Source organism: Echiichthys vipera (assembly GCF_963691815.1).
Source record: "Echiichthys vipera genome assembly, chromosome: X".
NCBI lineage: Eukaryota > Metazoa > Chordata > Actinopteri > Perciformes > Trachinidae > Echiichthys > Echiichthys vipera.
Window position 1 is genome coordinate 18,686,171 of NC_139825.1, and position 144,179 is coordinate 18,830,349.

At 41.9% G+C, this 144,179-nt stretch overlaps 4 protein-coding genes across 6 annotated transcripts in view; 2 read left to right on the plus strand and 2 right to left on the minus strand.

The window, feature by feature from the left end:
* Window positions 1-6,339: 6,339 nt before the first annotated feature.
* Window positions 6,340-14,031, plus strand: tbc1d20 (TBC1 domain family, member 20; the record flags this gene model as incomplete). The annotated part of the gene is made up of 8 exons (XM_083938749.1): window positions 6,340-6,469; window positions 6,716-6,901; window positions 7,229-7,309; window positions 10,371-10,557; window positions 10,763-10,864; window positions 11,070-11,211; window positions 13,379-13,557; window positions 13,767-14,031. The coding sequence occupies exons 1-8, from the start codon at window positions 6,409-6,411 to the stop codon at window positions 14,029-14,031; spliced, it is 1,203 nt and encodes a 400-aa protein (XP_083794875.1). The 5' UTR covers window positions 6,340-6,408.
* A 10,444-nt stretch (window positions 14,032-24,475) lies between these two features.
* rbck1 (RanBP-type and C3HC4-type zinc finger containing 1) lies at window positions 24,476-46,394 on the minus strand. Of its 2 annotated transcripts, none has more exons than XM_083939789.1 (13): window positions 46,334-46,394; window positions 46,162-46,212; window positions 45,637-45,781; window positions 45,343-45,439; window positions 44,418-44,616; window positions 37,898-38,028; window positions 37,630-37,803; window positions 33,488-33,648; window positions 33,247-33,343; window positions 29,678-29,857; window positions 29,475-29,573; window positions 25,365-25,508; window positions 24,476-25,266 (listed from the first exon to the last, which is right to left on the minus strand). In XM_083939789.1, exons 2-13 carry the CDS (start codon window positions 46,202-46,204, stop codon window positions 25,186-25,188), a joined length of 1,551 nt encoding a protein of 516 aa, XP_083795915.1. In that variant the 5' UTR covers window positions 46,205-46,212; window positions 46,334-46,394; the 3' UTR covers window positions 24,476-25,185. The 2 variants fall into 2 exon arrangements, with proteins under 2 accessions (XP_083795915.1, XP_083795914.1); XM_083939788.1 differs by having other exon boundaries at window positions 46,306-46,389.
* Window positions 46,395-47,468: 1,074 nt separating this feature from the next.
* Window positions 47,469-95,033, plus strand: necab3 (N-terminal EF-hand calcium binding protein 3). Its single transcript, XM_083938748.1, has 13 exons — window positions 47,469-47,606; window positions 53,467-53,491; window positions 69,828-69,936; window positions 71,693-71,718; window positions 73,174-73,271; window positions 74,995-75,131; window positions 77,877-77,998; window positions 80,038-80,117; window positions 82,414-82,467; window positions 90,628-90,740; window positions 91,616-91,693; window positions 92,348-92,439; window positions 94,912-95,033. The coding sequence occupies exons 1-13, from the start codon at window positions 47,484-47,486 to the stop codon at window positions 94,938-94,940; spliced, it is 1,086 nt and encodes a 361-aa protein (XP_083794874.1). The 5' UTR covers window positions 47,469-47,483; the 3' UTR covers window positions 94,941-95,033.
* Window positions 95,034-133,714: 38,681 nt separating this feature from the next.
* Window positions 133,715-144,179, minus strand: part of cbfa2t2 (CBFA2/RUNX1 partner transcriptional co-repressor 2) — a 25,777-nt gene continuing 15,312 nt past the window's right edge. For both annotated transcript variants that reach the window (XM_083939830.1, XM_083939831.1), the window contains exons 5-11: window positions 141,029-141,213; window positions 140,682-140,935; window positions 138,536-138,621; window positions 138,034-138,226; window positions 136,919-136,987; window positions 136,543-136,733; window positions 133,715-135,919 (exon numbers count right to left, since the gene is read on the minus strand). In XM_083939830.1, the coding sequence (XP_083795956.1) occupies window positions 135,563-135,919; window positions 136,543-136,733; window positions 136,919-136,987; window positions 138,034-138,226; window positions 138,536-138,621; window positions 140,682-140,935; window positions 141,029-141,213 (1,335 nt within the window). In that variant the 3' untranslated portion in view covers window positions 133,715-135,562. The remainder of the gene's footprint in view (window positions 135,920-136,542; window positions 136,734-136,918; window positions 136,988-138,033; window positions 138,227-138,535; window positions 138,622-140,681; window positions 140,936-141,028; window positions 141,214-144,179) is intronic.

The following is a 144,179-nucleotide window of genomic DNA, read 5'->3' on the forward strand; positions in this document are numbered from 1 at the left end:
CGCTATCAGCTGTACTCCAAGAAGCTCCAACATCAGTTCTCCTCTGACGACTCTGCCTCTTTCTGGAGGGGGCTCAGGGAGATCACCAACTACAAGCCAAGAGTCCCCCCTGCTGCTAACGATCAACGCCTTGCTAACAACCTCAACGACTTCTACTGCCGCTTTGAAGATCACCTGGACAGTACTCACACCACACCCCACCACACTACCCACCAGCTCCAGCCCACCAGCCCTTCTCCCCCCACCACCACAATAGAGACTGTACACCTCTTACCACTACAGCTGCCCCTCCCCACCTCCCCTCCACCGACACCTCTGTCTGTCCTTGAAAGAGATGTTAACCGGCTCTTCGAGAGACAAAACCCCTGCAAAGCTGCTGGGCCAGATTCCGTGTCTCCATCCTGCCTGAAGCACTGTGCAGACCAGCTGTCTCCTCTGTTCACGGACATCTTCAACACCTCATTGGAGACATGCCGTGTGCCAGCTTGCTTCAAGGCCTCCACCATCATCCCAGGCCCCAAAAAACCAGGACCCACTGGACTAAACGACTACAGACCTGTCGCCCTGACCTCTGTGGTCATGAAATCCTTTGAGCGCCTGGTTTTGTCCCACCTCAAATCCATCACAGACTCACTCCTGGACCCCCTGCAGTTTGCCTACAGAGCCAACAGGTCTGTAGGCGATGCTGTTAACCTGGCCACACACTTCATCCTCCAGCATCTGGACTCTGCAGGATCCTACGTCAGGATCCTGTTTGTGGACTTCAGCCCTGCATTCAACACAATCATCCCGGCTCGTCTGCAGGACAAGCTTTCACGACTCAACGTGCCCGACCCCACCTGCAGGCGGATCACTGACTTCCTGACGGACAGGAAGCAGCACGTGAGGCTGGGAAGCCTCACCTCGGACTCCAGGACGATCAGCACCGGCTCTCCGCAGGCCTGTGTTCTTTCTCCCCTGCTCTTCTCCCTGTACACTAAGAACTGCACCTCCAGTCACCAGTCCGTCAAGCTCCTTAAGTTCGTGGATGACACCACCCTCATTGGACTCATCTCTGATGGGGATGAGTCTGCCTAAAGATGGGAGATCAACCATCTGGTGACTTGGTGCAGGGAGAAAAACCTGGAGCTCAATGCTTCGAAAACAGTGGAGATGACTATAGACTTCAGAAAGAGCACAGCCCCACCCTCCCCCATCATCCTGTGTGACTCTCCAGTGGACACTGTGGAGTCCTTCCGCTTCTTGGGCACCATCATCTCCCAGGACCTCAGGTGGGAGCCGAACATCAGCTCGCTCATCAAGAAGGCTCAGAGGATGTACTTCCTGAGGCAGCTGAAGAAGTTCAATCTACCGCGGACAATGCTGGTCCACTTCTACACTGCCATCATTGAGTCCATCCTCACCTCCTCCAACACCGTCTGGTACGCTGCTGCCTCTGCCAAGGACAGGTGCAGACTGCAGCGTATCATACGTTCTGCAGAAAAGGTGATGGCTGCAACCTCCCTTCTCTCCCAGAACTCTACTCTTCTAGGACCCTGAGGAGAGCAAGGAAGATAGCTGCTGATCACCCTGGACACTATCTGTTTGAACCTCTCCACTCTGGCCGGAGGCTGCGGTCAATCAGGACCAAAACCTCCCGCCACAAGAACAGTTTCTTCCCCTCTGCCATCAGGCTTTGGAATTCTGTTAAAGACACTTAACTGTCATTCCTTATATTAACGACACCTGGAACTCATACGTTATATTAACGTACCCAAATCACAGGTGTTATATTAACACCCCCCCCCCCCCCCTTTTTTTTTTTTTTTTTTCACTGGACACTTTAACTTTCACACTACCACCTGCACTGGTCATGCAAATACACTCACTTATATTTCATGTATATAATTCAATGCTATATGTTTAGTTTGCTTGTGTTCATGTTTATATTTATGTAGGCACTGTCAAATAAGGTCAAATTCCTTGTAATGAAAATTGCCTGGCAATAAACCTGATTCTGATTCCGATTCTGATTCTGATTCTGATGTTTTCCAGGTGATAAGGATATTCTGCCCTGCAGGACTGGACTCTGACCCCATGCCCACCACATAGTGGGGCAGGATGGTACGGAAGAACCCTGAATCTTTGATGATGCTAGCCAGGTGTTGCAAGGTGCTTCTGTCTGTCTGTGATTTGAAGGCTTTACTCAGCACCAGGCAGAGGAGTTCGACATGGGCCTCACTCATTGTTGTTTCACGCAGGACCACTTGCAGGGCAGGTTTGGAGGACAGTGTGATGGCCACTGCAGATGGATCTTTTCCAGAAAGTTCTTCCAGTGTTTTATAGCCCAGCCCATGACCCTTTGTTGTCCCGCCCCCAAAACGGCCTGTCAATTTCGATCCCTCTCCATTCCACACACTTGTCTGTCTCCCATACCATTTCTCCATCCTCTTTCTCCATTCACATCATGTCCTCCTTTCCTCCATACCATTTCTGCTCCCCGACTAGCTCCTTTGCTCCTTTTCTTTCAGCTGCCCCTTGTTCTCAATTACTTTTTTGCCCACCTCTACCTCTCCATGCCCCTTTTCCTACATTTCCACCTTTTTCTTTCGGTCTGGCTCCTCCCTGTTTTCCTGAATCTCTTCCACCCCCTCTATCTGCACTTGCTTTTCCCCCTTTTACTCTCCAATCACTTGCTGCTCCTCCTCCTCGCAACACATCGCTGCCTTCTCTTCCCGTAACTTTTTTATCCCTTGTTCCTGGTTCTGTGCCAATTCCTCCTCCATGCATCCCTACAACTCCTTCTTCTTCCTTTTCTTTCCGGTATTAAAGCAGGTTTTTCCATGGTCTTCGTAACTGCTGAAATTTAGAATTAAAAAAGGGAGAGAGATTAATTTTGTGCTAAATAAGTCAAAACCAAAAATCCCACGACCCACTTCTTTGCAAAAATTACAAAGCCTGTAATAAAACTGGCCCTTTTAAAGGGCCCTGTTTCAGATGGCACGATTAGTGAAAACTCTGAGTTAGTAAACCCATGGTAAATGACTGTGAATCTGTGAAAAGTACAATATTTGCCTCCAAAATGTAGTGGAGTAGAAGTAGCCCATAAAGTAGCATATCCGAATTACCTCCGGATCTAACTTAAGTATAGTAATTGAGTAAATGTACTTCACTCACATTCAACTACAGTTTATAAGCCCATACCACAGACTGTATTATACAGTCTATGGCACATACAAACCCCATTGTGCACTGTTTCCTAAAGTTTCCCACCATTTCCAGTATGATTTGCGAGGTCACAGTCAGATTAGAAGGAATGACTTATGCCTAATTCAGAGTAGGAATGTGCCCTCTGCTGGTTGCAACAGTTTGTGATTTAAAAGCATAGTCTAGGTTTCTTTTCACCAGAAACCGATTGAGCCCTTTCAATCCATTTATACACACACTGATATCAGCCGTAAATCTCTACATGGGCCACCGAACTGGGGCCATTTTCTTGTTGTAGCTGTTCAGAATAAAAATAAATGAATAATTCTCAGGTCCTTTTATTCTTTTTATTTTTTTTTTACATTGGTTTCTAATAACAAATATGTCATAGCAGGAACTGAAAGTAGGATAATATGACAAAAAGCCTGTGAATGTTCTCATTTGACCAGGTCATTGTTATCCCCAAAGCAATTTCAGTCAAAAGCAACTGGACTTGGTTATTTGTCTAGGAAGACGTTTCACCTTCACGCTTCATCAGTTCATGTACGCATCTGACCAGGCTGGGACCAGTCCAACTATCTGGTGTGGAGATCCAGGTATTTAACCTCTCACAAGGCCGATGATATCACTGAAACCTTTGTGCTCCAAGTGCAGCTGCTTCCAGATATAAAACCAAAGTGGTTGAGAAAGAAAAAGAAAACAAGAGAAACAACATAGTCATTCCGTATGTGGCTGGGGTATCAGAGAAACTCAGGAGGATCTTCAATAAACACTGCATCCCTGTGTATTTCAAACCCAGTAACACACTCAGAAAGAGACTAGTACATCCCAAGGACAGAACAAAAGCCATCTGGTTTATGCTGTCCATTGCAACGAGGAATGCAAAGATCTCTACATTGGAGAAACAAAACAACCACTGCATAAACGCATGGCCAAACACAGGAGAGCTAACTCCTCAGGCCTGGACTCTGCTGTCCACTTACATCTCAAGGAGAAAGCCCACTCCTTTGATGACAACAATGTCAAAATCTTGGACAAAGAGGACAGACGGAGGAAGATTTGAAAGAGGAGTAAAAGAAGCCATCTATGCAAAAGTAGAGAAACCTTTGCTGAACAGAGGAGGAGGTCTTAGACACCAGTTATCTCCAATTTACAATGCTGCCCTTTCATCCCTTGCCAGGAGATTCAACAATCTAACCTCAAAGAACAACTGTTCACAAATGGCCTCCTGTGACTCCAACGACTGTCGTTAAGACTCAATAGAGCACTAACGAAGTCGAAACCAACTTCCCAGCAACGACGGTCGTTGGCACTTGGAGCACAAAGGGTTCCAGTGACATCATCGGCCTTGTGAGAGGTTAAATACCTGGATCTCCACGCCAGTTAGTTGGACCAGTCCCAGCCTGGTCAGATGCGTACATGAACTGATGAAGACTCTTAGATGAGAGGTGAAACGTCTTCCTAGACAAATAACCAAGTTCAGTTGCTTATGACTGAAATTGCTTTGGGAATAAATATAATATGACAGGTTTTATGGGTTTTAAGCATAGTTAGGAAACACCATGTGGCATCAATGCTAATAGCATGCACTTAATTGTGGTTTACCAAAATTACCTTAAACGCACATTAACATCTAAGAAATCATTTTCGCCCACATTTCTTATACATGGCCTACTAGTCCCCAAATACAACAACAAGAATGAAAGAGAGAAAGAACTCACCTGAAATCCACTTGACATTAATAGGCCTATTTCAACTTACTGTACATCAAGTTTTACAAAGCGAGCAGACCAACAGTATATATGCCATCGGAAGAGCACCAGCCCTCTCACTGGGCATCGCACTTCAGGGAGCTGCTTTATAAATGCTCTGAAAGTTTCGTTTTCATTTAATTGGAACAAACAACCCACACATAGGTATTATGCAGCATTGTGGCAGAGGCACTTGTTCAACATCTATGCACTCAACAAATTATGCCATATGTAACCTATTACAATACTCTTGGGGACACTTTGGACATTAACTAGTAATTGACAGAACACTGTGTGGCAGGATACTGAGTTTAGCTAGCGAAGTATGGAAGTAGATCAGCAAAATGTAGCCTACATTAAGTATTTTAGTGCAGCAGAATTAATTTAAAAGCACAATATTACCCTCTGGAATGTACAGTATAATGTAATTAATGTAAATTTGTATTATTGTTATTTATTCGTTTTTATTATTGTGTATTACGTTTATAATTTATTATTATTGTTATTATTATGATTATTATTCATACAAGACAAAATGACAAGGCATACAAATACACAATACAATTTCAGAGAGCAGAATAAATCACATAAAGTATATACTATACACAAGACATAAACACATAGATATACACATACATACAACACAGGCTGATAAATTGTAATAGGATACACATTAAATTACACCACAAAAGGGGTAAATTAATTCTACAATAAGAATAAATAGAGGATAGAGTAAAGTAACTGATATAACTTCACGGAAGTTCATCAAATACATTCTTAACATACCTCTCTTAACAGTCTATAACTTTTTTAAATTATCTATTGGGGAAAGAGATTTGAGAAGTGACTTAAATTCCACAAACAAATAGGAAATAAGGTTTGAGAACCTAAGAATCTTTGCTTAAGAATGAAAAATGCTCCCAGTAAAATAAAAAAGTTGACCACATGAATTAGAAACGTATCCTTACTATTGTCATGGCAACATACAGTATTTCATCCTTAAGAGAAAAAATATGAGGGACCAGGCGGAGACGCCTCCTCCTATGGTGACGCCCCACCATCTTGACCCTACGTCATCAGTCAGCCTGAGCAGGGAGGTTAGCTAAAGCTGATGTATCCTATTGGTCGCTTGCGTCGATGTAAACATTTCACCGGCGTATCCGTACTGCTCTTCAGTGCCGTTTCCCATTTTTTTTTTTTTTTTTTTACCAGTTTATCAGTAGTTCGAATAACGATGGCTGTGTCGTTGAATATATCCGTTTTGAAACCAGGGCAGTGTAGTGTTAGCTTAGTAACGAGCTAACACTCAGCTAGCTAACTATTGGGGTCGTGTTTGTATGAGGCTGGCCTTGCTAATTAACTTAGACCGCTTCCAGTTGGCAGTCATGAAGGGCTAAAACGAGGTTAGCCAAGCATTAGGGGGGTGACACGTAATGTAATATAAAGAGGACATATCAAGAAGTGAGGAATAATGATTAAATCCAGAAGTGCGGGTGCCTCGTCGTCACCTGTAAATGGAAAACAAGGGAACAGTAAGTGTCAGTCAATCTAACTGCCCTCTGGGCAATTATTGTGAATATGTTTTGGGAATGTTGGCAGCAAACGGAAGTGTTCTAACACTTTTTAATGTACAAAACGTGTTCACTCGTAACTATGTACTCTATAACCTCCGCAAATGTGTTAACTTGTAGTTAGCTGCAAGTTCATTAACTGTTAGAAGATAAAAGTAAGTACATGCTAACCTGCTATAGCTGAACACGGTGTTTTCTATGTCTCAGACTGGGACACCAGACGGAAGAGGAAAATTGCGGACATCACACAGGCCCTCAGTGTGAGTCCAGTGGATGTGGCTGCTTTGAGGAGGATGGCTATCAGTGAAGGAGGACTGCTGACTGATGAGATACGCTGTCAAGTCTGGCCCCGGCTTCTCAACGTCCCTCCTCGTGTCTTGGAACAAGAGCCAGGTATCATGTTGGCTACATACATAAACAGAGCAATGTAGATCACATATCCATATACCATCGCACATACCTTCCCTTTGCGAATGGCATTAACTGACTGGACGTTAACAAGGACCAAGGCTGTTGCCTAGCAATGGAATTACATTGAAAATGTCTATAGGTAGAATGTAGCGTCCCATAAGGGCATGTCTAGACTTGTAATCCTTTGTGTGTGTGTGTGTGTGTGTTAGCTGTGAGTTTAAGCTGATGTTAACATACAGATTCTTAGCAGGTGCACATACAGTATTTGACTAATGTAGCGTAATGCTGATGGTGACATGTCTTGTCCAGAAACAGTAGAGCGTGAGAATAACAAGGACTACAACCAGGTGCTGCTGGATGTCCAGCGCTCGCTGCGGAGGTTTCCACCTGGTGAGTACAACCCATCCATACCTGCTCGGAGAAAAGGTTCATGAAGCCCTACCCCTCCTGTGTGGGCGATAATTCAATATGATTATTCATGGCTTGTCAATGGAACCGTATTGTATTTAATTCATGTATCAAGATATCGTGATATACAATTGCGTCGTCTAAATTGATAGCAAGCACATACTAATTCAAGTTTCTTAGAAATCTGATGAGAAATATTTAGTGTGAATATAATATATATATATTATATATATATAGTTCAATGTGTGTGTGTGTGTGTATATATATACATATATATGTGTTTATACACATGTATATATGTGTATATATACATATATATGTATATATATATATGTGTATAGATATATACATATATATGTGTATATATATATATATGTGTGTATATATATGTGTATATATATGTGTATATATATATATATTTATATGCAGCTATTTTAAATAATGAATAGGCCATAAACACACTTGCAAGTGCTTGTGCAGGCCAAAATCCCAGACCTGAAATCTATGCGCACTTCAATTCTCCAGGCGAAGAAGTCAAGACACTTTTTAATTTGGGCAGAACTGCTGCAACAGGGAAGGCAGCTGCTCATAATTCAAACTTTGAGAAATCGGTTACCATCCGTGTGGGATCCGCTGGCGGAGGAGCAGCGTGACTGCGGGACTCTGGTGACAAGAGCCGCCTGAGCGACTTTTGACTTAATCACTACCTGTATGCAAAGCCGTTACCATGGTAATACGAAGTGATACTTCTCAAAAATTCCCAGAAGAAAATATTTTTCTGGGACAAAATAAGCCCCAAATGAAAACGTGTGGTTTATGCGATTTTCAATGGAACTGTGGATAAATGTTTTGTCCCTATCAGGACATGAGGTCCCAATGGGATAAACAGAGGATTATAAGGTGCAGACAGGGGATCTTTTAGGAGCATGATGCACCTTGCTAAAGCCATCTCTCTGCAACCTATGAACATTATTACACGATCACAGCCAAAACAAATCACCGAAGCTAACCATTCTTCCCTCCTCTGTCTTGAGCCCTGTCCTATATGTGTAGATTGTACACCGGGCCGTGTTTGAAGCTATGCTAAAGTTTGCATTATAAGCAGCTGCCCGCCCTGTTGCGGCAGTTTTGCCCAAGTTAAAAAGTGTCTGGACTTCTTCGCCTGGAGAATTGAAGTGCGCATAGATTTCAGGTCTGGGATTTTGGCCTGCACAAGCACTTGCAAGTGTGTTTATGACCTCTTCATTTTTTAAAATAGCTGCAACCAAAGCATGCGCTGACTGCATCGGCATGGGTCAAAGTACAAGATGGTGACTGTGCCATGATGACGTCAGTCAAGTTTTATTCCATATATTCAAGGTTCATTCAATATATATTAATTTTGTGAATGGCATGCCATAATATATATATGTATGTGTGTGTGTGTGTGTGTGTGTATATATATATGTGTGTGTGTGTTACATATATATATATATATGTATATATATGTATGTGTATATATATATATATATATATATTAGGGGTGGAACGGTTCGCAAAATCAACTGTTCGGTTCATATCACCGTTTTCTGTTCATTTTTTTTTTTCTATTTCTTTTAGATTCTAAAAATACCATGAATCAGATCTGTAGCCTAATAATTAGATTATTTTTTAAATCAGATATTCTTGAGGACATGTCATGCAATCACGCAAAAACTGAAATAATGAGGCAGCTTGTTTAGGGATTACTGTAACAATCTTAAATGAAAGTGAAGTGAGATTTTGAAACAGTAGGAGAGACATTGCTACATTTACGCATTTATATATTTATTTGGCAAAAAGGTAAAGAATTGTTTGCCTTCTAGGTAAGAATATAAACACTTATACATTATCAAATCTATAAAAAAAATAGGTTGTCTTTCACTAAAATAAGCACAAACAGCGATCACCGAACTGGCTGAAATAGGCTACATCAGGGCTATTCAATTAATTTGGAATTGAGGCCGGTTGACGAAAATTATCCAAAATGAGGGGCCGGATTGTAAAACACAACAGCAACATCCGAGTACATATATTGTCTTTAGTTTATCAATGTAAATAGTAGTCATGACCTGAAAGTGCAACAAGCTTGTCAAAAACAATCCTTGTTAAGTGAACAAACGAGTGAACCAGAGGTTTTCACTCAATTATTGGACTAAAGTACAAGTTTGAGGCTCTTCTCCCTTACTTTAGTATGTTATTTACATGCTACTTTATACTTCTACTCCACTACAAATCAGTGGAAATATTCTACTTTTTACTGCACTACATTTATCTGATTACTTCAGTTACTAGTTACTTTACCAGGCTTACAAGTACATATAAAACATTGGTTTATTAATAAAAAACTGGACTGACAAAAATGAACGTAACATAAATGCAGAGTAGCATGATTTTTCTGAAAATGTCTTATCAACTTATCCTCTTTCCACTCAGATATGGCTGCAGAGTAAACACATGCTTCACAGTGACAGAAACTAAAACTTCTCTGTCCATTCACTGGTGAACTGACGGTTTTCTGTGTCAACTTTTCTTTTTTTCAGAGTAGAAAGAAACATTGATGTGGTGATTTAACCACAGATTTAACCAGAAAGAAAAAATTGAGAACAACAACAGAGCGGAGCTTAGCGAGCTATTGCCAAGAGGATTTAGAAACCCACGAAGAAGAGCGTAGCGGGAGCGTGCGTTGTGGCTGCGCGCCTACAGGGAGCGCATGGAGCAAGTCTCCCGGCGCGAAGGGATTTGACCCTCTGAGACGTAGCACTGAGTTTACCGAACCGTAACAAGCGTACCGAAGGGGACGTATTTTTAAAAAAAACTGTTCCACCCCTATTATATATATGTATGTATGTATGTGTGTATATTGGTATTCATTTTTTACTACATTTCTCTATAAAATGAGAAAATACTCTACTTTTTTATTTGCCAAGTATGTAATTAACACAGGAGTATACACAAATAGGCTTTACCATGTGGTTATTTTTCATTAATTAAACTGTATTTTATTTTGGGTGACCTTGTATAGGTATGCCAGATGAGCAGAGGGAGGGTCTCCAGGAAGAACTAATTGACATCATCCTCCTAGTTCTGAAACGCAATCCCCAGCTGCACTACTACCAAGGATACCATGACATTGTTGTCACCTTCTTATTGGTCCTGGGAGAGCGCCTTGCAACTGCTCTTGTGGAAAAGCTCTCTACACACCACCTCAGGTACTTACCAAATATGTAATCTGCAGCAGGTTTGTTAACCGCTTTACCTATCATCTTGGTATTTCTTTCTCTGTTATGTGTCCACATGTCAGTTTTATGTCACTAAAAAAGATCCTTTCCCTCCCTGTCGGCCTTCTTTACCTCCTTCAACAGTGGTCTATTATGCACTATAAAAAAAGGCTCTCTGTTTTATCCTCTTTTTCAGGGACTTCATGGATCCTACCATGGACAACACAAAACACATTCTTAACTATCTGATGCCCATCATTGAGAGGGTCAACCCTGACGTGCATGACTTCATGCAACAGTAAGACTCTCTGCTGATTTAGTAATAAAGGGCCAAATCAAATTGTTTTTTAAGTCCTCCACTTGGAAAGCCTACAATACAGCTGCCCTCTGCCTTGCATTTGCAGATACCATAACTCTCATTTTAAAATATGAATGCAATCCATTGTCCCTGAACTGGAGCATAAGCACACATTACAGTTTTGTATGTATAAATTGATTCTCAGGGCTGAAGTGGGGACAGTCTTTGCTCTCAGTTGGCTCATCACCTGGTTTGGCCACGTCCTGTCAGACTTCCGCCATGTTGTCCGGTTGTATGACTTCTTCCTGGCCTGTCATCCATTGATGCCTATCTACTTTGCTGCTGTGGTGAGTTTCTTAAAATCAGCACTCCTAGTCTTGCCTGGTTCCGGACTTTAGAACCCATCCACTTCAAAAAGTTGACTGATTTGGTCCCTCCTGCAGGGGGGGGACTAACAATTAGCCAATAAGCCCTGTGGTCGAGTCTAGGACCTTAGGGCGCACTCACACTGTCCTTCCGCACCGCGACCCGTGCTTTAGGGTACTTGTCCCCCCTCCCTCTCCCCCCGCGCCCCAGCCCCGTTTGTACTCACACTGCCTGGGCCTCGGCCATTGCTTCTTGCTGTCCATACACATCACGCCGTAACACGTCACACGCATTGATCGCGTGTGTGTGGCTTTGTTTACAAATCTATCCACAGACCTCAGAGTTTTTGTGTTTCTTGTCCGACTGTTTTTGAATATTTTCATCTGACCAAATCTGCAGTAAACACTCCACCTCCGCATCACACCAACGTGAACCTTTCACCGCCATTGTTGTTGTTGTTAAATGTCCGCTCATGGTCCGCCGCTACCGCCGTAGGGCTCGTGCTCGTTCTCGTAAACGTGCGCACGCTCGTGCTCGTACATGTGCAAACGGCTCTGCTAAAGCCCACCTCTTTCAAGCGGGCCGTGGACGGCCCGCTGTCGGCTGTTATGCGCGGAACGGGTGCACTCACACTGCTTAAAGGTACTAGGCTTTAGCTGAAAAACCGGGTTTGTCCCGGGACAGAAAGACAGTGTGAGTGCGCCCTTAGACAGCGCTCACTGGCCAATCAAAACCAAGGTTGTTAAACATAATTATTAGGGATGCTCGATATTGGCTTTTCTGCCGATATTCCGATATTGTCCAACCCTTAATTCTCGATACCGATATCACCCGATACCGATATCACCTGATACCGATATATGCAGCCTTTTTACACCAAAATTCATCACATATCACCTATTATGGAATTAACACATTATGCCTAATCTTATTGTGATGCCCCACTGGATGCATACATAGATGCAACACGGCTTTTCAAATGTAAACACAGTCTGTACAAAATAAGTTATTGAAAAAAGTGCCATTCATTTAATTGTTTGTGTTTTTAGAGAGAATATTTTGCCTCAAACACACTACAGACATTATCAACACAAGGAAGATGCATAGCTTCAGTCCAGAGTAGTAAACAAACTTAGTTTTCTTTTCCCAGACTGAGTAACGACAGAGCCGTAACTTGACAAATAATACAATCAATAAATTAGCAGTCAAGCTCAACATGCTAACCTGTATTGGATCTAATGGATACAGCACCAGAAATTACCTTCTCGACGTGACTGTAAACAATGCTGTACAGTTCAGGTAAGCACTGGTCTGAGAAACACTTGCGCCTGGGCGTTATACAGACATAACGTGGCTCGAGAAACTCCACACGTTTGGTGAATCCGGCATCCCGAACGATAGAAAAGTTTGTTTCTCGGTGTCGGCTGTTGCTTCTTTCCATCACTTTGCTGCACAGATGTAGCTTATCACTCCCCATGAATCTTCTTGAGGTGGGTGATCAAATGTGATGTATTAAAGGAAGACGCCTTGCTTCCTCCTCTCATAACTAACGCCTTGCAGTCATTGCAAAGCGCACATTTACTGTTAGTAGGTGACACTTGGAAATACTTCCAAACCACGGACATCTCATGCACCGGGAGAGCTGAAGCTTGTTAGCCACGGTTAGCAACCTACGAGTGAGCGTGTTGTTGTTGTTATACGTCATCAAGCACGCGCCTGTAAACGGCCCGTGTTGCATTCAGGTACACTCGGAAATGCTGAAGCCTACGGCCCGTGTTGCATTCAGGTACACTCGGAAATGCTGAAGCCTACAGAACTAACATCGGTTGTAAAAACCCGATACCGATAATTCCCGATATTACATTTTTAACTCAATATCGGCCGATAATATCGGTGGGCCGATATTATCGGACATCCCTAATAATTATGTCCTAGGCTCCGCCGTGTTCCTCCATTTCAACCATAAAGTCTATGGTCCTTACCGTTACATAAATGTTTTGAGTGTTGCAAAATCCTCAAAATGACTTGTTTAAATATCGGAAAGTGAAGACTGAGCTGAAGTTTTCCTCATTAAAATGTAATGGCCTGTTCAATTATAAATGTGTATAATAAATGGGCCTGTATTTGTTATTGGTACTTGTGTTACAGATCGTACTATACAGAGAAGAGGAGGTATTGGAGTGTGAATGTGACATGGCCATGGTTCATCACCTGCTGTCTCAGATTCCCCAAGATCTGCCATATGAGACACTCATCAGTCGAGCAGGAGACCTTTTTGTCCAGTTCCCTCCCTCTGAACTGGCCAGAGAGGCTGCCTCACACGACAGGTACTTAACTCCTTTGGGTACTTCACTTGACAGATGCTACCTGCCTTAGTGGTAGGAGTGTTTAAATTCTCTGTTACTATATTCCCAATCTAAAATATGCATATAACTGTAAATAACAATCATTCCAGTTGCTCACTGTTCTTTCATTAACACTTATATTTTCTGTCTGTCCTGGTCTCTCTATGTATCTGTCTCTTTTTCCTCCTAAGCATGGCAGCCTCTACCTTCAAGGACTTTGATCTTGCATCCACTCAACAGCGACCAGACTCTGTTCTCCGTCGCCGACGCAGACAGAAACAGGCTGCGCTAGAGAGCTCTGCAGCAAATGCAGTAGTGGCGGTGGCCCAACCTTCAGCAGCACGGCGGTTTGTTCGTCTGGCTGTCATGGGTCTCACGGTGGCTTTAGGGGCAGCCGCTCTCGCTGTGGTTAACACAGCCCTGGAGTGGGCCCCCAAACTGGACCTGTTTCCTTGAACTGCTTTTATCCCTATCTTTTAAAGTATCTGTCCTTGACTGAATCTAGCTGGTGGCTGTTTCCAAAAACCTTTTAATTAATGAAGCCAGAAACCCTGCAGTCGATAACACTGTCTAGACTGTACTCTCTAAACGGAACCAGGTAACACTCCTCTATCGTGTCTTTCATCCTTTTTTATGACTCCTGGTGAGCGTGCGCCACTGTAACAGCAACAATTGCTGGTGTTCTGAAATTAAGCATCCATCCGGTTATTATGAAGAGACTGTTTTTCTATTATTGATGGTATCATTATTAAATTTTATTTATATTTGGTATAAAGATAATCTGATATTGAGTTATACAGAGATATATGCTGAAAGTTTGGTGGACTTACTACACTTGAAAACTGCTGCCAATTCAGAGAGCGTGTGGATGTGTATGTGCTTGTGCGTGTGTGGTTGCAATCCATTTGATACCTGGACTGAGACCAAATAGAGGATTGATAAAATCCTCTTTATAATTTGCTGTTTTGTTTTATAGGTATGTTAGCAGCTGTATAGAGATATGGTCATGACACAGGCACTTTTTAAGGCCACCATTTTATGTTTCAGGTCATTTTTGCCCTCTTTAAGTTGATCAAATAAGCCTTTCTAGGCAAGAGAAGTATCTTCCCTTCGGGGACCAATTGTCAACACTTAAATTCTGTCTTATGATAGGGGTGAGCTAAACTTATCTGTAAGACGTTTTAAACTAAATGTTATTGGTGTTAGTAGTTATATTGTAACCGGAGATGTAATTCTGTATCTCAAAACATCTGAGAATTAGGCCCCAGAACTGAGTACAGCCTTAACTGTCCATAAAGTTAAAAAAGAAAAAAAGCAACCACATTGAAAAAGTTTCACTAGAGTTTACCACTTGTTTACTTACTTAAGTGTTCGCACACCCTTAAAAATGTGTGTGTTTCATGGCCTCTAATAACTAGTATAGACTTTCTGGAGTAGATGATTATTTCCCTCTACAGTTTAGCAACACACTCACTCAATGCCTGGTAACAGAAAAATTAAGTGGATATTATAGTAAGCCTGTGAATGTTCTTGTTTGTCCAGGTCATCGTTATCCCCCAAGCATTTTCAGTCAAAAGCCACTAAACTTGGATATTTGTCTAGGAAGACGTTTCACCTCTCATCCAAGAGGCTTCATCAGTTCATGTATGCAACTGACCTGGTTGGGACTAGTCCAACTAACTGGTGGGGAGTAGGTTTCGACTTTGTTAGTGCTCTATTGAGTCTTAGCGACAGTCGTTGGAGTCACAGGAGGCCATTTGTGAAAAGTTGTTCTTTGAGGTTAGATTGTTGAATCTCCCGGAAAGGGATGAAAGGGCTGCGTTGTAAATTGGAGATAAGTGGTGTCTTAGACCTCCTCCTCTGTTTAGCGATGGTTTCTCTACTTTTGCATAGATGGCTTCTTTTACTCCACTTTCAAACCATCTTTCCTCTTCGTCCAGGATATGGACATTGTTGTCATCAAAGGAGTGGGCTTTCTCCTTGAGATGTAAGTGGACAGCAGAGTCCAGGCCTGAGGAGTTAGCTCTCATGTGCTGGGCCATGTGTTTATGCAGTGGTTGTTTTGTTTCTCCAATGTAGAGATCTTTGCATTCCTCGTTGCATTGAACAGCATAAACTAGATTGCTTTTGTGGGTGTGTGGTGTTCTGTCCTTGGAATGTACTAGTCTCTGTCTGAGTGTGTTACTGGGTTTGTAATACACAGGGATGCAGTGTATGTTGAAGATCCTCCTGAGTTTCTCTGATACCTCAGCCACATACGGGTGACTATGTTGTTTCTCTTGTTTTCTTTTTCTTCCTCAACCACTTTGTTTTCACAAATGTCCAGCTGGGGTAACCACAAGTTGTGAGGGCGCCTCTCAGGTGCTTGCGTTCTTCCCCTTGGGCCTGTGAGCTGGTGGGTACGTTATCAGCTCTGTGTTGCAGTGTTCTGATAACTCCAAGCTTGTGTTCCAGAGGGTGGTGAGAGTCAAACAGTAGATATTGATCTGGGTGAGTGGGTTTTCTGTATACCCCAATGTGGAGGATCCTGTCATTCTCCATATGGACGTCACAGTCCAAGAAAGACAACTGTTGTCCTTGACTTTTTCTCTGGTGAACTTGATGTTTCTGTACACTGAGTTTATATTTTCTGTAAAAGTTGGCACCTCTTTGGATTTGATTTTAACCCATGTGCCGTCCACATATCTGAACCAATAGCTCAGGGTTACTTCTTTGAGGGACTTCAAAGCCTTGTCCTTGTACCTCCTCCATGTATAGATTCGCCACATTAGGAGATACTGGTGAACCCATGGCACAGCCGTGTTTTTGTCTGTAAAAAGTGCCATTAAACTGGAAATATGTGGTGTTCAGGCATACATCCAGAAGTTGGCAAATGTGGTCTGGTTTGAGATTTGATTGGTTGTGTAAGAAGTTGTCATGTGTGAGCAGCTCTCTTATTGTGGCCAAAGCCTCCATGGTTGGAATACAGGTGAACAAGGAAGGCACGTCGTAGGATACCATGGTTTCATCTGGATCCATTCTTAAGTCTCGGACTTTGTCCACAAAGTCTATGGAGTTTTGGATGTGGTGTGGGGTGTTGCCCACCAGTGGTCCCAGGATATTGGCTACATGCTTTACAATGTTGTAAGTGACCGAGTTTATGCTGCTGACAATGGGCCCAAGCGGGCCCCTTCTTTATGGATTTTTGGGAGTCCTGGGGATAGAGCCTGTAATATTGTGATTTGTCAATGACCCCTTCTTTTTGTAGTTGCTTTAGACACTCTATAACCTTCTTTTTGTAACCACTGGTAGGGTCTCGGTTCAGAGTTTGGCAAATGTTAGTCACTGAGTAGTGCAGAGATCTTCGCCTGGTAATCAGTTGTATTGAGAACAACTGTGCATCTACCCTTGTCTGCTGGAAGGATTGTGATGTTGTGTTCTTTGCTCAGTGCTGTTATTGCTTTTCTCTCCTCGATGGTGAGGTTGGATGGGGGGACCTTAGTTTGGGACAACGCTGCTGACGCTTTTAACCTTAGGCAAGGCAAGGCAAGGCAGCTTTATTTGTATAGCACTTTTCATACACAAGGCAGACTCAAAGTGCTTCACAGCACAACATGTCATGAATTCAAATGCATTACAGGAAGACAAAGAGAATAAAAACATAGACAATAATAAAAACAGTGCGGACGTTAAAAGTGCGAAGATTTAGCAGAAAGCTAAGGTGAACATAAAAGTTTTCAGTCTAGTTTTAAAAGTGGTCAGGGTGGGTGAAAGTCTCAAATCTTCAGGAAGTTTATTCCAGCTGTTTGTTGCATAATGACTGAAAGATGCTTTCCCTTGATTTGAGTTTACTCTGCGAACCACTAACAGATTGGTCTCAGAGGATCTTAGTGATCTAGAAGGCTTATGTAGTGGGAGCATATCAGTGATATACCTCGGCCCTAGACCATGAAGTGATTTATATGTGAGCAGGAGGATTTTGAAATCAATTCTCTGACGTACAGGAAGCCAGTGTAATGATTTAAGAATTGGTGTAATGTGCTCACATTTTTTGGTCTTTGTTAGAACTCTAGCAGCAGCGTTCTGAACAAGCTGTAGCTGCCTGACAGTTTTTTTGGGAAGACCTGCAAGGAGACCGTTACAGTAGTCTAGCCTACTGGTTATAAAGGCATGGACAAGTTTTTCTAAGTCTTGAGCTGACATGAGCCCTCTAAGTCTTGTTACATTTTTAAGGTGATAGTAGGCCGATTTTGTTACTGATTTGATGTGACTGTCGAAATGTAAATCAGAATCCATAATAACCCCAAGATTTCTGGCTTTATTTGAGGTTTTCAGGGACAGTGATTGAAGGTGTTGGATGACTTTAGACCTTTCTTTCTTAGCACCAAAAACAATTATCTCAGTTTTATCCTCATTTAGTTGAAGGAAATTTTGGCACATCCAGTGTTTGACCTGCTCAATGCACTGGCACAGTAGATCTATGGGGCGATAGTCATTTGGTGATAGCGCTACATAGATTTGGGTGTCATCGGCATAGCAATGGTGGTCAATGTTATTATTTTGCATGATTTGTCCTAGTGGGAGCATATAGATATTAAATAAAGTCGGCCCCAAGATTGAACCTTGGGGGACTCCACACGTTACGTTGGTTTGTTCTGATACAAAGTCGCCAATGGAAACAAAATAGTTCCTATCTTGTAGATATGACTTGAACCAGTTTAGGACTGTGCCTGAGAGCCCCACCCAGTTTTCCAACCTGTCCAAAAGTATTGAGTGGTCGACAGTGTCAAATGCAGCACTGAGGTCCAATAGCATTAGTACTGAAGTTTTGCCAGAGTCTGTGTTAAGACGGATGTCATTTATAACTTTAATAAGGGCCGTCTCTGTGCTATGAAAAGGTCTAAATCCTGACTGGAGGTTGTTGTGGCAGCCAGTAGAAGCCAAGAAGTGAGTTAGTTGTTGGAGTACAACTTTCTCAATTATTTTACTTATGAATGGTAGATTTGAAATTGGTCTGTAGTTGTTGATAATAGAGGCATCTAGGCTCCGCTTTTTTAGAAGAGGTTTAATGACTGCAGTTTTGAAGGCCTTTGGGAAATTGCCCGATTGAATAGAGTTATTAACTATTTGCAATACGTCTGTTGATAGGCAGTCAAAAACATTCTTAAAGAAGTTGGTAGGTAAAGCATCGAGACAGCAGGTGGTTGGCTTTAGATCGGTCACTGTTTCCACTAGAGTTTTAGAGTCTATGGCATTAAAGCTTGCCATCATTGCTGTGTTATTTTGGCCTAAACGGGGTGGTGATCCAACTTTTTTGTTTGAGATATTGATGGCACGTCTGATGCCTTCAATTTTATCAGTATAAAAGAATGCAAACTCATTGCATTTCTGTGTGGAATGGAGTTCGGCTGGTATTTGTGTTGGGGGGTTGGTCAGTCTGTCGACAGTTGCAAATAGGGTTTTGGCCTTATTAGTGTTGCTGTTTATGATATTGGAGAAGAATGTTTCTCTAGCACTTTTTAAGACTAAATTGTAGGCATGGAGCCTCTCTTTATAGATGTCATGGTGAATATGAAGTTTTGTATTTCGCCAGATTCGTTCAGCCTTCCTGCACTCTCTTCTCTGGGCTGTTACAACAGCAGCTTTTCTCCAGGGTGCCTTTTGCTTACCAGAAATCGTTTTAACTGTAACCGGTGCAATGACATCTAAGATATTCACAATTTTGGAATTAAAGTTGTTTACAAGATCATCAGCATGGCATGGGTTTAGAGGTGGTAGCGAGGAGATGGCATTTTTAAAGAGTACATTAGCATGTTCATTGATGTAGCGCTTTTTGACATTCTTTGATTCTGTTTGTGTCTCCGGAATTAAAGAAATATTAAAGAAAACACAGAAGTGATCAGACAATGAAAGATCAGTCATAAGAACATCAGAAACATTGAGACCTTTTGTGATAATCAGGTCCAGGGTGTGTCCTTTACAATGAGTAGCCTCTTTCACATGTTGAGACAGGTCAAATGTATCTAAAATAGTAAAAAGTTCCTTTGCACCCTTGCCATTCGAATCGTCAATATGAAAATTAAAGTCACCAGTTATAACTAGGCAGTCAAAGTCAGTGGAGATACTAGACAATAATTCGGTAAAATCATCGAAAAAATTTGCTGAGTATTTAGGTGGCCTGTAAATAATTAACAGAAGAATTTTGGGGGAGCATTTCAACACAGCACACAGGTATTCGAATGATGTAAAATCACCAAGTGACATCTGTTTCCCCTGAAATATGTTTTTAAATATAGCAGCAACCCCTCCCCCCCTTTTCCCAGATCTACATACATCAATAAAGTTATAGTTGGGGGGTGATGTCTCGATCAGAATGCTTGCACTGTTATATTGCTCCAGCCATGTTTCAGTTAAAAACATAAAATCAAGTTTGGAAGTAGTAATAAAATCGTTGACTAAAAATGATTTGTTATTCAGAGACCTAACATTGAGCAGACCCATCCTGATGGTGTTATTGACAGGCTTCGATGTTGACTTTGATTTGGAGAGGATAGGAATGAGATTGTTTAGGTTAGCAGGGTGTCTACGTTTCCCAATGTTCTCTCTCTTGGTAGTCACAACAGGAATGTAGAAGGTGCCAAGCTTTGACGTAGGCAGCCTTGGGCCCAGCTGATAATGTGGTCTACTGCTGAACCCTGTTTTGTATCAATAATATTCAGGACTGCTGTCAGGGCGGGGCGGGGGTGGCCATGAGGGGGGGGAGGAGGAGTGGGCAGCGTCAGAGCTGGAATGAACTACTGGAGGTGGACGTTGAGGGAGTGGAGGGGGTTTACGTAAGAGGGGCGGAGTAGGGCTGAGGGTTTGTGAAGCACACTTTCGTGGAGGGGGGGGGGAGGTGGGAGGGAGGTGCCACTGAGATGACGCTGAGGGGGGGATCGCTGAGGTCGGTCAAGGGGAGTAAAAATAGGAGTAGGGCGGGGAGTGGGTGGGGGTAGCTCCCGGAACTCCAAAGGGGATAAGGGGGGAGAAAGGCTTACTTGAGGAAGGGAGAAGGATGGAGACCTGGATTTAGGCTTGGGGGGTGTGGGGGAGGGATCTTCACGCCCATTTGAAATGAAAGGGGAGGTAGAGGGGGATGGACACGTCTCCTCTTTGCTCCGGTGTCTCTCATGGTCAGCGCTCTCCTTTTGCAATGGCGGTCCTCCTTCGACGTTCATGATAAGCTGTGTTGTGTCTGTCTTTTCCGTTGGTTCCTCTTGTCTCTTGTCCTTAGCAGTGATGATAGATGGACGACGCAGGAAGTAAGACATGTTGGTCATGAAAAGCTTTACTCCCAGCTTATTTAGACAAAGTCCGTCTGCCTTAAAAAGATGCCTGCGGTCCCAGAAAAAGCTAAAATTGTCAATAAAATGCATCGAACTAGCAAGAAAAACGCTGGAGAGCCACTCATTCAGCGAGTAAAGTCGACTGAATCTCTCAGCTCCTCTCCTGATCGGGGGTAGAGGACCACTGATAAACACCTCAGCATTCACAGCGCTGACTGTTTCAAAGAGTTTTTTGAAGTGCTCTCTCAGCTCACTTGATTGTTGTTTTTCAATGTCATTAAAACCAATGTGCAGAATGATATTTTTCACATTTGGGTGTGCAGCCACAATATCCAGGATTCTTTTTTCCAAGTCAGACACCGTATCCTTCGGAAAGCAGAGTACTTTGGTGTTATTATTGCTTTTCATATCTTTTACAGAAAAGTCACCCACAAAGAGATTTTCAGGCCCACTTGTTAGCTTTCTCGGTGGTTTTAAGTTAGCAGGTCTTACCCTTCTGCGTGGTGATGGTGGGTTATTCAGGCAATCAGAGGGGGATCCATTGTCCGACAACAGTGGAGCAAACCTGTTCTTTAGTTGAACACTTGCTTGCTGGGGAAGTTTCTTGGTACTTTTCCTCTTCTCAGCTGTCCGCTGCTGTGTCCTCCGTGGCAGGGGAGTTGATGAAGCGCTATGCCTGGATAGAGATGGTAGCGCAGGCCAACCGGTCAGATCAGAGATATCGGGGCGCTGGGTCCTCCCGGTTATCCGTTCTCCCTTGTCGCAGGGAGGTGGTCTTCTCTTTGGCTTTGCCCCAAGTGTGTTCCAGGGAGGATTATCGCTGGTAGATTTATTACCCTGTACAGGGACCTCCCGTTTCCTCGTAGCTTCATCGTTGCTAGTTTGCTGGGTTCTGGCATGCCCCTGTCCACTGTTTTCAGTCAGTGCTAGGGTGGTATTGTTGTCACAATATCCATTCACTTCTATAAATACTTCTAACCGATTAATTTTTGTTTCCAGCAGCAAAATCTTCTGTAGTAGTTTGTGGTAATCTTCCATAGAGAAGGGAGGCATCTTCTGGTGATTACCTTTAGCACTGTAGCACAGGTTCAGGCTTATCTTGAATGGTAGGCCTCCCTGCCTAGCGTTGAGGAAGTCGTAAAAATATTGAAAAATGCCTCTGTTATCTAAAAGAAATATAATCCCACTGGTTTTGTAAGTATCCAGGAGCTGTTGCTCTTTGTTTCTTATTGAGGAGAAGCAAATAGTAGCAGATAGTAGCAAAAAATGCAAGCAAAGGCGAGAGCAAGCAGAAAAGCGTCCGCACTGTAGCAAAGCAGGAAGCAGCCGCCCAACCTTAGCTGTTAAGCCTCAGTTCCAGTTAGGTTGTTTTTCTTTACAGCAGATTCTGTCGCTGTAATTAACTCCACTATGGGTAGCTCGTTCGGTGTCATGGCAAAGTCCAAGCCCTTGGCTAAGACCTCCTTCTCTGGGTGGGTAAGATCTCTGTCCGACAAAGTCTTAACCCATCTGTTACTTTCTGTGCTGGAGTGTCAGTTTTTTTTTTTTTTTGTCTTATTCGCTCATTGAGGAGTTGGTTTTGAGCCTTTTATATGGTTTTCTCCACTCTATGTCTTCTCATAGTGGAATTCAAGCATCTCAGACTAAACCGTAGGTGGTTTCTGTAATCTGCAATTTTCCGCGTCTGAGACACCACTTATCTCCAATTTACAATGCTGCCCTTTCATCCCTTCCCTGGAGATTGAACTGTCTAACCTTAAAGAACAACTGTTCACAAATGGCCTCCTGTGACTCCAATGACTGTCGTCCAGACGCAATGGAGCACTAACAAAGTCGAAACCAACTTCCCACTAACGACTGTCACTCTAACGACGGTCGTTGGCACTTGGAGCACAAAGGGTTCCAGTGACATCATCTGCCTTGTGAGAGGTTAAATACCTGGATCTCCACACCAGTTAGTTGGAACAGTCCCAGCCTGGTCAGATGCGTACATGAACTGATGAAGCCTCTTGGATGAGAGGTGAAACGTCTTCCTAGACAAATAACCAAGTCCAGTTGCTTTTGACTGAAAGTGCTTTGGGGATGGATACTGTAGTCTTTGGGTTGGCACATTGGGGTACCCAGTTTGCACTGACTACATTTGTTGCAAAATCACTTTAAAATTAATTTTAAAGGTGCTTTACTCACATCTACTGTAAAGGTGGTCCAACAAAGCACCTTAGCCTTCAAATGAATACTATCTAATGTTTTAGTTTTAAATATAAATTTATCTTTAACACATGACATTGAGTAAGATGGATTGCTTTAAGTGTAGCATTTGCATTCGAGAGGCAGTCCAGCTCATTCCAATGTTCCAGTCATTTGCATTCAACCACATATTTAAAGTAATATGGGATTGCTTTGGTTTCAGTGGTGTGGCACTTACCTGAATAATCTTATCAGACAATAGATAGTGAAATAGAGCACTTCATTCTAAGATAGCACATTTGGGTTGTCTATAATATTTGATGTATTTTGCTTAACAGAAAATCTTCAGAATTGTTGACTTAGTTCTAGGTCAACTACATTGTACGGCACAATGTCCCACTTCAGTTGAAGTCATTAAAGAGACATGTTGAGATACTTAGATTTTGTTGTTTTAGGAACTGAATACTTGGGTCCATTCCTGTATTATGGTTGATTGGTTTATTGCCTTTGTAGTGAACTACGGATTCAGATGGCAGAGGATCTACAAACTGATGAAAATGAAGGTGACCTGGAACACGGACGCTCTCAGGTGCCTGAGAGTGTAGTTATTCAGCAGTATTGTAATGCACCATGTATCTGCACTCACTGGTTTTCAGTTATTGTCATTGCACTGAATGATTTATCTGCCTTTTACAGTATGTTTCTTTTGTTATAATAAAACTGTCATACTAATGTAAAGTTGTACAAGATAATGCTAATAAACTAGTGTGAAAATGTTCATGGCCCTTGTTTTGACACAGTAATTCATACCTGATAACATGAACATATTGTGACAGAAAACTATACTGTTATTAGGTTCATTTTTCACATTTGAGAAAGATCCATCTGAACTTTTAAGTAAATCCTGCTGATAGTTAATCTCACTGTAATCATGTAACAAATGACTCAATTTTAAATAAAAATAAATAAATATCAAACTGTTTTTGATAAAGGCACATTGGTAATTTTAGGACAACTCAAAAAACATGCAAGGGAAGATCAACAAACTTCATGGATCCAGACATAAACAAAATATATGCAATAGCACATTGGTTTGTGTAGTTCAAAAAGGTACAAACTACAGTTTAAGTCCTGAACACCTGACAAAAATACAGCATCCTTATTTGTCCACCGTGCCATGTTTCAAACGGATACTTCAAACATTAAGTGCATGCTTGTCTTGCATAATAAAAACATTCATTAACAACAAACATAACAAACAAAGATTCATTAGTTTAGTTTTTTTTATTTTGAGAATGTGAAAGGAAAAACATCAATAGAAATAATGTAAAGAAAAGGAAAAAAACAAAACAAAAAACAATAATAACCAAATCAGAATAACATTATTTTGTTGTTGTTTTTTGGTTTGTTTGTCTTTTTATCTTTTTTTTGTATATTGAACCATTCATTCAATGTAAACAACATCCTTCCCCACAGTCTGATTAGTTGACTCAAACAAAATCTATTGCTATTATAGTACAGATAACAAATTCATATATTAGTCACTTATCGAGGAAAAACAAGCTTGAGTTTACTTTGGAAGATGTTTCTTTGGTTTTCAGCAATCGTAACACTAACAGAAATACAGTTTTTGGTGTGTTTATAAGTTTTGAATTAAACTTGAGTAAATGCAATATGATTGACAGCTCATCAAACGTTATTGTGATGAAAGCAGTAGCCAGACAACATGTATATTAAGTATTTACTTCCTCACAAATATTTATTATTATAGAAGAAGATCCCAGTAAAGCTTATTTTCTCAAACTGACAATTATAACCTGAGCTGTGGAGATGTAGGAGACAAAGAAAGGCATGCCTCAGTGACAAGACAATTTCTGTCCAGTGTCTTGTTACTTTACCATTAAAACAGTAAGTAAGGTAAGTTAAGAACACAATAATACAGCCAGCTTTACACTTATAGCCTTGCAGCTGTGTGTGTGTGTGTGTGTGTGTGTGTGTGTGTGTGTGTGTGTGTGTGTGTGTGTGTGTGTGTGTGTGTGTGTGTGTGTGTGTGTGTGTGTGTGTGTGTGTGTGTGTGTGTGTGTGTGTGTGTGTGTGTGTGTTAATTAGTGTGCTTCCCTCAGTGGCAATTTTGGCAGTTGGGGTGGCAAGGCTGATTATTAACTCTGCATCTACAGCCCCCTGATGTGTCGCCACTGCCCTGTAAGATACAACAAGAGAAAAAAGTCATATGCACAGCTCAAAAACATGCGCTAACTTTCCTGTATACTCCATCTGCTTGTAAGTGAATATTTTTACATTTGGTCCCCAGCGAGCTTGCTTGGTCACCCAGCAGATTTCTGTCTTGCACATCAAACAGCAGATCCAATCACAGCCATCTTTTTTCTGGACGATGATGTCACACCGTGGACATTTCATGGCCTCCCCGTTCTGTAGCAGGCTCTATATTGAAATACAGTGAAATCATATAAAATGTTAAGTAGCTATAGAGATATATGTACAAATAATATGACGACTCAGACAATCAACACTGAATAACAGATGGTAACCAAAGATTTGTGATAGTCTTGAAAGATGGTTATATAGTTATGGTTAGGCATTCATCTTGAATAGTTAAGGTTAGACATTCATCTTGAATAGTTAAGGTTAGATGGTTAAGGTTAGACATTCATCTTGAATAGTTAATGTTAGGCATTCATCTTGAATAGTTAAGGTTAGACATTCATCTTGAATAGTTAATGTTAGGCATTCATCTTGAATAGTTAAGGTTAGATTGTTAAGGTTAGACATTCATCTTGAATAGTTAAGGTTAGGCATTCATCTTGAATAGTTAAAGTTAGGCATTCATCTTGAATAGTTAGGGTTAGATGGTGAAGGTTAGGCATTCATCTTGAATAGTTAAAGTTAGGCATTCATCTTGAATAGTTAGGGTTAGATGGTGAAGGTTAGGCATTCATCTTGAATAGCTAAAGTTAGGCATTCATCTTGAATAGTTAAAGTTAGGCATTCATCTTGAATAGTCAGGGTTAGATGGTGAAGGTTAGGCATTCATCTTGAATAGTTAAGATTAGACATTCATCTTGAATAGTTAAGGTTAGATGGTTAAGGTTAGGCATTCATCTTGAATGGTTAAGCTTAGATGGTTAAGGTTCGGCATTCATCTTGAATAGTTAAGGTTAGATGGTTAAGGTTAGGCATTCATCTTGAATAGTTAAGGTTAGATGGTTAAGGTTAGGCATTCATCTTGAATAGTTAAGGTTAGGCATTCATCTTGAATAGTTAAGGTTAGGCATTCATCTTGAATAGTTAAGGTTAGATGGTTAAGGTTCGGCATTCATCTTGAATAGTTAAGGTTAGATGGTTAAGGTTCGGCATTCATCTTGAATAGTTAAGGTTAGGCATTCATCTTGAATAGTTAAGGTTAGACATTCATCTTGAAGAGTTAAGGTTAGGCATTCATCTTGAATAGTTAAGGTTAGACTCATTTTGAATAGTTAAGGTTAGACATTCATCTTGAATAGTTAAGGTTAGGCATTCGTCTTGAATAGTTAAGGTTAGATGGTTAAGGTTAGGCATTCATCTTGAATAGTTAAGGTTAGGCATTCGTCTTGAATAGTTAAGGTTAGATGGTTAAGGTTAGGCATTCATCTTGAATAGTTAAGGTTAGATGGTTAAGGTTAGGCATTCATCTTGAATAGTTAAGGTTAGGCATTCATCTTGAATAGTTAAGGTTAGGCATTCATCTTGAATAGTTAAGGTTAGACTCATTTTGAATAGTTAAGGTTAGACATTCATCTTGAATAGTTAAGGTTAGGCATTCGTCTTGAATAGTTAAGGTTAGATGGTTAAGGTTAGGCATTCATCTTGAATAGTTAAGGTTAGATGGTTAAGGTTAGGCATTCATCTTGAATAGTTAAGGTTAGATGGTTAAGGTTAGGCATTCATCTTGAATAGTTAAGGTTAGGCATTCATCTTGAATAGTTAAGGTTAGACATTCATCTTGAATAGTTAAGGTTAGGCATTCGTCTTGAATAGTTAAGGTTAGATGGTTAAGGTTAGGCATTCATCTTGAATAGTTAAGGTTAGATGGTTAAGGTTAGGCATTCATCTTGAATAGTTAAGGTTAGACATTCATCTTGAAATGTTAAGGTTAGATGGTTAAGGTTAGGCATTCATCTTATATTGTTAAGGTTAGACATTCATCTTGAATAGTTAAGGTTAGATGGTTAAGGTTAGGCATTCATCTTGAATAGTTAAGGTTAGATGGTTAAGGTTAGGCATTCATCTTGAATAGTTAAGGTTAGATGGTTAAGGTTAGGCATTCATCTTGAATAGTTGAGGTTAGGCATTAATCCTGAATAGTTAAGGTTAGACATTCATCTTGAAGAGTTAAGGTTAGGCATTCATCTTGAATAGTTAAGGTTAGACTCATTTTGAATAGTTAAGGTTAGACATTCATCTTGAATAGTCAAGGTTAGATGGTTAAGGTTAGGCATTCATCTTGAATAGTTAAGGTTAGGCATTCATCTTGAATAGTTAAGGTTAGGCATTCATCTTGATTAGTTAGTGTTAGGCGTTCATCTTGAATAGTTAAGGTTAGATGATTAAGGTTAGGCATTCATCTTGATTAGTTAGTGTTAGGCATTCATCTTGAATAGTTAAGGTAAGATTCATCTTGAATAGTTAATGTTAGATGGTTAAGGTTAGGCATTCATCTTGAATAGTTAAAGTTAGGCATTCATCTTGAATAGTTAAGGTTGGGCATTCATCTTGAATAGTAAGGTTAGATGGTTAAGGTCAGGCATTCATCTTGAATAGTTAACGTTAGGCATTCATCTTGAAGAGTTAAGGTTAGACATTCATCTTGAATAGTTAAGGTTGGGCATTCATCTTGAAGTGTTAAGGTTAGATGGTTAATGTTAGGCATTCATCTTGAATAGTTATGGTTAGGCATTCATCTTGAATAGTTAAGATTAGATGGTTAAGGTTAGGTATTCATCTCGAATAGTTAAGGTTAGACATTCATCTTGAAGAGTTAAGGTTAGGCATTCATCTTGAATAGTAAAGGTTGGGCATTCATCTTGAAGTGTTAAGGTTAGATGGTTAAGGTTAGGCATTCATCTTGAATAGTTAAGGTTGGGCATTCATCTTGAATAATAAAGGTTGGGCATTCATCTTGAAGAGTTAAGGTTAGGCATTCATCTTGAATAGTAAAGGTTGGGCATTCATCTCGAAGAGTTAAGGTTAGACATTCATCTTGAATAGTTAAGGTTAGATGGTTAAGGTTAGGTATTCATCTCGAATAGTTAAGGTTAGACATTCATCTTGAAGAGTTAAGGTTAGGCATTCATCTTGAATAGTTAAGGTTGGGCATTCATCTTGAAGTGTTAAGGTTAGATGGTTAAGGTTAGGCATTCATCTTGAATAGTTAAGGTTGGGCATTCATCTTGAAGAGTTAAGGTTAGACATTCATCTTGAATAGTTAAGGTTGGGCATTCATCTTGAAGTGTTAAGGTTAGATGGTTAAGGTTAGGCATTCATCTTGAATAGTTAAGGTTAGGCATTCATCTTGAAGTGTTAAGGTTAGATGGTTAAGGTTAGGCATTCATCTTGAATAGTTAAGGTTAGACATTCATCTTGAATAGTTAAGGTTAGGCATTCATCTTGAATAGTTAAGGTTAGGCATTCATCTCGAATAGTTAAGGTTAGATGGTTCAGGTTAGATATTAATCTTGAGTAGTTAAGGTTAGGCATTGACCTTGAATAGGTAGTATAGGTGGTCGGGAAGCAGGTCTCGCAAAAGTTATTGTGAGATTCTGCAAATCTAGAGTTGCCATCTCAACACAACGATAAAACAGCTACATAATACAACTCCAAATATAATAGATATGTTAGTCATGGGTACACCCCCCTGCCACTCTTCTTTGAGTAAGTTTGCCCCTGGCAAAGCATGGACAAAGAGCACAGAGCCTGAGGTGTGGCTAGAGCCACAAACATATTAAAACGGATAATAAAATGTGGAGTGTACAACTAACTAAATCAAGGTCACTGCCAGAATTTTTTTTTAATAATTGGCAGGCTCTGAGGTCAACACTATAGAATAATAAGTGATGACAGTAAGCCTTCCCTATATTCATGATTCATAGTACAGGCATTGAGACACAATACTTTAAAGTTATATAATAATAAAAAGTTAACTTTTTATTTCACCTGTGTTTGATTAGACTCCTACAGGATGTAATAAAGCACTTAACTACTTTTAAGACTTTTCGCAATATCCTGGTTCATAGTTTGGTGGTACAAAACCGTAGCGCTACACAGGTAGTTGTGTTTTTTATTCCACCCTAATCTGCAAAAGAGCATTGACATTATTGCACTATAGTGCAACAGACTTTAAGGCTGACCTACCTCGAGCATCTGCTTAGTTTGCTGAGCCGCCACGTCGTTCTCTGCTCGGATGCGCAGGTCATCCTGGTAGTCCTTGCAATTCATGCCCTCATGGACAGCCTGCAAAAACACAAAACTCCCTTTATGTTTGGTACTTCTAATATAAGGCTACTACAAAGGAAGAAAATGTCAGTCAGTAAATAAAGTAAATGACAGAAACTTACCTTGCAGAGAATGCAGTTGTTTTCGTTGCAGAGTTCACACTGGAACTCATTGACTTCATCCTCATAGATGCACCATCCTCGACAGTTAGGAGTCTGACAGTGAAAGCTGTGCTCTGAGCGGCTTTCTGCGATGCTCAGTCGCAACTGCAGAAACCGCTCGTGCTCCTCTTCTGTGAGCAGCTGTGATCCAAGATCATATGATGGTTACAGAGAGAGAGACAGAGAAGAGAGAGAGAGAAGAGAGAGAGAGAGAGAGAGAGAGAGAAGAGAGAGATAGAGAAGAGAGAGAGATAGATAGAGATAGAGAGAGAGAGAGAGAGATAATTTTGAATTTTAAAACAAGTTTAATGATCTATTCTTTCACGTATGTTACAGAAAGGGCATTTTCTTTAAGAGACCATTAGTCGCTTTATGAATTCATGAAAGACGACAACAAATAAATGAAAACATACAAAAAATCTAAATAATCTAAATAAATAAGGACTTAATTAAGCCACATGTTCTCCATAAACCAGTTCATCAACAAAGCATAAAACTTCTCTGTAACACCATACGTCTTCAAAAATTCCAAACTCTTTCATTCCAGCATAGTATTTAAAATCTATCAAAATCCTTGACTTCACTAGTCTTTTAAACACACACACTGGATCATGATCAGATGTATTTTCAATTATGCTTCTTCTACTAACCCAGATTGCCATTTTTGCTTTTCCCAGTATGAAGTTTAATAGCTGACAGCAAGATTTACGTCTTTGTGTGTACTTAACTCCCAAGATGAAAACATTCTTAGTAAAAACCAAACCAAAACATGTAAAAATACATTCTAACAATTGGAACAAGCAGATTAGCCTATGACACTCCATAAATCAGTGAAAAACAGTCTCTCTTTCACAACAGCTAGGACATTTATCATCAACCATAGGATTTAGCACCGCAACAAAAGAATTAACAGGCACAATACCATGCTAAATCTTCCACTGTAAGTCCCTGTATCTCTTTGTTAATGGTGGTTTATAAAAGGTTCTCCAGTTTGGTTTAACATTGTCATCTAACACAAGCTTGGCCCGCCATGCTGTATCAGTCCTTGTATTAAGTTTTAATTTGTTCAAAACCTTAACACAGGCTTTATACAGTTCTTTACCATCAGTTTCATCCAGATACATTTTCTCAAAACAAGATACATTCAACAAAGGCCCTTCACACCCATCAAGCTGGGGCATGAGGGTCAATTTTGGAAACAGAAAACCATCATCCATTTCAGAACTAATGGCACAGTAAGATCTCTGCATGTCACACTCTTTCTTTGTCAAGACACCTTTCCATTTGGTTAATAGCTGTGCCACAACTCGTGTTGAATTCATTTTTAAAGCAGTAGCCACAGGTTCAACCTTATCAAGTTCACCACCTGCTACAGACACTAAATTCTCCAAAGTTTTTACACCATGGCTCTCTTAAATGAAGTCCAATGGTAGAGATGATTCTCTTGATATATCCAGCCTAGATCCCCTTGTCAACGGTTCCTTCAACAGCAGTGGTGCAGATATTGAAAATTCACATCTCTTTATTTTAAATAAGCAAAGCACTTTGAAAAGTCCACGATAGAATGCAGGCAGATTCTTGAAAGGCAGCCTGTTGGGGTCCATTAGAAAAAGGGAAAGATCCAGCTGTAAACCTCCCAGTCTTCGCAATATAGTATAGGCCAAAGGTCTCCACAATAAGTCTGTTGGGCCCACAAGCAGTCTTTGAAGAAACTGTACGCGGAAGGCAGCGACTCGGCTGACCAGGTGAACAAGTCCTTGGCCTCCTTCATCTGTAGGCAAAAACAACACGCTTTGGGGGATCCAGTGCAGCTTATCCCAAAAGAAATTCACCATTTCAGTTTGAATATCAGACAACAACGCTCTTACTTTCATCATTAGTCTCTTGTCTAAGTTTTGTCAGAAACTTTTTCGGCGTGCAATCTCTTGATCAGTAAAACCACCATTCTCTGGATTAATCCTAAATTGTTGCACTGAATCAACAAAGCCCATGGTATCTGGAAAATAATTCTCCACTCGTACTCGTTTCATATTTTTGGTGCGTTTCAGAAAATCCTTTATGGCATCTAAGGTATAGGAAGCCCTAAATACGTGCTGCTGTGACGGTGAGCAGGAGTCAGTGGAATCAGACTCAGATTCAACATTTAAATCGGCTGAACCGGCTGTTTTTTTAGTTAACCTAGTGCGTCCATCAGAATCTTTTTTTCTTTTCACCATGGGGTACTTAAACTCCACAGTAGTGTCCATTCCTTCCTCGTCATCTAAACCCTCCAATACAGCCTCTGCTACCTCTACAGCAGTCTTTTCGTTTACCGTGGGAAACTCCAACAACATATTCCCACACGCGTCTTCACTTTCTACAACTTGTGTGTTTACATTCTGAGAAGCAGAAAACTCATCAGACACTGTGCTACACCCCATACCTGGATCTTGCTTACCTGTTGCGTCGCTTTGTTCTGGTCCCTTTTCCGCATTATGTTTGACAGACGGCCCTGCCGCTGAAGTCTCATTCTCCGCCACCTCTCCTACTCCTCCAGGCTCAGTTTCAGACAGTTCACTTGCACCTGTGACAGGGCTGCCTACTGTGGGTCTGCTTTTATTTTTCTCAGGGCAAGCACGAATGAGATGTCCTTCCTTTCCACAATGAAAACATTTCATAGTTTCGGTAGTGGCGAAAATGGTATAATCAAACTGCTCAATTTTAAATTTGAACGCGACATTGAGATCACTTGTATAATCTTTAAGGTCTCCTGAAAGACACGACATGTTTCAATAATGGGGAATTGCATCCAAGCGGGATCTTTTTAACTGAAGATACTATTTGCCCATATCTTGCCAATTCACGGCAAATCATCTCGTCGCTAATGAACGGCGGTACATTGGACAATATTACACGTCTTGAAGGAGTTACGAGTGGTAGAACATTAACCAGATTTCCATCTATATTTATACCTGTGCTGATAATTTCACTGACTTTAGTAAAATTATCAAGAAAAATAACCACTGAACCATTCATTCTAGAAGCTGAAACAATGCTATCATGTCCCACAATAGCGCCAACAGCTAGACCACATTCCTCAACAGATATATCTGAATTTACGGGGATTTTAATACCATGAGGCCGACTCAATTTATCAAACGCCATTCTCTCCATGTTTGCCACGCTAACCAGCGATCAAATCGCTGGTTGCGGACGAAGAAACAATAAAGACAACACTTATCTAACTAAACATAAATTATAAAGTAAAATAGGAAGGGAAAACAAAGATAGAAAAGTAACCCTCAGCCGGACAAATGTCCGCACACGCACTCACTCACTCACTCACTCACTCAACAAACGCTACGCCCACTCAGAGAGAGAGAGAGAGAGAGAGAGAGAACTTGTAATGTTCTGCCTGTAAGAGGCTCTTGAGGTTTCTTCGCCCGGGAGGAGTTTTTAAAAGTGTATTTGACATTTGAGTAAATGCCTGAAATTGAAAATAAATTGAAAAAAATAATTGAAAGTTTCTTGTTCTCTAGTCTAACACTCACAGCTTTGATCTCTCGGTCCAGTAGCTTGCTGTCACATTTCTCAGGACAGGATACCTCAGCATCGTGACTGTTCACTATTGTCCCTTTTAGACACTCCCTAAAGAAAGGACACACACAATAAAAATATGAATGCAAAATGCTTTATGAATGTGGCCATTGTAGACTTTTAGAAAGAAAACAAAATACTTTTATCACTTTTACAACATATGACAAATTCAAAAAATTATTAACTGTGTCAGACCTGCAGAAGGTGTGTAGACACTCTCTGAGCACGATGCCCTCTCCTGGCTCCAGAGGAGAGACACAGATGGGACAGTCTGCCACTTCGGTGTTGGAGATAAGGTTCTGTTCTTCTGTTGCCAACAAGTTCAGGAAGTTCCTCTCTCGCTCCTCCTTCTGAGCCTTCATGACACGGAAAGGGTGGGAGGTAATCACAATAGAGAAATTCACTACTTTGTCTCATTACCCATTACAGACACTGTTATACTGCGTTTCCAGGAAAATGGAAAGTGAAACTGCTGTTGAAAACAAAAAGCTCCTGGCATCAGCTTGAATAGTTTCTTATCTCTGGAAAATCCTTGGAAACAAAATAATGGCTCTCTTGGAAGAGACTGCAAGAAGAATGGACCAAGATCAAACCCTAAAAACATAAATCTAATCTTAAATCTTCTATTCTAACACAGTGTTTACTGTTCTCTATTCTTGCTCACTGTTTTTTATTATTATCACAAAACAAAGGTTTTTGTTGAAGTGCCTTGGTCATTTAAAAAAACATGCTAGTGCAGCAGTGGTATAGCCACATATACATACATATATTCTATCAAATTCTGAACAGAAAAAAAAAACAATATTTCAGAATAAATAGAGTTTTAATGATCTGTTCTCTAAAAATGCAAAAATATGCATTGACAAATCCAACATAGGCAAAGGAAAACCTGATTATTTATGTAGTAAATGATTATTCTAAATAATGCGTTGATGTTATTGTGTTGCTGACACTTCCGCAGGATTACTAACTAAACTAAAAGATTAACTAAAAGAGGAACGCTTACATTATGTATTAATGTGTGTGTATTCACCATAAAATTCCTACACTTGGCCTGATTTTTAGATTTATATGAAAACTGATCTCTTGTCTTTGGAGACAAAGGAAAGAGGGAGTTTCTTCCAGTCTAAGCGGGAAAATGAATGCATCTCATTATTCTCATCATAAATTTAGTGCGCATGCGTGAAAGTTGCATGCTGCCTGTTACTGCTCCGGTTTTGTTAGTTCACTTTTTTGAAACTTTCTTAACTTTTATTCTCCTTTTGTTCGTTCTGTTTCTACACCCTAACTTCTGTTAAGTTCTACCCTCTACAATGAGGTTACTTTCGATTGTTTTGTTTTTTCGTGTTGTTTTTATCAATGCCGCTTCCACCAGGACACGCTGTCTTTGTTTACCCTGGAGAATAGCTGATCGCGCTAATGCCGGCTGGCATAGCGGCCAGACCAGCTGATATACCACCCGAACTCTGGAGAAAAACACACCGGGAGAGGTGGGAAGCAACGTCGGGGCAGTACAGGAGGGTTGAGATGGGACAGGCTTATGGAGAGGAGAAGATTTAAGCCGTGTCTCCCCTCTGTTGTTATGGGCAATGTATGGTCTCTCTACAACAAAATGGATGAACTGACGACGCAGAGGACCTGTATGTCATCACTGTTGTTCTGTACACCCCTCCCATCTGCCTGCAGCATCATACACACCACGATCTCCAGATTCAACACCCCAGTGCCTTCATCATCATATCGGGAGCATTTAACCACTTCACCTTGGATAGAGTTCTGCCGACCTTCCAACAGTACATGAGCTGTCCTACCAGAGAGGAGAGGACTCTGGACCTGATGTATGCTAACATTAAGGATGCATACATCTCCTCTTCTCTCCCCCCTCTGGGCAGGTCAGATTATAACCTGGTTCACCTCAAACCCTGCTATGTGCCTCTGGTGAAGAGGGAGCCTACAACCAAAAGGACTGTGAGGAGGTGGTCTGAGGAGGCTTATGAGACACTGCAGGGCTGCTTTGAAGTGATTGACTGGCCTGCACTTTTTTTCACTGAGTGCATCACGGACTATATAAATGTTGGCGATGTTCCAGCTTGGACTGTAACCTGCTACGCCAACAATAAATCTTGGATCACCAAGAACATTAAGGCCATCCTGAATGAAAAGAAGAGAGCGTTCAGAGATGGCAACCGTGATGGGGTGAGGAGAGTGCAAGAGGTTCTCAGACTTAAACCCAGGGAGGCTAAAGACAATTAAAGGAGACAGCTGGAGAACAAACTCCAGCATAACAGCATGAGGGACGTGTGGAGTGGCATGAGAACCATCACCGGATTCTAGAAGACTGCTAGCACAGGGTTGGGGGCCGTGTGGACCAGGCCAATGAACTGAACCTATTTTTCAATAGGTTTGACTCTGCCGCTGGCTGCCCTTCATCGACTGCCACTTTACCTCCCCCTACTCCTTCTGCTTACAGACCCTTTGTCTGACCCTCACCACCTCACTTCACACCTACCTATTCCACCCCTCCCCCCTGCTCTACATAATTTCCTTCACAACCTGATGACCTCAGCCCTCCCCCAACGGACACCTCTACAGTGTCATTCACGCGTCATTCAGTGTCCCAGGGTGCTTAAAGCTTGTGCCCCCCAGCTGTGTGGAGTACTGAGTCAAGTCTTCAGCCTGAGCCTGCACCTCCAGAGGGTCCCTGTGCTGTGAAAAACATCCTGCCTCGTGCCTGTGCCAAGGACACCGCGTCCCAGTGGCCCTCAGGACTACAGACTTGTGGCCCTAACGTCCCACATCATGAAGACCATGGAGAGACTCGTCCTGGAACAGCTAAGGCCTATGGTCAGGCCCTTCACTGATCCACTACTGTTCGCCTACCAGCCCCGCCTGGGAGTTGAGGACTGCACCGTCCAACCTGTTGTTCAGAGTCTACAGTCATCTGGACAAGCCTGCGAGCACTGTGAGAGTCATGTTCTTTGACTTCTCCAATGCACTCAACACCATCTATCCGGCTCTGCTGGGTGAGAAGATGTCTGCGATGCAGGTGGAGGCCCCGATCTTGTCCTGGATTGTGGATTACCTGGACCATGCACTGAGTCCTGCTAACTTCAGAAGTTTTCGGATGACTTAGTTGGCTGCATTGGAAAGGGGAATTAATGTGAATACAAGACTGTTGTGGGTAACTTTGTCACTTGGAGTGAGCTGAATCATCTGCAGCTCAACGTGAATAAAACAAAGGAGCTCATAGTGGATCTGAAGATGGTAGAAACACCTGTGACCCCTGTCCCCATCCAGGGGGTCCCTGTGGACCCTTTAAAGGAGTATAAGTACCTGGGGGTGTACTTCAATAATAAGATGAGCTCGACTAGAAATGCAGAGGTTGTCTACAACAAGGGCCAAAGTCGACTCTTTTTCCTGAGGAGGCTGAGGTCCTTTAACATCTGCCGGACGATGCTGAGGATGTTTTATGAGTCTGTTGTGGTCAGTGCAATCTTCTTCACTGTCACATGCTGGGGCAGTGGGCTGAAGGTCTCAGACACCAACAGACTGAACAAACTGATCAGGAGGGACGGTGATGTCGTGGGGGAGGAGCTGGACACCCTGAAGACTGTGGCAGAGAGGAGGATGCCGTACAGGCTCTGGTCTATACTGGACAATGTATCCCATCCTCTCTACGACACAGTGGCCCAGCAGAGGAGCACCTTTAGCAGAAGACTCCTCGCACCCAGATGCACCACAGGAAATATTTCCTGCCTGTGGTCATTAAATTATATAATGCATCCCTTGGTACTGTTGGTACTTTAGTGAGCAGATCTGGTGACCACCGGCTATTTGACTATTGACTATTACTTTCCATAATGGTATGATTAGAAATTGCATTTCCATATCATAGCTTTTACCGTGCCCATTAATTTTCTGTGTTATTCTCATGTGTGTCATTTCATGTCATAATATATAAAGTATATTATGTATATAAATATATTCCCTTTTTTGTAGTAAAACCCCCCAAACCCCAGCTGTTGTCTGTGAGCTTTAATTTTGTGTTGCAAAGTTTTGATGTCACTGTTTTATGAGAACAAACGTTTTCAGATTGACATTGATAGAAATTGATTAATACAATTAATTGATAAAAGAAACTGATAGCAAAGTTTTCTTATAATTCTTGCAGGTGACTAGTTTTCCATCGGGCATTGTCCACATTACCTGTCTATATCGGTGGTGGTACCCCCTTTTGAAGAGGAATAATGAATTAGCCTTATTAATACTTAATAAGGTGATTAATTTATTTATTATAATATGTGTACTTATCTCTTCTTATCCTACAGCACTGTTACCTGTTCGTACTGCAATATGGCCAGTTGTTCCTGCTGAATTCGAAGAACCTCCTGCTGGTCTGGCTTGTAGATGTCAGGCACCTGGTAGTCCTCCGGCCGGTCCCCTCCACATATCTCACAACCAGGACGCGTTGGTTTATTCATGAACGTACACATGGAACAAGCCCAGCCAAACTACACACAGACATAGATAGAGTTTTCTTGTACAGTTATGAAGTCACTTACAGGCTCAGTCACACTGCGACATTATGTCTAATCCTGAGTTTACCTGAGGTGTAGGAGCCACAGCAGGTTTCGGAGGTGGAGGAGGAATGTGTTGAGTCTCGGGAGGAGGAGCTGTCTTCTCACCACCACCTCCACCTAGCCCTCTGGGTAAAAGTTGTATCGATTCCAAAATGCCTAGGAATGAATATTATTCCATAAAAATTAAATCAAATTGGTTGGTTGACTTGTTAATTCCATCTGTAATCAAGGCAGGTATTGAACTTTAATATATTTTCAGTAATGTGTCTGTTTCAAATAACAAACACTGTCAAATTACACAAGTTTGCATTGTGTGATTGGACTGTTGCGTTGGTTTGTTAACTTATTATTCAATCCAATTTTGTGTTTTCTTTAATTATCTATTATTGCATAAGTAGTTTGTTATGTATCAAAATCCTTAGAGGTATTAAATTGGCACTGTTATTTTAACCGTACAATAGTAGGAGTAGATAGTAGTTAAATTAGCGCATCCTTGATGGACTTCCGGTTTGGCTGAGATGGAGTAGACACGGGTCGGGTCTTGCTCCCGCAACTTTTGATAATTTTTACGTTTTAGGACCCCGAAAGTCACAACAATAGTAATATTCGTCTTGTTAAACGGATACACCACCTAAAGATGCCGACACATTCGACCAGACAGACTGTAAAAGGCTAGCCCCGCAGAGGAGGCAGGTGGCGAGATTAGCATGGAGCTAACCTCTTGGAGCATCACCGTGCAGCCCTCACCACCGAGAACAAAGCCCTCTCTGCCGAGTTCAAAGCCTCCATTTCAATGCTCAAAGCAAAGCTGGATCATGTCCACGCCACAGTGTCCGACCACGCTCAGAAGATAGGCTCCCTCGAGGCAAATGCAAATTTACAGGACAAGCATCTGCTAACCGTGGAGGCCTTCTGTGCTTTGGTAACAGAGAGCAACACTAAGTTGATAGCTAAAGTCAGCGACCTGGAGTCTAGGAGCTGGCGCAATAACATCAGGGTGACTGGATTGCCAGAATCTGTTGAAGGTCCGTGGCCCACAGCCTTCTTCACAGAGCTGCTCATGGAGGTTTTCGGGGAAGGCTTTCTGGAATCACCGCCGAAGTGTGACAGGGCTCACCGCACACTAGCTGAGAAACCGAAGCCTGGGCAGAGACCAAGGGCTGTCATCATCAGGCTGCACAGGTACCACGTGAAGGAGAAAATCATACGCGAAGCCCGCACCAGGAGAGGCCAGCTACAATGCAAAGGGTCTCCCATCTATGAGGACTACGCTCCGGAGGTGGTGGAGCAGCGCCAGAAATACAGAAAAGTGATGTCGGAGCTTTACAACCAGGGCTTCAGACCCACGCTGCTGTTGCCCGCGAGGCTGGTCATCACCATGAAGGATGGAGCAGGGAAAAGGCTCTCCCGTCTAGCCCCGATGACCGTGGGAGAGCTGTTGATTTCACCATAGATGAGCCGCTGTCATGTTGTCTGGATAACCGTGAGTTGGTGTGGTGTTGACTGTGTCGCTGTGCTATAAGAGCCCCTGACTGATCGGAGTTATATATTGTATATTATTTTTAGACCGCCTCGTTAACAGTTAAAGTGCTAATGGGCTGCTGATTTTCTGTCTGTTAACGTTTTAAACAGAAATCGCTAAGTGGTCATTTTAATGCACTGTGGACAAGTTGACTCGAGGTCCGGTGTTTTCTGATGCTTTTTAAATTCCCGCTCTTCATCCTGTTTTTGTGCCTGCTCTCACTGCTATGTGAATTCAGTTTGTCTTTGGTCGGCCTTCGTGCCAAGCACTGGAAGCTCGTCTGCATGTGGATTTTAGTTCGTTATTATATATATCTTTCACAGCTTTATTTTATTTTATTTAAACTTTTTATCACCCACCGCCAGTGTTATCTGAAGTATTCTTGTTCTGACACTTTTTATAGTCTGATGTGCAGAGGTGACCTGTATCGGTACAGCGTGCATTCTAACGCAAGGTGAAAGGGTTTTATAAATGCATCCTATTCATCTGAGCTGAGGTAGAAAAATACCCTCATGCAGACTAATTTGATTTAATGTCTGTTCTGGAATAATTATTAATACTATTTCTATGTTTTATTCTTTACTATTATTCTCATGTGACTTTAAGGGGTCAAACACTGTTTGTTTAGGGAGGAGACCCATGAAGTTCAGTTTAGTGGTTAGTCCACACTAGAGAGCTCAGAATGTGTTTTTTTTCTATGGGAGTAGCCCTCAGATTAGTCACGCTGTTACTGTCTTATGTTGTTTTTGCTCTGTTTTATGTGCGTTTTGGCCTTTTATTTATTTATTTTACACCCTTCCTCCCCACTCTTTCCCTCCACTACTACAGAATACGTCAGGCTATGCAGTTTGATTCGACCTTATTATTATTGTTCCTATGGCTAATGCTGTAAAGACAGGTACTGGAGTGCGTCTAATTTCTTGGAATACTAAGGGAATGAATGGCGCGGTCAAAATCTGTAAGGTCCTGACAGTTGCAGCAACTTCAGGGGGATGTGATGTTTCTGCAGGAAACACATCTCAAAACAGCCAACACCTCATGTGTTAAGAGGGTGTGGATGAGCCAGTTATTCCACTCAAAATTAACAGATAGAGTTAGTGTGGCAGCTATCATCATTCATAAAAGGGTCCTGTTTGAGCCGACAAATGTAATCCTAGATATTGACGGCCACATAGTTTCGGGCACACTTCAGAACACACCAGTGGTTTTAGTTTCGGTTTCTGCGCCCACCTGGGACGATGAACACTTTTTTACAAGGCTATTCGCTAAAACCCCAAATGTGGACAGACTGCATTATCATAGGGGGAGACTTCAACCTGGTGCAGGATGTGACTCTTGACAGATCTTCTCCTACACAGGTTACGCTATCCAAATCAGCACACACAGTAAAAACATATGCATCACAGTTGGGAATTTCCGATCCTTGGAGGATTAGAAACCCCCATGGGAAATTTTTCTCCCTTTTTTCTCATGTACACCACACATTCTCCCGAACTGATTTCTTCTTACTCGATAACAACCTCCTCGACTGCGTGAATGCATGTGAATATCACCCAATAGTCACTTCTGACCACGCTCCTACCACAGTTGACATTAGTTTTCCACGAGATACAATTCCACGTTCACCATGGAGGTTCAGCTCACACTTACTGTCGGATAGTAAGTTTAGAGATTTTGTTGCGACTCAAATCCACTCTGACATAGAGTTCAATGACACCCCTGATGTCAGCAGCGGCACTCTCTGGGATGCACATAAAGCTACTGTTGCAGGACAAGTTATATCTTATATTTCTCAAATGAGAAGGGCTGAACGGGCTTGGCTGGTGGTAATTGTGGAGGAACTGGTAAAACTCGATAGAACTTACTCCACCTCTCCACCCCCCGCTCTATATAAGAAACGGCTACTACTACATCCAGAACACAGCCTCTTAATGATGCGCGTAGTGGAGAGACAGCTGCGACAATACAAACAAAACTTTTTTGGGCAGAGAGATAAGGCAGGGAGACTCCTGGTGCAGCAGGCCCGCACAGCTAGTGCTTCCAGACTAATCTCTAAAATTCAACTACCAGACGGTAGCCACACTTCTGACCCAGTGATGGTCAACAAGTCTTTTTCTGATTTTTACACTGCATTATATACTTCTGAATGCAGCCCAATTACTGCAGCGACCCACTTCCCCTTACACTGTTTAACATTCCCTCAGATTGATATAATCATCGCTAGTACACCCATCGCTCTGTTGGAGGTGCACGAAGAGTCTATGCAGAACAGGAAAATCTCCTGGTCCCGATGGTTTTACAGTCTAATTCTTTAAGGCATACTCAACACTATTAGCTCCCATCCTTGTGAGAATGTTTAACGACTCCTTTCCTGAAGGCAGACTGCCAGCGACCTTGTATGAGGCATCTATTTCATTGCTCCTGAAGAAAGACAGGGATCCTACTTCATGTGTCAGCTGCAGATCGGTCTCACTTTTACACATAGATTGCAAGATCCTTGCTAAGGTCCTCACCCTCCGCCTCCAAAGTGATGTCATCGATAATTTCACAAGACCAGACAGGCTTCATATTCGTAGGGAGACACCCAATCTTCAACACCAGAAGGCTGCTCAACATCATATTCTCACAAGGATCGGACACTCCTGAGGTCGTAGTGGCGCTGGATGCGGAGAAAGCCTTAGACTTGGTAGAGTGGGGCTTCCTATTTTATATTTTGGAGAAATTTAGCTTTGATTCTAATTTTATTTCTTGGGTTAAGCTTCTGTATGTAACCCCGTCTGCATCTGTAAACACTAACGGCGTCCGTTCAGCATGTATCCCTCTCAGGCGTGGGACACGGCAGGGCTGTCTGCTCTCACCCTTGTTGTTCAACATAGCCATCGAGTCGTTAGCCATCTAGCTTAGAAACCAGAATGAGTTTGAAGGCATCACTCATTTTGGCCTGGTCCACAAACTCTCCTTATTTGCTGATGACCTACTCTTATTTATTTCAAACCCCACATCCTCCCTCCTCCCAGATGTATCAATCCTTAATCCGTTTGGACAACTATCGGGGTATAAATTAAAAATTCAGAAGAGTGAGTTTTATTTTTTGTCAACAACTTCAACAATCCATATTCCCCTTTAAAACAGCTGATGAGGGGTTCAAGTATTTGGGGGTGTTTATCACCAGCTCCTTCAGGGACCTTTTTCAAAAGAACTTCTAGCCGCTATTGGATAAATGCATGTCAGACTTGTCTAGATGGGCAGGCCTCCCACTGTCCCTTGCAGGCCAGGTTAATCTTATTAAGATGGTCATTTTATCAAAGTTTCTGTACCTTTTTCAACACCTCCCAATTTGTCTAAAAAAATCATTCTTCACTAACCTAGACCAACAACTTAACGCCTTTATCTGGCAAAATAAACCAGCCCGTATAGAAAAAAATATTCTTCAACTCCCTAAACCTGAAGGGGGACTAGCACTCCCTAATTTCCACCACTACTTCTGGGCCATTAATAAACTTTTACTGTATATTGGCTCTGCGGTGAAGTTGCAGACGCCTGCCCACCATTGGCTCATACTGAGATAACATCTTCCTCATGCTCTTTGCACTCTACAATTTGCTCACAGCTCCCCATAACTGCCCACAAGGTCTCATCCAATCCGGTTGTCATTAATGCCATTAAAATTTGTATCCAGTTCGGGAAGCAGTACGGCTTGCAAAGGGCTTCGGTCCTTGCCCCAGTTTTGAAAAACCTTGCATTTCTCCCTTCCTGCACCGACCCTGCATTCCACATATGGTCAAATAAGGGCCTCAAAACGCTTAAGGACCTGTATGACGAAGGGGTTTTTGCGTCCTTTGCATCTATGTCGGACAAATACAGCCTGCCTTGACACTTTTTTCGGTACCTTCAAATGAGACATTTTATCCAAAAGCAATTCCCACATTTTCCGAACCGCTCCCCTGAAGCTGAGATGGACCAATTCCTGTCTCTCAACGTACAACACAAACGACTGATATCTGTCATTTATAATAAGATTGCTCTTCTGAGCCCAGTCCCCACTGCCTCACCTAAAAATGCATGGGAAAAGGATTTGGGGGTAGACATTACTGAGTTCCAGTGGAGGGACATTCTGAAACTGGTCCACTCATCCTGGATCTGTGCCAGGCACGGCCTATTACAATACAAGGTGCTTCATAGAGCCAATTTTACCAACGCTAAATTTGCTAAGATACACCCTAGTCACAGTGATGCTTGTAACCGCTGTAAGCAGTCCCCAGCTGACCACACAAACATGTTCTGGACGTGCCCGAAGCTTTCTGAATTTTGGTCGGATATATTTCAAACCCTCAAACAGGCTCTTAACACAAATTTGGAACCAAATCCTCTGACTGCTCTTTTTGGGCTCCCTCCGTCTAAAAATCTGCCCATTACTACACATCGTGTCGTGGCCTTTACCAACCTGCTCGCCAGACATAACAACCTTCTTAAATGGAAACATGTTTCTGCACCGACTCATAATAGTTTATTTTGCAATGTCTTTGGTTGGAGAGTTTGAGGTTTTCATAGAGGGGATCCCTGGAAGCATTCCACAAAACCTGGGACCCACTGCTATTAATTTTTTGTGGTTTTTTTTTTTTTTTTTTTTTAACTTAATCTTACTTTCTATACTTATGTTACATGTTATTCGGTTCTTTGATTTTTTTTTTTTTTATTGTGACTGTGTCTGACGTGGTTTGTTGCGAGCGATAGCAGGATTCATGTTGGGGTTTTTCTGTTTTTGTCTGTGGTTTTTTCTTTTTTTCACCTTAAAGCAGACATACTGTACATGTGCTATACCTGTTTCTGTGTTCTTGTCTGCGAAAGCCAATTAAAAAAATTTGAAAGAAAATTAGCGCATTCATCACTCCGGTTGTTAGGAGACAATTTTTAATTGACAATATGTTTGACAAACTGATTGATAGACAAATAATTGAAAAGACAAAGACAATAACTGTTATTTGCAGCCTTGATCTGTGTCTGTGTCTGTGTCTATACTGACCCTCTATGCGTGTTTGCTCCTGGTCCAGTTTGTGTTGCTGCCTTGTGAGATGAGCAGCATGAGCGGAGAGAATGAACAGGAAAGCCTGGTCTCCATCATGACGGATGCCGTGGCCGTACAATGTCTCGCAGTCACGAGCCAACCGCTTCCCGATCACCCAACGTTGCACCAGCGGGGGGAACCCAAAGTCATGGCTGATCTGGGAACACAAAATAGGAGATAAACACCTTGCTCAATGACATTTAACACAGAAAGTGTGTATGCACTGTATTTGTGTTCATACATGCCCCTAAATAAAGCTACACAAACAAATCTGTATATGACAGAATTGGGTAACACTTGAAGACCATATCTATAGTGCATTATGGGGCATTCATAGTGATATATAATGCCTTCATAAAGGGGCCTGGGTCCACCCACTTTACAGTCCTGGCCTGATAACCGTACAAGATACAGTCACAAAACTTTACAGGTGTGTGGAGGAGCTTAAAATGAAGGTTGAGTTCTAAGATGGGTGTTGTTGTCCGAGTAAGTCCCCTCCCTTAGACCAGGTAATCCCATAACAAGACTGTTTCTTATTTATCACTGTGGATATAGTGCATCAGAAAGTATTATGTGTGTTGTCATAAAGTATTATGAAGTCACCATGAATATTCTCATAATGCACAATAGATGTGGTCTTCCAGAAAACCCAGACGTGTAGCATAAATTACATATCATGCTGTACATAATTACATTTAAAATGTAAAACTCTACAGAGTAACAGAGGACCATTGATCTACTACCACATACCACAGAATACTGCTTGATGACAACACAAAGGAAACAGCACAGAAACAGGCAAAATGTCTGAATTAATAGATCATGGCTCTTTATATCACCAATAGGGTTTTACAGGTTTGCAAGATATTATAAAGACTGTTACCTTTTCTTTAAGTTGTGCAATGGTCATGTCAGATGAAACCACGACAGTCACTGGGATGTAGTCATCTGACTGAGCATACTCCACGCCAATCCGCAACCTATTAAATAGAATACAATTGAACTTTCACTATTTTGATTTTTATATTAAATATGCATCCATTTTAACGCCATTTTTTTCACATTTCTAACTACAGCAGTAAGGGCACACAGAGTTGATGTTACCACACTACCTCACTCTAAAAATAAAAACCCATGAAAAGAAGGAAATTCTTCTTCACAGTTGAGTGTGTCACACCTTATGGTGTCCTGAGGGTAGGCCTGACTATTGACGCTGACAGACACTGGAACAGGGAGTTGGGACAGTCTCTGGCACAGTTTGGCTGCTTCCTGTCCGTCCCCACTGCTGAGGGCTTCACTCAGAGAAAGAGCCAGTTCCTCCGCTGCAAAGGGAGCAAAGAAAGAGCTTGTATCCTAAACACACTTGATTTCACCTTAGTGTTGGCTATTACCATTTAATGGTTCTGGTTTGTGTATGTTTTGGTACATTGTCTAGTAGTTCTCTCTCTATCCCCGTCACATAAAGACTGATGATACATCGAGTGTTCCAGGTGCTAAATAATACATAGGCTAGATACCTTTGACTTTAATTAGAGACTTATGTGTATGACTAATCAAAACAATGACCCACTTTCCCTATCCTCTGACACACGTTTGATTTATGACTAAACAATAACAAAAACATATTCATATTAGGATAAAGACATTTGACAGTGACACGACAGCCCTCGTAGCAAAATTGAAACCAAGTTGAGCAGCTCACCTTCAGTCAAATGGTCTCTCGGTGTAACTTTAGAAGAGGCCATTGTTATACCTGAAACGAAAGTTAGCACAAAATGTATCACGCGAACATCGCAGTTGTGACGTAAAGGAGCTGGTCACATTTCGGTCAAATTACACATCCAACCATAAGTTCAATTAGGAAGTAGAATCACAACTAAGGGAAGAGTAGAGTTGTTGTCGCAGCGTCTCGCGTCTCAGCAGGTAGGTCAGAACGGAAAGCGAAACTGAAGTCCAGGAAGGAAAACATTATCAGGCGCATTTAGAGTCCCTGTGCTCCGCCCCTCGACTGCTCCTGGAAAGTTTTTTAGTTTATGGTTTTAAAAACAAAAAATAAATAAACAACTTAAATATAGACCTATCCTTTAAGCATGTGTTTGTTCACATTGATGTCTTCATCTCCCTCCACTTAAAATTCTGCAGACCACTGGTCTACCCTACATAGTCCCTAGTTTAAAGTTCAAAGGCACAAGTACAATTTAATAATTAAAATTATTAAAACAGAATAGACCTGCATGCAATGGAATTTCTAGACACATGTCTAGAAAATAATCATAATGATTATATATATATATATATCAAAGGTATCGCTTTGATATATATCAAAGCGATACCTCTCAACAACCAGCAGATGGCAGTGTCTGACAAAAGTTGATCTGGTGGAATTTTAGAGCTTAAAGTTGTTTTTTGACATGACTGCATCAAAGAATTCACACCGTTAAACTTTACATTGAACTTGAATTTTAAGCTGACTCTAGACTATATTTGAACTATAACATCCACGACATAAGAGAATAAATTGCATCTTTATGAGTATTAATTGCCTAAATGATAAATGATCTCCCTCCCTCCCTCTCTCTCTCTCTCTCTCTCTCTCTCTCTCTCTCTCTCTCTCTCTCTCTCTCTCTCTCTCTCTCTCTCTGCGTCGCATGGATATTAAGATTGTATACAGTCTATGAGAGAGACAGAAGGTTGACAGTTACTGCCACACAAAACATTATATAAGGGTATAAGCAACATTTGGTCCTGATGAAGTTAACGCTCTCATCCAGATGCACAAGCAGATAAATGAGCCAATCACAGCGACTCCAGCAGGGAGGGACTTGCGGCTCCGGCTCAGCAGCGCACCACAAAGTTGCAGAGCATCTCCGAGTCCCCGCCTGCTTTTCCTTCACTTGGTATCTGTTACCAGTCTCACCTGCAGCCTTCATCTCCTCCAGACTACTATAGTTACTTTACTTTAACCTTTTCCCGTCAAGTTTGAGCGATCAGCACGACCAAGGTGTGTTTCGAAACGTCTCAAAGATGCTGGCTTGTACGGAGATGATCACTATGTGCCTGCAGTCGGCCAAACAGAAGCATCTTCGGGCTCTGCAGCAACAGCAGCCGCTGCACAGCACCGGGCAAGGGCTTACTATCTTTCATGATGTGAGTGCATCGACTCTCTTTACATCTTCGCGGAAAGTGATAAATGTTATTAATCTTAATCAATTATGCCAAGTGTCTTTGCCAAATTACATTAAAACGGCATAAAATCATAAAAGGTGGAAAAAATATGAGCATTAGTGTCGAATCGCAATTTTGACTTTTTCGCTTCATAGAAAATTCCAGAAATGTGAAAAACAATATTTTTTATCAAATGTTCTTCTCATGTATAATATGTTTGTGTGTGTGTGTGTGTGTGTGTGTGTGTGTGTGTGTGTGTGTGTGTGTGTGTGTGTGTGTGTGTGTGCCAAAGCGCTGCATGATAAATTAAGCTCTCACAGTTGGACAGGTTCAGGGACTGTTGGGGGTTCTCTTCTTTTTGTTTGTTGCACATAAACATACTGCACAAACACCTCTGGTCTTTCAAAGGCGAACACACACACACACGCGCGCGCACGCACACACACACACACACACACACACACACACACACACACACACACACACACACACTGAACACCTGCACTGAAACAATTGGCACAAGTAATTATCCGCCATCACATACTGTCATATTCTAGGTTAGCAGGCCAATGATGTGTCAAAATCTGAGCACATCTTTCTGTCTATTCTGTCACAGGCAACCTTGTCTAAATAACGACACATTACGTGTAGACGTGCAAACTGTCCCTGAACTTGGTGCAGATACAAGTGCCCCTATATGTAGTCTTCAACCTTGACTTTTTTTCTGTTGATGGAACACAAACACGCTAAGCACACTCTGCTTGATGGTTCTCGAGTCAGAAACAACGTTGTGTTTGAATAGCCTAATACAGCCTTGATCTAAGAAAATAGGGTCTAGAAAAACCAAATGCGATAAAGGAAGAAAATGACATGCTGTGCTGGTTTTGACTTCCATGGTTGTTTGTTCATTCTCTCTTTTCACATCATCCTTTTTTGTCTTTCCATTCTTATTTGGTGAAAGGAACAATTTGAAGACTTTGGGACATCTTATTCCTGCTTGTAGGGTCCCCAGTTTTTCAGCTGACAGATTTTGATATGGTGTTTAAATGGTCTGTCCACCAGTCTCCACACTGTGAAGGAAAAGTCGAATTCTTGGTCATTTAATAAGCTGAAAAACAAGCATAAATAGGTTGTGCCCAGAGTAAAGCAAAGCAGATCAATAGTGATTGATTTTCAGAGATAATGCCAGTGGCTGAACTGTATTATTGCAGTAGTACACATGGATTTTCAATATGTATATCTATGGAAAAAAAAACATTGCCTCCATTGCAACCGATCTCTATGTAGGAGGGGTTTTTTGATTTGCCCTAACCAATCACTAGAGACTTACATATCAAACAATATAATGTAATTTTAACTAAAAACTAATAAACAGCAATGCCAACATACTGGTTTTGCTGTGGTTTTAAAGGGATACTTTGCCCAGAAGAAGAATTCCTTTATTTGTCCCGCAATGGGGAAATTCAATTTTCACTCTATTATTATTTTTCATTTTACACACACACAGGCCCGAAATACACACACATGCACAGACAGGACCTATATACATGCAATTAATGGAGAGATGTTAGAGCGAGGCCAGTGACCAGCGCCCCGAGCAGTTGGGGGTTTGGTGCCTTGCTCAACAGCACCTCGGCAGTGCCCAAGAGATGAACTGGCACCTCTCCAGCCACCAGCCCACGCTCAGAGTAGGGCAGGTTGTGCCTTTGCCATAGTAGGTTCGTAATTCTGCTGCTGGATGACTTGAGATGGCCTGTCCCACCTGCATGTACCACCCAAGTTGTAATGTTAAAGAGCTGGTAGAGTAAAAGCACATTTTCCCTTTATTGGAGTGGAGAGAAGTAATGAAACAAACCACACTGTTTAGCAATACTGATATGACAGCTTTAATTGTTAGCCCCCACCGGCCATGCAGCACTTGTTGGATTGATTGCTTTTTCGAGAAACCACTACTGCTTTATGTTCAACTCGGTGGAGTGGGCGGATTCAAACGCCTGAACCCAGGCAATCACACTCCTGGGTTGAGAGACTGAGCATCTTGTTCAAAGGCCAGGGGCAATTAATGATGCTGTGGAATTTTTTTTTCATTCACATTGTTGCTGCTTTTCTAATTTCTTTGTTTTTTGTATTCCTCGGTTCTGCATTTCCGAGGCTTGCTCAGTCACCAGCACTCTCTGATTTTCACTCTCTTCTGCATCGCCGTCCTCCCTCGCCTAATGTTCATCTCTTCTTTGGTCTTGCTAGGCATTTGAGCTGGAGAAACAAAAAAGAAGCATGACATGTGAGGAAACACAAGGAAATATACATAGTGGATCTCTAAAATTTAAAAAGGAAAGTATGACACATGGAACGTACTCAATCAAATATTATCATGACCTCCAGCTTTCTCTTTCTCTAACACATCTAAAGCCCTGCAAAAAAACAGTGTGTCAGCAGAGCCTTAGAGAACCCACTGTCTTAACACCTGCCACCATGACATCAGAACAGCAGTACTCCGGGTAGCAGCTTTGACCTTTTCTGTGCTTGCTGTAAATAATATATTATCATCTCTGACACCTGAGAACCTAAAAAACGGCCAAAGAAGCAACAAGTCTCACCATACTGTAAATGTTCTCCATTGAATGGGGGGAGGTGCCTGCAGGTAGAATATGAATAGAAATAGTGAATAAGGAGAGTTGGTTGGTCAGAATGTTCTGCCATCTGGCTATTTAAAGCTGCATTTCAGCCCATAGCGTGTTATGAAGTGGTTTCAAATGACCTTGCTCTTGTTATTAGTCAGGACTAAAGTTGTGTAGAGGCAGACATTGACAGTCAGAGGGCAGAAGTGCAGACCTTGAGCTTGTTGACCTACAGAAAATTAAAGTGAGGGGCAGTTTCTTCTGTTATTAATAACCTGGAGGTCAAAGCTGACAAGCACTGTGAATCCTGACCACCCAGCGATGCAAACAACAAACAGTGAAATAGAATCGATAGAATTGAACAGATTGCAATTTTTCATTTTAATTGCATGGCTACTTCGCAAAATCTATGATGAAAATGTAATTTATTCATGTAGGAGTTGTATTTTGTGCCTCTGGTTGATAACTGTGCTGCTGATGGAAATTGATTCTTAAATAAATTATAGTGCCATCATATGTTGTAGGCTATTTTAACTGCAGACACTTGCAATGTTCATAGTCTTATGCTGGTTTAAGAATTACACATAACAATTTTTATTAAGATTAATAAGGCATCGTTCTAGCTTTAAATACAGTAGCTGCAACAAATATAGTTAACTGCTAATAAATACACATATTAGATATGTATTCATCTTAATAAAGCAACACAAAAAGCTTAATAAAGGTGACAATAGGTTAGTTAGTTAAACTCAAAAAATAAATAATATAATGCTATTCTAAACAATTATGAGACACTAATGATGCCTTTTTTTCTTAAGCAGTCTTTAAACTGTCTTGTGAGTGCTTAAAATGTTTTATAATCTAATGATAATGAGGGAATTAACACTAATATTAAAATAATGTTAATAACCATCTTATAAGAACTTATAAGGGCCTTATTACCATTAACCTACGCTCAAGACAAGGACCATTATATAAAGTGTTACCAAATTATGTTAAGTTTAAATTGTAATGAATAGGTCAAAACTAAAGGCAGTGCTTTAAAACCCTAGTATCACACTCTGTTTCCTTCATGATATAATTTGTTTTTGTAATTGAAAGCTCATCTTCTTAAAAGACATATCTGCACACAGTGGACATCATGTGGAAATCACGTTATTTTTATTCTTTTATATTCATAGTTTTGGCCATCCATAACCTTTTAGTCACCAGCTTTATTGTTAATACCTTAGGAGGGACTCCAGTTGAACATAATATCATATGTTTAATCGTAATATCATAGTGGAGCAGGTTTTCCCCATTCTAGTTCAATATAAACAATAAAGAAACAAAGGGGATCATTGAAACTGTCACCCAAATTGTCAATTGTAAATATCTATTTGATTTGAACTACTTCAGCTTTGATCCACTGTGCTTTAGTTACAGTGGTCATAGGCCTTTTGCTGACCATGTCAGCCAACAAATAGCTTTCCCAGTGTTGGTCAATCATCTGTACTGATGTCATCCTGCTGTTGATTTCATCTGATCTGTGCCAAACAAGTTTATTATTGTTCATTATACAATGAATGCTGTGTCGTAGAGTTGCTGTTGCGAGTGTTTAAACTTTGTGAAAAATGGGCTTTTCATCATACAACACATCGTAAATCTAATCTCCATGATAATTAATACAATAATCCCTGCCAACTCCAGAACAGTCATACAATCTGTGTAATAATGGTCACACTTTCAATTCCTCATCAGCAAAAACAAACAGATCCTTGAAAGCATGTTTTTGCTATGCTCAAAGGTCAACCAGTCCTGTATTCAATCTTGTCATTTTCCTCCTTCTTAAGTTTGTTTTCACAATATGCATAACTGCATGATGCACACAACTTCACTTTAGTATTAAGACAGTATATGTGACATATAAAAAGAATGTTGTTAAGCTCATAACACATGTTTTGCATTCATTGCAACTTAATCTTGTGCTAGTCTCTGAGGTGGTAGTTTTATGTTTAAGTATCCATTTATCCCTTATTCATTCAGAAACAATCTCCTTAGTTTCTATTATAACAAAAACATCTGACTTCAGTGTTGTACTATACAGTTCAACTGTTCAGTGAAGCTATTAAACAGCAAAAGACCAAATTACATATTGATATAATTACAAGTGTATAACCATTCATTAATCAGCTTCAATCGTACAGCAGCTATAGCTTAATAGCATTTTTTTAAAGCAGACATTGTGACTTGTCAAGCACAGAAGAAATTGAAAACACTAACAATGGCTGTTTAATTGAAGTGTACCAGTAAATTAGGCAGAAGCCATGAGAGCATAGCCCCAAACTCTAGCATTAAGGATATTGATTGCACCTGTGTTTTTTCCTGTATGACATGCTCAAATGTCTGCAGTGAAAATGGTCTGTTGAAACACACGTCAGTGTTTCAACATGCAGCTGCAGCCACTGGCCAGTGAATGCAGTTAGCTGCAACATGAGCCAATAGCAGCAGCAGGAGTAGAAAATGCTTGGAGTTAGTCAGCTGGCCTCATGTTACTGCCTGAATCTAAACTTCGGCCATTATCGATGACTCGGCTTAAGGCGATTGCTCTTCTGTTAATTATTTAGTTGGATCCCCATCCAAATCCTTGGCAACAACTTCTCTTCCAGTATAACCAGTATAATCAACAAATGTTTAGCCTCATACTATATACAGTAAATAAAACAATACAAATAATATCACCATTAGGCACAACTCAATAAGATTAAATCAAACCAAACATATGTGATATAAACAAAAAGAACAATTGATCATAAAGACATAAAATAATAATACATGTCAAATCATTTTTGCTCTTTTTCTGAGCAGTTTTCATGACAGGCACCTTCAAAATAATGAGCCTCTTTTCAACTTGATTGCCTTACACTTCTTCTTAAATTACTATTTCCTTCAGAAGTGCTAATTGTCAAGCCTATTTTACAACTGACACATACTACCAGTTGGCATTCAACCTAACATGACTCACACAAACAGAGTATAACAGCCATTGCAAATTCCCTTGTTTGTGTGTTTCTGTTCGGTGCTGCAGAACAAATGAACCTTCTACAGCAGATGTCAAACACTCTATTGTGTTTTTGACAAATTGCCATCACTCTAAATAACTCGTACTGGCTTATTGCAAGAACCCCTTTAGTGATGCTTGGCTAGAGGTAATAACTATCGCCTCCCCCTTCTCTTTTTCTCAGATTTTCCGTCGAGCAGACAAAAACGGTGAGTAATTCGTCACAATGCATGCTTGTTGCATCCTCACATTCTTCCACTTGTTATTATGCCTCTGACAATCTGGGTGGAGAAGGAAAGGATTTGCATGAATAACTCTTCAGGTTTCTCCACTCAATTAAAATGATGCAAATTTGCTAGATAAGAGCCACGACTGAAAGAACATGTAACACAAAATAAAGCACCTTTCTGTCAGTGTCAACACACATGACTGGGTACTGTTTACAAATTAATGAGTCATGGTAATGCAGGTTGAGCCAAGTTTGTTTTAGCTGTGAAACACTGATAATAAGGCTTTATCAGCGAGTGCAAACAGGGTAACTCCGCATACTCAGAAATGCATGCTAACACACACCCATGCTGGCAGGTATGTATTGAACCACTACTAATATTAAATACCTAAAAGCAGGTAAATGTCAGGAATGGCATTTACTGTTTGGATTGTGCAATTTTTATTTGTCATCCAAAACTTTGATTACACTGAAGTCACATCCACTTGCACATCGTGTGCGTTATCCCAAGAATGTCCAGCAATCATGTGATCAATGCAACCTGTTAGGTGACAAAAATACGTGATAAGTTTTAGGAAAATATTTGGGTTTATGTTAAAATAACTATGTTTGTCACGTAGTTTACATGACAAATGTTAGTTAAAATAAGTCAACATTGATTTTTGCTTTCAAAGGAAGAAAACAGTGGTCTCCTTTGTTTGTTTTACCCATCCATCTGCCCCATACGTAGCCGGTATATAAGTGCCATCTAAGATCTCTCAAAGTTGATATCAACCAATATTTTATTAGTCCTGTCCTGCACTGTGTGACATGCAATGACCCTGTTAAATGGTATTAAGGATACTTCAGGTTTGTAAGTTATAGTGATCAAATGATATCAAATGATATAATCATAGAATCTTCAAAGGGGATCAAAGAGTGTTTGTTGAAGTTATGATTTGTCTGAATACCCCATGGATCCTCTTATACTGCTATTATCATCAGTTATTGCAATTTAAAATTAATTCCGGGATAAGTGTTGTGGTTAAATTGCTTTTTTGTTGTACCCACTTTTTCTCAAGCTGTCTCATCAAGTTGTAATTGAGTGATTGCCTTGCCTTTTCAGATCCAAACAAGTCCCAGGAAATATGACTGAAGTGGTTCCACTTAGCAGTAGGTCATGCAGTACGTGCTATTGCATCCAAATGTCAAAAAGGGTATTTCTTAAAATGAAGAGCCACATCTGTTTGAGGGTTGTATGGTTGTATTGCATAATGGACTGTAAGTGTAAGGTAACTGTTGGAAGAAAATCCTTCTGTCCTGACTCTGTGGGATACCTGAAGTTTGTCATAGGCCCAATCACAATTGTTTGCTTACAATAATCTCAGGATACGAAACCGCTGCGTGCGGGCTTCGCAAGCGCTCTGTCCGATCATGCCACTGAAGGAAGCCGAACACCGGTCATCTGTTACTGTAAATGTACACACAGTGTCTTCCTAAATGTGGACATGGACACACATCCCTGACCAAAATGGTCTGCTGTTTTCGGTGTCCGCGGACATAACTGTAATTTGCGCATCACTAATACACATACGTTGAGTCAGCCTTTACTATTTACAGCAATGCTGCAGAAAAATGCATTTGCAGTGGTTCTGGAATTTAGTTTTAGTTTTCTAAACCAACAGGTACAACATCTGCAGCCATACAGAACGCCCAACTGGATATACTCATTCATCTAAAATGCATTTTTGATACTTTTAAATCTAATTCATAACAACACAGCCACTGACGTTTGGTTGTGGACCTCCTTTACCTATTGGGCCACAGACTACAGAAAATGACACCACACCAAACTAGAAATTAGTCTGACCAGCGGTGAGATGTTGCTGCTCATTTGGTTTATCAAAGACAAAAAGTAAAACAACCCTGTGCATAAAATAAGCTCAGCAGAAACGTCAGATAGTTCAGACCACTATAACTATATATATCTTAAAATGTTACGGCTGAAATGGATAACGGAAATAAACAAGTTTGTCCATTTCACATATCTCAGTAGTCAAATCTACTGCCAGTTGCCTACCTGGAAGGGATTTGTTGTACGCACAACACCATGGTGATTCAGTCTCTGTCATCTTGTCATATCGCCTTAACATTTCACCATAGAAAAAAAAATCAAACATATTTCATTGCTCTATGTGCAGAATCTGCCTGACATATCATAATGAAGGCATATGGCTTTAAACATGAGATTTTAAATACCCTCGCTGTCATCTTTGCCTCTGCTGGTTTGTTGCTAAGAAAGCCCTGCCCAAAAATGTATTAATTTCTGGTGAACAACAGCTGAAATAAGGAGCCAAAGCAAATCAGCAAAGAGTGAACAACGGACATTGTTGTGTTTACAGGGGTTGCATTCAACTACAATTACTTCTCAAAAGCTCTTAACTTTTTCTATGACGAATCTTGTACGTGAGGAATTGTTCTGTGGCTTCCAGCCAAATGTATAACTTGGATTTTTATTATAATGAGATCAGCTGAGATGACTCTCATCACTGAACCAGTCGTGGAGAAAGAATGGTGGGGAGAGGGAAGGAGTGTTAATATAAAAGGAAATATACTGTGCTACAGTCCCTGCTGTGTATCTTCCAGTAATAAACACCATTGGGATTAGACTAGTAACAGTATGTAATATCAACAAAATAAAAATTAGGTCCATAACAGTAGAATGTGATAATATTAAACCTGAGGTTTTTTGTTTTTTTTGAAGATGCCTGTAGTTGAAAATTATAGTGTACTGAGCAAATGGAAACTTGTGAAACAAGATCAGGGTAGTATGATGAAACAATCTCAGCTCAGCCTCCATGTACTGTATTTTTTCTAGAGCTTTAACAACATCAGTATATGGAATTTTTTCATGGCTCTTTGTCTTGTTGGCTTAAATTCACAAACTATATTTTATAAGAACTATTGGTTAAATTAATATTACTGAGGGGGTCCCTTGTAGTGATGAACTCACAGGTAATTCATATTTTCCCCTCAGCTCAGCAACAGAGCATTTTAGCATCTTTAAAGCTGTTTTGCTACCCAGCCCAACACTAAACAGAAGGCAGATAAAGAGTGACTACCTTGTTAACTTATTTGATTTAACTTATTTTACTTATTTATTAGCAGCTTAACTGCTGGATATATCCCTCAGAGGCGTATGGGTGCCAGACTAGAGCTACCGGAGAGTGAATATTGGACTTAGCTTTATCAGTTGAACGGAAATATGAATTAAAATGTTGCTCTGTGCCTGCAAGATGTGTAAGATTATTACTTGCAAACACATTCAGGAGAATAACTTGTGATAAAACGTCAGTGTTGTGTTAACAGGTTGTTTTACTGCACTCAAGTGGCCAAAAATCATTAAGTATTAGCATAAATCTTATTTCTTGATTTAAGGGTTGTATTACTGGCTTTTTCTAAAGCTTCTAACTGTATCACACAGTCTGTGAGAATCTAACAATAGATGTTGTAGTTTTATGCCGTAACACAAACCCCTCTTCCTTCCCCACCTACCTCCTTATGGTACCTGTTCCTGCTTTCCTTTATCAGCGCTACCATTGGCTGACCTTTCCCCACCCACACAATCACCCTGCATCATACTGCAACAGTATGGGACTGCAAAAACTAGATTGATGGTCACTCACAGTCAGCCTGACTTTGAATGACCATCGACTTGGTGTGTCAGAGGCTTAAGATATGAGCTGATTGTAAACTCTGTTTAAGTTCATGTTTCCTGGTGTTTTATAGTCCAAGCATGTGCTTTAAATTGTTCAAGAATGACTATTGCCCATGTGCATGAAATCTTGAGGATAAGCCATTTTGCGCAAAGCCAACTGTCACAACCTAATTGGCAAAACGGTCACAGATCAGCAACCATGTGTGTATGTTGTATAGCACCCGTTTTTTTGCCAATCAATATGATACTAAACCTCAAATTCAGTTGGGAAATATTTATCTTCCTTATCCAGACATTAATATTTCCCTTAAATATAGAACACACCTTTCCTGTGTGATAGCTGAAGAGACCATGCTCTCTTTTTCTCCTCAGTTTTAATGAACCTCACTTCTCGCCTGACATGCGTTCCAATGTGGAGGTAAAGAGCAGTGAGCTTCAGACCATTAGTGAGGTGCAGAATGGAGATGCAGTAGGAATATGCAATCTAAAAGTAGCATAGAGGCTTAAATAAGAATATGGAAGCCAAAAGGCAGCTTATATTGCCTTGCAGATACCCTGGTGGAACACATCCTCAGTATAAAGCATTGATACTAAATATAACAGAATCGAGAATGGTTGGGGTATACAGTAGTGCAAAGGAGTTTACCATGAAGAAACAACACCAACTCTCTTAGCAATGCTGCTGTTGCTTTTGAAGCTGTGATGCATTCATGGGAATTTATAAACCACTTATGAGAGGCTGCAATGGGACTAACCTTTGGAGAGATAAGAGCGTGGCCTACTTTTTGCCCTACTTCACAGGACTTCTTCATTTGCTCATTTATGTTCTTGTTTATGATCTGGTCTTGTGAACACTTTGTTTAGAATATTTAGATTTTTCTAAAGGAAAAATGCCACAAGCTGTCTGTCTTGCTGTGTTGCATAAATACCACATTTAGCAGCCTTACTTTTTCTGTGGAAACTCCTTGAAATCACTAGATGACTGTTCTGGGTGAGTATTTAAAAAATCTATTCATGCCTATTGCTTTTTATAGCTACCTTTATTTTGAGCTGTGTGTAGATTTTGGTTCCATTAAAAGAAGTATATTATACAGTTATGGTGCATTTTCTACTCAGGTGTGCTGCAAATGTTCTCTGCCAATTAACTGGTGGTTTATTGTTTTCAAATGAAACAGCTGCTAAGATAAATTGCTCCATTGATAAATAGTATGCTTTTGGTCCTCATAATTCCTATAATGTTTTTTGTTTTTTAATCTACAGCATTGCCAAAGTATGATGTTTGACTTTTGTGTTTTGTCTTGATCTTGACTAGACTTCTAGGTTTGGTTTGTATTCTGTTTTTTGTATCACAGTTTTGGTTTCAGTTTGGTTTGTTCTGCACTTTAGGGAGAAGAAAAATGTAACAATTTCAAATGTTCTCTCTTTATTTTATCGTTTGCAAGAACAACACTTTGTTCCATTCAGAGATTTGATTATATATGAAATTAACATATTCACATATTCATATTCTTTCAAAAGCAAAAGTTTTACCTGTGTCACCTTGTCTCCCCTCACCTCGACTAGCCTAGTTAAACCTGACTTGAAAGATGATGGTGCATCCTCAAATGATACATTTAGCCTCCACATGCCATCTCTACTAATCTCCACACTGTATTCTTGCCACTCACCTTCACTTAAGGGAAAGGCATCACTCACTACTACTAGACATCACTCACTCACTCATCTACAACCGCTTACCCGGGGTCGGGTCGCGGGGGCAGCAGCTCTAGCAGGGGATCCAAAACTTCCCTTTCCTGGGCCACATTAACCACCTCGAACTGGGGGATCCCAAGGCGTTCCCAGGCAATTGTGGAGATATAATATCTCCATCTAGTCTTGGGTCTTCCCCAAGGCCTCCTCCCAGAGGGATGTGCCTGGAACATCTCCCTAGGAAGGCGCCCAGGGAGCATCCTCACCAGATGCCTGAACCACCTCAACTGGCTTCTTTCAACGCAGAGGAGCAGGGACTTTACTCCGATTTCCTCATGGATGGCCGAACTTCTCACCCTATCTCTAAGGGAGACTCCAGCCACCCTCCAGAGAAAACCCAATTTGGCCGCTTGTACCCGCGACCTCGTTCTTTCATTCATGGCCCAGCTTTCATGACCATAGGTGAGGGTAAGAACGAAGATTGTCAGGTAGATCGAGAACTTTGGCTTCTGGCTCAGCTCTCTTTTTGTCACAACAGTGCAGTAGAGAGTCTACAATACCGCTGCTCCGGCCAAACTCAGGCTCCATCGTCCCCTCACTCGTGAACCCAAGATCCCGAGGTACTTGAACTCCTTTACTTAGGGTAAGGACTCATTGCCTTCCAGGAGTAAGCAATCCATCGATTTCCTGCTGAAAGCCATGGCCTCAGATTTAGAGGTGCTGATCCTCATCCCAGCCGTTTCACACTCGGCCAGGAACCGATCCAGTGAGTGCTGAAGGTCACTGACTGACGATGCCATCAGGACCACATCATCCGCGAAAAGCAGAGATGAGATCCTCAGCCCACCGAGCTGCAACCCCTCCCCACCACGACTACGCCTCGATATCCTGTTCGTGATTTTCATTTCATTGGTGACAAAGCGCCGCCCTGGCGGAGGTCAACCCCCACCGGGAACGAATCCGACTTACTGCCGAGGATCCAGACACAGCTCTCGCTTTGAGTGTACAGCGATTTGATGGCCCAAAGAAGTGACCCTCTCACCCCATACTGCCACAGCACCTCCTGAAATATCTCATGGGAGACTCAGTCATATGCCTTCTCCAGATCCACGAAGCACATGTAGACCGGATGGGCATACTCCCAGGCCCCTGCAGGATCATTGCGAGAGTGAAGAGCCGGTCCATTGTTCCATACGCATTGTTCCTCCTCAATCTGAGTTTCGACTATAGGAGAAACCTTCCTTTCCAGCACCTTGGAGTAAACTTTACCAGGGAGGCTGAGTAGTGTGTTAAATTAAACACAAAATATCGTGACACAACTTTGCAGGTTGTAATTCAATTTTTAAACTTTATCCAGGAGCTTTCGGTTCATGTCAGATAGCGCAATGTTGAAGACTCACATAAAAGCCCCTCCCAATGCTATTACACCCGCCTTGAGTAAACAGCAACAGCTGCGTTATGATAGATAAATACTCTGATGGCGCACTCACACTGTCCATCCGTATCGTGCCCAAACAGGTTTTACGGGTAAAGTCTAGTTTGTTTGACCAGTGTGAGTGCAACCGCTTGCCGGCCCGGCCCATTTGGTAGAGGTGGGCTTTTGTAAAGCAGGTTTGCATGGGCATGTGCACATGTACGAGCATGAGGCCGACAGCGGTCCTGATGTCTGTTTATATGTGTCTGTTCCCCGCGACAGACATTTAAAAAGGTGCAATTTCCCTAAAGCACAGGGCACGGTATGAATGGACAGTGTGAGTGCGCCCTGATACTCTGACTTTGTGATACCCCTGTAATTGGCACACCCTCTCCGGTCCCCCTTTTTTAACAAGAAAAGCACCACCCTGGTCCGCCACTCCCTTGGCACTGTCCCAGACTTCCACACAATGTTGAAAAGACGTGTCAACCAAGACAGCCCCTCCCAACCCAAACCTTTTAGCATTTCTGGATGAATGTCATCAATCCCTGGGGTTTTGCCACTGTGGACTTGTTTGACTACCTCAGTGACTTCCGCCAGATATATTGACGAGGATCCCCCATCAGCCCCGGGCTCTGCCTCTACAAAAGAAGGTGTGATAAGGAGATTAAGGAGTTCCTCAAAGTGCTCCTTCCACCGCCCGATTACCTCATCAGTTGAGGTCACTAGTGTCCCGTCCTGGCTGTAAACTGCTTGGACGGTTCCCCCTTTCCCTTCTCCTGAGATGCCAAATGGTTTTCCAAAAGCATCTGGGTGCCGCCTGAAAGTCCCTCTCCATACTACTAGACATGCTTAGAAGAAATGCTTATTATTAGTCTTTGAGCTTTTCTTTCACAAGCCTTTTAGCTTTTTTGATAGAAATATTCTATTTAAAAAACAGCATCAGGTAGCATGAGTCTATAAGTCTAATCTCAAGTCAACAACTGCTGATGCAGAGATATGATTTCATTTGCAGGCTATGGTAGCCTGCAAATGAAATTATATCTCTGTAAGTTATTCTCAACATAATTTGTTTTGTTCCCTAAAAATGTACCATGAATAGCTTCACATTAACTTCGAACATGACAGGAGCAATGATTCATAAGTTCTGTTTATAATATACATAATGTCTACTTAGAGAACCCATGTGTGTTTCTTATATGTCCCTGGGCCATGCATGAATGATTTATTGATTTAGAAGCATCAGCTGGGATTTGGTGGGAATCAAATACGGAAGTGCCAAAAACTGCAGTTCTCCGATTGTCCAGTTGGAGTAGCTTGAACAATAGAGCAGTTTCTCATTGACCCCCATGTTAAACAGGCCATTTTTCACAGCATAATTAACTTGATTACAAAAAACATTCTAGTCTGTATGTTTAGGTCATATCGCCATGACAACATGACAATAATAAGGGGTGGGGCCTCTTGAGTGACAGCCTCAGCCTCTGGCTAGGGTTGCCAACTCCTTGAAAAGAAAACAAGGGACACCTTATTGGCAGGGCCGGCTGCCTTCATTTTTCCTGGCGTAGTGAATCTTTTAAGCCCTTTTTCTATATGTGAAGCGATTTTTTTTTTGCTATTTGACTCAAACCTCAATTGAATTAGATGTATATTTGAGTGATATAAACACATAGAAAATAAGTAATTATCAGCATTTTTTTATACAAATTAACAAAAATGAACAGAATAAAATAAATATATTTCCTGCTTAACTTAAAACTGTATAAATTAATATGAAACAACACAAAGCAGAACATAGAACACAATTAATGCAACAAGAAAAGTGCAAACATAAAGTCTGAGTAAACTTAAAGGCCATGACCTGCAGTTGTAGTCATTCTATTTGTTTTTTCCATCTGTACTTCTTCTGAGCTCTTGCTGTAGCCACGAACTGTTTGTCTTTCAGTGCCACTGAGTAAAACTCTAAGCAAGACATTTCATAATTTAGAGTGACAATGAGCTCTCCTTAAGTTAATTGCTGGTCTGGCAAAAGCTGGACAAGGACCTCAGCCTTATCCTGGAGCATTCACTGCGCGGCCAGGTGGAAACCAATCTGAAACATATTGGAGACATCCTGTATGATGAATGCAGAGGCAGAGTCGGAGTAACTGCTGCAAAGCGGAGAGCCTGCCCAGTGCAGAAGGGGAGGAGGGAGAGGGAGATCGAGCAGTTGGTATAGAGACGGCGTCAACTCCAAAAACAGTGGAGGAAGGCAAGCAGAGAGGAGAAGGAGGGCCTGAAGCCACTGTGGGACGAGGTGAGAAAAGATCTTGCCGGCCTGTGGAGGGCAGAGCGCATCCGCAAGCGTAGAAGGCGGAAGGAGGAAGGAGGAAGAGAGGAGTAACTTCTTCAAAAATCCCTTCAAGCTTGCCAGACAGCTTCTAGAGGACAAGAGAAGCAGAAAGCTGGAGATTACCAAGTCTGAGCTGGAGAATTACATCAAGGAGCAGTACAGTGACCCAGTAAAGTCAACTCCGCTGGGATCCCCTGGTCATGTTCCTCGCCCAGCTCGCCCAGTCTCCCTCTTTGATGCTGCTCTCCCCAAACTCAGCGAGGTAGCAGAGGTGGTCCGGAAGGCAAGAGCAGCCTCAGCCCCAGGCCCTAATGGGATACCATACAAGCTCTACAAGTACTGCCCAGGGGTCCTGAGACACCTCTGGAATCTGCTGAGAGTGGCCTGGAAAAAACAAGTCATTCCTTCAGAGTGGCAAAGAGCTGTTACAGTTTTCATCCCAAAGGAGCAGAACTCCAGTACGAACAGCCAGTTTAGGAGTATCGCCCCCCTGAATGTCCAAGGGAAGATCTTCTTCTCCATCCTGGCCAAGAGGTTGAGCAGCTACCTCACAGGAAACGGGTACATCAACACCAGCTGCCAGAAGGCAGGTGTGCCAGGCTTCCCAGGATGTGTGGAACACTCTGCAGTCATATGGGAGCAGATCCAAAGGGCGAAAAGAGAGAGAGGTGACCTGCACGTTGTGTGGCTCGACCTTGCCAATGCATATGGGTCAGTCCCCCACCAACTCATCGAGTTCGCCTTCTTCCACGTCCCAGTCTGTATAAGAGCCCTGGTGGCCAAGTACTTTGGAGACCTCCAGATGTGCTGCACCCATCAGGACTTCACAACAGGCTGGCAACAGCTGGAAGTAGGCATTGCCATGGGATGCTCAATTTTGCCCATCTTGTTCATTGCAGCCTTCGAGATCATCCTCAAAGGGGCTAGGAAGATGGTCGAAGGAGTTAAACTGCCGTCAGGACAAAGGCTACCAGCAGTGCGAGGCTACATGTACGATATCACCACCATACTCCAGACAGCAGCATGCACATCAAGACTGCTGAAGAGGATCGACGAGTTTGTGGGCTGGGTGAAGATGAAGATCAAACCCCCCAAGTCACGCAGTCTGTCGATTAGGAAAGGAGTCAGAAACGACAACACCATCTTTGTCGCAGGCGTTTAGAATATCCCATTGCTGGCAGATCAACCTGTTCGTAGCCTGGGTCGCACCTACACAGCAGAGCTCTCTGACAGGCAGATGGGGGTGACTGTGAGGAAGCAGCTAGCAGATGGCCTGGCTAAGATCAATCAAAGCCAACTCCCCGGAAAGTACAAAGTTTGGTGTTACGAGTTCATACTGTATGAAAAGGGTGATGTGGCCACTGAACATGAGTGAAATCCCCTCCTCAGTGGTGAGCAAGATGGACAGACTGGCAAACTCTTTTATCAGGAAGTGGCTGGGACTACCAAGATGCCTCTCGGAGGTAGGCCTCTTTGGTAGGAACACGCTACAACTACCACTGCGATCCATCAGCGTGGGATACAAGCAAGAGAAGGCCCGGCTGGTGCTGGAGCTGAGGGAATCCACTGACCAGCTGGTGAGAGCAGCGGGCACCCACATAAGAACGGGAAGAAAGTGGAAAGCCCAAGAAGAGGTCGACATGGCAATCGGCAGGCTGAAGCACCGCGAGGTGGTCGGCAGAGTCCAGGAGGATAGAGCAAGCCTTGGGAGGGGCGATACTCCCTTGCTCTGGTCAAAGGCTTCCAAAGAAGACCGAAAAGCCATGGTGGTGGCGGAAGTGGCAAGAACTGAGCAGGAACGCCTTAACATCAAAGCGGTGTCCCAGGGCCAGCAAGGACGTTGGACATCATGGGAAGGTCTCACAGATAGGTCCATGTCATAGTCCGACCTGTGGAAGATCCCCCAAGCTAGGCTCAGCTTCCTGATTAGAGCAACATATGACACCTGGCCTTGTCCCCGAAACCTCCACCAATGGTTTGGTGCCAAAGAGACCTGTCCTCTTTGCAACACCGTCAACGCAAGCCTCCAGCACATCCTGTCGGGCTGCATGACAGCGCTGTCCCAAGGCCGCTACAGGTGGCAACAAAACCAAGTACTGAAGAAGCTGGCAGAGGTGTCAGAGTCATGCAGAAAGGAGGCATGACATCCCATCCAGTTTGCGAGGGCTGGAGAGAGTGTCAGACCCTCCTGCCAGAGACATACAGCAAAGCTCCTCTCACCGGGAAGTGAGTGGACCATGAGGGTCGACTTGGGACAGCAGCTCCTGTTCCCCAGGGAGATTGTGGAAACATCCCTGTGGCCAGACCTCATCATGTGGTCAGAGGCTTGCAAGACAGTCCTCCTGGTGGAACTCACTGTAACATGGGAGGGAGGTATGGAGGCTGCTTATGAGCAGAAGCGAGCCAAGTACTCTGATCTGGCGGCAGAGTGCAGGGAGGCGGGCTGGAGAGCTGTTATCTTCCCTGTGGAAGTGGGGTGTAGGGGCTTCGTAGGTTCCTCAACTGCTCGCCTAATCCACGACATGGGATGCACAGGAGCGAAGGAGAGATCCCTGCCATCGCTCCGCCACGACGAGACGTACTGGGGTTAAGTTAGCGAAACGTTGATGAGTGGTGGTACCCAGCTTATGACCCGTTTAGGCCCACAGAGGTGTTCAGTGAGGTGTCATGGTACACCTGTTCAAAAGGCACTGGAGGAGGTGTGTCAGGCACCAATGCCCAGCAGGAAAAACCAACACCTATCTTGATTTTATTATTAATTAGTGTTATTCATCTATGTTTAGTTTGATGTATTATTTATCTACTTAATGTAATCATCTAGCAATTGTACTTTCTCATTACACAGAAAATAATATTGTTATATATTTATCCATACAATTCAGACATTCATTGTACTTTCCCATATTAACCTTAACCAGAGTGTTAAAATCATTATTTACATACCATATCTGCCCCATGGTCTGCCTGGTGGACGATAAATTGGTCTAGGGTTCCCCTAGTTTTGGTGTCCCTTATGTTTCTTGTGTGCCGACTGCCCACCTCTGGAAGCCTGTCACTTTAGGTCAGTTAGTCCACCATGGGCTATGGGAAAAGTCACAGCGCAGTACGCTTTATAGATGTTATTTTGTACTTTTTCCACCCATGTTTTTCATTCTAACCATTCCTCTCTGTATTTTTGCATTATTTTCTGTTTTTTTCTCGGAAGAGTAGTTCCATTGCTGCTAGAAGATGTGCCGCCCAAGACCTGTAAAGTACTGTCGGCGTCACTGCCCTCCATGCTGCTTTGTTGTCTTCCGGTATCTTCTTCGTAAGCAACAGTACCTCGACCAATGAGATGAGCGGGATTCTGGATCGTCATACTCGTGTGTGAGTGTGCTGTCAGCTCATGGGTCACGGTAAATTTTCTTATAAGGCGCCATTTATTCATTCATTCTATTGACAGTTTACATACTATTTTTGATTCTCACGGTAATACGGGACAAAGTGCTTCCCTTTTCAGCTCAATAAAGGACGCGTACTTTTGTTTCTGAATACGGGACTATTACGTTTTTCAAGGGACGGTTGGCAACCCTAGTTTATTTAGTAACTGAATGCTGTGGCTGCTCTGATACTGTAGGACCGGAAGAGGATGAATAAATGTAGTGATGCATTTGAGACAAACTCATGTTTCAAACAGTATATCACATTATTAAGGGTCACCTCCAGACTGGATAATCTGATCAGGCGGACTGGCTCTGTGGTTGGCATGAAACTGGACTCACTGGTGACTGTGGGAGAGAGGAAGAGACTGGACAAACTGCTGGACATTATGGAAAATGGCAGCCACCCCCTGCACACCATCATCAGCAACCAGAGGAGCCTGTTCACTGGAAGGCTGCTCCTGCCCAAGTGTAGGACCAACAGGCTCAAGAACTCCTTTGTCCCTCAGGCCATCATCCTCTACAACTCCTCACTCGGGGGGAGGAGGAAATAAAGAGGACAGAAAGGAAGGAGTGGGAGCCATTCACTGTGCAATTAATAATCTACTCATACATACCTGGACACTTATCTTCTTTTCTTTGTGCAATAACTTTATCCACCACTTAAGTACAATATTTTAATCTTACTGCTCATTTCTGTCATATACATTTCCTGTACATTTAACTTATCTGATTTCATTTTTGGTGAATTTTATTTGACCTGTATTCTTACATCTACCTCATATATATTTAACTAAGAGTTTATTGTTTACTGTTTATTGTTGTTTTTTTAATACTTTATTTATTTATTTAGCTAAGAGTTTATTGGTCATTGTATACTGTATTTTTTTATACATCCCTTGTGTTTTTATAAGCTGCTGGAAACTCAATTTCCCTGCGGGAGTCATCCCAAAGGGATCAATAAAGAGAAGTCTAAGTCTAAGTACATATGGCATCAAAAAAGGGTAAAACTGCATGAACTGAGCATAAAAGGAGTAAAAAGGTGTAATATGACTGCATCTTCCTCAAAAAAGCTTTGTATAAAATCTAAATCAAGGGTGTGCATTAAGAGCCATTTATATGTATATTGTATATGTTATACAAATATTTTGTAAATATTATAGGATAAACAGCTCTCTAGGTTCATTACCTTGTGCTGAATTAGCACCAATAATGACTGTGGTCAGCTCTTGTTTTGTAATTGGTTAAAATGTATAGCAAGCTGCTTGTTAGTTAATTTAATTGGAATTTTGGATCCTGGACAGCGCTTCGATCATTCTTGCCGTGCTTATAGTGCTTTGTATTGTTTGTGTTATGCTACCATGTTTAATTTTTGTATTTTCAAGAAAAAGATTTTCAGTAGATGTTTGAAACAAAGAATGTGTCAACTATAAAAGTGTCAACTATATTATTGTGTAAAAAGATGGAACCCCACTAAGAGAATGGCCTTCACCTTAAAAATGAATATGTACCCCTTTGTGCCCCGGGGCAGTTCACCTTGCACAATACAAACCAATAAATGACCATTAATGGCTCTAAAATATAAATGAATTCACTGCTCCATAAGCAATACATAGTTCATGACTGTTGATCCAAAATAGTTTCTATCATTCTGCACACCTCCTAGCAATGCTAAATTTAAAAAGCAAGATACTGATGAACTGCTGAACTGCTGTATACTTCAATTTCTTTGTACATTCTTTAAATAGATTTCTATGAAGTTTACAAACAACTCTTGATGTTTTACTTTGTATCTCTGACAGAGAAACAGTGGCACATAGCCAAACTGGAAATATTTTGTTTTTTTAAATCACAAACATTGTTTCAAATCATGTTGTCATTTTGATCTTCCTCTTTAAGTTGTGTAAGTAAAAATCGTAAAGAGAATTGGAGGAAGAAGCCAAAGTGAGGAAGGCATTGTGTCCGCCAGCATATTACACATTCTGGAGGTCATGATGGACAATGTCAAAACGGTTCCTGCTGAACAGATATTCTTCAAGCTTACCCTAGAGTTTAAGTCAGCTTGAGTCAGCCAAGTGGAACTCCATGACATATTAAACTGTTAATTTTACCTGTCTTTGTGTATACAAGGCAATTATTCAGGGCGATCAATGTGGTTATGAATCCAACAGTCATCTTGCACTCAGAAAGCAAAAACAAAATAGTGGTGATCGTTTCTTTATGGGTGCAGCAGTAATGTAATTGGCTTTTGTTTGTCTCAGTAGCTGTCTGACCCACCATAACTAAATCAGTCTGTTTGCCTGATTCAACAAATACTTCACAGTCATACTCATTTGTCTGTATGCCATCTTAGCTCCCTTTTGACACTGACTGTGTCATTGTCCATCTCCTCACTTCTGATTTCCTGAGGGTCTGTCTGTCGTGGTTCATAAAAGGTATCCACAAACACCAATCTATCTGTTGGTGTGGACTCTTTGGAGGATTATAACATTGTGCATTTTCTCTCTGGCAGGCCACTGCTCACTGAGTTATATGTGCCAGTGGACAGATTGATAGTAGGCTCACCAAGGAGCACTCATTCACAGATGACAGCTGAGCTGTTTATCTTCTGTTATTGGTCTTTCTGTGCATTGTCTGTCACAACAAGCTGTGCTCACAGTTAACTAATTTGGGGAGAAGTTGAAAAATCCAATCTGCAGACAATATGTAGCTTCTTCAATTTTAAAGTTATAGTTTGTGGAATATTTCTGCACAGTTTTTGTAGTAGTGATGTAGTGATAAAGACTTTGAGTTGTTTACATAAACAAGCTACAGCATACAGTTGAGATCAAACAAAAAGTGAAACATTACTTTTTTGTTTGACTGCATGCCACCAATCCAAATTGTAGAAATTGATTTACAATTTGAAGATGTTGAAGATGATTACTTTCAGCTCTAGAAATGACCACGAAATATGAACTTGTACTTCAAGGCAATAGAAGAAAGCACATGGAAGAAAAGACTTTGATGAAACCAAAGAATCCTTTTTGGATTAGGATTAATTATGTGTTCTTAAATGATAGATAATATTAATACAAACATGCTTCAAATTTGACCAACCTTACATTTTTCTGGGTACATATAGGTGACTCCAGAATGTTTCTCAGCATGTAGCTGAAATACTGGGTGACACAGTTACATAGGTAACTGCATTCACAGTTACATTTCAACAAAAAACATATTTTCCAACAGTCAATGTTTTTCTTTTACTTAAATTAAGTTAAATACATGATGAAAAAGACTCATTGTTGACTTTTGGTTTAACAATGGACCCCAAGAGTGGTCTCCTGGGTTAAAGTCATGTGTTTGTGACCCATCCATCCAACTTCCGTCCTATGCAGACATTTGCAGACTTTAGAACATATTTGACAAACCAAAGACAAACCTAATCTGGAACAAAATATGTTTTCCTCGAACTAACTGAGAACGCAAGGTCATTGTATGGGATCATCATTTTTAGGAGACAGGGCTACCACGGATCAGTTCCTCATCCCACGGAAAGCCAAAATATGCATAAAAATAAAAATGGCATTTTATTTGTATTCTTCCGTATTTATCTTTAATGTTTTAAACAATAAAGATGATCCTCAGGAGAATTTCTTTTAAAGATACTGGGCTGATTATTGACTTTATGATCTCTTAAGCGGGCACACACTTTTGTTATACCTTTGTTATTATGCAGTTATTTCTGTAATGATATGGCCCTATACTTCATCTGTGTTTCAGATGATGGTAAGCTGTCATTTGAAGAGTTCAATGCTTACTTTGCGGATGGGATCCTGACTACTGAAGAGCTACAGGAGCTTTTCTACTCTATAGATGGACGACAGAATAAGTGAGTTTTTTTTTATTTGAAATGGGCTCCAATTTTAATAACTCATGGTGAGAAATATTTGATGTTTAGTTCCTTGTTTTTTGTAATAGCCAAAATAGACTTAACAGCAAATGATTGCAGCTTAAAGGCACAGTTAATATGTTCCTTTCAATTGATCAGTTGGAGGGAGGTCTTCAGTAAAACTGAGCCCTGCAGCCTGCACGCTGAAGCAGGCTGAATTAATGTTTACCCCTTCTTTTGGACATAAAATACTGTGGTCCAGCCACTTCCAATCCTACTCCCCCGAAATTGCAATCAAAGAAATCAGCCTGAGGCTAGCTGCTGAAATCACTGTTCTACAGAGAATATATAACTCACTGCAGCCACAGTGGAAAAGATCATTCCTCCCCTTTAGTGGTATACCTAACAATTTAAGTTTCATCTTTTCTCTAAAGCCAGTTCTCTTTATTCTGTTTGGAAGACTAGTGATTTGTCTCCATGAGACATTTGCAACCCTTTTCCACTATACATTTCTTTACATTGTACCAACCCAGGAAGGCAAAACAGGACCATATGTCTTAGCTCAGGTAAAATAATAAATTCACTATTGTCTCTTTGTTAGTCTCACAGGATGGCATTGCCAGCACAACCAACGCATACACGTACAAGCACTTTAAAATGAATTGATTCATTGGTTTTTCTTTTGTGCACCTAACCAATTAGAATCAGTATAGTGTCTGGCTACAGTAACAATTTTGTATTTATGTTTTGTTGTGTTGCCAGTTCTTCTATCACTGTGTGATAAATTGCTTTTTGGACATGCTGTTACCCTTTGACTGACACTGATGTGACACACCAGCCCTCAGACCTCTCTAACCATGCTCCAAGCTTTGAGGCAGTTGGCATGAACTGAGCTCTGATGTCTAATTAAAGGGTGTTCTTGTTCTGAATAACAGCACTGTTAATTATATCATATCACTTCTGAAACCATAATAATTTTTAGCTTTTTTGATGATGTTTCAAGTCACATAGCATAGATAATATTCCCTCACAGCTGAAAACAGAAAAAGATAAATGATCTCTCTCTCTCTGGTCATTCAGTAATGGTGGACTGCTACAGAGATGTGTGGGAACTTATTGTCACTATCAAAATGGAAATAAAAAAAAGACAAGCATTGTTTTGTCCATACACGCTGTGTGAGCTTTCTAATAACACAAACCATTAAAACAGCTTTGCTTATAGTCTGACAGTGATAATGACCTTTAAAATGCCATTAAAGCAACGGGAGAACTTTTCATATAGTAATGTTGCCGCCTTTACCAACCTGAGAACAATTAAGCCACCAGTGTAATCATTTCTGCCAGGACTGGTAAATTGTTTGTTTTTTTTAACAGCGGAGTGAATTCAAAAGAAAAGGCAGTTGCAAAAAGTGCCTTTTTTAACATTAGTTGAACATCTATTGAGAAAACGACTACCTTTTCATTATGTCGTACCACAAAGTGCAGGCCACCTTTTTTTTCCCCAGACAAAACAAATATGTCAGCTTGTGTTACACTTAATGACAGAAAAATAAGCTAATTTATTTATTTAATAAGCTGATTTGTGTGGTTTTAACACTTGTGTCTTATCTGTCTTCGTTGGGCTAACACTTTAATATTCAAATTATTCGGAGCCTCACAATCTATCTAGCAGAAAAAAAGAGAATGACTTTGAATTTCCTTAATTAACTTTCTCAATGCTTTCTACATTTATCTCCTCATATCATCCTCTCTGAAGCACCCTGGACACCGACAAGCTATCAGGTTGGTGGGAAAGTGCATTGTCTAATTTAATATGTAATACTTTAATTTCTGTAAAACTGCTGCCAACATCAGTGATTGTTTTCTTATTTGTGGGTCTATATTTTTAGCAAGGAAAACTTCTCAGGCAATAGTTTGACAATAGTTGTGATTATTTGCTTTCTTGTTGAGAGTTGTTTTTACACTTCACTTTTTGCTCAAATTAAACTGAGACTGAGTTAATTTGTGATCTTCAGGGTTGGGTTATGTGTACAGCCACAATTTAAGACAGGGAAGAAGCCGTCGAGAGGTGAGAAATTTCTGGTGTACATTGTCAAACAACTCTCTTGGAAAGCATCTTTAGAGTTGCATTCTCTTGTGCACATGAAAAGTGACAGAGATTTGTGTAAAAAATATAAAAATAGACAGAGAAAGAGAAGTTTAAACCTTGGCTCCACACAGCTGTCCGGTCGGATACATTTTTTTGAAAGTAACAGAAATTGTCAGACATAGTTTCTTCTAACCCGACATCGGAAAAGTGTCAGGTTTCCAAAGCTATTCGACCACCCACATGCAGTTCTGATAGGGTACTGCCTCCTTTAGAGGTGCTTTTTGGCCAATTTTCTTACCATTTACCCATTTCCAGACTTTGTTCTTAGCTATCTGGCTTCTGATTGTAGCTTCACAATTACTGACATAAGTGTGGTAAATCACTGTTCTTCCCTAACTCTCCAGAAGAAAACAAATAGTTATTCTACTATTCATTTAAATCATCTCTATTCTTTAGATTTAGATTAAAAAAATTACACCACAGCTAACAACAGCATCACCACCACCAACAATCTGCAACACTGACTGACATAGATTTATTGACCTATTTTTTTTTTGTATCATATTAAAAAACTGTCAGATGGCCTGAATAATGTGAAGAAATAGGCCAGAGACCTGTAAATACCAGTAGTACCCAGAATAAACTTCTGCCTTATTTTATTGAATGGTCATGGAATCTTTTCCATCTGACGTCAATAGAAGTTGACTGTTTTCCATATATTGAGTGCATTTTTTGAATATTGTAACATTCGATCTTTAATTAAGAGCAAAGAACTAAGTAAGATTAAAATATTTTTCTGCTTTACAGATCTGGCTGTAAAGCACTCTTCCCCACACATCCTTTTAATTTGTTTAATTTAAATAAATATTTTTCATTAGTTGTGACATTTGTGATGTATTAACATGTGTTGGAATTCCTTAACCTTTGGCTATATCTGGTATCAATTGAATCTTAACAGCTCCTTTCACCAACCGTACACAGATGTGGATGAGCTATTGATAACATAAAGTGACTGAAATAATGATTCAGTCAGAGACTTGGGTGCGACTTATGCAGAGACTTGAACATAACATGGTTCCAGCTCCACTTGCTTATAAAACTAAACATAGATATTGGACACTGACAGCTTGTTTCCTTTTTCATGTTAGACTATTTTTCTCAGCACCTGGGGGAATATCTCAGTGTACTTTCAGCTCTGGAGAGCCTGAATTTTGCCATTTTGAAGGCAATGGATAAAACTAAAGAGGTAAGTGCAGTTTTGTGTGAATTTGCCTTAAATCAAGCTTCTATAGTACAAAATCTGCTGAGTGAATACAATAGATGTTCAAAAGCACACATATAAACACATGCACACACACACACACACACACACACACAAGCACACACACATACAAACACACACATACACACACACGCACACACACACACACACACGCGCGCACACACACACACACACACACACACACACACACACACACACACACACACACACACACACACACACACACACACACACACACACACACACACACACACACACTCACACAAGGAAAAGTTGGGGGCTTGTTCTTCAAATATGCTTAGTCTTGTGCTGAGAGGACACACTGGCATGCACAGATGGAGCCAATCCACAGCCAACTCTCCCAAAACTGATGAGTTAACAAAAGAGGAATAAAAAAACTTCAGCCATACACATTTACATTACTTTAACCATTGTATTATGCTTGATTTTAAAGGAATGTTCTGACATTAAATTTATTGAAGAGAAGTACACGAGGTATGACTCTCATGACTGTATAGTAGGCTAAATATAAAAATATACAGCCAGGAGTTGGTTAGCTTACCTTAGCCCAAAGACTGGTCACCAGGAGAAGCCTTGTTCAGCCCAATGGTAAAGCTCACTAATTAATCATCTTGTTAAGACATAGCGTGTTAATGAGAATATTTTGTAGATTAATTTTCTTCCGTTCAATAGAGCCAGGCTAGCTGTTTCCTAGTTAACAGACTGTTGGTTGTAGCCTCATTTTCTGTACAGATAGGAGATTGTTATCAATGTTGTCACCTAACTGTCGGCTTATATGATAAGCCTACTTCCCAAAATGTAGAACTGTTCATTTTAAGATTTATAGAATTAGTCTTCACTTAGCAGAATAAAGAACATCTGTTACAGTTTGTTTCAAATTTTTTGGAGAGACATGTTTGCTCTGTATTTTGTATTTATGAATTTGAAGCTTCTAACTACTGCAAAAAACTATTCACTTGATAATCTGAATCTTCAGTGTGTTTAAAAAACCCCACAAAGAAGCCTAACATGATTTAACCACAGTTGATAAGATATGTTACAATCGACTTAAAGTAACAACCTTGAATTAGCGATTTGAATTGTGAGATAGAAAACAGCCATGCCTGTTAAAGATGAAGAGTAGAGTAGATGTGTGCTGAATAATTATGCATCCTGTCTTAATTAGATCACCTTGTTTTGGCCCTTCTTTAAAGCTTTCGGAGTGAGGAAATCCAGAGAGTATTTTGCAATCGCTTAGCATTGTTAGCAGCTGTGGTCTGTCAGTGAGTGCTCTGGACTGCAAAACCCAAGATGCCATTCCAGTAGAATCTACTTGTCATCACAAATATGGGCAAGGCACTGTTACTTCATTAGCACATCGAGTGAAAAACACTCCTTTGAGAGTGCGTAATCATGTTTGTGTTTTGGGACTCAAGCAGCAATTATGTCTCCTATTACAGTTCTTGGAATTTAGACATGTGGTACTGAACAATGTGTGTGTTCAGAGAATTAATAATCCTATTTCTTTGCTGCTGTCAAACATTTCACAAGTGCCTGTTTTTGTTTAGGACAAGCTATCAAATCCTTTCTGTGGTCTGTCTTATCTCTGAGATGTTTTTATGTTGTAGCTGTTTCCATTTGAGCGTGATTTAACCTCTCCCTCTGTGTGTCACTCTTTGTCTCTCAGGAGTACCAGGGTTCCAGTGTGTTGGGCCAGTTTGTCACCAGGTTCATGCTAAGAGAGACGTCCAGTCAGCTACTGTCTCTACAGAGGTCTCTGCAGTGTGCCATGGAGGCTGTGGAAGAGCAGAGCAGCCCTGCCCCGTTAGTACTGCAATATGACACTGTTTGTATTGTGTGTTACTTGTACTGATTCCAAGACACTATGGCCTCTAACTAAACTTATTAACCTAGATGAAGGCCCTGCCTTGAAATGCGTTGTTGAGTATTCTTCAAGTTGGCTGACAAGATTTTGATTGGCTGGTAGGTCACAAGGTTACAGGGTAAAAAATAGGATCTGTGTTTATTTATATTCAGTGCCAAAACAGGAAGCAGTGTGATGTTCTTAGAGGGCAACAAAACCTGTAGCCTACTGCGGTTTCCTTTAACCATCAACAGGGTATTTCTATAACCATAAAAAACTTTTCAAATTATAAGCCCAAATTTCACTTCAGTATACCTATAGGGGATAAGTCAGACCAGAAACAGCTTTTTTCATGCATTAACAAACCTCTTGTCTGCATAAAGTCTACACTGCATGTTCTTAATTTTACTTTTTACATTTTTACTTAATTTCATCTATGGTTAATCGAGCATTACAATACATCTTGCCTGCAGGTTTGAGCGTAGAAGCTACCAACCCATTTTAATCCCATCTCACATATGAACACCTTGCCAGGACCCCTTGGTATCACTTGTCAATACAATGCGCTTAAAACTGGGACTCTATTACGGTTGTTGTTTAAAACATGAAACATGAAACAAATGAATCCATAGCTTTTCCAGACCACGATCAGTATACCATCCTAAATTTACTGTACTTTATTCTTCTATATCATATATCAAAATTGCTGCAGGAAAGAGGTCTTATAATAATGCATAGCATCACAACCTCTACGGTTTTGAACATGGAAATGTCAGGTAAGACAGCACTGATCTAAGCAGTAGGGAAATTCAACTAATCAGTTCTACCTCAGATGATTTTTTTTAAGTTATGTCTTTCAGTCCAAAAACTTTGAATTTGCTACATTCTCAATTCAAACAGTTGCCTCACTAATAAGCAGACTGCTTGAATTCAGTAAATAGCCAAAACACTCATTAAATGTAAATTGAATTCATAAAATAAAAACAGATCTAAATTGCTGTCAATGTGGGAAGTCTGTGAATTATATTCTTGGCAGATGTGTTATTATTATTATTATTATTATTATTATTATTATTATTATTATTATTATTATTATTATTATTATTATTATTATTATTATTAATGCTTTTTCTTGCAATTAAAAACCTGTACTTTATCTTTTTTCTATACCTAGTAAAGATTTCCAATGCAGAAGAAGATCCTCAGCGAATCAATCCATCAAGGACATTTAATTAGTAGATATATATCTCACCGTTGGTCTATGTCATGACAAATGGCTTTCAAACCCTTTCAACCGACTGTTTACTTTTTAAATAACAAAGGGTAGTTTTGCAACAGTGGTTTTCTGTTATGCTGTGTCTGTCAGGGATCAGCAGAGATCTCCTCTTCCCCTTCTGGGTGCCACACTGGTTTTATTGGAAATAATGGAGTGATTATAGCCAAGGTGAATTATTGAGAGGGGACTGGGTGAGGCAGAATGAGAAAGGATGACATGGGTGGCATTGGAATACAGAACAAGTGAGTCATGAAGAAAGAAAACGCAAAGAAAGATTAATACAAAAGTCAGACGAATGAGAAAATGGTGTAGGATGTCTGAGATAAATGGAGAGAGAGAGAGAGAGAGAGAGAGAGGAGGTGTACAGAGGGACATGATAAGGATCTTTTTTGGCCACAAATAACTCTTAAGCTTGTTCAAACAGGTTTAGATTTTGGAAAGAGAAAGAGGGAGTGTGTGAGGGGCTGAATTAGAAACATATTGAGTTGGCAACAAACCACTTATTTCTCTTTCCTCTGCTTCTCTAAAGTGGATTTATGGCTGTCGCAGTGGCCTTTGGGCTCCAAGCTGTTCTCAGCATGAGAACCTCCTAGCAATGCGCTCCCTCGGCGCTGTCAGCATGACACTGCACATGCTCACACACACATAATAACATGCACACAGAGACACAACAAAGGAGGGGGGAGACAAGTACAGATGAACTAGAACTAACAAATGAGCCCAGGCATTTAGATACATAGAACATGAGAGCCACACACACACACACACACACACACACACACACACACACACACACACACACACACACACACACACACACACACACACACACACACACACTATGTGAAATCACAGTAGTACACACACAGACACACACACACACACACACACACACACACACACACACACACACACACACACACACACACACACACACACACACACACACACACACACACACACACACACACTATGTGAAATCACAGTAGTACACACACAGACACACACACACACACACACACACACACACACACGTGTGTGTGTGTGTGAGAAGTCTCACACTCTCATAACTACAGAGTGCTTGATGTCCTGCCCTTGACACTGCCTTTATGGACAGCAAACACTCTCCATTTACGGCAGATCTGTGTGTGAGTATGAATATTTGAGTGTGTAAGCACAAGGAGAGACATACATTAACCTATCTTAGTTTCCGATATAAATCAATTATTAATACATTCTTTACCTCTCTCTACCTTTCTCTTACACCCTCTACCCCTATATTTTCTCTTTCCGCCGTAGTTTTAATCATTTCTTCTTCTACCTTTCCCTGTGGCTACCTCTATCTGTTTTTTTTTCCCACACCCCTCTGACAGTTACTTTCTTGCTCTCTTATGTTTGTCTCTCTGGGTATCCACCGCTGTCATGGCAGGGCAGAGGTAAAGGCACCGGAGCTGACAGCTGTACAGAGGAATGGCAGGCAGTGTGGTCGCAGGATCCATAATAACCTGTGCATGTCCCCCTCAGATCCGTGCTCTGGCATCCTGAACACAGGTAAAAATAATGTCATTAAATAATACATAAAAACACATTAAAACAAATAGTTTTTAGTATCTTCAACAAATGCCATAAAACCAAAAGCCAATGTATTCCCCTCACAAATATAATAACTTACATTTTTCAAGCAGGTAAATCATTTCTTGAGAATTGTGACCAACACTTGAAGAAGACTTTAAAGATAGATAGATTAGAAAATGAATGTGGGATCAACATCATGATACAGAAACATGTCCCCCATTGCAGCTGTGTGCAATTTATTTTTAAATTCCAACTGACATTAAATAGCAAAAAAAAATACATGGAAATCTCACTTTTTACAATATTGGACCCTTTAAACAGCATGTTAACATACCTGAGATTAGGAGTTTGCAATATTGACAAAACTCAATATCCCTATATTTTTGGGGTCAAAGGCTTATGTTAATAGCTGAGCGTTGGACTGTGTAAATCGCAGCGGGAATGAATGAAAAGGAAGTTGCGCTGGTTACCTGTGATAAGCTGATTCTGAACAAAAGATGAAGGCTTTATAGCGCGTATTTAGTCAATGAAATGTACACACAGCAGTACATATTTCACCACTCGCCGCTGCGAGCACAAATATTGAGATCAAGCAATGCAAGTATACGTAAACCATTTCAAAGTGGCTTATAGGATTTACTTTATAAAATATTGCACTAAAACTATCATGAGAGCATTTTAAACTAACACAAGGCATTAGAATTTTGATACACATTTAACTGCTGTGCTATCAGGTGTTTTCTTGTTGGTACCTTAGCTGGCTGGTCGTGGTCGACCGCGGACTGCCGAAACTTTTCATATTATTCATTTTCTGTGCGGTGGTTAATTCACAGATGGTAAAACAAGTTTGTTGTCGAGCTGTCTTGAGGGCAACCGTTTCCCGACATAGTTTGCAGGTTTGCATCTTTTGAGCAATATCTGTGTTTTCCAAGCCAATTAACAACCTTCATGCGAGTGAGGATGATCTATGTTTAGCTACTAAATCTAACAACGTCGATTCCGAGGCTGGTAGAGTTTGTGTTTTTCTCACTTATTTTTTAACTTAAGCCATATACTCAGCTAGCTTGGTTTGTTGTTGTTGATGTGAAGCATGAACACAACATGCGTTCTCAATGCGCAAAAATATATTTACAATACATTTAAAATCACATTGATATTTTTGTTGACTACAAAAAGGATGACTGGATGAGATTTTAGTTGGATACATACATTTAGACTTACTGTACATACATTCATGCATTTATACAACAATAAAGTTTGATGGTACACAGAAATATACTGTATCAGTTTTGTCCTTGTCCTGTAAATGCATGCAGCATTGTGTCATTGTCTGCCTGCTTTTAAATTACACTATACTATAAGTCGACATTTTAAACATCATGGTAATTAGTTTAACATTGCCACCAAAACATATCAATAATGAAATGTACTTGTTGTTATTGTCATACATTGAGCGAAAAGTGTTAGGTGGTGTACACATGGATTATTCCCATCACCGTCATTACAAGTATTGCAGTTGATAGGTGCATAATTAGAGCCGCTGTAAGCTCTCTCTGAGGGATTTTTCATTTTCTATTAAATCATGTTGTTATTTTTAGAAAGGTATTTTATGTCGCTTCTTCACTAGTGTTGGTAGACTGAAGATCAGATATTGAGCCTGCAAGGTAAAGGAACGAACCCTAGCTGTCAGAAAACCTTAAAAGAAATTGTTATTCAACTGTATCATGTCTTTCAATATATGTAATGAGAAGTTGGAACTTGATTTGGATCTGTTTGGACATGACTGAATGGAGTCTCTTGACATCAATCAAATGATTAAACACAGAAAGGAAAACTCTCAGCTGTCTTTCAACTCCAGAAGTATACATCAAAACTATAGAAACAAAGACTGCTTTATGTACTACTACTACTGCATTTACTCAAATCCAGTTAGAAGTAGTATGCACAATGGAAATAGGACGCATATTTATATTATTATTTGTCATTCTGATGATTTAGTATTGTGTTGTCTCCAGGTGTGTCTATGGAAGATGAAGACAACTGGTGCTCTCAAATCAACAGGCTGCAGCAGCTGCTGGATAAACTGGAGTGTCAGGTATAAAACTGTTCCTTGTGATATTTTCAAGTGGAATACGCTATGGAATTTTGCTAAGGGATGCTGCAAGACAACATACATGTGTGTGCATATATATGTGCATGCACTTACACACTTTCCTCCAGCAACCATCGCAAGTGCCATAACTGCCTGTCGCAGACCTGCACATTGCAAGTAGTTGCAAGTTTCAACTCGTCTCGTCGCAAATCTTTGGTTTAAGCTGGGCTTAGTGCATTAGCTTTTCAAACATTTTGGGCCACAGACTTAAATACAGAAGTAAATAGCTGGGTACGCGCATACACACACACACACACACACACACACACACACACGCGCACACACACACACACACACACACACACACGCGCGCACACACACACACACACACACACACACACGCATACACACACACACACACGCGCGCGCATACACACACACACACACACACGCGCGCACACACACACACACACACACACACACACGCATACACACACACACACACACATACACACACACACACACACACGCACACACACACACGCACACACACACACACACACGCACTTCAAGTTGTGCCCATCTCTATATATTAGCAATACCTGTGATCCTGCCTTCAAGGCTACATCTGTACAATTGCAAGATCACTCAGGACATGTGGTTTAATGTGAATGGTTTAATGCTCTATTTTCATCAGCATGCTCCAATAGAACAACATAAATCATCAGGTTTTAGAAAAAAAAACCTCTACGTGCACCTAGACCGGTTTGTTTTGCAAAAATCGACTGCACCCGTATCATCCTGTCCCCTAAACGCAGGGCTGTGCAAGAGCAGTCATGCACACCTCCCCCTTGTGCATGAAGCGTATACTCAATGGCGTTTATCAATGACAGAAGAGACTGCGGTGTTCACAGGAATCTGGTGCACATGCACTGATGAGCAACCGATGGGAGGGAGCGGAGCGGAGTGGCTCGTTGGTAGTGGGGGAGTGGCGTGAGAGTTGTAAACATTCGAAAAGTCAGCTCGATCTGCCAGACTTGCCGACTGCAGCTTTAAATATTGTGCAGTTCTATTGAAATTTGTTTTTTGTGTGTTTGTGATGATCATTGAGACCATATCTTGAATCTTCTCTCACACTCTCCTGATCCATGTTATTCTCTCTTTTCTTTTCTTCATCAACTCCTGTTATTCCCGTCTTCTGATGTTCATTCTTCTTCTTCTTTTGGTCTTTCTAAAAGCGCTTTTCTCTCTCTAGCCCTCGGTTACCAACCCAAAGGGACTCAGAGTGCAATATCAAAGCAATTCATAACCTGCAGGATGTTCTGAGTGCAATATTCCCACACTTCAACACCAGCAATGTCACACACACTTTCTGTCCAGCAATATCGGTGTTTTCCAAGCCAACTAACAACCTTCATGCGAGTGAGGATGATCTATGTTTAGCTACTAAATCTAACGACGTCGATTCCGAGGCTGGTAGAGTTTGTGTTTTTCTCACTTATTTTTTTTTGCAACATATTGTGTTTTCTGCCTCAAAGGTTATGTTCCCTCCCTGTGTACACACACACACACACACACACACACACACACACACACACACACACACACACACACACACACACACACACACACACACACACACACACACATCATAAATTTATACTAGACTACATGCTGTATATACGTAGCGTATGGATATGGTTGGAATAAATCATGTGATGACTGACATGTTTCAACTTATTCTTCTTTAAAATTGGAATTTTAATATAATCTCTATTGTGTGGCTGTAGCTGACTTTATCACATCATTCTGTTTCTCTCCTATCACATTTTTGAGAAACAATAGCATTACTGAATTAATGTAAAACCTTCATATCCCTTAATGGAAATTGTCTTGCCAACAGCCTTTGAAAGTTCACACACATAATCTCATCATATATAATAAAACAGGAGAGTAAAAGAAAAAAAACTGCATTACTGTAACAGCATGCTTCGTCTATTTACTTTTGTGTACCCCATTTGTGCCTGCAGTGTGTGAACAGGTGCTATTTGTCCATTGATGCAAATAACTGTGTGCAAATATGTTCAAACCATGAGTACTCTTTTGTTATTATGTAACTTCTGTGTTGATGATGATTATCTTAAAAATAGCTTATGTTTTTGCATAGCATTCAAAGTTATGGAATGCAATACAAAACATGTATGAATGAAACTACTGGGTTTTACCACATTGTTTTTGTAGTGACTTTTAAAATAATTGATGACATTTATTCATATATTCATTAAATATCTTGTTTCAGGGTCCCAAATTGGAGCCATTGAAAGAGGACACATTGGCCAGCACGTACAAGTCTGTAAGTCAGTACTGATATAACATTTTTTCCCTGAAACACTAACCTGGGTAAAGAACCAGTGACTAAACATTCTGTTTTTTGGCAGGTATTTTTTTGAGCATTTATCATTAAGTCATTATTAAGTAGTATCACTTGGCATGACGGTCAGAAAATTATAAATCAGAAACAGGTTTATTGCCAAGTAGGTTTTTACATACAAGGAAATCGCCTATAATGTATGTGTTTTAAAAATTAAAAGGTGAACAGTTTTGTGCAGCCACATACACATGCGCACGCAAAAACACACACACACACACACACACACACACACACACACACACACACACACACACACACACACACACACACACACACACACACACACACACACACACACACATTTTCAGTTTTTTTCTTTTAAGGACAACACCGAGCTCTTATTCATTTAAACGGAACATATTATGAAATGCTTACCTTTGCAGTGCTTGTGCACCTACATTTGGGTATGTGGTGTGCCTGCCAACCCACAAACTGTGAAATAAGACAAGCCAGTCAGTTTTTTTGAGGGCTGGCTAGATCAGAAAAGATTGGATTCAACAAGCCATTTAGATTTGGCTGTCACATCTAAGCTCATCAAAATATACTAAATATGATACCTGCATATGATATGTTAAGATTTACCAAAACCTCCCCTGCAACAAAAATGACCTCTGCAAAGGTGCACCATATTTCTTTCATAAGCCAATCACAGCAGTTTCGGCTTTCTGGGAGAGGGTCATAAAGAGACAGATGCTAAAATGGAGCGTGTCAGACAGAGGGTATGTCCAGGTATATTCATATAGCCAGTATGAGAGAAAAAAAGTGTTTTCTGAAAATGAAATCATATCCAAGCCCACAATGCAGTTATGGACCTGAAAATCAACATATGTCTCATTTAACATAAATTGCATGTCTCTACATTGAATACAAGGAGTGGACAAATGCCACTCTGACACGTTTAAAAAAAGCATTTCACCATTGCTAGCTTAATCCCCTCTAACTACACATTTAACTTGTGATTCTACACCCCCCAGTTACTCCATCTTTTTGCTCTTTAGGATGTTGTACAACTCCAGTAGTTACAGTATGTTCCAAAAAAGCTTACAAGATATTATCTCAACTCCTTTTAAGCTGCAATCTGTAATTAGGCCTATTCTCCCTAGAAAATAATTGTACTCACTGTCTCCACTCTCAATCGTAAATACCAAGCTGCACATCTGTTCCTCTCACATTTATACTACTTTATATTCTAGCTCATTCCAGCTATGAAAATTAATATATGGCAAGTTTTGAGATAAAAACGTATTTAACATGAAGCGGAGAAGGGGCCAGTTTATATTCACAAAACTCACCTTGAAGAGTAAATACAAATCTGCGTATGTGACATGCTCACACATGGACAAAAAAAGTTACTGCTTCATGATGAACGTAAGGTGGAAATGGTGTGAAAACACCCACAGACAGGTGAGAGTGCCAGTAAACTATTGTTAGGGGTAACTATGTTCTCAGCAGGTATATCAAAGCATTCATAACAGCAGTAGTAAAGTGAATGTCTGTTTATACATGTTTCCAAAATTGTTCTTAGAGTAATGGTTTTCTTAATGTTTCTTTTAGGACTTTAGAGTAAGCCTTACAAAATAAAACCCACTAAAAAGCAAACAACATTGAAAGAAAAACACTCAACCCCTCTCCACTTTCACTGTGTATTTCCATGCACAATATATAGCATAAGCTTTAAATGGTAATATTAACCTTAAATTACAAAAGGTACTGCAGGTGTTTTTTTATTTTATGTGCTGAGATTTTGAAGTATCCCCCTATAAAGTTTCTGCCACTGCAATACAGTTAAGATGAATGTCATTTTTTTTTTGTGTAGAGAAGTTCAATGACTGCTCTTTATAGTGAGGTCATAGACCTAAAAAAAGGTAATTCACTTTTTTAAATGTAATTTTTAAATGTTGTGAGCAACATCAATTATGTTCCACCCTCCTTATATTGGAGTTTTGACAACAATCAAGAGATTTCAAAGATTGATATCCAAAGAAACTAGCTTCAGAAACTGAGGTGCAAATTTGTAGAGGGTGCTCTTGGGTTTTTGTAAAAAATAAATGAATAAATCTAAATCCTCCACTGATCTAGGCACTGAATTCAATATTTTTTTAATCTTATTTCATTATTATTATTCTGTGATTTTTTCCATCTTATGTTATGCATTATTTATATTCTACTTTAATCTTAATTTAATGTTTTTTATTGGTATTATTATCAAGCACAGAAGGGTGTTTTATTTTCCATCCTATTTTTCCATTAATTATGGCATTCTATCCCTGTTTTCATGTTAATTCTAGATCTATTAATGCCATTTTATTTTATCTTTATTTTTTATTATAAACCTTAAAGGCATGCACAACCAAAAATATGTCTTTCTGTAGTGACGTTTAAACAACCTTTTAAAGTTAAAGTATGTTTACAAAAACCCTAAGACAAGTTTTACTTTATAATGGTTTCAGTGGTGGTGACTCACTCTTGGACTGAATCGAGAAAGTCAAGAGAGTAGCAGCTTGACGTGGTGCATTGGGGGAGACCAACCCGAGGACCTTAGTGTCAGCCCAGTTTCCCTGAGGAGGGCGATGATTTACTGCCAGTTGCAGGGAGGTTGCTTGTTAGCTGGCACATCAATCGATTTTGAAATCCAGCTGCCACAGTGGCTTTTTACCAGCCAATTCTTTTAGTGCCTAAAATAAAGGTGAACGACTCAGAAAATGCACAAGAATGGTTCTTGAACTTGTACAGAATCCACATTAAAGTGCTGTTGAGTTATTAACCAACTTAATCTCATTAATAACTAGAATGACTTACAGCTGTGTCGGACCTGGTGTGGCAGGCATTTAGAATAGAAAGTAACAGAAATGAAAACAGCCAATTATCTCACTGATTTAGTTAACACCCAACTGAAATCCATTAGTCACTGTTTCTTTGTCAGTGTAGTGTCATTAGATACCCAGGTTCAACATTTTTTTTAAATTTTAGATTAACAATAAACATTACAATTATAACAAATGACTTATAAGTTGATGTTGCTTTTCAAGATAAGACATATTTTGACTGTTTTGACTGAATAACATTTAGATAAACAATAACAATAACAATAAACATAAACCAAACTACATTACACTGTAATGTGGAGGTCAGACACTGAATACAAACCCTTTCACAGAGCACAGGCTGAGAGCTCTGAGTCCTCAAAGACGAGGAGGAGCAAACTCTCCCCTCTGCTTCTTCCACTCTCCAAACACACGGGTATCCCGACACTGCTCCTCTGTTGTAGCGTCGCACACAAGCCAGTCGAGAACCTTGTCATCCCTTTACACTATTAAAACGTCTTTTTTTCTTTTTTTTTAATCGTCCTCCTCATCCTCTTTTTGTTCTGTTGCAACAATATGCTGCCACATTTTTCATTTTTCTTCTTCCTCTTGTTTTTTATTTTGATAGTCCAAGAAAACGCTTAGCAACAACAGGCTACCGGATTGGTCCACAATACACAACACTTGCTCAGTGTTGTGTTGTCTTATTGTCTACATGCCAACACGGCAGGTAGATTGACATTTTCACCCACCAATTACAAAAGTTACCCGCATTTGGCCTGTGGGCGGGTGCCAGTTTCATGCCCTGGCCTTATGTGAGTGAAATACCATTCAATGTAACATTTCTTTATTGATATCTCATCTGTTGTTAGTGATAGTGAGATATGAACTATTTTTTTAGTTTATCATCAAATGCTTCAGAATTATCCATCTTAACAATATCTGCACAAGTGGTCCTCAAGAGTACATTTTCGTATTCTTGTCTTAACTTTCTCGTACTGTTTCATACGGTGGTCTTGTTCGAGTTTGCCAGATTCACCAAGCGCTTCTAACTAAACGTGATGAATGCCACCTGTGCATAAATGAACACATGTTCACACAATTACAAAAAGTAAGTTTGCATAATTAACGTTTAAATAATACCATATAAGGCTCTGCATCATATGTCCTATATTGAAGATCCACAAAGGACAGTCAATCATTTTTAACATCTGCAGTGGAATAAGGGACCTTCTAAAGCCAAGGAATGGGTCGAGTATATAGTGCTGTTAATCCTGAGGGTCGTACTGTCTAACCACAACAAGGCGATCGATGACTGCAACAGGAAAAATTAGGCAATTTTGCAGTCTGAGATTTTCATATTGACATTGTCGTGTTATATAATAGCATCAATAGCCAATTTAAAATAATGATGGTATCGTTGAATTATAGGATTAGATTTTTGATTATGACAGTAGAATTGCACTCAAATAGGATCATTTTAACATGATTATGTAATGAAATTTATTTAGGATTTTTAATATCAAAATTACTTAAAAGTAATGAAATATACCATCAGTTATTGAAAAACTTATGTTTGAATAACAATAGCCTAACTGCATATAACTCTACAACAGGTCTGGACCACTCGTGAATTGTGTTTGTACCTAAGAGAAAATGCCTGAGTGCAGCAGGTTCTCCTATATCACTAGTACAAGTCACTTCAGAACAAATCTGTTCATATGAGTTGTTCTTGCGGGCCCAAGGCTGCCTACGTCAAAGCTTGGCACCTTCTACATTCCTGTTGTGACTACCAAGAGAGTGAACATTGGGAAACTTGGGAAAGACACCCTGCTAACCTAAACAATCTCATTCCTATCCTCTCCAAATCAAAGTCAACATCGAAGCCTGTCAATAACACCATCAGGATGGGTCTGCTCAATGTTAGGTCTCTGAATAACAAATCATTTTTAGTCGAAAACGATTTTATTACTACTTCCAAACTTGATTTTATGTTTTTAACTGAAACATGGCTGGAGCAAAATAACAGTGCAAGCATTCTGATTGAGACAGCACCCCCCAACTATAACTTTATTGATGTATGTAGATCTGGGAAAAGGGGGGGAGGGGTTGCTGCTATATTTAAAAATATATTTCAGGGGAAACAGATGTCACTTGGTGATTTTACATCATTTGAATACCTGTGTGCTGTGTTGAAATGCTCTCCCAAAATTCTTCTGTTAATTATTTACAGGCCACCTAAATACTCAGCTAATTTTTTTGATGATTTTACCGAATTATTGTCTAGTATCTCCACTGACTTTGACTGCCTAGTTATAACTGGTGACTTTAATTTAAACTTTAAAGAATGTCAAAAAGCTAATGTACTCTTTAAAAATGCCATCTCCTCGCTACCACCTCTAAACCCATGCCATGCTGATGATCTTGTAAACAACTTTAATTCCAAAATTGTGAATATCATAGATGCCATTGCACCGGTTACAGATAAAACGATTTCTGGTAAGCAAAAGGCACCCTGGAGAAAAGCTGCTGTTGTAACAGCCCAGAGAAGAGTGTGCAGGAAGGCTGAACGAATCTGGCAAAATACAAAACTTTATATTCACCATGACATCTATAAAGAGAGGCTCCAGGCCTACAATTTAGTCTTAAAAGGTGCTAGAGAAACATTCTTCTCCAATATCATAAACAGCAACACTAATAAGTCCAAAACCATATTTGCAACTGTCAACAGACTGACCAACCCCCCAACACAAATACCAGCCGAACTCCATTCCACACAGAAATGCAATGAGTTTGCATTCTTTTATACTGATAAAACTGAAGGCATCAGACGTGCCATCAATATCTCAAACAAAAAAGTTGCAACACCACCCCGTTAAGGCCAAAATAACGCAGCAATGATGGCAAGCTTTAATGCCATAGACTCTAAAACTCTAGTGGAAACAGTGACCGATCTAAAGCCAACCACCTGCTGTCTTGAGGCTTTACCTACCAACTTCTTTAAGAATGTTTTTAACTGCCTATCAACAGACGTATTGCAAATAGTTAATAACTCTATTCAATCGGGAAATTCCCCAAAGGCCTTCAAAACTGCAGTCATTAAACCTCTTCTAAAAAAGCGGAGCCTAGATGCCTCTATTATCAACAACTACAGACCAATTTCAAATCTACCATTCATAAGTAAAATAATTGAGAAAGTTGTACTCCAACAACTAAATTACTTCTTGGCTTCTAGTGGCTGCCACAACAACCTCCAGTCAGGATTTAGACCTTTTCATAGCACCGAGACGGCCCTTATTAAAGTTATAAATGACATCCGTCTTAACACAGACTCTGGCAAAACTTCAGTACTAATGCTATTGGACCTCAGTGCTGCATTTGACACTGTCGACCACTCAATACTCTTGGACAGGTTGGAAAACTGGGTGGGGCTCTCAGGCACAGTCCTAAACTGGTTCAAGTTATATCTACAAGATAGGAACTATTTTTGTTTCCACTGGCGACTTTGTATCAGAACAAACCAACGTAATGTGTGGAGTCCCCCAAGGTTCAATCTTGGGGCCGACTTTATTTAACATCTATATGCTCCCACTAGGACAAATCATGCAAAATAATAACATTGACCACCATTGCTATGCCGATGACACCCAAATCTATGTAGCGCTATCACCAAATGACTATCGCCCCATAGATCTTCTGTGCCAGTGCATTGAGCAAGTCAAACACTGGATGTGCCAAAATTTCCTTCAACTAAATGAGGATAAAACTGAGATAATTGTTTTTGGTGCTAAGAAAGAAAGGTTCAAAGTCATCCAACACCTTCAATCACTGTCCCTGAAAACCTCAAATAAAGCCAGAAATCTTGGGGTTATTATGGATTCTGATTTACATTTCGACAGTCACATCAAATCAGTAACAAAATCGGCCTACTATCACCTCAAAAATGTAACAAGACTTAGAGGGCTCATGTCAGCTCAAGACTTAGAAAAACTTGTCCATGCCTTTATTACCAGTAGGCTAGACTACTGTAATGGTCTCCTTGTAGGTCTTCCCTAAAACACTGTCAGGCAGCTACAGCTCGTTCAGAACGCTGCTGCTAGAGTTCTAACAAAGACCAAAAAATGTGAGCACATTACACCAATTCTTAAATCATTACACTGGCTTCCTGTACGTCAGAGAATTGATTTCAAAATCATCCTGCTCACATATAAATCACTACATGGTCTAGGGCCGAAGTATATCACTGATATGCTCCCACTACATAAGCCTTCTAGATCACTAAGAGTGTGAACCTCGGACCGCGACCCGGACTTTAGGGTACTTGTCCCCCCTCCCTCTCCCCCCGCGCCCCAGCCCCGTTTGTACTCACACTGCCAGGGCCGGCCAATGCTTCTTGCTGTCCATACGCCATCACGCCGTAACACGTCACACGCATTGATCGGGTGTGTGTGGCTTTGTTTACAAATCTTTCCATAGACCTCAGAGTTTTTGTGCGTCTTGTTGACTGTTTTTGAATATTTTCATCCGACCAAAACTGCAGTAAACACTCCACCTCCGCATCACACCAACGTGAACCTTTCACCGCCATTGTTGTTGTTGTTAAATGTCCGCGCATGGTCCTTCCTTCTATTTACATGTCCGAACAGGCGGACATAACGCTACTGCCGTAGGGCTCGTGCTCGCACACGTGCGCACGCTCGTGCTCGTACATGTGCAAACGGCTCCGCTAAAGCCCACCTCTTTCAAGCGGGCCGTGGACGGCCCACTGGCCGCAGTTGTGCACGGAGCGGGTGCACTCACACTGCTTCAAGGTACTAGGCTTTAGCTGAAAAAACGGTTTTGGCCGCGGCCAAAAGGACAGTGTGAGTAGGCTCTAAGATCCTCTGAGGCCAATCTGTTAGTGGTTCGCAGAGTAAACTCAAATCAAGAGAAAGTATCTTTCAGTCATTATGCAACAAACAGCTGGAATAAACTTCCTGAAGATGTGAGACTTTCACCCACTCTGATCACTTTTAAAACTAGACTGAAAACTTTCATCTTCACCTTAGCTTTCTGCTAAATCTTCGCACTTTTAACGTCCGCACTGTTTTGATTATTGTCTATGTTTTTATTCTCTTTGTCTTTCTGTAATGCATTTGAATTCATGACATGTTGTGCTGTGAAGCACTTTGAGTCTGCCTTGTGTATGAAAAGTGCTATACAAATAAAGCTGCCTTGCCTTGCCTTGCCTTGCAGTCTCTAGTTCCATCATTTTTTTCACTTGTCTCGTTTCCAACAGAACATCCTGCTGGTTCAAAGGCAGATGTCGGTGAACGATCAAGATCTGGACAACTTCCGGAAAGTCCTGAAGAGCTACACTGATGCCACTGCAACCCACTCTAACAACCTGCAGTAAGTGTCTTGCTTGTTTTTTTCCCCTGTTAAACATTTGCTGACGTTACCTAGCACAGCAGCCTTATTCTCGTGATGACAGAAGATCATGCGAGAATCCATGTTGTCAGGCTCCAAGTAATGCGTTTTTGGTTTGGAAAGAAGTTATCCGACCAATCAGCATGCTTTGAGAAGCTACGATCAGCTCTAATAGCATCAGTTTTATCAGAACTGGGGATTATTCTTCATTTAAAGAAGAGAACAGCACTGAAGGCTTTTCATGATGGAAACATGTTTTCTCTCTTCTCTTGATTGACTTTGGTCAAAGTCAGATTTGAAAGACAGATGGTTCATCCAATCATCTGCTAGGCTAATGTTTTGAAAGCACCTGTCATTTCCTAGTTCCCAATGAGGCATTCTCAGATGATTCTGTGTAACAAACCATCTGTCCGATTTTTGAAAATCAAGGTAATGTTGAATCAGGGGTTTAGATCGAACTTTTCCAAAACTGATGTTCATGAGTAAAAAGAAAGGAATATTACCATTAATGAAAAGTTCAGATTAGAATTTTATCTTCTCTCATCCTTGAATAATATAGCAACTTTTATGAGACCCCTGACTGTGAGCAGCCTGATTGAAAATTAAATCCATTGTTTTAATAACAATTTAATATTTTTACAGAGACACTGTCACTAATGCATATGGAAATTATTTGTTTCCTTTGAATGACATCTGCTGTCATGCAGGAAGCTTTGCTCCCTACCTAGTTCAAACTGACATCTCTCAAAAGATTCAAAACTTTTTCATGTCATTTATTCTGCTGAGTGCAAACTCTGTCTTTCACTTTATATCCTCTCCTTGCCCCACTCTACTGTTCTTCTCCACCCTGCTGTCAGTGTGTCCGTACAGAAGCTCCCGGGAAAGTTGTGTTACATAATGTATGAGTTCTGGCAAGACCGCATCTCCTGGATGAGGTCAGTATTTTGCAGGCACGCACGTGTGTGTGTGTGTGTGTGTGTGTGTGTGTGTGTGTGTGTGTGTGTGTGTGTGTGTGTGTGTGTGATATTGGCAGACTGTTTGGCGCTCCTAACATTTTGATGAAAATGTTCCCCACAAGTGAAGATGAGCAGATGGCCCATCTCTCAGTCCGCACTGAAACATAGACACACACGCACACACACACACACACACACACACACACACACACACACACACACACACACACACACACACACACACACACACACACACACACACACACACACACACACACACACACACACACACATACCGATGTGGCTTAATTTTCTGCACAGACCAGAATTTTAAAATCCATAAATATTTTCATTAATAAGTATGAACATTAGGACTATTTGCCTAGTAAAACAAAATAATTTATTCATTGCACATGTAACACCTCACTATTACAGTACAGTATATACAGTGTCATATCAGTAAAGACAAATATCTTCAAAACTGTTGTCATTTGCAGAATACTTCCAGTGACAAACTCTCTACTTCAACATAAATAGCAATGAACAATTCATTAAGCTACAGGTGATGATTTCCTCTAAGCTGTCTCTTTTTCTCTTTTCACCCCAATTTTGCTTAACTCTCTGTCGCTTCAGCTACCTGCAGGCCAACAGCAGTAAAGATTTCCAGCGCTGCGTTATTGACATGTTGGAGGAGGCTGAAGTAGTTTCTACCATGTTGCTCCCAGGTTTGTTTATGTGTCTTTGAGTGCATTCACATGTGTGTATATAGTTTTAATGACCATTAAATGCTACAAAAACTAGAAATACACCGATCCAGCTTTTTCCGATCTAATCAGATACCGATACCTGGTCTGAGCGTATCGGCCGATAGCCTATACAGATCCGGTACTACTGTTGAATGAATGAAGCGTATATCTGTCCATGTGAGTGAAGGCATCATGCTTTACATAAACATTTAGCCTTGTTAAAAAAAGCTAGCAAATTAACACAGATATAAATGTACTTAACATTATTTATAAACACATAAAAAAGTGAACATTAGCAGCAAAAAGAAATAAAAAGTGCACTGCAAACTGATATTTTAAAATGTAATATAAAACTTTAACCGGTGTTGCAAACATAGATTGGAAGTGTCTAGATCGCTGTCATTAGTCAATACCAGAGCCGATGTTTGATCCGGGTATCGGATCGGTGCATCTCTAAAAAAAACAGTGCTGCTTGGTGCGAGATCAACACATATGAGATTTGGCCACACCTCCAAAATTATGCAAGGCATTTACATACTGACTTTCGGTGAGATCTACTTGTAGTATACAGTAGATGTGGTATTTACTGTCAGGCCTATAAGGTTTTGTTCAATTTCCTTTACCTTATTTATCTCTTTTACAAGTGTAAATGTCTGCCTAGAAAAAGATTATAATAGGATATTTTGTTGTCGTTGCGTTCATAACATCCATCCAGAGAGGATGCTATAGAAATTCTGCCTAGCTGCTCATTGCCTTTGTGATCTGTCGTTTTTCTGCTGTTCTGTTTTTGTGCTCATGCTGTGCCGGGTCAGTCACACAGAGCCTTGCTGCTCCCCTGTGTCAACAGCAATTCCAAGCCTTTTGAAGGATATATTTAGAAAAAGTAGCCACAAGTATCAGGGATCTGCTCACTTTCACCACACATTGTGTGGCTATGAAATTGCCTAATAACTTGCTAAATTGGGACATAGCTGTTGTTGTTGACCTAACAGCTATTCTCACACTGGCTACTCCTCTGTTGGTTTTGCTAGCCAACTGAAAGTAAAGATAAGTTCATGTGGTAATTGTTCCATGTGACACATTTATTTATTAATTGCTTTAGTACATCTGGCTTGGATGTGTTATGATATATGAAGATGTACCAAAACCTCCCATCTGTGCAAATTTCTGGGCCTTCTGACAATAACTCACTTGACAATTTGGTTGTTGAGCCTCAAGGTAGATAATGTTGTCAAATCAGGCATTTACAGTACAAATATTGGGTTTCTCTGAATAAATAAAAATCCAAGTCGGGATATTCTCTCCAAACACTCTAGGCTACAGTATATGTCACACTGCCTGTTAAAAGTGAGCTGGTTCTGATGTTTTGCTCACAATGGCATAGCAGAGTAACAGGAATCACAGCCACTCAAGGACAGGCTAAAATCATGACTGTTCTCTCTCACATTGACGTTTGATTCAATTGCACACCTCTAAGTATGCTTTATAAGTCAGTAGGGTTAATTACTATTTCTTCCTCTTTGCGTCCACTGCAGATGGTGTTTTAACTGTGTGAGCTACACAGTTTGTGCTTGTTGCTAGGTTACTGTATGTGGTTGTTTACTTCCACATCTGTGATTCACATGTATGATTGTTGACTAGTTGAGGGTTTGTTTTATTCATTTTTACTGAGGGAAAGTTTAGTTTAAGATATAGATTATAAGTGTTCTTGTCAAAGAGAGACATCACTAGTAGGTAACTCACTGTTGAAGTTCAAGTGAGGCCAGAATGCACTGATTGAAAGAAAAAGAGATGATCGTTTGCGAGGTGTACGTCAGAAGCCCAGGAAGGAGTCAACAAGGAATCAATAATAAAAAAATAAATAAAACTCCTGCTCCTCTCACGATTATTACTGTGTGTGACAGTCACCCAACACTCCTGTCATATTTTTTCCACAAGGAGCTTTGTAGGAGCAGCATCCAAGTGTTTTAAACACATGGTTATTTGGTCTAGCATTGTTTGATTACCACTCTGCGCACAGCTTAAGCAAGAGCTACTCTTTGACTGAAAAGGACAGCAGGTTAAATACTACATAAAATATTTTTCTTTTTATCTTCCATGTGTTTGCTGCACTTTGACTACCAGGAAAAAAAAAGAAGAAGTTGGGATAGTTTGAAAATAGTAGAACAATGTCCACAACCTCATGACCTTATGTTCCGTTCTGTGATTTTCCTCCAGTTAATTGTTGTAATTGCCACATCCCCAAATGGCGTGAATCTTTTACACGTTATATTTACTGATGGAAGTGTTTAGCGGACACACTGGGAATAATTAGAGCTTAATAAAATGTCAATTAGATTAATGATTTTTAAATGTACCCTGACGTTTCCCTGCAGGAGTCATAAACTGCCTTAGGTTATATACAGATCGGTGTGTTTTGACCTAACTCTCTCTCTGTATTTGTTTCTCCAGCTTCCTGGTTGATTATGACTAACAACTAGCAACTGAATCCAGAATGACACATCTACTGCCTACTCGTCACACGGACAAAGACACATTGGCGCATTAACCCACCCACATGCATGCCCGCGCACACAAACACACACACACACGCACACACACACACACACACAAACACACACACAGGAGAAATAAAAAGGCATCCATGTGTTTGAAAGCAACAGGAGAGAGAGACAACAGCATCATACGGCATTCTCTAGCAGAATCCTTTAATGTTTCTCTGTCTTTGACTGCTCATTATTGTGCCGCTTATATCAAAAGGGATAGTTGCAACCTATAGCCAATCAATTGACTTGAAGCTGACTAATTCTCTGTAATGCGAAAACCATGTTTTTTTTTTATTACACTGTCTATCACTTGGCCTCCTCTCTCTTGCATTGTTTGTCTGATATTATATTAGTGGAAAACAACCAAAAAGACACTAGTATAGGCTTTAGAGAAAACCCAATTGAAATGCCAATTACCATGCCAGTAGTGTTATTGTGCTTTTGATGAGTTGTTTACTGATGAATACAATTAATTAGGAAGAAAAAAGAGAGAGGAGAAAAGATGAAGGGTTACTGCAGCCTCATGCATGCTGATGACTGTCGTCGAGAGCTTTCAGTTATAGATCCTTTAAATCCTAGCTGTATATGCTGTATGATAATGTAGCACTGTTTTTTTTTTTCATTTAGCTGTCCAACTGTAATATGCACAGAATGCCCAAAAAAGCTATTATCAAAGAAGCTACCCCTGCCCTGACATCTATATACTAGGAGTCATTATATTAGTTGCTACTTATCTCCTCTGAGTCACATGCTGTGTCTCTAACAAAACGATCTTAAAAGTATTTCAAAAAAGTGTGTGTGGAACGTTAAGGGGATTGACACTTTGTGAGGAGATTTCATTATAAGTTTAAGTTAAGAGAATATAAAGTATATTGACTGTATTTATTTATCATGTATTTATTTTGATTATGGTAGAGTTTAGTCCATCTGTACACATGGAAAATTTGAAATATTCACAATCCTGTTGTGTTTTGTTGTTTCGCTGTTAAGAAATTAAATTAAAAAGCAACGTTATTAAAATCATTAAAGCTACTAATTGTTTTGACGCGTGAAAATGCCTCTTAAATTATTTTCACTCAAATCTCAAATGAAGAGATTTCTTCCCAAGAACAATTTCATTTTATCCAAAACAAGCTGACAGACACAGCACTGACTGACAGATTATTAACTGATAAAACTGTTATGACCCACATGATAGCAAACATAAACATCCAACAGACACAATGTAACATTGCAGAGATTACAAATTTTCTTTGACTTCTTAGCACTAGTTTCACCCAAGAAATATTTCTGGATCCATAGATTGTTCGGTTTTCTTCACCAGGAGGTTGATCACTTGTGTCGCTGCCATTTGGTGTCAAGAGGTAATTTTTTACAATATCAGGATAAACAGTTCAGAGTGTTTGAGTTGGTTGATAATTGTTTTCATCACAAGCTACTGTTTTCACACGGTTGTTTGATTCAATTCTAATAGAAAAAAGTATTGACTCGTGCTACTTTTGAGTTGATTGCATATACCAGACAAGTCTGAACTCAATTGGAGTGAGGTATAGGAACCCAAATAATCCAATCCGTGAAAAAACAAACAAATTAGCCAGAAATTTGGCACACAATTAGAAATTCAATAGAAACAGTAATCTTAATTTCTGTCAATAATTTTATTCATCAGTGTTCTCTGAGCTATGAATTTCCCCAAATACAACACTTAGAATGCGTTTCAGGTTTCTGTGGATCACACCAGATGTGCATGAGAATTATTGAGTCCTAAAGGCCTTTTGCAGAACTATGAATTGTGAGGAGCAATCCAACTGTGTTCTTAGAGGCTTGAAAATACATTTTGTTTTGCAGAATTCTTGTTATTTCCTGTAGTAATTACCTGAGCTACTGCATTACACCATCACAATAATGCAGGCTTTTGTCTCTCCAATGCTGCAACACGTACAGTATGTTGCAGCAGTGCACTGCAGTTTACCAATTGGGACTTGGGTGCTGCAGGCATCTTACGTATTGTGAACTAAGGCTATGCAGAGAGCTCAACTGAAGACCTTGTGCATGTTTCCTTTTGTGCTCAGAATAGTTTGAAATAAATGTTTTACAAGCTCTGAATAGCTACGAAAAGCACAGATATGTCCTTACAGCCAGTGTATTGTTATGACACAAATGTATAATTGCTGAGATTGCTGAAATTGTTTGCACCAATTGCACCTACAAATGTTTGTACAGGCACAGAGGCTGGTACATGGTTGCAATGATTGCTGCGGCAGTAACATTTGATTGCATGATTACTGGTGAAGTGAAGCCCTCTCATCTTCAGCCTCCTGTCAGGAAGGCTGTCTGCTGTTAATTAATGATGAAAATATACTGGCGATTGGGGCAGCCGTGTAGATAGAGACTGGGAGGATGTGTACCCAAACCTCCTGTTCACTGAGTAGCATGTGTCACCATTAACACTGGAGAGGACAGTCACAGTAACCAAAAATAAAGCTGTTTGAAGAGGAATATTTCCAGCAGATGTGACAGACATGAAAGCAAATCATGTACATTTTATCATTATGATTTATTATATAGAACTGTTTTCCTCTTTTCTGCTGTTCTCCCAAAAGCAACTGTAGTCCATCAATGCAAATGTCAGAAAGCAGATTGAAACACTGGTGTCTAAACTACGTCTCATTCAAACATGTTCCTCTGATGTTAAAATAAAACATTTCGAAAGTACTCTTCTTGATCAGAAGATCAAAACTCAAACAGGCTTCCTGTGAATTGCTGATGGGTAGATAGGTAATTTGATTCCGGGAATGGCGGACCCTGCCACAAACAACGGATAGCACTATTCAAAAGTGGGGTTTGATTTCATTCAATTAAAAAAAAGACAGACTCTTGTTTCCTCCTTAGAGTCTCTAACAGAATGTGTCCAGCTCCTAGTCTGCCTGTTATAAATTCACCTCCTGCTATACTCCAAGCCAAACAGTGCCGATACTGTAGTGTCCTACCTGATATATTGTATATCTTGGAGATACAGTGGGGATTAACTCAGCCTCTGTTCCATGTTTTCAGACAATATAGAGATTCAGCTTCTGCTGCTGCTGCCAGAGAAATATAAATACGGTAACCCCTGTGGAATGCACTATTATCTCAATATATAACCCATGAGTATCAGGAGATTTCTTCTTGCAGTTACATATTCAAATAAGATACTGATACAACATAAGCACCAACCAGTTTCTTAGATGCTATTGGATGCCTGATGTGAATTATAATGTAATACTTTGGTTTAGATAAACAAAAACACTAATATATTTCTTTACTATATATATTTCATTCAGTAAGATGTTTCCTTTCCAGAAACATGCTTTTCTGTGTGATAAAAGGGATATGGGCCACTTATGAATAGCCACATTTATTTCATATATATATACCGTTCTTTGTATACTACTGTGCACTCTCTGTCAGCAGGGGAGAAGTAAAAATCAGAGTAGTTTTTTTTTCCGGGCAGGTGCCCTTGGCTCTGATGTGTGCGAACACAGCTCATCACTTCAGTAAGCTGAGAGCCAAGGGCCAGGGCTAAGGTGAACAAGCGGCATCTGTTGTCCTGTTTTATTCCTCCCTATTGCAATTTCTTCTGCCATGGTTACTTTATTGTGAAGAAGGCAACACAGAAGCCTGTGTCTTTGAGTTGGAAGAATAAAAGTTTTGCATGTAGGAAATGGCAGAAAACCTTGAAAAATGTACAAGGCACAATATATCTGATCTATCACATGAGGTCAAAGAACAGCAAATAGAGAATACACAAGATTTAAATAGGACACAAGATGATACATTATTTTTGTGAGGCTGATGGTTTAAATGCGACTTGTCTTCACATAAATTTGATGTCTGGTGGCCAGAGGGGACAAAGCAACAGCTGCTGTCCTATTTCATGCCTAAGTATCTTCATTTCATCCTGGAAACTTGATTGTGTGGGAGGTAACATATTCAGAGGGCATCTCGTCTCTTAAAGACTGAGTCATTCTTCCTCCTTGACTTAGGGCCTCCTGTAATCAACTTTTTTCTATATTGATTAAGTAATATAAGTGTACATGTAAGTTCTGTGGTATTAGGCAGAACATACAAAAAGCTACCTTTCATGCAGTGTCTTTGGATCGATTAAAAGTCCAGCACTGCAGCAGCAGTCTACAAAAAAAATCTCAAAAGCAATTGCTGTGTCACTCCTGGCCTTGATGAACACTTAGTGTTCATAAGAGTGTTCTATTATATTCAAAATCCATTTACAATTTTTACAGAGAGAGAGAAGGAGAAGGGGTGTAAAAAAATGCCTGTAAGGAGAGATGTGAGGATGTGAAATAGACGGGGGAGAGTTTTATCATAAAAATTAGGTTTTCAGTGTCAAATGATGTCCAGATACAGCTCCAACGTCCTATTTGACTCTATGATGAACTGTGTCAAACCCTCCAATGCCAACATATTATTAAAGCCTCATGCTGAGGTGACAGACACAATGTTAGCTCCCTGTGCATCACTGAATGTGATGTTGCTCTCATCAGAGGGACTCTATAATGGTGTTAAGCTTACCATTTTAGAACGGATTAACATTACCCTCAGGATGAAGTGTAAAATGGTGACCCCATGACATTTTATCTCCTGTCACCACAAGGTCGATACTTTAAATTGTCCAACACTTTGGTTTATCAGGTGCCTCAGCTTCAGGACAGAGAACTTCCGAGGGAAAAGAAAAGATTGGAGTTGCTTCAGTAGCAGCCTTTACTTATGCAAACAATCTGATGTCTCGACACTACAGTAATCTATTGGATGGTGAATCCACAAGTGGGAGTTCACTATCCAATAGATTTGAAATCCTGTTCCACCAATTACCCAATGAGGATTTCTAACCTGTTGTAGGTTGACTATATATGTGTTGTCTTGTCTTTGTTCTGTTTAGATCTGATGAAGAAACATTAGACAATTTAAAAGCTGCAAATGTATCAGTGTGCTCCTTTCTTTTCCTTTGGAAGTCAGCTGTCCTTGAGCTGAGATCCGCATGCTGCTGTGCAGGGAGCTGTTTCTATGATAATTAGCTAAATTTTGCATGTTAGCATGCTTAACTAAGTGCAGTCAGGAAGACTTAATGATTCTGTTTTAGATGTGAAAGTAAGAATTTATTTTACAATGCATGACAAATATGATTGAATGAGAGTCTTTGGCAATTAGATTCCATTGAGACTTCATGTAAAAGGGGTAGTGAAGCAGAGGGTAGAGTAGGATACCCCCCAAAGAAGATTATACGCTACCTGAGCGACACCATGGATTCTGAATGAGCAGAAAAAGAGACTTAACATATGAAGCAAACGTGGACAGACTAAGTGAAGGAATTAATTACATCTGCATTTAATTTAATGCCTTATCCTAATATTCAAGATTCCTGTACTAACGTCAATGTCTCTAAAATTGATCACCTTGTTGACAGTGTTGCAGGCTCACTACGAACAACACTCGACTCTGCTGCTCCTTTGAAAAATAAGGTAATGAAACAGAGGAAGTTAGCTCCATGGTATAACTCACATACCTGTGAATTAAAACTAGTATTGAGGAAATTTTAAAGTAAATGGCATTCCACTAAACTGATAGAATCTCACTTAGTTTGGCAAGAAGAAAAAAGAAGACCCTCCATAATGCCAGAGCAGCCTATCTTTAATAGAGGAGAATAAGAACAATCCTAGATTTCTTTTCAGCACTGTAGCCAGAGCCACAGCTCTACTGAGCCATGTATTCCTATAACCCTTAGTAGTAACGACTTCATGACCTTCTTCAATGACAAAATTATAACTATTAGAGACAAAATCAACTCGCTTGGCACCAATTTTTCCTCAAACCCAGGAACCTTAGAAACAACTGTATGACCTGATATATTCTTGGACTGCTTTTCTATTGACGATAACAAATTAACCTCTACTATCTTGGCATCAAAGCCTTCTACTTGTATCCTAGACTCTATTCGAACTAGGTTACTTAGAGAAGTGTTACCTTTAGTTAGCCCTCCTGTATTAGATATGATTAACATGTCTTTATCAGCAGGTTATGTACCACAGTCTTTTAAAGTAGCTGTAATCAAACCTCTTCTTAAAAAGCCCAGTCTTGATCCTGAGGTACTAGCCAACTATAGACCTATATCTAACCTTCCTTTTCTCTCTAAAATCCTCAAGAAATTAGTCGCCAATCAGGTTTGTGACTTTTTACATAATAATGATTTTTTGGAGGACTTCCAGTCAGGAGTTAGAATGAATCATAGCATTGAGACAGCGCTGGTAAAAATGACTAACGACCTTCTAATAGCTTCAAAAAAAGGACTTTCCTCTGTACTTGTTCTACTAGATCTTAGTGCTGCCTTCAACACTATTGACCATCCTATCCTGCTACAGAGACTGGATTATCTAATTGGCATTAAAGGAACCGCATTACCTTTCTGCACTACCTCCCAACCCCCTGTCTGGCTCTGCACTACCTCCCACCCCCCAGTCTGGTCTTAAAATCACAGCCAGCCAGGTGAGGAGAGAACTGGAGAAGCTCAGTCAGAGGAAAGCTGCTGTACCGGACCGCATCAGCCCTTGCGTGTTGAAGGCCTGTGCCAGCCAGCTCTGCGGAGTTCTCCAGCACCTCTTTAACCTGAGCCTCCACCTCGGAGGGTGCCAGTGCTCTGGAAAAAATCCTGCCTTGTTCCAGTGCCCAAAAAAGGACATCCTGTGGCACTGGATGACTATAGCCGATTACACTGACCTCTCACATTATGAAGGTCACGGAGAGGCTGGTTCTTGCACACCACCGACCCCTAGTGTGCCCATCACAGGACCCCCTACAATTTGCATATCAGCCCCATGTTGGGGTCGATGATGCACTCAACTACCTGCTGCAGGAAGCCTACTCCTCCCTGGATAGACCCAACACTGCTGTCCGTGTCATGTTCTTTGACTTCTTCAGCGCCTTTAACACAATCCAGCCCAAGCTGCTGAAGGCCAAACTGGAGAACATGCAGGTGGATTCTCCTCTAGTCACATGGGTAAATGACTATCTGACGGGCAGGCTGCAGTATGTGAGATAACTAAACTGTGTGTCTGACCGCCCGATCAGTAACATCGACGAACTGTGCTGTCGCCCTTCCTCTTCACCACCTACACTGCAGATTTTAAGTACCGCACTGAGTTGTGTCATCTGCAGAAATTCTCAGATGACATGGCCATTGTGGGGCGTGTAGAGGGTGGAAGGGAGGATGAGTACAGGGACCTGGTTGGCAATTTTGTCAAGTGGTGTGAGGAGAACCACCTGCAGCTGAACGTGGCAAAGACGAAAGAGATGGTGGTGGACTTAAGGAGGAACAAGCCCCCGCCCTCTCCAGTGTGCATTGGTGGGACGGACATAAACATTGTGGACTCCTACAAGTACCTGGGTGTGGTGCTGGACAATAAACTGGAGTGGACAGCAAACATGCAGGCAGTCTACAAGAAGGGCCTGAGCCGGCTTTACTTTCTGAGGAGGCTCAGGTCCTTCAATGTCTGCAACCGGATGCTTCAGATGTTTTATCAGTCTGTTGTCGCGAGCACCATTTTCTTCGCTGGTGTCCTGGGGTGCCGACATCATAGCAAAAGACGCGAACACACTGAACAAACTTATAAAGAAGGCAGGGTCTGTTGTTGGCTCTAAGCTTGTCACCCTGGAGGAGGTGGTGGAGCACAGGATGCTGGCAAAACTGCTGGTGATCATGGACAATGTCTCCCATCCCCTCCACGAAACCCTGGACAAGCTTAAGAGCAGCTTCAGCAGCAGACTCCTTCAACCTCGCTGCCTTAAAGAACGGCACAGATAATCATTCCTACCTGCTGCCATCAGACTGTAAAACGCTTCACAGCAACGCTGAGCAACGCTCAGGGAATAAACTCACATTATTCAAAGTGACTTATTACTGAAATGCACCTTTCTCTCTCTTGCACCTTAAAATCACATAGTATATTGTAATATAGTGTTTATCTCCGATACTGTACTTTTATTGTAGTTCATATTTTGTATTTTGTATTTTATATTGTATTTTATTTGTTGTACTTCTGATTGTTTATACTGCTGCTACGATGACCTAATTTTCCCTCGAGGATAAATAAAGTTATCTATCTATATCAATTAAGCTGGTTTAAGTCGTATTTATAAAATAGATCTCAGTTTGTACATGTTAATGACAAATCCTCCATGTAACCTAAAGTCAGTCACGGAGTCCCACAGGGTTCTGTCCTTGGACCGATTCTATTCACCTTATATATGCTTCCCTTAGGAAATATTATAAGGAAGCACTTCATACATTTTCATTGTTATGCTGATGATACACAATTATATTTGTCGATCGAACCAGGAGAAACCGATCAGTTAGAGAAACTTCAAATGTGCATTAAGGAAATAAAATCATGGATGACCTGCAATTTTCTGATGTTAAACCCAAATAAAACTGAAGTTATTGTAAATGGCCCCGAAGGCCTCCGAAACTCAATAGTTAAAGATATTGTTACTCTGGATGATGTTGTGTTGTCCTCCAGCATCACATTAAGGAATCCGGGTGGTATTTTTGATCAGCATATGTCCTTCGATTCTCACATTAATCTAACAACAAGGAATGCATATTTTCACCTGCGTAATATTGCAAAAATTAGGAACATTGTGTCTCAGAAAGATGCGGAAACTAGTCCATGCATTTGTTACTTCTAGGCTTGATTATTGCTACTCCTTAGTATTAGGCTGCTCCAATAAGTCTTTTAAGAGTCTCCAGTTGGCCCAAAATGCTGCAGCTCATGTACTAACTAAAACAAATCAAACAGAACATATTTCTCCCGTACTAGCTTCTTTGCACTGGCTACCTGTAAAATGTAGAATATAATTTAAAATCCTTCTCCTTACCTACAAAGCTTTTATTGGTCAGGCTCCGTCATATCTTTGAGAGCTCATAGCACCATATTACCCGACTAGATCGCTGCGCTCTGAGAATGCAGGGCTACTTGTCGTTCCTAGAGTATCTAAAAGTAGAATGGGAGGCAGAGCCTTCAGCTACCAAGCTCCTCTTTGGGGAACCAACTCCCAAATGTTGTTCGGGAGGCAGACACTGTCCCCATATTTAAGAGTAAACTTAAAACTTTCCTCTTTGATAAAGCTTATAGCTAGGGCTTATGGGCTCTTAGCTACGTTGTTTATTGGCACTCAATTTCTCTTAGAGCCTGCATGTACAGGGCCTAAGCTGATTTTTGTGCTATATATGTGTGAGCCTGTACACATATATCATGCCAGTAGGTAGCACTGACACTCCTTGTAACTCATGCATTCTGAGAACTCCCGAGACGTAAACACAGTTCCTCTTGATTAGCTTGCCTGCTAGCTTCCTTTTCATTTTTTACAACACAACATATTGACGATGAGGATGGCTCTTCTTGGGATTTCACAACCTCATGCCTTTTTACAAAACCTAGGTGAGCCTACGGTGCCTTTTGAAGCATGGGTTCACTATTTTGTTTGATAACTATGTGCTTGGCTGACAAAGTGGAGAATAAGAGGAAACGTGCTTTGCTAATACACAGGATCGGCGCAGAGGCTCAGCGGATCTTCTACATGCTGCCAGCAATTGGTGATTCCTACAAAGATACATTAAAGGCTTTAAAGACATTTTCTGAACCTAAATTGAATGTCATTGCTGAGGGGAATACGTTTCGCCAGAGAGCTCAACGAGCTTGTGAGTCCGCAGCTCAGTATACAGCTGCCCTGCGGGAGCTAATTGTCACTTGTGAGTTTTGGACATTATTTGAGGACATGTTAAGAGACCAGATAGTGCTTGCTGCTTGAGGATAAAATTACACTCGAAAAGACACTCAAATTGCTGCTCAGATTGAAAATGCAGTTGCCAAAGCTAAAACGATAGCTTCTTAGGGCTAACTCACACTGTCCTTCCGCACCGCGACCTGGGCTTTAGGGTACTTGTCCCCCCCCTCTCCCCCGCGCCCCAGCCCCTGTACTCACACTGCCAGGGCCTCGGCCAATACTTCTTGCTGTCCATACGCCATCACGCCGTAACACTTCACACGCATTGATCGTGTGTGTGTGGCTTTGTTTATAAATCTTTTCACAGACTTCGGAGTTTTTGTGCGTCTTGTCGACTGTTTTTGAATATTTTCATCCGACCAAATCTGCAGTAAACACTCCACCTCCGCATCGCACCAACGTGAACCTTTCGCCACCATTGTTGTTGTTGTTAAATGTCTGCGCATGGTCCGTCCTTCTATTTACTATGTCCGAACAGGCGCACATAACGCTTCCGCCGTAGGGCTCGTGCTCGTACACGTGCGCTCGCTCGTGCTCGTACATGTGCAAACGGCTCCGCTAAAGCCCACCTCTTTCAAGCGGGCCGTGGCTGTTATGCGCGGAACGGGTGCAATCACACTGCTTAAGGGTATTAGGCTTTAGCTGAAAAAACGGTTTTGTCCCGGGACAGAAATACAGTGTGAGTGCGCCCTTAAAGAGGAGCAGCTGAGGCTGTTGTTGGCATGGTTTGCGGGACTACTTTTCATGGCAGGAAGCAAAAGCAGCAAACCCCCCAACTTTCCGAGACCAGCCAAAAGACTGTTGCCTTGAACGGCTCAACGGCTGCTGGTATGACATGCTATAGATGTAGCTCTTCAACACACATTGCACATTACCCCAAGTGCCCAGCCAAATTAGCCACAGGCAGACATTGTAATAAGCCTGGACATTTTGCCAGAGTGTGCAGAAGCAGGACTGCTTCATTCGATGTGGGAGGAGTCTCCAGTGACTCTGTCATAGTGCTATTAGTTGATAAAGATGATGCAAGTACACTGAGCAGTGAATAAATGTGCAATGTCTCCCTGAAGGCTTCAGTTACTGCTGATCTGATGGTGGATACTGGGTCTTGTGTCTCTTTTCTTCCAGAGCACATGTACAAGAGTCACTTCAGCCACACTCCTCTCCAGAAAAACACTGACCACATACACAAAGAAACCTATACCAGTGCTAGGTTTTCTCGAACTGACAGTGACACACATGACAAAATGCACGTCCCAGTACACTCATATTTTTATTCAGTTAATGGATTCGTATACAAAGTCACTGTGAGACCTGGAATACAGCCTGTGCAGTGAAAGCTACGTCATCTGCCTTTTGCCATTTGTGACGAAGTCTCTCAGGAGCCACAGAGACTAGAAAAGGATTGTGTCATTGAACAAATCAACTCCTCACCGTGGGTTTCGCCCATAGAAGTGGTGCACCGCAAGTCGGGTCGGCTCAGGATATGTCCAGATCTACGTGAGCCCAACAAGGCTGTGGTTGTTGACAGCCATCTACTGCCTTATATTGACGAGGTGTTTCATGAGCTACGAGGAGCACAAATATTCTCCTCTATTGACCTGCTAAATGCATATCATCAGGTACCTCTGCACCCTGAGAGCTGAGACCTTACTGGTTTTATCACTCATGATGGGCTTTTTTGGTTCACTAAGGTCCCCTTCGGTCTCCGGCAGCCCCAAGTGCATTCAAGAAGATGTCACAGGTTCTGGCAGGTTTGGATGGTGCACAGTGTTACTTAGACGATATTATTGTGTATGCTGATACCCCTCTGCTGCTCGAGACACGACTCAAAGCTGTACTGCACCGACTGAACAACAGTGGACTGAAACTCAATGTGGAGAAGTGCCTGTTCAGGAAAAATTATCTTTCAGTTTTGTGCCATGTTGTCTCTGCTTTAGGCATCCGTCCCAACCCAGATCATGTTACTGCTATAACAGAGGCTCCTCCCCCTTCTGATGCCCTAGCGCTACAGTCCTTCCTAGGCCTCACAGGGTGGAATTCAAAGTTCATTCCCTGCTACGCCTCTGTGGTGGAACCCCTTTGTGCTCTACTGAGGAAAAAATGCAGAATTTAAATGTACTGATGCTGCTCTGGAGGCTTTTTCTCTTTTGTCTCTTCTGAGCCATTGTGTGCGGTCAGCTGAGCGTTGGCGCACTTACCTTTGGGGAAGACACTTCACCCTGCGCACAGACTATAGCCCACTTCCTGCCCTGCTGTTCACCAAAGGCTTCGGAAAAGCTTTCTTTTCTTTCTTTTTTCTACAACACAACAATTTTGTTATGCCTAATGATGCCGCTATAGGCCTAGTCTGCCTGGGGATAATACTGTTTCTGAAACTCTGAGCTTTTATCCTGTCTGTCTGTATCATTCATGTCTCATCAGTGCATGTTACTAATTCATCTTCATATTTACTACTGCAATTGTTATTGTCATAGTCATGTTGTCACCTTAGCTGTGCCTGTTTCTTGCTGTTCTGCTGTATTAAATTGCCATAACATGTAAGTCATATTTACATTACTTTAACTATTATTATAGTAACTGTTACTTTTGTGGTTGCTTGCATCTCTGGAAGTGTGTTTGTCTGTCAGTCTTTGTGTCTGTCTCTGTCTCTCTCTGTCCATCTGTCCGCCTTTTCTCTCCTTTTTTCTTCCTCCCCAACTGGTCAAGACAGATGGCCGTTCTCCATAGAGCTGGGTCTGTTCAGCGTTCCTGCCTGTAAGAGGGAAGGTTTTCGTTGCCACCGTACTCACCGGGGAAATTGTTGGGTCTATGTAAATTATAAATAATCATAGAGTGTGGTCTTTACCTACTCTGTAAAGTGTCCTGAGATAACTTTTGTTATGATTTGGCACTGTAAATAAAATTTAATTTAATTGAATTGAACCCTATGATTAAGCACTAAACAGGATGCGGAATAAGCCAGACTGGTCATGAGTGTACCAAATGTAAAAAATAAGATTTGAAATTACTAGTTTAGATCTGAATACAGAAAATATGAAAGAAAAGTGCAGATTGCTGTGGGCAACGATTACGAAGCAGGCAGCAAGCAGGCTGAATTAAAGTGCTGAGATTAAGGCTATAGTGAAAAGGATGAAATGATATATAGACAATGTAATATATCTGGGGAAAGCTGAAGGAGTATGAACATGCCTGTTCTGCCTTCCATTTAATTTCATGTCTGAGCTTAGTTTCACCCACGTAAATCTTATGGTGAATACCGCCACCTAGTGGACCTTTACGGGTTACTGCGCCTATTGCGCAATCCTACTTCCTGTTAGTTCCGGTCAGTGTTTTCAAGTGTTTCTGCCATAAAGCCACGGACTTCATCTCTCTCGCAATCCATATCTTTTCACACTCGAGCCTTGGACAATATTAGTCTGTAAGTAATCCTTTGTGTGAGATTCAGTTTGTAAACGAAATTGCATTGTTATTTTGTTGTATATTTCGATCTATTTGGCTCTTGAAATGATGTTTACTTTGCCTGGAAATGTCGGCTAATCTCATTCTACTTAGCTATGCTAGGTCACGTTTTGTGTTGGTTGAAAATAGATCGCTGGATTGTGTGTAGATTCATGTCATGTGGAAATGTTTAAGTATGTGAGATTCATGTATCTTTATTTCGTTTTCTGTTTACAGTTTTACAGTAAAGAGAAGTGTATGAAGAATGAAAGAAAGAAAATAAAAGGACAAAATCACACTTCAGCTTGCCTTCTCTTGAACTGTTCGCTAGCTGTCTAGTTCTGCACCAGTAACGCAGGCCGAGGGCAGCATAGTAAAAAGACTACAGCGCGGCGGGCCCAAGTAAGAAGATTAGGATGGAAAAAGAAGTCATGAGCGAACACTCAATCAGCCCAGAGCAGAATGCCGTCGAACAGGCAACTGGTGGAGCTCCAGTAGAGCCAACCACAGCAGATATTCACCTGTCAACTGAACGGGGAGAGCCATTTCATACACCACAAGATGCCCAGTCACAAGCATCCCATCACCCCTCACACTGCTCCAGCAGGAGATCAACGTCAACTGCCAGAGCCATGGCACGCGCCAAACTAAAAGCTGCACAGGCAGAGCTAGATTTCGCTGAAAAAGAAGCCAGCATGATGATACAGAAAGCTGAACTCGAAGCCAATCTCCACCTCCTCAGCTGCCAAAAGAATGCTGCTGCACGCAAGGCTGAAGCGGCCGCATACGAGGAGGAAGAGGAGATCGAAAGCGGGGAGAAGCGCCATGGGCCATACGTTCCAGGACGGCCCCTCAATGCAGCGGAACGAGCCGGTAACTATGTCCAGCAACACGCAGCGCTGTTTCATAGACAACCACAGCCCCAAATAACACCCAGACACCAAGTCGCCGCAGCCGGGCCAGCCGCAGTGGGGCCCCAGAGAACACTCACACATCAAGCCACTGGAGCCGGGCCAGCTGTTCGCCAACATCCGATGCCAAACGCCACGCACATCAAAAAAGAAGAACCCAGCGTGAGGCCTCCACCCAGGGCACATCTTGACAAACTACAGTCGCTTACAAACCCCCAGAGAGTGACCTCACACGAGCCACATCAAACACAAGACCTGGTCAGGTATCTCATGCGGCGAGAGCTCCTCAGCTCAGGCCTTCTCAAGTTCGACGACCGCGCTGAAAACTACTGGTCGTGGAAAGCATCCTTCGTGACCGCCACACAAGAGCTAAACCTCTCCTATAGAGAGGAGCTGGACTTGCTAGTCAAATGGCTTGGTGCCGAGTCAGCCGAACATGCAAAACTAATCCGCTCAGTGCACGTCCTCAATCCCGCCGCCGGCCTCAGCATGGTGTGGCAACGCCTAGAAGATTGTTACGGCACACCTGAGGTCATCGAGCATGCACTGTTTAAAAAGCTGGAAGATTTCCCTAAGCTAAACAACAAAGACGGCGCCAAGCTCCGGGAACTGGGCGACATCCTCCTCGAACTGGAATGCGCGAAGGCGGATGGATACCTCCCTGGCCTCGCCTTCCTAGACACGGCCCGGGGGGTAAACCCCATTGCGGAAAAGCTGCCCTATAGCCTCCAAGAGAAATGGATCACCACGGGGTCCAGGTTCAAGGAACAACACGGAGTAGCCTTCCCTCCATTCCCAGTCTTCTCAGACTTCGTCCGCCAGCAGGCCAAAGTCCGGAACGACCCCAGCTTCGCTTTCGCCACCTCCACGCCGTCCAGACCCGACAAGGTCGTAAAACCCAGCCAGAACGCTACGGTCGCCGTGCACAAGACGGAGGCTACGTCCAAGTCCAGCGACAGTCATACTGGTTCCACGGAGAAGAGCACCAGCGCACCAGACCGGGAGTGTCCACTGCACAAGAAGCCACACCCACTCAAAAAGTGTAGGGCTTTCAGACTAAAGACTATCGACGAACGCAGGGCATATCTGAAAGACAACCACATATGCTACAAGTGTTGTGGGTCAACTCAGCACCTCGCAAAAGACTGCAAAGCGCCCACCAAATGCACCGAGTGCAACAGCGAAAGACATATAGCAGCTCTCCACCCTGGTTCTCCGCCACCTGCAGAGAACGCCAAAGCAGTCAAGGATGAAAGCGGGGAGCCAACGGAGGACACACCGGCAGCCGTGTCCAACTATTGCATCGAGGTCTGCGGTAATGCAAACACCCCACGCTCATGTGCCAAGATCTGCCCCATTAAAGCCTTTCCTGCAGGGAAAAAAGAAAAAGCAATCAAGATGTACGCAGTGCTGGACGAGCAGAGTAACAAGTCTCTCGCCAAAGCAGAGTTCTTCAACCTCTTCGGTGTCAAAGCCAGCCCAGCACCGTACACGCTGAGAACCTGCTCAGGGACTACAGAGACCTCCGGCAGGCGAGCCAGCAACTTCGTGCTTGAGTCCACGGATGGGAAACTGCAACTCCCGCTCCCCACGCTGATCGAGTGCGACATGGTGCCCGACGACAGATCAGAAATCCCGTCACCGGACGTGGCATACAACCACCCACACCTCCAGCCAGTCGCGCACAAGATCCCCGCTGTGGACCCAGACGCACCCATCCTCCTGCTCTTGGGAAGGGACATCCTGAGAGTCCACAAGGTACGGGAGCAGATCAACGGGCCACACAACGCTCCTTATGCGCAACGGCTTGACCTAGGATGGGTCATCGTGGGCGAAGCCTGCCTGGATGCTGTCCACAAACCAGCCGAAGCCAACGTGTACAAGGCAAGTGTGCTACCCAACGGTCGAGCATCTTTTCTCTGTCCCTGTCCGAACAACATCCAGGTGAAGGAGGACTACAGTGGCAAGTCACACCGCCACCAATGTCTCTCCGCCACCCAGCAGGACGACCCGGACCAGGCAACGAGCACAGATGGGCTGGGGCACTCCATCTTCGAGAGCTCGAGAGACGACAACAAACCAGCGCTGTCGATGGACGACAAAGCGTTCCTGACCATCATGGACAAGGAGGTCTACCAGGATGACGACCACAGCTGGGTAGCACCCCTGCCGTTCCGGTCGCCACGACGACTCCTCCCCAGCAACCGGGAACAAGCAGTGAATCGTCTAGCGTCACTCAGGAAGACTCTGGAGAAAAAGCCAGAAATGAAAAGTCACTACACCGAGGTCATGCAGAGAATGCTGGACAACGACCAAGCTGAGCGCGCGCCACCCCTGGAGCCAGGTAAAGAACATTGGTACCTGCCCACGTTCGGCATGTACCACCCGAAGAAGCCGGGTCAGATAAGAGTAGTGTTCGACTCAAGCGCCGAATGTCAAGGCACCAGCCTGAACAACGTGCTCCTCAGCGACCCTGATCTGAATAACACCCTCCTGGGGGTGCTCCTTCGATTCAGAAAAGAGCCAATCGCCGTTACAGCAGATGTGCAACAAATGTTTTACTGCTTTGTGGTCAGAAACGATCATAGAGACTATCTCCGCTACCTCTGGTATGAGGACAACGACTTCAGCAAGCCCGTAGTGGAGTACCGGATGAAAGTCCACGTCTTTGGGAATACCCCATCCCCAGCCATCGCCATCTACTGCATGAGGCGAGCCGCCGAGAGAGGCAAAGCGGAATATGGCTCCGATGCAAGACAGTTCGTGGAGCGCCAGTTCTATGTCGATGACGGGCTGACCTCTGTCGCCACACCCAAGCAATGCTCCTGACCCAGAAGATGAGCACCGTCTCCGCGCCCTCTGGAAACTTTCAGATGGCTGAGCTGCATGGGAAGCAGTGGAAACACGTCCAGTGCCTCGCAAACACCTTCTGGAAGAGATGGAGGAGAGACTACTTATCCACGCTGCAGGGCCGCCGAAAGTGGACCGACGAAAGACCAAGTGTCAAGACCGGCGATGTCGTCTTGCTCAAAGACAGTCAAGCCCACAGGAACGAATGGCCTGTGGGAGTGATTGTCAACACGCTGCCGAGCCGGGACAAGAGGATCCGGAAGGCGGAAGTAAAGATCGTGAGAGACGGAACTGTTAAAGTCCTTCTGAGACCCATCTCAGAGATCGTCGTTCTGCTTTCTGATGAAAGCTAGAAGACCATATCCTTTTGAACTTATTGTGTATTTTGTGTTTAAGTAAAAGCTTGTAGTGGCATATTAGTTATACGCCAAGCGGGGAGTGTTCTGCCTTCCATTTAATTTCATGTCTGAGCTTAGTTTCACCCACGTAAATCTTATGGTGAATACCGCCACCTAGTGGACCTTTACGGGTTACTGCGCCTATTGCGCAATCCTACTTCCTGTTAGTTCCGGTCAGTGTTTTCAAGTGTTTCTGCCGTAAAGCCACGGACTTCATCTCTCTCGCAATCCATATCTTTTCACACTCGAGCCTTGGACAATATTAGTCTGTAAGTAATCCTTTGTGTGAGATTCAGTTTGTAAACGAAATTGCATTGTTATTTTGTTGTATATTTCGATCTATTTGGCTCTTGAAATGATGTTTACTTTGCCTGGAAATGTCGGCTAATCTCATTCTACTTAGCTATGCTAGGTCACGTTTTGTGTTGGTTGAAAATAGATCGCTGGATTGTGTGTAGATTCATGTCATGTGGAAATGTTTAAGTATGTGAGATTCATGTATCTTTATTTCGTTTTCTGTTTACAGTTTTACAGTAAAGAGAAGTGTATGAAGAATGAAAGAAAGAAAATAAAAGGACAAAATCACACTTCAGCTTGCCTTCTCTTGAACTGTTCGCTAGCTGTCTAGTTCTGCACCAGTAACGCAGGCCGAGGGCAGCATAATGCCACATTAAACAAAATGCATTGAAGCTAGAGAGAAGCTGAATCAAGCTTGCATAGGTGTAGAGAGCAAACACCTTCTCTGAAGCACTCAGAGGAGAAACATCGATACAAGGATGAAGCCAGCCCTGCTATGCGCTACCGCTCCTGCTAATGAAAAACCTGAGGGAGACAAAAACACAGAGACTAAAAAGGAGAGAACGGCTGCCCTGATGTAATTATTAAAGTAGCGTAGTGAAGGTTTGGCCCAACAGACATGACTGGTAGAGAGAAATAAAGGGGTGCCCTGAGAAGTACGCGCATGGTGAAGTTTAGGTGCCAAAAGAGCAGATGCAAAACCATTATAAATATAAATAAAAGGTGCTGATAAATGCAAGCAGTAATGCATGAACAGAAAAGGGCACTGAGAGGGAAAGCAAATGCCACTGTAGTATTCCTGCCCAAAAAATGATTTGAGATCTTGCAAATCTGTTGCTGTTATCAGCTGATAAGGATGCTTCAATCTGGTGACTGACTGGAATGATACCCGGGAACTCCAGCCGAGAAGTCAAAAAGCTCATAGTTATTTCAAAGAGGATGGAGCAATAACTGAACCCTTAGGTGTCGACTCTGTAATTAGCCTGCCCCATACGAAGCAGAATGATAAAGCATGTGAATGCAGCAACTGTGATGTAGGTAGGAAACGGGCCTCACAACTAAAAGGAGTGCCATGATGTATAAGCTCAATACATTGCTCTGCTTCAGAGCACGTACAGGGCGAACTAAATGAATGCACGACGGCCCCTAACTTAATTCAATTCAATTCAGTTTTATTTACAGTGCCAAATCATAACAAAAGTTATCTCAGGACACTTTACAGAGCAGGTAAAGACCACACTCTATGACTTATTTATGATTTACATAGACCCAACAATTCCCCCGTAGAGTACGGTGGCAAAGAAAACCTTCTCGATAACAGGCATGAATGTCAGACAGACCCAGCTCTGTGGAGGACAGACATCTGTCTTGACCGGTTGGGGAGGAAGAAAAGGAGAGAGAAAAAGATGAAAGACAGACAGATGTACAGAGTGAGACAAAGACAGACACAAAGACAGACTGACAGACGGACAGACACACTTCCAGAGATGCAAGCAACCAAAGAGTAACAGTTACTTTAATAATATCTTTAGTAATGTGAATATGACTTATACGTTATGGCAGTTAATACAGCAGAATAGTAGAAACAAGCACAGCTAAGGTTATAGAATATGAAAATTATAATAATTATGGTGGCAAACATGATCAATGATGAGTAGCGGCAATAGCAGCTACGATACAGCGAGACATACCACTGATGGTGTTTTGTATAGTTTATAAGACTAGTAATATTATATATGACTAATAGTTATAATAGTAGCAGAAAGCGTCATGCAGGACCATGTCAGCAGGCACCACCACCATCAGCAGAGACCTGTGAGATGACAAAGGACAAACAACTCCGGGGAAGAAGTTGAATTAGTAACATGCATTGATGAGACATGAATGATACAGACGGAGAGGAGAGAAGCTCAGAGTATCAGGAAAAGTATTATCCCCTGGCAGACTAGGCCTATAGCAGCATAATTAAGCAGAACAAACTCAGCTTTAAAAATAACAACATAGCTGAGGGCTCGTAAGCCCTAGCTGTAAGCTTTAACAAAGAGGAAAGTTTTAAGTTTACTCTTAAATATGGGGACAGTGTCTGCCTCCTGAATAACACTTGGGAGTTGGTTCCACAGGAGAGGAGCTTGGTAGCCTCCCATTCTACTTTTGGAGACTCTAGGAACGACAAGTAACCCTGCATTCTCAGAGCGCAGCGATCTAGACGGGTAATGCGGTACTATGAGATCTTTAAGATACGACGGAGCCTGACCAATAAGAGCTTTGTAGGTAAGGAGAAGGATTTAAAATTATTTTATAGATTTTACTGGTAGCCAGTGCAAAGAGGCGAATACAGGAGAAATATGTTCTCTTCTGTTTGTTTTAGTTAGTACACAAGCTGCAGCATTTTGGACCAACTGGAGACTCTTAACAGACTTATTGGAGCAGCCTAAGTATAAGGAGTTGCAGTAGTCCAGCCTAGAATTAACAAATGCATGGACTCATTTTTTGCAATATTACACAGGTGAAAATATGCAGTCCTTGTTAGTTTTATGTGAGAATCAAAGGACATATCCTGATCAAAAATAACACCCAGATTCCTTACTGTGGTGCTTGAGGACAACACAACATCATCCAAAGTAACAATATCTTTAGTTGTTGAGTTTCGGAGGCCTTCGGGTCCAAGTACGATAACTTCAGTTTTATCTGAGTTTAAATGGAAACGTGTGTGCTCTGAGGTGAAAATTTATGTAGTGCTTCCTTATAATATTTCCTAAGGGAAGCATATATAAGGTGAATAGAATCGGTCCAAGGAAAGAACCCTGTGGGACTCTGTGACTGACTTTAGTGTGCATGGAGGATTTGTTGTTAACATGTACAAACAGATCTGATAAATAAGACTTAAACCAGCTTAATGTGTTTCCTAATGGAAACGTGTGTGCTCGGAGGTGCCCAGTCGCCCACGCGAAGTCGCACAGAACATCAGCTGCGCAGGGATCCATGATTTACCATGACTGACATTGTGATAACATCCATGCAAGCATGGACAGATTGAATATTACTCACTTCCTTGTGGCGCATGGAAGATGAAGCAAAGAATATTAGAGAATAAGGTCCGGAAACTGCAACTGCAAGCGAGATCTCTGTCCATGTGGAGATAAAATGCAGCTGTTGAAACTAATGATTGTGCAGACTGACGCTGTCTGTTCATATAACTGATGTGCGGGAAGCCACACGCAAGCCTGTGCATGTTGGCAGTGCGTGAGCTAAAGGTGAGATGCTGCATATTATTAATGATCCTCTGAAAAAGTGGCCCTTGGAAGCTATGTGTGCGCGCTGGCTTGCGGGCTTGCACATGTGGCGGTGTATAACGTAGAGTTAAGTGTAACGTACAAAATGCCCAAACGTTTACCTGACTTTTGCGCTGATTAAATACGAAATCCTCACGAGCATGAAATGAGTCTGAGCTGTGGCACTCCACACTATGCTTGTCATGCACGGTCAAAACCGGATACAGTAAATACCCAATGTGCTCACCTGCACTGATTACCCCACCTGAATAGGAAAACCACGCTTGATAGACGCTGCCACGGGTATAAACGTGCACGCCGCACATGATCGAAACAGCAAATGAAAAATTTGCTCCTACATGCTGTTATGTTTGTCGAGGAAGTGCCTGTGTTATCAAAATGAGGATTTCCCCAAGGAAGTAGTCAGTAGATGAATGTACATGGCACTCGTTATTTGATTCCTACTCATGAAAGTGAGATTGTTTGCCATGTAGCAACTGGCACGAAATACGTTCTGTGGGCACTTGGCCGGGATGAGCATCGTGCCGGCTGCTGCCGATGTGAAGATGAGGTTTTATATATATATATATATATATATATATATATAGGGTATGGGCAAACATTATTATTACTAATTGCAGATGATTTTGTTATGGAACTGATGCACCTAATGCATATCGGTGCTAGGATGAATGCTGAGCGATCTGAGAGGGCGTGTGACACGAGTTCACTTGCTGCACCTTGATGTGCTGAGGCCGAGGTGAAGCTCTTCTGAAGCGTTAATGTACGATGGTTTCTATTTTCTTTTGTTTGCGAAGTTTGAGAGGGCACAACCCTGCCAGTCTGTACAGAGGAGGCCTGATGGAGGCCGCTGAGTTGTGATCTAGACGCGGGCTCCGACTTAACTGCCAAGCTGTGAAGCTGGGGCAGCAGGACCCCCTGGGCCGGGATGATTCCCTGGCCTCCGGGAAAGCAAGATGACTCAGCTTCGACATGAGGAGTCTAAGCACTACCAGGAGTTACTGCGCCACCGCCTGAAACAAGGAAGCATGGCTGCTCCAGCATGATTCCCGCCAGTGGGACGAGATCCTCAGAAGAGGCTCCAGGTAAGAGACAAACATTGCATTGTAGAGCAGGAAAATTGCGCTGAGAGAGTTGGTGTTGTTTGCCATCGCCTGATGCCTGTAATGACCGCTGACAGCGCAGAGAGATACCACTTTAAATTATTGACAGCTACAGCCTGATTGGCTGAGGACAACAAGGAGATCTCTGATAGGTTAGAGAGAAGAGGTGACCCCGCCCCCAATTAGCTGACTGTTAATGTCTCTGAAAGAAGCATGACAGCAAAAGAGATGTGAGATAGGATGAGGGGTAACAGTCTTCCTACCTGGACATTCGCTAAGCTACATATGGTGCATGTGGTAACATTTTACTTTTTAGCACGCAAAAAGGGTCAAAGAGCCACTAGCTTGGCTATATACTTAGTCTTGTTTCTGTTGTAAATGTTTCTCATCTTATCGCCTCGCCTACATTAAGTATACTGACAAGAAATTCACTTGGCACTAAAACAGTGCAGCTACCATCTAGTTCTGTACTTGTCCAGTTCCCATCGCTCTGCTGCAACCTACTTATGTGTATCACAAATACTGTTGATATGTAAACATGGTTTGCATCTATCAATCTATCTGCTCTTTTCTGTATGGGAGACTGATAATTTGTGTCAAACCATTAAATGTTATCACATAACAAACACCATGATGAAGATACAAAACTGGTGCTGAGAATGTAAGAAACCATATTGTTTTTTGATAACAAAGAACGAATCATTCCTGAAACAAAGTACACAATATAAGAAGTGACAAAATACTAAGAAAAAAGGCTGGATCGGAAATGGAAGGAGAGACATTTGTTTTCTGTATCCCTGCTTTGCATACTTTAGCTTGTTTTTGAGGCATCATTAGAGGAGCTTTGAAAAACAAAGGCAGAATCTAAAGTGACTTCCAGTATTCTGCCTCCAGCAAGACGATAGGGTAGAACCAGATATAATTAAACCAGTCTCGCTCCACAATTTTTACACTATTGTGTAGTAGCAGGCAGAAATATACCCCATCCCACACTGAGTAGACTCTCTGTCCCCAACAAATAGGCTACAGACAAACTCATGCACATAAACACAACTATGTGTGTTTGCTGATAATTTTTTTCTTCTTTCAGCAGACAGACTTGTGGCACAAGAGCTCCCAACTTATAAAAAGGAAACAAAAATAACTTACTCATTGCAGAACAGGACAAAAGATTAAGCACTCTCATAAAAGATAAAAATCTCTAAATAGAGAAAGTTACTCACACACATAGATAGAAGAACAGCTAGCTCACCTATTCTGACCATGTTTCGCTGCGTCCCTGTGACATCTGAGTCACAGCATGAAAACACTCAATATATGCAGCATAGCGCAGAAATCGCGATCCTGCAACTAGACAGGCACGGAATTAAACACGAATACTGACACACACAATTATCTCTAGACAACAGATGAGTCATTCTTCATTTAGTTAGTTCGACTAATGATCAGTAATGGGTTGGGGAAATTATAATTGCCTTGAGAAACTAGCAAATAAATCTATTCCTATACTGTAAGAAGACATTTGGTAATTAAATAAAACAAAAGAAAGAATGGGCTAGGTCTGACAAAAAACATAGGGCAACACACTACATATATGATAGGTTGAGTCAAGACGGTTAGGTCACCCAGACAGAGGCTCACAATCAAAGGAAAACAGGAACCACAGCATGATCTATCAGATGCATTGTTTCATGACAATGCCAATCAATGACAGTAGAAATTAGGTACAGAGAATACACATGTGACTGACTGTTCCTGTTTGGCTGAAGGTCCAACATGCCGTCTGTGTTATTAAATCATTTCCGCTGCTTTTGTTAAGACTCATTGTCAGCAATTAAAAAATGTACAAAATGTAAAACCAACTACATTTACATGGACTGCACCTAACATGAAACCACTAGTTCTACTCAAGCACTCACATCTCTCCTTCTTTCAGCCGCTTTCTCGCTAATTCCATAGTGTTAAACGTTACACGCTGTTAGCCACTTTAGCTTAGCAGTTAGCTTCATGGCTGGTGATGGCTTCCCCCGCTCTCTCTCCTGCTCTCTCTTGCTCAGAGTGTCTTATGTTTAGCTACTCCTCTGCCTCCTTTAGTGATAATGGTAAATGTAATAAGTGTATTGTATTTGTAGCACTGGAGGCGAGGCTCTGTGAGTTAGAGGCACAGCTCTGCACCATGGAAGCTCAGTCTTGTGCTATGATAGCTAGCCGGCCACCTATAACTTTAGCCGGTGCAAAGCCACATAGTGTAGCGTTAGCTTCTAACAGCCCTCCCAGCAATCCCTGAGCTGCCAGGGTCCTCCTGGGTGACTGTGAGAGGAAAGCATAGCTCCAAATCGAAGCCCATGGTTAACCATCCACCCGTTCACGTTTCAAACAAGTTTTCTGCACTCAGTGACACACCTGCGGAGGAAACAACACTGATTATTGGAAAGCTCCATTCTGAGAAACGTGAACTTAGCAACACCAGGGATCATAGTAAAATGCCTCCCAGGGGCCAGAGCGGGCGACATTGAGTACTATTTGAAACTGCTGGCTAAGGATAAACGTAAATATGGTAAGATTGTTATTCACGTTGGCAGTAATGACACCCGATTACGTTAATCGGAGGTCACTAAAATTAATGATATATATATATAAATAGGAGTCGTTGTGTGCATATTCAAAATGTCGGACTCGTAACGTACTTTTCTCTGGTCCCCTGCCCAACTTGACTTATAACATCTATAGTCACATGTCTTCATTCCGTCACTGGCTGTCTGGATGGTGCCCGGTAAATAATGTGGGCTTCGTAGATAATTGGCAGTCTTTCTGGGGAAAACCTGGTCTTATTAGGAGAGATGGTATTCATCCTACTTTGGAGGGTGCCACTCTCATGTCTAAGAACCTGGACACAGTTGTTAGTGGTCTATAACCATGCCAACCCAGTGTTGGGATCAGGAAGCAGAGTCGCAGTTTAATACACCTCTCTGCGCTGCTCTTATCACAGATGCCCAGGAAGCAGAGTGGCTGTCATGAACGGTACAGAGATAACCCACAAAAAGGGTGGACCCAATGCAGACACGGACACAAAATAAAAGTACAAACAAATATTTAATTATAACTACAAAAACTCAAAACACTACAGTGTAAACAGGTGATACAAATGACGAGACGGTTGAGGGAAAAACAGGAACGAGGAGACAACGGAAGATCAGGGGAGACGGACGAGGAAACAGGAACACGGGAAACTACGGAGAAAACAGAAAACAAACACGATTAGAATATACTTAACGACGGGGAGTGTGATAACCACAACGAGAAAAGGAATGCCAATCCGGGGGGAATAGTTTTACCAAAGAAGGAATACAGCGGTCCGGCGCTGCATGCCTGTCAGCTCAGGGTATTAGTAGTAGGCCAGGTGATCAGCGTAACAGGTTGCAGCTTGGGGGAACGCCTACCGGACCTAGGTGACAGAAACAAGAGGAAAGCACACATGCAGGGAAACACAGACAGAGGGAGACAAACTCACACAAAAAGGGAGAGAGGAGGGTACTGACAGAACTGACTCTTGACAGGCGCAGTCTTACACACCTCTCTGCGCTCCCTGTGGAGTATTTTCCAGCTCAGAATAGTATACAAACGCTGTGTGCCCCACGGTCATCTAAAATAACCAGATAAAAAATAAAAAACAGAAGAGGTGCTATACAGAAAAACTTGATACAAAACACCAAATCTGCGATAATGCAACAAAATCAGAAAAATAAAATGTGGACTTCAGATCTTTGTCATCTAAAGCTGTTTAAGTAAATGATCTGATATCAGATAATCATATTGATTTACTCTCTGACTGAAACCTGGCTGTGTCATGAAGAATATGTTAGCCGAAATGAATCCACTCCTCCCAGTCATATTAATACTCATATTCCTCGAGGCAGTGGTCGAGGAGAAGGCATTGCAGCTATTTATGACTCAGGCCTATTAATCAACCCTAAACCTAAACTAAATTATAATTCATTTGAAAGTCTTGTTCTTTGTCTTTCACTTTCAACCTAGAAAACTGTGCAGTCAATTATACTTGTTATAGTGTACCGTGCTCCTGGTCCGTACTCTGAATTTCTGTCTGAATTCTCAGAGTTTCTGTCAAATTTAGTCCTTAAATCTGATAAAGTAATCATTGTAGGAGATTTTAATATTCACGTGGACGTTGATAATAATAGCCTTAGTATTGCATTTATCTCTCTACTAGGTTCAATTGGTTTTAGTCAGGGTGTACATAAACCTACCCACTGTTATAATCACACCCTAGACCTTGTTTTTGTAACGGGTTTGGTTAGGACTCAATAGCAGCACAAATACAGGCAGGTATCGTTGGTAACAAACTTTATTGGCTTTGGTGCAGGGAATAATATTCGTCTGAGACTTCCACCTCCATCCCCTCATCCCTGGCTGTAGGGAATGCGTCATCTGCATCAGAGAGAGGGTTATCTGACTCATCATCCAATTGTTCAGATCGATGGAGTGGCCGGGAAGGTGGAGTCTGTGGTCTGGGGATGTAACTGGTTCTGGCGGGTTGATCGGGGTGACGCTGATGAAAGTCCCTGACGAGGTGGTGATCCAATATGTGTCTGGCAGGAACCCAGGATCTCTCCTCGGGGCCATATCCCTCCCAATCCACCAGGTATTGGAGACCCCTCCCACGTCGGTGGGAGTGCAGGAGACGACGGACCGTGTAGGTGAGGCCTCCGTCAATGAAACGAGGAGGTGGAGGAGGTGGGATGGCGGGGACGAGGGCACTCTCTCGGACCGGTTTGATTCTGGAGACGTGGAATGTGGGATGAACACGCATAGATCTGGGGAGTTTGAGTCTCACCGCTGCGGGACTGATGATCTTGATCACCTCGAAGGGACCAATGAAGCGAGGAGCCAGCTTCTTTGACTCCACCCTCAGGGGAAGGTCACGGGTGGAGAGCCAAACCTTTTGACCAAGCTGATATTCTGGAGCCTGGGAGCGGTGGCGGTTAGAGGCAGAGGCATAGCGCATAGCTTTGAGGAGGGCAGCTCGAGCTCGGATCCAGGTCCTGCGGCAGCGGTGGATGAAGGCCTGGACGGATGGACAAGAAGTCTCTCTCTCCAGGGTTGGGAACAGAGGTGGCTGGTAGCCATAGACACACTGGAAGGGAGAGAGGCCTGTGGCGGAACTGGTGGACATGCAGTGGAGTGCCGTCTCCATCTCCTGATTCTTGCGTTCCGTCTGACCATTAGACTGGTTATGGTATCCTGATGAGAGACTGACGGTGGCCCCCAGGAGTGAGCAGAACTCTCTCCAGAAAACAGAGGCGAACTGGGGGCCCCGATCAGAAACCACGTCTACTGGGATGCCATGGAGGCGAACAACATGTTTCAGCAACAGTTTTGCAGTCCCTTTAGCTGAAGGGGTTTGGGCAGGGGCACAAAGTGGGCCATCTTGCTGAACCGGTCCACCACCGTCAAAATGGTGGTGTTGCCGTTGGATGGTGGTAGACCGGTGACGAAGTCCACAGAGATGTGTGACCATGGACGATGAGGTATCGGTAGTGGGTGCAGAAGACCAGCAGGAGCTTGGAGTGTGGGTTTATGTTGGTTGCAGGTGGGGCAGGCGTTGATGAAGCTCCGTGTATCCTCAGCCAGAGTGGACCACCAGAAGTGGCGCTGCATAACCTCCTTCGTCCACTGGATCCCAGGGTTACAGGTGAGGTTGGAGCTGTGAGCAGGCTGGAGGACCTCGGACCGGCGGTCAGGTGGAACATACAGACGTTCTGCTGGACAGGAACTGGGTCCAGGCTGGTCCTGGATGGCAGCTCTGACCCTCTCCTCCACCTCCCAGGTAAGTGTGGCAATGAGGCGTGAAGCTGGAAGAATGGTATCAGGCACTCGAGCCTCCTTCTCCTCCTCCTGAAACTGCCGAGACAAGGCATCAGGCTTGACGTTGCGGGACCCCGGCCGATAAGAGAGGGAGAAGTTGAATCTGGTGAGGAAGAGAGACCCCCGGGCCTGGCGGTAGTTCAGTCTCTTGGCTGACTGGATGTACTCCAGGTTCTTGTGATCCGTCCACACCAGGAACGGCAGTTTGGTCCCCTCTAACCAGTGACGCCACTCCTCCAGAGCCAACTTCACTGCTAGTAGCTCCCTGTTACCAATATCATAGTTTCTTTCGGCCGGGGTCAACCGCCTGGAGAAGAAGGCAAAGGGGTGAAGCTTCTGGTCGATGGCGGCCCTCTGAGACAGGACAGCCCCTACTCCCACGTCGGAGGCGTCCACCTCAACCACGAATTGTCGTTCGATGTCAGGCATTACGAGGATGGGGGCTGTTTTAAAACGTGTCTTCAGGGACCGGAAAGCCTCATTGGCGGCCGCAGACCACTGGAAGGGCACCTTTGAGGAGGTGAGGGCTGTGAGAGGGGCTGCCACCGTGCTCTACCCTCTGATGAACCTCTGGTAAAAGTTAGCAAAGCCCAGAAACCGTTGAAGCGGCTTACGGGAGTCTGGAGTGGGCCAGGAGGTGACAGCAGAGACCTTGGCAGGGTCCATCTGGATGGTCCCCTTCCCTATGACGTACCCCAGGAAGGAGACGGACGTAACGTGGAATTCACACATCTCAGCCTTTACAAAGAGTGAATTCTCCAGGAGGCGTTGGAGAACCCTCTGGACATGGTGGATGTGTTCGTCTATGGAACGGGAGAAGATCAGGATGTCGTCGAGGTAGACGAAGACAAACTTATTAAGCATGTCTCTGAGTATGTCATTCACCAGGGCCTGGAAGACAGCAGGAGCATTTGTGAGGCCAAAAGGCATCACCAGGTACTCGTAGTGGCCGGTAGGGGTGTTAAATGCCATCTTCCATTCGTCTCCCTCTTGGACCCGGACCAGGTGGTAGGCATTGCGTAGGTCAAGCTTTGTGAAGATGGTGGCTCCCTCTAGGAGCTTGAACGCTGAGGGGCAGGGGATAACGGTTTTTCACCGTAATGTCATTTAGTCCTCGATAATCAATACAGGGGCGGAGCGTCTTGTCCTTCTTAGCCACAAAGAAGAAACCCGCCCCTGCTGGAGATGATGAGGGTCGGATGATGCCTGCGGCCAAGGAGTCATTGATGTAGGTGTCCATGGCTTCTCTCTCAGAGACGGATATAGGGTACAGGCGGCCCCTGGGTGGAACAGAACCAGGCTGGAGGTAGATGCCGCAGTTGTAGGGTCTATGCAGGGGAAGAGAGGTTGCCTTTGCTTTGCTGAAGACCTCTCGGAAGTCTAAGTATTCAGCGGGGACCCCCGACATATCTGGAGCAGGGCTGGAGCAGGTAGATGACTGAGGAGCGGTGGCTCGTTTAAGGCAGACTTGATGACATGTAAAACTCCAACCTAGGATCGCCCCCGTGGTCCAGTCTATGTGTGGATTATGACGCCGGAGCCAAGGAAATCCCAGGAGGAGTGGATGATGAGGAGAGGGCAGGATATGAAACTGGATAGTCTCATGGTGGTTGCCAGACAGGAGCATGTGGATGGGCACTGTCTGGTGGGTGACAGTTCCTAGGAGGTGACCGTCCAGGGCATTGGCGGGAGCAGGAACTGGCAGGCGAATTCGACCAACGCCTAGCTGAAGTGCTAGGTTGTTGTCGATGATGTTAGCGTCTGAACCAGAGTCTATGAGTGTGGCAAGAGTCTGAGAGCCTTGGGGTAGCAGTAGTTGAGCCTGGCAGGAGGCGAAGCGAAGGAGGGTTTAGAGGTGTGACTCACCAGGACCTCCTTCCTTACTGGTGAGCCTGACCTTTTGCTGGACACCTGGAAGTGAAGTGTCCGGGCTGCCAACAGTAGAGGCAGAGGTTTCCTCTGCGGTGCCTCTCTCTCTCTCGTGGGGTTAGGCTGGCCTGGCCAATCTGCATGGGTTCAGAATCCCTCCCCGGTGTGCTGGGGGGCGGAGTAAGTGACCTGGCAGGAGCTTGAGAACGAGGAGTCGGAAGTCCCTCCCCTCGTCCCTGAAGTCTCTCTTGGTGTCTGGCTTGAATCTGTTTGTCCACACGGGAAGCCAGCTCGATGATATTGTCGAGAGGCAGGAAGGTCGTAGGACACCAGCTCATCTTTGATGTAGTCGGCCAGTCCAAGCAGGAAAGCTTCCACCTGAGCCGCCTGGTTCCACTCGCTCCGCCGAGCCCTGATGCGGAAGTCAATGGCGTAGTCAGTCACCGAGCAGCCTCCCTGTCTGAGACCCAGAAGACCCCCAGAAGCGTCGGGACCTCTGGATGCTACACCAAACACCTTGCGGAGCTCGGTGGAGAAGGCGTTGAAGGAGAGGCAAGCAGGTGTGTGACGTTCCCACTCGGCTGTTCCCCACAGCCGAGCGCGACCAGTCAGATTATTTATCGTGAACGCCACCCTTGCTTCCTCTGAGGCGAAGGTGTGAGGTTGCAGAGCAAAGAGGATTGAACGGTTTGTGATGAATGGATTGCAACCCTCTGGATCCCCGGCGTAGCGTTCTGGGACTCCCACTCGAGGCTCAAGGACGGGACCAGGATATACCGGAGCTGGATATACCGGAGCTGGTGGAGGAGGATGACTCGCGGGAGCTGGCAGAGGGATGGACTGGGCGAGTGTAACGGTGAGTTGTTGAACCTGGGCGGATAGCGTGGCTAGCGCTTGCTCTTGGTTAGCTGCTGCTAACTTAATGTTAGTCGTGGTGGAGGCTAACACCACCTCTTGGTGCTGGAGCTGGGTCTCCACCCGGTCTAGGTGAGCCAGTGGATCCGGGTTGTGCGCTGGGTCCACACTCATGGCCAGATTGTACTGTAACGGGTTTGGTTAGGACCCAATAGCAGCACAAATACAGGCAGGTATCGTTGGTAACAAACTTTATTGGCTTTGGTGCAGGGAATAATCAGAGTCACGGCGCTGCAGGTAGCCACAGAGGAGACTGGAGTTACACTCACTCTGAAGAGCTGAACCAGGTAACAACCAGTTAGCCACAGGAGCCGACAGGCAGAATCCAGAAGGGGACAGGCGAGGATCGTGGTCAGGGACGGAAGGCTGAGGTGATTTCCAGGAGATCGGTCAGGCAGGATAGTCAGAGGCAGGCTGGGTCGAAACCGGGAGATCAGGCAGAATATCGCTGGAGAGTCTGGTGCAAGCATCGAGAACAATCTGGCAATGAGTGAGTGTGGAGTCAGGGCTTAAATACAGCCAGAGCAGAGAGCACAGGTGAGTGGAGTTGGCTTGATGAGAGGGGTATTTCTGATTGGCAGATTGAAGCAGGTGCAGAGTGTGAGGCAGAGATGAACTGTGACAGTTTTGGCTTATGGTGTGGAAATCAATGACTTAATAGTCTTTCCACAGAATACTATTTTATCAGACCATTATTTAATAACTTTTGAATTTATATTACAGGACTACTCTGGGCAAAAGTTTCTACACTAGATGTCTGATAGTGCTATAACTAAATTTAAGGAAGCGATTCCATCTGCATTTACTTTAATGCCTTATCCTAATATTTAGGATTCCTGAACTAACGTCTGTCTTTGAAATTGATCACATTGTTGACAGTGTTGCAGGCTCACTATGAACAACACTTGACTCTGTTGCTCCGTTAAAAAAGAAGATAATGAAACAGAGGAAGTTAGCTCTGTGGTACAACTCACAAACTCATGAATTAAACAAAGTATCGCGGAAATTGGTAAGTAAATGGCGTTCTACTAAATTGGAGGAATCTCGCTTAGTTTGGCATGAAAGTCTAAAAACATATATGAAGGCCCTCCGTAATGCCAGAGCAGCCTATTACTCATCTTTAATAGAGGAGAATAAGAACAATCCTAGATTTCTTTTCGGCACTGTAGCCAGGCTGACAGAGAGCCACAGCTCTATTGAGCCATGTATTCCTATAACCCTCAGTAGTAACGACTTCATGACCTTCTTTATTGACAAAATTATAACTATTAGAGACAAAATCAACCCAATTTTTTATTTAAACTCAGGAACCAACTGTAGGACCTGATATGTTCTTGGACTGCTTTTCTACAGTTGACCTTAACAAATTAACATCTACTATTTACGCATCAAAGCCCTCCACTTGTCTCCTAGACTCTATTTCAACTAGGTTACTTAAAGAAGTGTTACCTATAGTTAGCACTCCTGTATTAGTTATGATCAACATGTCTTTATCAGCAGGTTATGTACCATAGTCTATTAAAGTAGCTGTAATTAAACTTCTTCTTAAAAAGCCCAGTCTTGATCCTGAGGTACTAGCCAACTATAGACCTATATCTAACCTTCCTTTTCTCTCTAAGATCCTCGAGAAATTAGTCGCCAATTAGCTGTGTGACTTTTTACATAATAATGAGTTATTTGAAATATTATAAGGAAGCACTCCATAAACTTTCATTGTTATGCTGATGATACACAATTATATTTGTCGATCAAACCAGAAGAAACCGATTTCTTAGATAAACTTAGAATCTGCATTAAGGAAATAAAAAGCTGGTTGACCTACAATTTTCTGATGTTAAACTCAGATAAAACTGAAGTCATTGTACTTGGCCCCGAAGACCTCTGAAACTCATGAACTAAATATATTGTTAATCTGGATGATGTTGTGATGTCCTCCAGCACCACAGTAAGGAATCTGGGTGTTATTTTTGCTCAGGATATGTCCTTCGATTCTCACATAAAACTAACGACAAGGAATTCCTATTTTCATCTGCGTAATATTGTGAAAATTAGGAGCATTGTGTTTTAGAAAGATGCAGAAAAACTATTCCAAGCATTTGTTACTTCTAGGCTGGACTACTGCAACTCCTTATTATCAGGCTGCTCCAATAAGTCTGTTAAGAGTCTCCATTTGGTCCAAAATGCTGCAGCTCGAGTACTAACTAAAACAAACCGAAGAGAACATATTTCTCCTGTATTAGCTTCTTTGCACTGGCTACCTGTAAAATATAGAATAGAATTTAAAATCCTTCTCCTTATCTACAAAGCTCTTATTGGTCAGGCTCCGTCGTATCTTAAAGATCTCATAGTACCGTATTACCCGACTAGATCCCTGCGCTCTGAGAATGCGGGGCTACCAGAGTCTCCAAAAGTTGAATGGGAGGCAGAGCCTTCAGCTACCAAGCTCCTTTCTTGTGGAATTAACTCCCAAGTGTTATTCGTGAGGCAGACACTGTCCCCATATTTAAGAGTAAACTTAAAACTTTCCACTTTGATAAAGCTTACAGCTAGGTCTTATGAGCCCTCAGCTATGTTGTTATTTTTAAAGCTGATTTTGTTCTACTTAATGATGCTGCTATAGGCCTAGTCTGCCGGGGGATAATACTTTTCCCAATACTCTGAGCTTCTCTCCTCTCTGTCTGTATCATTCATGTCTCGTCAATGCATGTTACTAATTCAACTACTTCCCCGGAGTTCAATTCAATTCAATTCAATTCAATTTTATTTATAGTGCCAAGTCATAACAAAAGTTATCTCAGGACACTTTACAGAGTAGGTATAGACCAGACTCTATGACATGATTTACATAGACCCAATGATTCCCCCGGCAACGAAAACCTCCCCTATAACAGGCAGGAACGTTGGACAGACCCAGATCTGTGGAGGATGGCCATCTGTCTTGACCGGTTGGAGAGGAAGAAAAGGAGAGAGGAAGATAGAAAGACAAAGACAGACAAAAGACAGAGAGACAGACACACTTCCAGAGATGCAAGCAGTCAAGTAACAGTAACAATAACAATATCTAAAGTAATGTGAATATGACTCAAATGTTATGGCAGTTAATACAGCAGAATAGTAGGAAAAAGCACAGTTAAGATGATAATATGAAAATGATAATAATTATGACGAACATGATCAATGATGAGTAGGGGCAATAGCAGCTACGATACAGCTAGACATACTGATGGGGTTTTTATGGCTACAAATTTTATAATTTATAAGACTAGTGACAGTAGGCAGAAGTAGCAGGAAGCGTCATGCACCACCACGATCATCAGAGACAAAGCACAAACAACTCCGGGGAAGAAGTTGAATTAGTAACATTTATTGACGAGACATGAATGACACAGACAGAGAGGAGAGATGGTCAGAGTATTGGGAAAAGTATTATCCCCCGCAGACTAGGCCTAGAGTAGCATCATTAAGCTGAACAAACTCAGCTTTAAAAATAACAACATAGCTGAGGGCTCGTAAGCCCTAGCTGTAAGCTTTATCAAAAAGGAAAGTTTTTAGTTTACTCTTAAATATGGGGACAGTGTCTGCCTCACGAATAACACTTGGGAGTTAGTTCCGCAAGAGAGGAGCTACTTTTGGAGACTCTAGGAACGACGAGTAACCCCACATTCTCAGAGTGCAGCGATCTAGTTGGGTAATACGGTACTATGAGCTCTTTAAGATATGACGGAGCCTTACCAATAAGAGCTTTGTAGGTAAGGAGGAGGATTTTAAATTATATTCTAGATTTTACAGGTAGCCAGTGCAAAGAGGCGAATACAGGAGAAATATGTTCTCTTCGGTTTGTTTTAGTTAGTACACGAGCTGCAGCATTTTGGACCAACTGGAGACTCTTAACAGACTTATTGGAGCAGCCTGATAATAAGGAGTTGCAATAGTCCAGCCTAGAAGTAACAAATGCATGGACTAGTTTTTCTGCATCTTTCTGAGACACAATATTCCTAATTTTCGCAATATTATGCAGGTGAAAATATGCAGTCCTTGTTGTTAATTATATGTGAGAATCGAAGGACATATCACGGTCAAAAATAACACCCAGATTCCTCACTGTGGTGCTGGAGGACAACACAACATCATCCAGATTAACAATATCTTTAGCTATTGAGTTTCGGAGGCCTTCGGGGCCAAGTACAATGACTTCAGTTTTATCTGAGTTTAACATCAGAAAATTGCAGGTCACCCAGCTTTTTATTTCCTTAATGCAGATTCTAAGTTTATCCAACTGATCGGTTTCTTCTGGTTTGATCGAAAAATATAATTGTGTATCATCAGCATAACAATGAAAATTTATGGAGTGCCTCTTATAATATTTCCTAAGGGATGCATATATAAGGTGGAAATTATCGGTCCAAGGACAGAACTCTGAGGGACTCTGTGACTGACTTTAATGTGCATAGAGGATTTGTCGTTAACATGTAAAAAACTAACTAACTTACTAACAAATAACTCATTATTATTTTAAAAGTCACACAGCTGATTGGCGACTAATTTCTCGAGGATCTTAGAGAGAAAAGGAAGGTTAGATAAAGGTATATAGTTAACTAGTACCTCAGGATCAAGACTGGGCTTTTTAAGAAGAGGTTTAATTACAGCTACTTTAAAAGACTGTGGTACATAACCTGCTGATAAAGACATGTTGATCATATCTAATACAGGAGGGCTAACTAAAGGTAACACTTCTTTAAGTAACCTAGGTGGAATAGAGTCTAGGAGACAGGTTGGGGGCTTTGATGCGTAAATAGTATTGGTTAATTTGTTAAGGTCAACTGTAGAAAAGCAGTCCAAGAATATATCAGGTCGTACAGTTGTTTCTAAGGTTCCTGGGTTTGAAGAAAGATTGGTGTCAAGCGAGTTGATTTTGTTAACAGTTATAATTTTATCATTAAAGAAGGTCATGAAGTCGTTACTACTGAGGGTTATAGGAATACATGGCTCAAAAGAGCTGTGGCTCTCTGTCAGCCTGGCTACAGTGCCGAAAAGTAATCTAGGATTGTTCTTATTCTCCTCTATTAAAGACGTGTAATAGGCTGCTCTGGCCTTACGGGGGGCCTTCCTTTTTCTTCTTGCCAAACTAAGTGAGATTCCTCCAATTTAGTAGAACGCCACTTACTTTCCAATTTTCGCGATATTTGATTTAGTTCACGGGTTTGTGAGTTGTACCATGGAGCTAACTTCCTCTGTTTCATTATCTTCTTTGATAACGGAGCAAAAGAGTCAAGAGTTGTTCGTAGTGAGCCTGCAACACTGTCAACAAGTTGATCAATTTCAGAGGGACAAATGTTAGTGCAATTGCCCGTAGGTGTGAATGGTTGTCTGTCTCTTTTTGTCTCTATGTGTATGTTTGTCTCATATCTTTGTCCTCTCGCACGTCTCTGCTGATCGTGGTGGGGCCTGCTGCCGTAGTCCTGCATGACGCTTCCTGCTACTCTTATAATCTATCACCTTAGCTGTGCTTGTTTCTACTATTCTGCTGTATTAACTGCCATAACATATAAGTCATATTCACATTATTTTAGATATTATTATAGTTACTGGAAGTGTGTCTGTCTCTGTCTTTGTGTCTGTCTTTATCTCTCTCTGTCCATCTGTCTGTCTTCTATCTCTTTCTCTGTCTTTTTCTTCCACCCCAACTGGTCAAGACAGATATCCGTCCTCCACAGAGCTGGGTCTGTCTGACGTTCCTGCCTGTAATAGGGAAGGTTTTTGTTGCCACCGTACTCTACGGGGGAATTGTCAGGTCTATGGAAATGATAAATAGTGTGGTCTATACCTAGTCTCCTGAGATAACTTTTGTTATGATTTGGCACTATAAATAAAATTGAATTGAATTGTATTGAATTGAATTAACAACAAACTTGAGGCTAATGTACTTACTTCTACTCCACATTTTAGAGTGAAATATTTTAGTTTTTGTCAGCTACATTTGTTTGACAGCTGCTAGTTACTTAACAGGTAAAGAATATTATTAAATTTGGCGCATTGTTAAAGATAAAACTACCCAACATTATGTAAAGTAGTTAAAATTGGCTCCACCTTGACTACAACAGTAAAACACTATACTTAAATGCATCAGAAACTATAATCCAATAATATGCTTTGTAAGTGTATGACACTCACATGGGGGCATTTTTCAAACCTGACTTACCAGATGTATCTCGTTCTGCCTTGCTTCATTCATACATCTGAGATCGCTCCATAGGAAAGGGATTTCAGGAGGCCGGGCCTTATCAAAAATCCTTTCATGCGATTGGTAAACCACTTGTCCGTCAAGCCTTCGGAGCCGTTCTCTGGTGTTTTTTTAAAGAAGAAATATTCACTAGATTGGACAACACCGATTAATTAGCAGCATCGATGTTGACGCCTGCTTCCTCGATGCGAGCCGCCATTGTTGTCTGAATCACAACAGTCTCTTCTCAGATACAGTACATCACATCAATAAAATCCGGCTCAGCGGTCCTGATTGGCTCGACCACCTGAAATCACTTTCCGATGGAGCGATCCACGATGGTTGAGTGGAGCTAGGTGGAGTCAAGGCGGAAGCAAGGTGTAACCAAATTAATCGTGCGAAAGTCAGGTTAGCATTTTAATACTTTACCCTAAACCTTAATAGTTAAGATTTTTACCTGTAATGGAGTATGTTTTCACAGAGTGGTGCTGCTCCTGATATTCACCATCTTTTGAGACAAAAAGCTCTTCAGACTAAAAAGTTATGCTTTTGAATATTTCTGTTGAATCTTTTTTTTCATAGAGGAGTAAGTGTGATTGAGTAACAACATCAACTGCTTTTTCAACAACGTTAAGGATCTTTTAACTTTCAGGCAGCTGCAAAGCAATGACAATTCACTTCTTAAAATATATGTTATACTGCCACCTTGTGGTTGCATTTCATATTATATATTTTCCTGCTGGCCTCTTTTATTATTAACTGTTGTAACCTGTGCAGTTTCTTTCAACACTTTCTTTCTTTCCTTATGTATTAACTGACTTGAATATTAATTACTTTCAGAGGTGGAATACATTATACATAACATAATTTCCATTTCCGAATTTTGAGCCTCCTCATTATTTCATACCTGAATTTTAAGATGCATCTTGCATATTTTATTAGTACTCACTGAATGATTCACAACATTAAGGCAACAAACAGGAAGCCAAACTTAGTGACTTGTGTGTCTTTTGAGAAGAACCTTGCTATTTGTGCAGAATAACAAATTAATTAAAAAGCAATTCCTGTCTATAGTTTGATTTATTCTAAGAAATCGGGTGATGTGTATTTTTCTAAAAGGTGATCTGAAGCTCTGTTATTCACTCCGTTATAATGCTTGATTCTCATTATTATTATTATTTATTATTAATGTGTTATTTTTTCTACTTTGCACCTAAATTCAACAAAACAAAATATCGGAAATATTGAGTGCCTTTTTTAAAAGGAACACACATCTAAAGCAATAGTGCTCTTTATATTACAATACATTATATGCATACTAAATAACCTTTAAGACTATACTTACTAGGTATTCTGTATAATAAATTATATTTAGTTCATAATTGTTTATGTAGCCTTTTATATCAATGTTTTGGAGTTTCAGATGACACTGGCTATATATAACAGATGATTAATATTTATCTAGTACAGTTAGTTCTGAGATCTACTAGCTGTGGAAGTATATAAAACATTAAGTCTATGTCAAAGATGAAGATATGTCATTCTATATTCATGAACAGATATTTTATTTCATACTTAACTCCTAACACTGTGAGTTAATGTTGCATAGTTGAGCTTTATTTTATCAACTTGAGGTAATCAGATAAGACACAAAGCAAAATTGAAGTCATTCTATTCCTTTATTTCATACTTCATGTCAAGATATCTTTTTTCATATGAAGTTATGCCACATAACAAAAGAACGTGTTTAAAGAACGAAAGAAAACGTGGCTCACAAAATAAAGGCATTCTCTCATAATATTCTTTACAAAGCCATCTTACAACAAACAAAAAAACAAGAACAATGTCTCATTTGTAACAGCAGAGTACAATGAATCAAAGAAGAAAAAAAAAGAACAGAATAATCAGTACATACAAATACAGTTTAGCTCCTGAGATTCTCTGTTGGACAGAGTAGCTGCTCTAAACCTGCACCACGGCAATGTAAGCACCAGTGGGATTTTTCTCCATTTTTAATAAATTCCAAGTCAAACCTTTCGTTCAAAACGGTACTTGAAAAGCTGTATTATAAACCCTTCATGCAAATATTGCAATGGTGGAAGATTTGGAGCAACATCCGACCCCCTCCATACACAACTGGTGACGCAAACAAGTGCCAAAATGAAACTGCAACCAGAATAAAGTGTTACTTGATCCGATTACCATCACCTCTCTGTTCTTTGAAGATAGCTGATGATTAGAAATGAAAAAATAGTGGGCAGAGTTTATAGTTAAGCTCATTATATGATGCAGGGTTAGTGTATAATTATCTCTTGTTCACAGGGACATTTACAGGCAATGACAACGACTTTCTCTTCGGTGACTGAAAACTTTGGTGATGCAGAAACGGCTTGAGATACCTGAACACTTCACTTAAATATTGCTTTGACAAAGGTTTATCATATGCTGTACAATATTCACTGACGTCACAACCATTTGACACATTCATTCACACAAATGAAAACCTGATAAGAAGTTGGAAATCTAAGATTTATGTATACAGGAGCTGCAGACATGGCTCTTATGTGGTCTACTGTCAGATTTTTCCTACAGGATGAACAGAGGCGGATTACTGCACAGACTGGCCTAGGCTGTAGCCTAGGGGCCCCGATGTGCGAACCCTTTAACACTGTGTTAAAAAAAAAACTTGCCTCCTATTGGGGCCCTTAGAGAAATTTTAAAAAATGAAGTCACCCTAGATATGGGACACATTTACCCAGTCAGCTGCCATCATGTGGCTGGGTTCATATGGTCAGTTTTGTTGTCAAATGATAAGTCTCTCACTGTTACTAGACAGTACAGTGGCAAAATGTCAGAAAAGAAATGTGGTAGCTGAGCACGATAAAGACAAGCACAATGACTGAAAGAACAGCGGGACCAAGATCTACTAAAGAAAATTACTAAATTGACAGGATTTTTCAAGGTTGCGGACTCCTCTTCTGTTCTAGTATGTTTTTTTTTCTGATAAAGCATGATGAAGGTAACCTAGGGGCCCATGACCACCTTAATCCACCACTGAGGACAAAGACAGATGCTTTATGGCTGGTACTATTACACTGTTTACATTTTCCACCACCACCTTGCTTTCTTAAGTCTATACACGAGGGGCAGGCATCATTATTTCTCACTGTTTTTTTCATCTCCTCTGTTTTTTCTCTTTCGCATCTCTTTCACAATTCCCTCCCCACAGCCAGAGATAAACTGAGATTAATTGGCAGTTTTCTTCCCGCCCCTCGCATATCCAAGATTTTGGGGATTTCGACGAAGACAGACATGTTTCCATCTGTTAGGGAGATCTGTTCATCCAATAGATGCATCTGAGATGAGTCTGTCTATTCATTGCCAAAGCCAAAGTCCCAGTTGACATATCACTCAGAGTCTCTGTCAGAGTATGAAATCTTTTATCCTACCTCAACCCACAAATAGTTCCTTTTTGCTGCTGATTCAATTCTTCCCCAGTAAGAAAGAGAAGAGGTAACACGTTCACCACTGATGTCCTTCACCTCCTAGTGCCCGTTGGTCTCAGGGGCCGAGGCAGGGGTTGAAGGGGTGGAGGAGCGAGAGGCGACTGAAGCCTTCTCTCCACCAGGACTGAAGACTAATGGAACACTGTCGGGGGCCTTGACCTCGGACAGACCGACAGGAGACACTCCGGCTGCTGCTGCCGCTGCTGCCGCTGTGACCGCGGCAGCTGCCCTGCTTGCAGTGATGGCAGAAACTGGTTTGGGTTGAGCCTGAAGTCCTGGGCTGCAGATGAGGTGATGCCTCTCCCAGTCTTTGTGCTGGCAGAAGGAGCCGCAGTAACGAGCGGCGTTGCAGCCGCTGCACGTCTCGCTGGCTTTGCGGCCACAATTCCAGCAACACTGAGGAAGAAAGGAGAGTTGGCTGTTAGTTTTCATAGGATTGTGTCTCACATTCTGATTTGTGTCTTTATATAGGTCGTCTTTTTTGAAAATAAATGCTGTGAACTTAACATTGACATATTATTATGAAATTGAGAAATGTAATTTACTTTGAGTTGTGTTCCTGTCCACCAAATCCAATATCATTTCTCTTTAAGCCCTGTTTTGCTCTCCACCAACCCCTGAGGGGAATAGCTAACTCCTTCGCTGTTAAATGCTGCACTTTCTGCCGTGCGGTGTTGGACAAATGGGGAACAGTGGAGTTTTAGAAAAAAAACTTGAAGTTGCGTGCCAGAAAACCAACACAATCAGCTGAAAGATGCTGTGGAGCTGCAGTTGAAAAAATGTATGTAAGAGATCAGCCAAAATATAACTGTCTACATGTTTATCCTGTTGTTTTTGTCCATATGTCTGTTATCTGTCAGCGTGCTGCCCATAAATTGTACTGTGTAGTAGAAAACAATTTCCCCTTGGGGAAAATAAAGTCTAAAGTCTAATTATAAGAAGAATGTAAAATAAATTAATCCATTGTGCTTGTATTCAAAATCACACTTTTTAATGCAGGAGTTCATAGCTCTGCTCACCTCACTGGAATCCTCCTGTTCATTGATGACCATGATAGCATCCTCTTGAGCCTTCTTCTTCGCATCGACCAGAGTCTTTTCCATCTTAGCCCTTTCAGAGGCAATCATTTCAAAAGCCTTCTGCTCTGCCTCGGCTACTGCCTTCTGAACTTCATCCATTGCCTGTCGCTTCACCTCATTTACCGCTTCTTCTATATATCAGGGGAGGCAAGTGTTTAAAGTTCAAACTCTGCACAGTTGAATCAGTAAAAAACATAATAAACTTAATAATAATAATAAAATGCATTTTGAATACATTTGTATTTAACTAAATACCTTAGCATTTTTTTCAATAACACACTAATCATTTAAATGGCATATCTGATAGTGTTCTTACCAGCTTTCCTCCAGATCTCATCTGTAACGTATGCTGAGCCTGGCCGTGGAGCAAAGTCGCGCTGGGAGTCTGCGAGAAAGCAAAGACAGAGGGATTAGCATCTGTCAAGGCTTATAAAGATAATATGATGATTAAATTGTTGAAATAACAGCCGACTTTGTGACTGAAAGCTCAATCAAGGTAACAGGTGCTTACAAGGGAGGCCACATTATCTTTGTCATCCTGTCTTTTATTTTGTCCGTGATGCAAACAAGTCGGCATATCTAGGCCACACAACCAACGTAATTGTTGTTTATCAGAGTCTTAGACTGATCCGAGAGCTGACAGCTTTAGAAAGGAATGTGTTTGGCTTGGAGGGAATTGCGGACCAACAAGCTGTGTCAACATTCTGTCAGTTCCCTCGAATATCTCTCTCACTCTCCGCATCTCAATTCATTTCTGTGTCGCTACTGGGCTCTGCCTCACCAACGCTGCCACCTGGCTCATTTTCCCATCCCTTTTATCCTCCGTCTCACCATTGCTTTCTCTCTCTTCCTTCATTTATATCCTCTCTCTTCAACCAAGCCTGCATACACCCTCCCTGTCGCCATTTCCGACCCCACTACAGTCTTCTTCAGCCAGAGCCCAGGCAGGCTTCCCGGCTGGGGGGCCAGATGGTGCACAGGCGAGTCAGCCAGCTCTGGGTCTCTGAGCCTGCAGGACGGCAGGACGGCCCTTCTGTGGCCGATATGGCTGAGGCCAGTCCTGGCACCTGTCTGTGACTATGGACCAGCAGGGGGAAGGCAAGGCTGGCAATCAGAAAGAACCGTGCCAGTACACAGCAGACTGTGGGACTAACTGTGGAAGGACTCACCGACACTGTGATATAGCTGCTAATCTATTAGTGACCACTAGACGGCATAAAGAGCATGAAATAGAAGAAAGGCTCTCCTGGTTAGTGTTTAGACCTCTCTGTATCATGCGAGTACACCTCAGGATGTTCAAAACATTATATCTTATCATTAAGGATACATTTAGCATTTTAAGTTCAGGTTTTGTAACAGACCTTTTTTTTTAATTAATCAATTATTGGTTTCCTCAGAATACAGACAGTCATTAAAAACAGCAGTACCCACCTGACTCTGCAGAGTGGGGGCTGTGTGTCTTAGAGAAGGGAGCGGAGCCTGGGCCTCCTTTGCGTGGGTCCTCCTGCTCGCTCGAACGCCGTCTCCAGTAGTTGAGCTCCTCGCGATCTGACTCCTGGCATCGTCTGAGCACGCTCACTGACCTCCGTGTCTTTTCCACCATGTCCACAATGCAGTTCAACACCTAGAGGTTGAAGAAGGACATGGCTTGCTTTTAGCTATTTATGGAGTAAGTATATGCAAATCATATCATTACTCCCTAAATGTAATATAATTTGAGGCCAGTATGTTTGGGGGTTATTGTTTCAATTAGCAGTAAAACATAAAGTCCTTGTTTCAATGCATGAAGTGTATAAGCAATAGATGTATTATTGCTTTCATGCTGTGAGAAGTTAAAGACTCTTTAGTGTGGGACCCCAGTAAAACAAAATACTTTTACATTCTTTCAGTATCACAAGCTATTAACAGTAGCGGTGCTTGTCTGCAGACTTACATGGTCCAGATGCCTCCATTCATCAGCCCACTCTCTGTCTGTCAGTCTGTGGTCCACCGGCTCCTCGCGGTAGCCACCGTTAGTGCCTGATTAAAACACACACAAAACAGACCACAGGCCAATGTGATTATCATTCTTTTTAACGTTAGAGAAGCCACAAGTGACAGTAAGTGAAAGGTGTGTTTATGTCGGTGTCAAATCTGTGCTCTGTAAGGACGAGAAGAAAACTTTACTTTCAATTTTGAGCTACAGTAGCTTCATTATTTCACCACAAGATATTTTGTAATGGTCATATACTGGGTTTAAATATTTTCCTTACATATCAGAAGAGACATGACTCACAGGCAGCCCTGTCTTACATTCAGGATAAAGATTGACAGAAATGAGGTGAAGTAAAAGGGGAGCAAAAAAAAGCCTGTGAATGTTCTCATTCGTTGAGGTCATCATTATCCTCAAAGCAATTTCAGTCAAAAGCAACTGGACTGGTTGTTTTTCTAGGAAGACGTTTCACCTCTCATCTGACCAGGCTTGGACTGGGATCGGACCAGCCCAAGCCTGGTCAGATGCGTACATAGGATAGAGCCAAAAAAACAAACAAAAGATGCGTCATGGACTCTGGGATTGTGGGGGAAAAGGTGAGGAAGGTGGGGGAAAAGAGAAAAGGAGAAGCCTGTGATGCAAAACAGACTTCCAGCACAGAGAGCCTGCACACATCTGGAAGTCAGCTGTCAACCACACACACACTCCCATAGCACCTCCCCTCCTGGAGCTCACAGCATTCCAGCAGGGAGACACTCAGGCTGAGTGGAGTGGCTCCACTGCTAAACACAACCAGCCGGTCTGACACTCACTGTGGACCATCTCACACACACACACACACACACACACACACACACACACACACACACACACACACACACACACACACACACACACACACACACACACACACACACACACACACACACACACACACACACACACACACACACACACACACACACACACACACACACACACACACACACACACACACACACACACACACACACACACACACACACACACACACACACACACACACACACACCTAATTGTAAGTTTAACAGTAATAATAGTTTGCACATACAAACTTGTGCTCAAGCACAAAAAAGGTCTTGATACATGCCCATACACAGAGACACACGCTGACTACAAAGACATAGCAAACCACAATCTATTAAAATTGAGTAACAAACAGCCAACAAGAGGCCACATGCACACTAAGCCTGCTGAAAAGAATAATGATTCCCTCATGCACTGACACGAAGGCGCGCACACACACACACACTCACTCACTAGCCTTCCCCTCAACCTCTTCTCAACTCCTGGTTCTCATCAGTGTTCATCAGTTCAAAGCCACGAGTGTGTGGACTGATGTGTTTATGCCTATGTGTGCATGTATGTGTCTATGAGTTAAGTGGCGGCAGGCGGGCGGGAGGCTGTCAGACAAGGGACTAAGGCCTCGTAAACACAGCACCTCTACCATGAACATATCAAGGTGCGTTTCTTTACGTGTGCGCCTGTGTCTGTGAGCTACTGCTGTTTCCACTGCTTGCTGACAAGCCCCAAATGGAGGGTAGATATACACCAGAGTAGATTCAACCCTCCCTGCCAGGACAGTATGGCTCTGTTTATACACACGTGGACTCCAGAGATATATATATGGGGGCTGGCTACACAAACACACAGACCACCCGTTATCGGTCACTGAATATATAGTGTGTGTCTGTTTTCGGAATCAGCATTCAGGCTGCTGTGAAGAACCAGATTACAGGAAAGGTTTTTGGGGGATTAGAGTGCTTTGCAGGATTGTTATTTCTTGAATAATTCAAATGTATGATGATTTGATAAATGGTTTAACGTCCACAAGGATGTAAGGTAATGTATAACTATCATTTTTTTACTGCCACAAAATAAGGAGGGAAAAATTGATAAATAATGTCTGATGCGGTATGTTTTAATGAAGTTTTCCACTACCAGCAGCCGTGACTGAAATTTAACTTCACTTTCGGAATAAATAAAATGTCAGCAGTCATTAACTTTACATCATAACAAAGACTGTAAGAAACCTGGCCCAAAGAACAACTTAATAAGCATCAAGTACCAGGGAGTCTGGGCCTGTCTTTGAGCTCGCGGATTTCCAACATGCGTTGGCTGTGTTCGCGGTGTAGAATGTGTGGTGCTGCGATGTCGTCCAGGGCATAGTGCTGCAAGGGCGGAGGGGTCAGGTGAATCTGGGCGCTGAGGGGCAGCGGGTGGGCTGGGCTGTGTCTGGGAGCGGGGCTGATGGTGCAAATTCGTTTGGCGGCTGGCTCCATGGCTGCGGGCGGACGTTCGTGGAAACCATTCTCTTTAGCTCTGCAGATGAGAGGGGCAGTGGGCGGTTAAAAAATGAACAGAAGAATAAAGGCTGTATATGTTTACTTCCACAAAGGTATACGTTTATCTGACCTGTTCGGGCTGGGTCTCTTGGTAACAACCTCCGGAGGCTCCATCAGCAGCTCAGATGAGTCTGGAGAGGAGGCCATAGTGGTGCTCAGCAGGAGATGCTCATGCTGGGAAAGGTACTGGGCTGGGGTCTGCTTGGCTGCCCTTGCACAGTGGAGTAGCTCCCTCTGCAGAAGGGGAAGGTTTGCCTGGAAAGAAAGAAAGACACTGGTGAGGTTTCATCCCAATCTCTAGAAGAGTCTAAAGACTGGGAAGGGGAAAATTAAGAAATCTTCCTATTTTTGACATAGCATTGTTATGCCAGATTAAATGTCAGCCATCCGCCACTCACATATTCAGTCACATGTCAGTAATATCTCACATACTCATTCAGAGGCACATAAGGCGTGTTTCTACTAGCCCAAAAAAGTGGCCGCTCTGAGAGTTCAGGGCCAGCCCTCTCAAATTGCTGCTCACTCGCTGTGTTTTAATTACAAAAAAAGGCCAGAGAGGGATTAAGGAGACTCTGGAGGTGACGTATCACTCTTAATGGGTTTTGATTGTTTCGATCGCCGGTGATCAGCTGATCAGTGATACACCGGCACACCGTTATGTGAGAAATACACAAGATGTTGTAGTTTAAATTTAAGGTGGACCATATGATTCAAGTGAACTTATGTACAAGCAACATGAAAGAAAACACTCCACCTTAAAGATTTGAGGCGCTGTAAAAGTGTGTGTGGACAGACAGGCTGTCATCCCGCTGCAATACTGTGTGTGTGTGTGTGTGTGTGTGTGTGTGTGTGTGTGTGTGTGTGTGTGTGTGTGTGTGTGTGTGTGTGTGTGTGTGTGTGTGTGTGTGTGTGTGTGTGTGTGTGTGTGTGTGTGTGTGTGTGTGTGTGTGTGTGTGTGTAAATGGGAGAGAGAAAGAGAGGGATCATGCAGCAAAGAACCACAGGTCGGAAATTCAATCCAGAATCTGTGCACAGATAATTTTCTGCGCTGCGTTCTTCTACACCACTGTGTAAAAGTGTCTACTCTACTTAACAGTGTTGTTGAGGCGTCTGTACTACTCCAATTAGCAATTAGGCCTCTCTCAGGGTTTGAGTGGCAGTTTGACTTTTGGTCAAATGGCCTCCTGAGCGACTCACATGCAAATTAGAGGGGGTTTTGCGAGATAGACCCGTCTCATTCCGGGTAGTCGACCATAGTGGAAATGCACCTAGAGGCCAACAGAACAAAAATGGAAGCACCAGTAAGCTTGTCATTAAAGAAGTGGAGGGGAGATTTGAAACAAGCGAACACAGACCACCAGGACACTGAAACAGCGCTAAAAGAGACACAGTGTACATGTGACTCCTGGGGAGGACGCCTAAGTGGGAGTAAAGGTTTTTTTTTTTAAAGGGGGGCACTGACTCCTTGAGGTCTAGCTGTAAGTCTCAATTTGGGTCTGGGTGTTGTTCAGTGGGTGCCTCCATGGTGGCTGTGGCTTCCCTGTCTCAAATCATAATGACTGAGTTTTCTAAGCTGCTGAAGTCAGTAACTAAACACACTAAGTCACAGGATAGATATGCAACGAGGATACAGACGTTTATAAACTTAGAAACATTTCATAACCAATTGTACACAGACTCCATTTCTCCCTCATTCCTTACCGTACTTTTTTAATATATCTATCTGTGACCGTCTCATATCTTTCCATCTCACTTTTATTCCCTGCATTTCCCTAACGAGGAACAGACTCTGGTGTGTTTGCAATTACGCCGCTTCCTCACTGCCTCATTCTCCCTCTTCTTGAGCAACCAACTAAATAAGCATACCGTTCTCATTTTGTGACTTTGACCTCCTCCTATCATGTAGCGCTTTCAGTCATTATCTAGCAGATCTTGTAAACCTAGGGACCCCTTCCCTTATAATCGTTTCTGCTCTGTCTCCACTAGCTACAGTATCTCCCCCTATTGGTGTACCTTCTTCACAAAGATGTTGATACATGTGCTTTATAGTCTATTCTTTGCAACACCCCTGTGCTCTCTTTTGCCCCTCTCCCATGCTCCTCTGCCTCCTTTCTTTCCCCGGGGCCCCGGGGTACAGCGGGGCGGATGCTAGATTGGCGGCGCCTTGGCAGCTGAATGCTCTTTCAACGGGACAGCGGCTCCATATGGCACACGGAAGCCCATAAAAAGAGAAGGGGACACTTTACAGGCATGTTTCACACTTCCGAGTTCCCACTTTTCCCTCTCTCCTCCTCACCCACCTCTCCCTCTTTTCCACTTCCTCAACCCCTGACTTTGTCCCATCTGTCTCTCTCTCTAGACAGACTAGTCTCAAGGAGTTGGAATTAAGTTGTGGGAACCCCACCCCCTCGTAATAAATTAGTAGAAGGAGGGGAACAGAGGTTCCTTGTCTCAGCACTCTCAGGCAGACAGATGGAGGGGCTCCAAAGGTGAGTAAGAGGTAAGTGTGGAAAAAGAGCCGATTTCAACTGCTTGAAGTTACAGCGATACAACTGACTGAAGATTTATGGGCTGCTTTACCGAGGGGAGCGACTAAAAAGTATACTCTTGCAGACTCCCCTTGTTACAAAGGGGCTCGAGCGGCTGTTTAACACATAGACGCATCTGTTGCTTGTCAAGTCAACACACAAATCTTGATATTTACTTTGAACTGCAGAAAAGCTGTTAATTCAATTAGGACAACCTTCATGATGCCTATTTATAGACTGCATTGTGTCCTGGAAACAGTAATAAAATGTAACGAGTCTATTACTTTTCCATCATGACTCACAAGCTCTGATGTGATTGCCCATTATTCAAATCATACAGAGAGGGTTATGTTGATGTGAAAGACCTTCTCTTTATCGCTTGTTATTCAGCTATTAATAATAAGGCCTTGGTTGACAACCTGAGCCGAGAGAAGTGAGGGTGATACTTTAAGCAGGGCTGGATTATTCTGACAGACCACAGGCTAACCATAGAGTGTACTGCTGCTGCTGCTGCTGCAAAAAAAGCAATTAAGGTACGTCCACACGATCGAAAACTACCTTTTTTTCTCCATTGTTCTTAAAAAGTTTTCCGTCCACACAGACTTGGCTCAAGAAATATCTGCGTCCACACAAAACAAGTGAAACTGGCTAAAAACGCTGTAATACACATGCCAGGACTGGATGTGGCGCTGT

Excerpts from the sequence above, each read along its gene's own strand:
- rbck1 (XM_083939789.1), bottom strand. The coding sequence starts at position 46,204 with ATGGCCTCTTCTAAAGTTACACCGAGAGACCATTTGACTGAAG. Across the intron at positions 45,782-46,161 it reads GAGAGACCATTTGACTGAAG|CGGAGGAACTGGCTCTTTCT; the intron begins GTGAGCTGCTCA and ends CTCCCTTTGCAG. Across the intron at positions 25,267-25,364 it reads AAGCTCGCTGGGGACCAAAT|GGCAGTGGCGACACATCAGG; the intron begins GTAAAAATATTC and ends TGTATCTTACAG.
- necab3 (XM_083938748.1), top strand. The coding sequence starts at position 47,484 with ATGCTGGCTTGTACGGAGATGATCACTATGTGCCTGCAGTCGGCCAAA. Across the intron at positions 73,272-74,994 it reads CAATGGATAAAACTAAAGAG|GAGTACCAGGGTTCCAGTGT; the intron begins GTAAGTGCAGTT and ends TTTGTCTCTCAG. Across the intron at positions 80,118-82,413 it reads TGGATAAACTGGAGTGTCAG|GGTCCCAAATTGGAGCCATT; the intron begins GTATAAAACTGT and ends ATCTTGTTTCAG.